Here is a 143,803-nt window from a genome sequence, read left to right as displayed (position 1 = left end):
TTTTCTAATAATGCTTATTTTTGTAGTATGAACCTCAAACAGGAGGTAGAGACCATTGTATAATGGCAGCATATGCTTTTGCCAGAAAAAAATCACATACCCTCCCAAAAAGCATACTTCTGCCATTCCTTCATTCACTCTAAGAACAAAAGTTTAATTTAAATATATTTACTACACAAAATAAAATCTTGTTTAAGATTTTGCAAGATACCAGCTTCCACTGCTTTTTAATTTGGAATTTATTCCACATTTAAGGTAAATTTTGTACTCAATAATACAGGCCCCTTGTAATTGCAGAGATGATCAGTGGAGTTGCAGAAAGATTACACACAAGTGGTGGAAGAATCAAGTCACCTAACACCCTGTCAACTCAGAGATTACTAATCTCTGTGCAAAGAGGTAAAGAATTTGCCTTGTACTTAGGATGGCTTTTCAGCAAAGTTAACATTTTGATGGCAAGAGAAGACACATGAAAGACATTGAGAAAAGAACCTACAGAAGATCAAATAAAATTTGTTTTCCCTTCACTTTAGCTGAAGAAATTACTTGGCTAAAACTGATTCTAATCCAAAATGTACATACTCTAATAAGACTTGCCCATTTTAAAGTATGTTCTGATACAATTAAGATACATTCTTTTTAAAAAAGATTTATTTATTTTTATTGGAAAGTAGGAGAGACAGAAAGGAAGATCTTCCATCAGATGGCTCACTCTCCAAGTGGCTGCAATGGCCGGAACTGAGCCAATCTGAAGCCAGGAGCCAGGAGCTCCCCCAGGTCTCCCATGCAGGTGCAGGGTCCCAAGGTCTTGGGCCATCCTTGACTGCTTTCCCAGGCCACAACTAAGGAGCTGGATGGGAAGTGGGGCAGCTGGGATTAGAACCAGCACCCATATGGGATCCCAGCACATTCAAGACGAGGACTTCAGCCACTAGGCCATTGCACAGGGTCCTAAGATACACTCCTAAATTGGGGATTAAGTCCCTTTTTTAAAGGTTTATTTATTTTTATCGGAAAGTCAGATTTACAGAGAGGAGAGACAGAAAGATCTTCCATCTGCTGGTTTACTCCCCAAGTGGCCACAATGGCTGAAGCTGAGCCAATCCAAAGCCAGGAGCCAGGAGCTTCTTCTAGATCTCCCACACAAGTGCAGAATCTCAAGGCTTTTGGGAAATCCTCAACTGCTTTCCCAGGCCACAAGCAGGGAACCAGATGGGAACTAGAGAAGCCAGGACATGAACCGGCGCCCATATGAGATTCTGGCACTTGCAAGACAAGGATTTAGTCACTAAGCCATTGTGCCAGACCCAGGGATTGATTTCAATTATTCTGTTAGGGGTTCTTTTTCAATAACAGAGTACATAGAAGAAACCATCCCACTGCCTAGAGCCATCACAACTGCCCTGTGTGTTGCCAGCCAGTTCCACATGTTGTTTTCCTTACTCCCCATGTGGTACTCTTTGGAAACGGGACATTTGGAAGGCAATTAGATTTAAATTAAGCCATGACCATGTAATTCTATCTTCATCCCTGTATTCTTTTCTAATTACATACCTGAGACCATGACATTCATAAAGAACAGACAATTTTCTCAGAATCAGGGGATAGAAAATCCAACATCAAGGTGTCCGCAAGTTCATTGTCTGGTAAGGGTCTGGTCTCTGTTGAGGATGGTGCCTTAAACACTGCCTTCTGTTGAGGGTAGAACATTGTAGCTTCACTTGGCAGCAGGTGGAAGAACAAATAGGCACACTTTCTGTGTAGCCCCTTTCATAATGGAGAAGCCCTTATGGCCTAACCATCTCTCAAAGACTCTACCTCTTAACACATTAGGCTTTTGGAGGGGACACATTTGCATCATAGCAGGCACCATGAGAGAGGAAGAGACCATCCCATTTTCAACCCACTAAGAAACAGATCTCTACAAGCCAAAACAAGAGAATCCTCACCAAGAATCAAGTATTCCAGTAAGTTCTCAACCTTTAGAATCGTGAAAAACAAATGTCCATTGATTTAGCCACCTAGTCCATGGCACTATGGAAGCCTGAGCTAAGGCAAAAGTTCTGTGTAATAGAGCTCTTCAGAAAAGGAAAACCAACAGGTGATACATACATACATATTTGCACAAACATGTGTGTGCACAAATGGGGTGAGACTGATTGTAAATGTTTAGCTCTGCAATTATGGAAACTGAGAATACCCAGGTTATGCTATCTGCGGTCTGGGGGAGAGGAAAGCCACTGATAGAGTGCTACACCCAAAGGCCTAAGAGCCAGGGAGCCAGTGGGTCGCTCTCGGTGCAAGAGCAATGGAGGAAGTCCTAGTCTGGGTCTAAAGGCCGAGGTTTAGAAGCACTGATGTCTGAGAGCAAGAGAACTTAGAGGGCCTGGCACCATAGCCTAGCAGTTAAAGTCCTCGCCTTGCACACGCCAGGATCCCATATGGCCACTGGTTTGTATCCCGGCGGCACCACTTCCCAGCCAGCTACTTGCTTGTGGCCTTGGAAAGCAGTCAAGGATGGCCCAAAGTCTTGGGATCCTGCACCCACACAGGAGACCTGAGGGAGCTCCTGGCTCCTGGCTTTGGATCAGCTCAGCTCCAGCCATTGCAGTCTCTTGGGGAGTGAATCATCAGATGGAAGATCTTCCTCTCTGTCTCTCCTCCTCTCTGTATGTCTAACTTTCCAATAAAAATAAAATAAATCTTTTGAAAAGGAGAGAGAGAGAGAACTTAAATACTCCAGCTCAGCAGAAGAGCAATTGAATCTTTCTCATCTTTTTGTTGTATTACACCTTCAGTGGATTGGATGATGCCCATTCACACCGAGCGAGGGCCATTTGTTTTACTCACTACACCAATTCAAAAACTGATCCATTCCTGGAAACACCCTGTAGACAAATGGTGAAATAAAGCTTAGTCAGCTAACTGGGCTTCTCTGAAACCAGTCACTGCATTGGGCTTAGGCCTCCATACCAGTAGGTTTGCTTGTTGCTCAGCCTGACGTATGGAAAAGATCTAACCATATGCATCCTTGACAAGGGTGTCCTTGATGTATTGCCATGGTGACAGACAGCCCAGACCAGGCATGTGGCAGTGAATTCTCTTAACCATCACTGCTGCTCCCCATGGAGCCATGTCAGGTTTGAGCATCACAGGAGCCCTTCAGTGGCTCCTAATTCTCCCGTGTATGGTTATCCTCAGCAGCAGCACCCAAGTGCCAGCCCCAGCTCCCAGTGGTGGGTCCTGTTGTCCCAAAGGGTTTGTCTTCCTCATTCTCTGGCTTCTGGAAGCTCTTCAAGGCCCTGGGATTGAGATCTGTTACTAGGCTAAGAAAGTGCCATTCCTGGCAGGACTTCTGTGGAACCCTCACGGTGGCAGCTGGCCTATCAGCCACCTTCCAGCTCTGCACAGAAGATCCCACCAGAACCACAAGCTGCATGTGTCTGACAATGTCCACCAGCTCTCTGCTCACTCAGCCTCAATGAGTGGCTCTTCCAATGGTCATTTCCTGGACTGATGATCAGCACCAAGCTAGTCAGCCAGTGCGAAGACCTCTCTCATCTCCTACAGGTCCAGCTGAATGAAGACATCCAGTCTAGATCCGAATTCCAGACTTTTCCCTTCTCACTAGCCATATGCTAGGCTATTCAGTTACACCTGAACTGGTTGCTCTGCAAAGCCACAAAAGACAGGAACCATGATTTCAAGACAATTTCAAGACAAAAATAAATCACAATAGCATGAGACAGATTACAGATTTAAACCTTCCAAAAGTACACGCTTTGCCACATATGAGTGTTGCAAACACACTCATCAGCAATCTTAGTTCTAACTGCAGTTTGTGAAACGGGTAAGTAGATGACAAATGAGTGACAGAATCATCACACATAAAAGCTATCAGATTTCAGAGGAGCACAGTGTGAAGCCTGGTTTTGGGGAAATGCGTCACTAAGAAAGTGACACTTAGATACTTACTTACTAATCCAAAGAGAGCAGCACACTGGAAGGTAAAGCAGACCATGCAGTCAGGCTGTATGCTATGAAGACAATCAGCAGACATTCTCCAGAGAACTGATTTGAAAACATTTTAAATTTTTTATTTGGAGAGGCAGAAACAAAACAGGCAGTGAGGGATCCCATCTGCTGATTCACTCACCAAATATCCACAGGGGGCAGGGTTGTGCCAGGACCAAAGCCAAGAGCTAGCAATTCAAGCCAGGTTTCTCACACAGGTGGCAAGACCTTAAGCAATTCAGCCATCACGTGCTGGCTCCCGGAGTGTGCGGGGTGTGCGTTATGGGGAAGCCGAGTTAGAAGCAGAGAAGCCAGGACTTGAATCAGCTGCCTTGCTGGGAACCTGGGCATCCTAGGCGACAGCAGCTGCTATACCGAATGTCTTTGCTTCTCCAGAGCATACAAACTCCAAACTCTCAAACTGCAATATTTAAATTTTTCAGGATACCATCTAAAATTACTCAGTATGACAACAACCAAGAAAATGTCACCATTTCTTAAATAGAATATGCCAAATCCCATACAACCTAGATGTTGGTGTGATCAGACAAAAACTTTGAAATAGCGTTACAATCATACTCTATAAAATACGGGTCTATGCTTAAAGAATGTGAAGACAGTCTCATCAGAAAGAGACTATCTTTTAAAGAGTGAACAGTTTCGAACTAAAACAATATAATACCTGAAATTAAAAATTCACTGCATGTATTCAATAACAGCGAAGATGACAAAGGAAAAATAAGAAAACTAGAATACAGATAAATAGCAACATTTCCATCTAAACAAGTGAGAAAAAGCAGGTTTAGAACAGAGCCTTAGGGACTTGTGGGACAGTATCAACAATTATAACATTCATGCCATTTGAGTCTCAGAATCAAGCGAGAATTGTTGCAAAAACATTACTGGAAGACCTACAGGTGATTTTCCAAGTTTGGGGAAAATTTTTAATTTACCAAATTAGAAATCTTCATATGTCTAAAGCAAGACAAACAGTAAAAACAAATGAATCGGGCCCGGTGGCGTGGCCTAGCGGCTAAAGTCCTCGCCTTGAACGCCCCGGGATCCCATATGGGTGCCAGTTCTAATCCCGGCAGCTCCAGTTCTAATCCCGGCAGCTCCACTTCCCATCCAGCTCCCTGCTTGTGGCCTGGGAAAGCAGTTGAGGACGGCCCAATGCACTGGGACCCTGCACCCGCGTGGGAGACCTGGAAGAAGTTCCTGGTTCCCGGCATCGGATTGGCGCGCACCAGCCCGTTGCGGCTCACTTGGGGAGTGAAACATCGGATGGAAGATCTTCCTCTCTGTCTCTCCTCCTCTCTGTATATCCGGCTTTTCAATAACAATAAATCTTAAAAAAAAAAAACAAATGAATCAAATTCAACCTGATGAAAACCAAATATAAAGAAAAAAATCTTGAAGACAGAGGAAAAAAAACCACCACATGGATGAAACATCAATTCAAATAACAGCTCATTTCTCATCAAGTGCCAGGGAAGCCACAGACAATGGAACAGGGTATCCAATATGCTAAAAGAGAAGAACTGTCAACCCAGACTTCCGCACCCTTAAATACAGCATCAGGGATTACCATGACGAAGGCAAAAAGTGAAGACATTTTCAGATGAAGAAAAACGGAGAATTCGTCATGAGATGATCTGTGCAAAAAGAAACTCCAAAGGGGAGTGTTTGAGGCTGTATGCAAATGATTCCAAGGGGAAGCCTACAGTTTCAGGAGTGGAAGAAACAAGAGCAACAGAACAAAGTAAGATAACTGAATTTTTTTGTCTTCATTTTTTTAAATATATAGGATAAGAAGAAGTAGGGATTATTTGATAGTATCCAGTAGTCTTCAACGTATATGCAAAACAACTGGAATTCTCATACCTTACTGGTGGAAGTATAACATGATACAGCCACCACACACATTTGGCAGTTTCTTTTGAAGTTAAACATTTACTTGCCATATAACCAGAACACGTATCTTACAGCACTTATCCTACAGAAATCAAAACCTGGGCCTGGCACAATAGCTTAATTGGCTAATCTACCCTTGTTTTGAATGCCTGGGGTTCCCATTTTGGCCATAGTTACTGTCTGGGTGCACCCAAGCTTCCCATCCAGCTCCATGCTTGTGACCTGGGAAGGCAGTAGACGACAGCCTAAAACCTAGGGACCCTGTACCCATGCGGGAGATCTGGAAGAGACTTCTGGCTCCTAGTTTCAGACTGGCTCAACTTTGGCCATTGTGGCCATTTAGGGAGTGAACCAGCAGATGGGAGATCTTTCTCTGTCTCTCCTTCTCCTGCAAATCTGCCTTTCCAATAAAAATAAATATGTTTTAAGAGAATAAATTAAAATCTATTCTGACACAAAGCTGAGTGTATAAATGATTGGAGTTTTGTTGGTCACCGAAATCTAGAAACAAGAAAAAAATTCCTTGATTTGTGAATAAACTGGAATACATCCATAAAATGGAAAGAGTCTAAAACGTGAATGCCATTCAAGAAAATACAAAACTGCCTCAAGAGAGAACAGCTGTCGAGGGTTAGGGACAGACTACAAGCGGGCAGCACTACGGAACTGGTTGTCCCACTGATGCAGCCATCTTTTAGGGTGTCCACATCACACATGGGAAGCCTAGGGTTCGAGTCCTGGCTCTGATCCCAATCCCAGCTCCTGCTATTGCACAGCCTCAGAGGCAGCACACAGCGACTCAAGCAGCCGGGTCCTTGCCACCCTAACAGGAGCCCCAGACTGAGTTCCTGTCTTCCCGCAATGTCCTGGCCCAGCTCTGGCTGTTTTAGGCTTTTAGGCAATGAACCAGCAGAGAGGAAATTTCTTTTCTCTCTTCTGCTCACACTCTGCTCTTCAAATGAAATAAACTAATACACAGATTTTCTTCAGGACAGTATTAGGGAATTTAGGGGAGTGATGAAATTATTCATCTTGGCTATTGCGGTGCTTACTTAACTATATGCAGTTCCCAAAACTCAGAACTAAACATCGAAAAAGTCAATGTTTATGTACATTTATAAAATTCAAATACTTAGCAGCCTTAAATTTAAATTTCATGTGTATCTCATTTCCAATATACAAAAGCCAAAATATATATCAAGCTCCTGTCATTTTCAATACAGTTGAGCATGTTTAATGACCAGGGTATGTCTTGAGAAATGCATCATTAGGTGAGCTCACTGTTGTGTGACATCATGAAGTGCACATCCATAAACACAGACAAAGTAATAGCATACCGCCCCCAGGCACTACACACACTACAGCCTCTTACTCCCAGACTAGAAATCTGTAAAGCCCATCTATGTACTTAACACTGTAGGAAATTGGAAAACATCAGGATTTGTATATATGAACAACAAAAACGGTAAAGGAATGATAAAAACGGCATGCCTGCAAGGGGTCAGTGTCATGGGGTAGCACATGAAGCTACTGCCTGTGATGCTGGCACCCCTCGTGGGCACCGATTCACATCCCAGATGCTCCAGTTGTGCTGCAGAGCCCTACCTATCCAGGCAAGGTAGTGGAAGACTGCCCAGAGGTCTGGGCCTCTGCTCCCCATGATGTAGATGTGGATGAAACTCCTGGTATTTGGCTCAGCCCTGGCCACTCAGCCATTTACATTGTGAACAAGACGATGGAAGGCCTCTCTCTCTCTCTCTCTCTCTCCCCCCTTCACTTTCTCTAACTCTGATTTTTAAATAAATAGATCCTTTTAACAAGAAATGGTACAGCTGTGAGGGCTACTTGCCATGAATGGAGCTTACAGGGCGTAGAGGTTGTTCTAGGAGAGCCAGTGAGACAGTGAACATGGTGGCCTATGTGTCACAACAGTCAAAACACAAAAATATTTTTCTTGCTTTATATCTTGTTCTGTACATTTTCTATTAATTGCATAATTTTACTTTTCAAACTTTTCTTAGACATGCGCACACACACAGAAGCCTAGGTCCACCCAGGCTCAGGGTCATCAGTACCACTGTTTTGCACTGCACAGGTTCTCCCTCCCACCCCACCCCCAAGGCTGGGGAAGGTTTTCAAACGCAGACACACACCAAGCTGGCCTCTGCCTCCTGCAACACACTGGAGACCACTCACAAGCCCTGCCTGAGGCTATTTCCCAGGTAACTTTTCTTTTTATAGGTAGAAGGAATACACTCTAGAATAGTGATAAAAAGAATAGCCACATAGTCATTTGTTCCCAGGCATGTACCGAGCATAACTGCATGTACACCAACTCACAGACAACGATATCGGGCACTGGGGCTTGGATGCCCCCTGACTTGCCCTTCTCCAGAATGGGCTCCAAGTGAAGCTTGCTTACTGAGGCCTGAGCCCCAGTGAGGCCAATCCCAGCCACAGGCGTACTCTCACCTTGCCAGCCCCACAAAGTCCTGCAGTCAAGTATTAACAGTTGCACTCTGAGAAGGCGGAAGTCAGCTTTGTTTGAGCTTCGTGCTTAGTGATACATGTCAGAGATGACACCTGCTCAATAAGCCAGGTAAACGTAGTGTTCCTTGTTCCTGGCCTCTTTCTAAAGCCCCGCAGGTAGCTCAGGGGCCGTGTCCTGCCCCTCCGCACATCCGGATCACGTATCCTCAGGCCCGACTTCCCCAAGTTGTGTTTCAGGTTCAGCAGTCTTTCAAACTCACAGACAACTCTACCTGGGCCACTCCTAGGAAGGTGTTCCTCACTTTGCTCAGTAACTTCCTGAAACACAATGGATATAAATCTCATTGTTATCAATTACGGAACATAACCACTGCCCAAGGGAGTGCCTGACAAAGCAAGCTCCGGGTGGCTTCTTCTACAAATTGAAGTCTTTTGTAAAAGACTGAATCCCACTTCCCTTCTGAGCTCCAAGCACACACCGAGACCTAAAGTTTGCCAACACCTGTCTCTGCTAAATCCACGTTGGCTATGTGCACGCTGGGTCCAGTGGGTATTCTAGAAGTCCTTCTCTTGCATTCCTTCGCTGACCTACACTTTTCTGCAGCACTGCTGAGAGGAACACATTTACCCTAAGCGGATGCCCACCCACCGCATCTGCACCCAGCACCCCCACAGCACCATGCCCCCACCTCCCCTGCCAACAGACAAGATGCCTCTGTCTCTGAAGGTTCAGATAAGAGCATAACGCATCATGAGGGAACAAGACTTGAGTGACAGACATTTAGTTAATAATTGAGTTAATAAGACTGCAAGGTCTGACAGCTGTCCTGAAAGTTAGACAACTATTGACCAAGTTTAATGAGTACTCAATGTTCCATCATTCACATACACACATTGCTGAGAAGCTAGTCATTCATTTTTGGTTGATGTCTTTTTCCCCAAATGGTCTTTTTCAACCTACGTCAGCTACTTGCAATGTAAGAGTGGTTGGTTTTGCTTTGAGGAGCTGGGTTCCAGTCACATTTTCTACTTTGTTTCAGCCATTTCTAGCATGAACCACCCGTTTTTCTACGTTTACATCATATGCTGTCCAGTTGACACTAGGGACATGCAGTGGTTTTTTTTTAAACTGTCCTTATCTGGTCTTCATTAAACTATACCCTGGAATTCTGTAGATAAAGATTGATCTTATGAATTGGTGCATTCGTAGTAATTGTAATGAAGTACCTGAGGCTGAGTATTTAATGAAGAAAGGAGGTTTATTATTGCACAATTCTGGATGTGAAAGGCCCTCAATGTGGTGCTGGCTCTGTTCAACTCTGGGGAGCAGCCCTGTGGGAACATCACAGGGTAGATGGCACCCTAGTAAGGCTGATGCAGGAACCAGAGAGTAGGAGAAAGGCTAGGCTTGCTCCACTAAAACCCTCATGAAGACTAGCCAGGACTCCATGAGAGCATCCGTTCCTTCAGAGGCAATGCTTTCAATGAGTTAATTTCTTCCCACCAGAACCCATCTCCCAAAAGTCTCATCACCTCATTACACCACCACTCTGTGGACCAAAGCTTGTAACACATGAACTGCTGGGAGAGGACACTCAGGCTCTTTCATTAGCAAGGAGGTCTAACAGTAAATGAGTACTGTTAGTACAATGAGTAAATATCCCCCTGGTATGAACCAGTTATGTAATCTGAAACAAGCTACCCAGCTTCTCAGTCTCGTTCTATACAAGAGGTTAACAGTAGTCACACAGCTCACCTCCCAGGATTGTCATACAGGTAAGAAGGCAAGTCAAAGTGTTTGTATGTGCTTTACAATCTAGAAAATACTAGGAAAACATACAGGGTAATTAGCCTAAAGTACTGCTAGGAACAATAGGTGCTAGGGTCTTTTGTTGAACTCAGAGATTCTGGACTCTAAAGGGAACCATTATATCACTGGGTTTCCTAAAATCACAGCAGGCATGTGAACAAATAGATGCAATGTTATATGGCAGACAGTTCACTGGTCAGGCTTCCGGGTGGGCACTCCTGTGAGGTGGCACATCTGGCTTCCTCAGAAAGTGAGGCAGGCACTCAGCCCCTGACTGGAACCATCTAACTGTAGGACACCTAGAATGTGCTGGGAGCCATTGCCAGCACTTAAACATTCACCCTTGCTTCACCATTTAAACTAGGAAATTTTCACAAGTGCAAACAAATGTCTGGACATACAGAAGGCACCTTGCTAAACCCCGTTCTCAAAGCCCCAGTTTGTGAAGGTGAAGAATTTTCAGGGCAGGATAGACCAAGGCACAATGAAAACTTGTGGAGAAAACTGAGGCTGTAATTAATATTCACAAAGACAAGTGGGGAAGCTCTCATGTCTGTCCGTAAGATCGTTTGCTGAGTACCCTCTGTCCCCTCCGCCTTCTACCTGTCCCTCAATAAACAGGGTTAGCCAGGGCTAGGCACTGGGCTCAATGGTTGGGTGCCGCTTTGGAGACCCACCTCCAATCCCTGAGTGCCTGTTAGACCCCCAAGTCCTGTGTTTCTGACCCAGCTTTCTGCCAGTGCAAACCCTGGGAGACAGCAGACAATGATGGCTCATATGTTTGGGGTATGCTACATGGAGGAGAACCAGCTTGAGTTCTGAGCTCTTGACTGGTGTGCCCAATTGGTGAGTGAACCAATTTAGCGAGTTCTTACCCCATGATAAATTTTACTTATGCCCCTGCAAAATATTTAATTTTAAGCTTGCCTCTGGATGTCTGGGGTCCCTCAGATTATCACTTGTGCCCAGAACAGGGAGAGGGTCTGGGGATGAAATCACTTTTGCCTCTGCAAAATTTTTAATTCTAAACTTACCTTCGTAGGCCCAGGGGTCCCTCAGGTTGTCCCTCGGCCGGCCAGCGTGCACAGGGAGAGGCTCTGGGGATGAAGCACTGACAGGAGACCAGTGATGGTGGAAGCCTTTGCCAAGTTTCTCTTTATTGCTCTTTCACCTCTCCTTATATACTCTTCCCCCACCACCAAGTCCTAATTTAGACAGGAAATTGGATACAGATGAGTCCAATTAGTCTAGGTGTTTTTAGCCACAAGCCCAGTTCCTGTTCCTGCCCAGCACTACCAGCGCTAATCAATCCTTAGCCCACAATAAACCAGCGGACAGAAGAACCACCCCCCACTCATCCTCTGTCTTTCAAACAAAAAATGAAGATAAGTAAAAGGTAAATCAATCAACAAGGTTGACCAGCAGGCCCAACTCAGGTGACCTGGATCATTTAAGGTCTCTGATTCTCAGGTTCCGATCTGCATTGCAGGGCTAGTAACTTTAAAACACCACCAGGGTATTGTATTAAATTAGCTGGTGCGTGACAAGATGTTCTGTAAACTGCAAAAGGGCCTCCGAACGGTGAGCAGACCTGGCGCAGGGGCTGCCCCCAGCTGGCAGCAACCCCAGGTGTTCCCCACACTATGACCAATCACTTGCTTTTAGGAAAGCCTCAGCTTGCCCGGGCTTATACCACTTAAGGGCATGTATCCACTGTGGGATAACTGCATGATTAACACAGGCACCATGTGTCTTGTTTTGCATCCCTCCCCTGCCCCGTGACATTTTCACAGTCCTGACAAATGGCTCTCTGGTTTCCCTGCAGAAAGCCCACGGGATGGGCTGCTCACGGCAAACCCGGCCAGGCTACACAGGCCTGACTGCTCTTCTCGTACCCTCTGACCTGCTCACGCAGCTCTTTCACCCCACCTGTCGTCTCTCCAGGTTGCAACACACCCTCTACTCTTAACACTCTATAGTCCATTCCTGCCTATCAGTTCAGCTGGCTTTACCTCATTCTCCCACGAAACCCCTTTGAAGCTCCTTCACTCACTCCCTAGGGTTTTTGTTTTGTGTTTCCCGAGCTGTGTGAGGTGCAGGGGTGCCATGGTGTAATCCCTTTCCTGCGACTCTGATCCGGGACTTAAGACAATTTAACCCGTGAGTTACTCCTTAATGCTTATTTCACACAGATGCTTCATATGAATCCAGCATGAAAATCCGGTCTGTGAGCAGGTTCCTTTGTACCTTCCCTTTAATGAGCTGAGGTGAGAAAACAGCGTGTGCTTCTGCTCTTGGCTGTGCAGCAACACACACAGGGGAAAGTTTCTCAGACGCTGATAGATACCCATGATGGATGGAAACTTGCACAATTCAGGAGCAGGCCCTGAGATGAGTAGGACTTAATCATTCAGGCCGATCCAAGATCCAAGGGTGCCCAGGAAACATAAGTTCATGCAATTTCCTTTATAAAAGTTGCTCTTGCTGGGACAGGAGCTGGGGGACAAACCTGGTACCAAAAAGTTCCCGAAGCTGAGACAAATGTGAGTTCCAGGAACCGAGGGCCACAGACCCCTTCTATTCATGACATTCAGATGCCCCCTTGTGGACAGAAACGGTACGTCAGGGATTTCACTGGGCAAAATCATTGCTGCGGGAATCAAATTCAAAACTGTTCTCCACAAGAACTCATTCCCTTCCAGTGAGGAGGACGTCTGCCCACTCGGCTCCAATATACGACCTCATTACTGTTCACTTCTTAATTCACACACAAATGTCGTGTTTGGATCTCCCAAAGCTCCCGCTCTGGTCTGGAGGATTACCCAGTCCTGTGACGTCAACACCACAGTATTGATTTATTCCCGGTAATCACTCAGCAAGTTATTTCTTAACAGGAACGATGGTCTTGCAGGCATTATCAAGGACACCAAGTGAAACACATTTTGCTTTCGTGAGCAAATCAAATAATGACATGAATATAATCACGTGGTAAAATTTATATGACGTAATTTTTTACCCAAGATTTCATCACATGTAAATAGTCAACTTTGGCCATGCAGGAAAGTTCAAAATTTCTCAAACACTAAGACTTATGCAAAAAGAATAGGTCAAATATAAACCTCAGAATGCCTCATTGCAGATGCTGTCTACGTTGATGGTTAAGAAAAAATTTATTATGCACCAATTCAGAGAGTGCCAGAGTACAACCTAAAACAGAATCCAATTATATCCTTTCCAGAAAAAAGTCACTCCAAATGTAATGACACTTGGAAATGCAGAACCAATGAATGGAGGACCATACATCATGTTAACACCAAAGGAACCGGCGAAACAAGGTCTTTACACGATCGTTTCTCCAAGGAAGGAAATTCATTTTCATTGAAGGTATACACGCTTAACAACCGTGTATCAGAATAAGTGAGGCAAAGATGACAAGCACAAGAAGAATTAGAGGAATCTCCCCTGGTGCTGAACACTTCAATATAACTCCACTGGTAACCGACACACCAGGCTCCCGCCAGCTGGCACGTGGCTGACCGCGACAATGCTGACCTTCAAGTTCACTCCAACGTCATCTCTAGAGCACTTCATCCCACTGAAGCAGCATAAACATCCTCCCCAAACTCACAAGGCATACTTACAAAGATGAACCGCATTCTGAGCATTAATACGCTTCTTAATGAATTTAAAATAATATAAATAATGCACCATGTACACTCAGACAATGGAATTAAGCTAGAATTAAAGATTAGAAAAACACATGGAAAATTCAAAAAAATTTGCAAATTAAATAACCTCTAAATAACATTAGTTGATGTCTTAAGGGAAATTCTAAAATTTGGACTAAACAAAACGAAAATACAATTTACTAAAATTTGTGGGATACAGCAAAAAATGCTTAAATAATTGTATCATTGCATGCATATATGTAAAAAAAAAAAGATGTCAAATCAATTACCAGAAAATGAAAGCAAATTTACTCCAAAGAAGAGGACACATAATACAAATAAGAGCAGAAATCAACATCATTGAAAATAGAAAAATTAGCAGAGGAAAAGAAATTGTGCCAAAAGCGAGTTCTTTTGAAGTTGATTAAACAATCTAGCTAGTGAGCTAAGAGAAAAGAAGACTGGAGAAAAATTACAAATGCCAGAAATGAAAGGGAGGATGTAGGTACAGATACCACAAGCATTCAACGGATAATGAAGAACTGCTGTGAGAAATTCTATGGCCAGCACTTAATAATGTGAATAAATGGAGCAGCTCCCCAAGCACCATCACTTCAAAACTCACAAAAGAATAGATAATCTGAATAGTCATACCTAATAAAGATATTGGATAATAATTAATCATCTAGGGGCCCGGCGGCGTGGCCTGGTGGCTAGGGTCCTCGCCTCGAATGCCCCGGGATCCCATATGGGCGCTGGTTCTAATCCCGGCAGCTTCACTTCCCATCCAGCTCCCTGCTTGTGGCCTGGGAAAGCAGTCGAGGACGGCCCAAAGCTTTGGGACCCTGCACCCACCTGGGAGACCTGGAAGAGGTTCCAGGTTCCCAGCTTCAGATCAGCGCAGCACCAGCCCGTTGCGCTCACTTGGGGAGTGAATCATCGGACGGAAAATCTTCCTCTCTGTCTCTCCTCCTCTCTGTATACCTGACTTTGTAATAAAATAAATAAATTTTTAAAAAAATAATTAATCATCTAAAACAGAAAGCATTAGACCTGGATAGATTAACCAGCAAATTCTACCAAATATTTAATGAGGGATTATATCGATTTGCTAATGTCTTCCAGAAGATGGAAGAGAATACTTCCTAATTCATTTATGTGACTAACATTACTCTAATACCAAAACCAAACACACACACACACACAAAATCACAAGGTAAGAAAACTACAGATCAATATCTCATAAACGCAGGACACTAAAATCCTCAACAAAATATTAGCCAGTTAAACTCCACAACGTATAACAAGGATAGGCCCACAACCAAATGGGACCCATCACAGGTGCGTAATGCTCAACATTCTAACGCCATAAACAGTAGACACATCTCACCAACAAAGGTCAGCGGAAACTGTATCGCGTGGATTTCGATTTTTTTTTTTGCTAGTTTCACCTCTTTAAAACACTTTCTTCTGATTAAATTCTTCAATGAACCATAAATCATGCAGAAGCATCTTTTTCGTCAAGAACGTTTTTTATTTTCTTTTTCATTTCTTCGGCGACACATTAGTCACTCGGTAACACGTCATTTAATTTCATGGAGTTGTAAATTTCTATTTTTCTTCCTATTGTTGATTTTGTATTGTGGCTTTTTTCTAAGGGGATGTGTAACTGTGTAATGGAGACTATCATATCCAGATGTGAGGATACAATGCAGTATGCATCTCTACTTCCAGACAAAGATGGACTCCCAATGAAACTGTTTACTATATCTTGACACTTGGATGCTGGACTCTCTGTCATTGTCCATGCCCGCAATGATGGACATATGACTGTGTATGAAGAACTACACTATAGTAATGATATAGGGGAACTGAGTGGGGGGGGGAGGGATTTGGGGAGGGGAAAAGGTAATTGTATCATAAAATGATAATAATAAAAAGAAGTAAAATTTTTAAAAAGTCATAAATATAGGGCACTTCGTGGTAGCCTAGCGGCTAAAGTCCTCACCTTGTACTTGCCGAGATCCCACATGGGCGCTGGTTCTAAGCCTGGCAGCTGCACTTCCCATCCAGCTCCCTGCTTGTGGCCTGGGAAAGCAGTTGAGGACGGAGAAGAGGAGAGACAGAGAGGAAGATCTTCCATCCATTGATTCACTCCCCAAGTGACCACAAAGGCTGGAGCTGCACCAATCCAAAAGCAGGAGCCAGCAGCCTCTTCCAGGTCTCCCATGTAGCTGCAGGGTCCCAAGACTTTGGGCCATCATCATCTGCTTTCCCGGGCCACAAGCAGGGAGCTGGATGGGAAGTGGAGCTGCTGGGATTTGAACCAGTGCCCATATGGGATCCTGGCACATGCAAAGCAAGGACTTTAGCCACTATCTATCTCTCTCCAAAACAAATAAAGCAAATAAAAGTTATTTTAAATTCCCATTGAACTACTTCGTTAAAATAAAAAAAAATGTTTCTGAAGTCTATTTGAAGAGACTACAGGACAGCAAATTCAATAGGCAGAGAAAAAAGATGGACACCACTTAATGACACCACTTAATGTCAAACTTAGCATAATGAAGACCTTGGGACAAGGGAAAGAACAGAGCCCAGAGGCAGACCTGCAGCAACTCCAGTCAAATGATCTTCCACAACACAACAACGGCAGTAAGCCTGACTGAGAATCCTTTACACAAACAGGACTGGGACAGCGGCATATCCACACCTTAAAGCAAAGCTCAACACAGGTCTCACAGGCTTCATAAAAGTTAACTACAGTGAATGACATACCTAAACGCATTGCGCAAAAACTATAAAATGCCCAGGACTTAACATAGGAAAAGGCCTAGACTTGTTCAATAATGATGTTTTAGATACAACACCAAAGACATATTCCAGGAAAAAAATTAAGTGGGTTTCATTAAAATTAATTGTTCTGTGAAAGAAAATGAAAAGAGGAGCCTCAGACTGACAGGAAACATTTGCATAAAGACATCTGATAGAGGACTGTTATCCAAAATACACAAAGGATCAAGAAAACCGAAAACTATGAAAACTTCATTTTTAAGTGGCCTAAAGCCCACGGAGGATATCTCCCGTGGAAGACCAGCAAAGAAGCTTATGGAAAAGTGCTACAATGGCTCGGTGGGGAAGTGCAAATTAAAACATGAGAAAACTGCAACATGCCTAATAGACCGGCCAGGACCCGGGTCACCGGCAGCGGCGAAGGCCGAAGCCGGGGAGGCGAGGGAGCCACGGAGTCTCATGCGCCAGTGATGGCAATGAACCAGTACAGGGACCTGAAGGGAGCTTGGAAGTTGCTACAAAATTCAACACCCTCCCCATCACATCCTGCGTTTGTATTCCTCTGTCTTCAGTCAGAGGAGTTAGAGAGCCCACACAAACTCCCTCCCCTCCCTCCACTCACAAAGGTTTACTGCAACTTTCTTCCCAGACACCAAAACTCACAAGCCACCAAGAGGCCCTTCAGTAGGCGACAAGATACATAAACAGTGCTACCTCCTGGCAATGGGATATTATTCCATGTTAGAAATAAGCCAGCCATCAAGCCATGGATGACTGGGAAAAACATGTTACTAAACCGAAGAAACCAATCTGAAAAAGGCTACAGACAGGATGACTACAGTTCTATGACCTTCTGGAAAAGATGTAATTAGGGAGAGGAGAATAAAGGCTGAGCTGGGCGCAAGAAGGCATCCTCGGATTTTCAGGTCAATGCAAAACACTATATGATATTACAAGAGTGGGTATGAGTTATTATAAAATGTAGAGCAACAAACATGAACCCTAATGTTATCAGTGGAATTATGTTATCCAGGTGTGAATTATCTCAGTCCATGCTCATCAACTGGAACAATCATACTGTGCAGGTGCAGGCGGTACAAGTTGCTAAGGGCTCTAAAGTCAGAGGGTATGTGAGAAAGTCTCTGCACCTTCCCGTCACATGTTCTGTGAACCTAAAAGTGTCTTAAAATATACAGTATCCAGTTTTTAGAAAATTAGATATCTAGGCAGCTAGCACGGTAGCATATTAGCCTGAACCTCCATGTGCAGTGCCAGCATCCCATATTGACACCATCTCTAGTCACAGTTGTACCACTTCTCCTCTAGCTCCCTACTTGTGTCCTAGGAAAGCATCAGAGAAGGGCTCGAGTCTTTGGGCCCCTGCAGACACATGGGAGACTAAGAAGAATTTCCAGGCTCCTGGTTCCTGATCAGCTCAGCTTCAGCCATTACAGACATTTGGGGAGTGAACCAGCAGATGGAAGTCTCTCTGTGTATCTGCCTTTCAAATAAAAATTAAAAGAAATCTTTAGAAAAAAATAAATGAGCTTGGTATGATGGCTAAGTGGCTAAATCCTCATCTTGTATGCACTGGGATTCCTTTGGGGTACCAGTTTATATCTCAATTGCTCTACTTCCCATCCTGCTCCCTGCATGTGGCCTGGAAAAGCAGTATAGGATGGCCCCAAAGCCTTGGGATCTTGTCCCTGTATGGGAGACCTGGAAGAAGCTCCTGGTTCCTGGCTTTGGATTGGCTCAGTTCTGGTCACTGTGGCCACTTGGGGAGTGAACCAGTGGATGGAAGATGTTTCTGTCCCTCCTTTTCTCTATAAGAATAAAAATAGACAAATCTTTAAAAAAAATTAAAGAAAATTAGATATATGGGATCTGCAATAAAAAAAAACACACATGAGAAAGGAAACTGTTTTTGGATAGTAAATACGTAAAAAGAAAACTACGGCACCTCCCCGGCGCAGACAGCATGAAAAGAAATGCATGACCAGTGCCAGGAGGCTAGAATTCCATGGAGACTGAACATCCTGACTCCAAATTTGGAAAAACATACGGGCAAATACAGTATTCAACTCCAACTGTACAGAAACGTAGCAGGAGGTATCATTACCTATTATTTTCCTATCACATGTTCCTGGGCTTTCATTTTTGATTTGAGGAGAACTTTGAGAAGCGAGAAACAACACAGCAAAATGATAATGAATGCTTCTTTGTAGGAGGTAAGCTAATAGGCCTGTGAGATTTTCCTTCTAATCTCACATAAAAAAACATATAATCACATTGAAATGACAGACTTAGAGACTGGACGCGGTGCTATTATATGGACATTACTGGCTATTGCGGCTGTTTCAGCTGTTACACATCGCCATTTTTCAGATAAGGAAACTACAGACTAGAAGATTAAATGATAACCCATGGTCACTCAAGACTGATGACCTCCAGGGCGAGTACGTGGGCCTGGGACATACTGACTCACCCTCCACAGTCAATGGTTCAAATGGGCAAGAGCAAATAACCTGTTACACTTTGTCAACAAACACAAAACTAGCCTTGCTTTGGGATTCACTATCAGGTAATTGTAAGCTTCTCAAAGCCAGCTTTCAGAAACCTGCCCATCTTAAACACGGATGAGGCACAGGCGTAAGGGTAGAAATCCAAGTAGCGTCAATAAACAAGGACTTTGATCTAAGTCAAAATCAGCAAAAACAATCTTCAAAAGAGAGAGTTGGACCAGATTACAGCATGACAGTAAGAATGCAAAGACATTTCTCAAGTGAGTGCTCTTGGGGACCCTGGCTCACGGGAATGTTTTGTTTAGGACCTTATGCTCCATTTTGTTTGAAGAAAATTTTTCTACTACTCTGAGTAATGGAGTCAGGGTCTGGCTCATTCCTTCCACCTAGAACATTCTTTCCCCTGGCTGTTCTCAGATTGACTGTCTCTCCATTTCATTAGCCAAGACCCCTTCAGGAGTCATGTACACAGACTTCACTCATGTCATTGCTCCTGACCTCAAACACGAGTCCATCTGTCTGCAGGCATCGGTAAGCCAGTTACTGAAGCCAAGGAGAGAGAAGTAATTACAAGACAGACAAATAAGGAAGCTGTGGTGATGCCCAAATTGTATTTCCTGATCAGGTACGAAAGAGTTGGTTTATGGGAATGCTTATGAGGTGAGTTCTGACAGTAGAAGCTAGGAACCAATCAGGACAGCAGAGTGCTACCATGTTCTAAACAGCTCCCCTTAAAGAAGCAGGAACTTTCAGGGCAGTCCAGTGCTCATCACCACGAGCTTGAAGGACATGTGAAAGCCATACATGGCTATCTGTTCGCAGATGCTCACAACCCAACTAAAGGCTATGAAATGACCATACAGTTCCATTGCTACAGACAGGTGCTAAGTCACGGCTAAGGTCACCAGAAGTGCCACAGGTTAAGAATCAAACAAAACACTTGGGTGTCACCAGTTTATAGACTGCTTCATATTTGTCACGTGTCAACCAAAGCTGGCAGAATTAATCAAGAAGCTAATTTCCCTGTTCAGCAAGGAACCAGAATCTACTTCCACAAACTCCACCTGATAATTCCACCAGTCCCAGTCTTAAATCACTGCTCCCCTTGAAGCAGCTACCACAAAGACCAGAGAGACCATGGTGGAGAACCCAGAGCCCAAAAGGCCTCTTTTCGTGGTGCTGGCAGTGTGAGGTTCCAGCAGGCTGCCCGGGAAGCCCTTCCAGCAGTGAGTCCTGAAGACCTTCTCCCGGCATCACCTTGACATATCCGGGCCAGCAGCCTCGGGCCTGCCTGCGTGTCCCTCTGAGGCGGCAGTGTCTTCTCAGCAGGACTGGTGGCTAGGCTCAGATGTCACATATCCAACAGAAGGTGAATCTGCATGACGTCCGTGAGCAAGGAAGAATGGGAAAGAAGCACTCTCAAAGAAGTCATGTCAACAAGAGCCCGGAGCTCTACAGGGTGTTCTCACACCCAGGCCTTCCCTAAGCAGAGCTCAGGCATTCCCCACAGGAAGTTGTTCTTCGGAGGCAAGGCTGGAGAAGTGGAAGTGCTTGGCAGTGCTGTTGAATGGGGCTAACATATCGGTTATTCTAGACTGGCTACTTAAAGAAGTTTCCCTCTTGCCCACAAAAACGCCAGGACCGCCCAGATGTTCTATCAAGCATGTAACCTCTTGCCAGACATTAACTTGCTCTCCAGCTTGTCACATTCATGAAGCAATTTATGACATGCATTTTTGTGTACCTGACCAATTAGGTAGCTTTTTAAACCTTAGGTCAGATGCTTTAGAAATGGTGGTCTGTGAGAACGGGGCAGGGGACGGGGCGGGGGTGGGAGGGAGGGGAGAAGGTATTGAAGCTGGTGAAGGTATTGTGGTCTAGGTTTGGACCAAATATTTATTTCCCAGGTTCTTGGGTTCTTGCCTCTTATTTTAAAAAAAAAAAAAACATTTTAAGTATCGGCATAGACGCGGCGTAAGAAAGTGATAAGGTCAGAGGTTGAGGAATAAAGGCATATGTGGGCCACATTCATGGAGAGCGAGCGAGGAAGCAAAAGGGTAAGAGAGAGACTGCTACCTTTTCTCCTCAGAGTCCGGCCGCGGCAAGCCAGAGAGCAGGCAGGAGAGGCGAAGCGCCGAAGCCCAGGAGACAGGAAGGAGGCTGAGAGAAAGAGAGCCCACCAAGCGCTGGACCAGAGACAGCGAGCCCCTCCCCAACACGGACTTTTAAGGGGCTTGAGAGGGGGCGTGGTTACACAACGCAACACCGCCCCCTCCTCAGGTCCCAGGTGATCATGGGTACACATCCTTGGACACACGGGTGGGGCAAAAAAAAATTACACAGGCTGAGGAGGTGTGGCTTCCAAACGTGTGATCTTGAATTGGCTGCCCTTTGCCCACCCTAGACCATATCAGAGGTGGGACTTAAAGGGGAACCTGAAATAAAATAAAATTTTAAAAAAGGCACAAGGAAGGCAAGAGATGAGACATCTAGAAAATCTCCGAAATGGCTTTAGTTGCTTTACTCTACACTAAGAGCATGGAATTCATGACTGCCCATCCTTCATAGATGTTTGCTGACAGGATAAAAGCTGCTTCCATGCCCTCTGACCACTGCAGCTCCCCTGGCTCCCACTCGTCTTCCTTACTTAAAGTGAGCTTTCCTGGAGGCACTGTATCTCCCTCTGGGACCCTGATGTGTGTCCCTGGCTTTGACCAAGGCACTCCATGAAAGACTGCCTCATCTTAGCCCATGAGGCAGCCTGTCCCCTTGCTGTATTTATGACACTGTATTTGCCTCAGGGAAGGGGGTTTCCTCTGGAATGTCTCACAGTGTTTCAAACCCAACAGGACTTCAGAATACAACTAAATGCAATTGATCGCGATCATTGTTCTTACCTAGGCTGGAGTGTGATGGAAAAAAAAGAGTGAAAAAGCTATAGTGTATGGTCTCCCTGGGTTAAACATTCTGGGCAGCACACAGAAAAATGCAAATGAGGGCAATTCCAACAGGCTGCAGACCAAGTACTGACAGAGAGATTACATTCAATATGAGAACCAGGAAGATCCACAAGCAAAAGAGATAGGTTTTTAAAAAGTTAATTTTATTGGATGGAAGATCTTCCTCTCTGTCTCTCCTGCTCTCTGTATATCTGCCTTCCCAATAAAAATAAACAAATCATAAAAAAAGTTAATTTTATTGAAAGGCAGAGTGTAAGATCAGGATGAGGGCGGGACTTCCGAGGCAAGACCCTTCATCCACAGGTTCACACCCCAAATGGCCCGAAACAGCCAAAATTAGGCCAAAGCAAAGCCAAGAGCTAGGTACTCCATCCTCATAACTCACATGGCTGACAAGGACCCACTTGAACCATCACCCTCTGCTGCCTCCCAGGCACACAAAGCTGGATTGGAAGCAGAAGAGCTAGGGTGCAAATCACACTCCAAGGTAGGATGCAGACCTCCCAGTTAGCAATTTAATCTACTTGACCGTAATGCCTGCCCCAAAGACAGGATGTGATTGGGCAGAATGTGAAGTGGGGAGAAGACAGAAGAAGATACTCCAGTGGGGATGAGAGTCCAGAAACTATGCAGCACTGTCCTGTTCAAGAGATTAAGGCCTAAGAGTCAACATCCATCCATTCTATTGTCCTGTTCTGTCTCTATTCCCTTACATGTGAAGCTACATGGGGCATGGTAGTACTGCCTACAGGAGAGCCTATTCTCCAATCTAGTGAGCAAAGGATGAATCCTTAAAGAGGATGTGCTAGGAACATGCTAACCCCTCTAGTAGCAACAGAGTGTAGACCTTTGAGAACAAGGGACAACTTGAGATCAGAACTCTCTAGTGAAACAATGACCATTTATGCCTGGCATTCAGTGAGCTGGGGTGCTACTGCCCCATATCTGCTCCTAGAGAAGACGGTGTGGACAGACAGGGGGCCTGCATTAGAAACCCTTAAACCATCATATTTAGGTGTCCCAGAAAGAATTTGAAGCTGGCAGGAGGAGAGAGAAGATGGTGACAAGACTGGGCCACTTGGAGGAGGGCCTGGAAATAGAAGTCAAGTGAGGGGTACCCTCCACTTTGAGCAGACCAGAGACTCCCCCCGAGCTTAAAGATGAGGCATGCTTCCCACTACTACCTGTTAGGCATCTCAGCTGGTCTCCCTCCTCCTCAGTCTATTTTCATCTTCACTCACAGTAAAGCCACTCCCCCAACCTCTCTTTATTCCATTAGCATCAGTCCAGTCCCATTTACTCTGAGCCAGTCTCCCATACCTTTCTCTTAGCCACCCCTCTTCTGGACAATTTGTTTGATGCCAAACAGACCGTCTATCTCATGGTCTCCTCAAGTATGCTTTCCCCACCTGGTCCTGTTCACTTCTGCCACTTCTTTTCCTAGAGCTGAGTTCCAATCATAGTGTCCCTGCTTAGAGACCCTTAATGACTATCTATTACCTATTGCTTAAAGGTCAAGCTTCTCACAACTGCAGTCAAAGCCCTTATTTGCAGTTCCCCACAGGAGTATCACAGCCCTCATTACTCTTAGGCCACCCCTCCATTTCATCTTAGACCACACAAAGCTTCATTCCTGTGTAAGCAATGCTAACTCCTCTACTCCCTCCCAGGGACAGTCTTTCTCTGATCTAATATTGGGCCTATTCTATTTCTGAGATGCTTATTTCATTAAGGTCCTATGGGTAAGAGTGGAGATCTCTCCTGGAACTGACAGATGTGGAAAGGCAGACTGCAAAGAGAATTTAAATCAGGAGAAAAGGGAATACCTTGCTTTTGTGATCTCTCTAGAACCTGAGTTTGAGAATGAATGTGGACAGTGTCTAACTGACAGGAGATGGCATTTGCCTTAAGGAACCAAGCCAGGAACTAAGAGGGGTAGGACTACAGAGAGAGCACCCAGGTTGAGGATGAGCCCTATCTACCATCTGTCTCAGTAAACCTTTACTGAACACTTGGCACAAACCACATGCCATGTTATGTGGGGTGCTGGCAAGCTAGCTCTTGGTAAGCAGAAGCCCTGATTTAAAAGTTCTTGCAAAATACTGTGGAGCAAATATGCTAACTTATGCCATAATTTCAAGGTACCAACATGACCTTACTACATGCAAAGTTAGGAAGAAATGCACCCCATCTGCGTTAGGGAGTTGGCTCAAGGCCAGCTCCAGAGCACCACTGGCTGGGGAGAAAGAGGTAAAAAGGGCAAGACAACTGTCTCCTAAACCTGGGTGTCTGTGCTTCCACAACAGCCTTCACTAGTATCCTGGGATCAGGATTTCATTGCCATTAGTCTGTTGTGCCTCCGTGTTATCCTCCATCAGGGCAGGGACAACATCCTGCACTTCACCCTCTGGCCCACAGCACTGGTATGATGTCCTGTTCTTAGTCAACACCTCAGATGTGCAAGATGACTGATGTCCTGGGATATGGAGAGGACGTGTAGGTTGGATGGAAATGAATGCACTAAGAACAGGTTGTGCTTGGCATTAACCCCAGGTGGGTGGAAGCAACCATGTGTGAATTTTTCAATAGCATAGGGTTGACTGCTGCTAAAAGGACAAACGAATGCATCTATCGCCAGCCCTCTACACTAACCAGTCCCTTGTCCCACCTCTCTGGTCATGCTCAGGCCTGATCTCCAATCTGCACACTCGCTAAGGGCTTCAGTGGTCATGACAGAACCAGGTGTTCTCATCTTCAAAACTGTGGGAGGATTGGACCATGCTGGTATATCATACGAGCACTGGTTCCAGTCTCAGTTTCTTCATTTCCAATCCAGCTCCCTGCTAATATGACTGGGAGATCAAGGGTTTGGGCCCAGGCACCCAAGTGGCAGGTCCAGAAGAAACTCTTGGCTCATGATCAGCAGTTGGAAGATCCTCTCTCTGTAACCCTGCCTCTCAGATACATGTATATGCTTTTTTTTTTTTTTTAATTTTCAGGAAGGCTTGAGAGTTATCTCTCATTCATCATAGGGGTATAAGATCTGGTGCAGAAAAGGTGATGTTCTTTGTCTTAAGCCGTGATATTGAAGAAGCATGAACTCTAATCACCTTCAGAGCCTTCCCCAGCACAGGACGCTCCTGACTAACCCTATGCACAGACCAGGGACAGGAAACAGGAATGGAAACCCTAGGCCCTACATCCTGGGGAACCATACACAGCCTGCCACACAGCCTCCTTTTACAAGAATAAAGGCAACATCGAAAGAGCTGGAACTGGAAGAGGGGGGATTGGGAAGCAGAACTTATCTATAGCTCAACCTCCTGTCCTGCCTAGAGACTTGAACTCTGGGATACCTTCATCTTTTGACTACATGTCCTCACATGTGTTCAAACTCAAAGTGCATACATACTCCATCACAGAGCCGACAACACTGCAAAGATCAATGCTTTATTTTCTCTAGCTCCAGTGTTACAACTGTAGCAGCAAATCAGAAACATCCTCATACCATAATCACACCTTTCCCTTCTTTTTCAGAGAGTTGGCAGAAATGGAGGCGCACAAATAAGTTTTCCTCCAGGCAGTTAAAAGATATTTCAGAAATCACACACCGGCTCCTTACCACACTGTGCATCTTGCAGAAGACAGCAATACATTAGTATTTGGCAGAACCAACCTTAAATAAAGTCAAATAAACCCTCCTGGCATACCAAGGTTTTAGACATACAGCCTTGGAGGACTCTGAAGGATAGCAATCGGACTAAGACATCATAGAAGAGGGAGAAACCACAAATAGAACACAGGCCAGCAATAGCTAGATTCGATACAAAATGAAGAAGAAGTCACAAGCTGAAAATTTGTTCCATTCTTTATTCCAAAACAAAACCGATGTGCACGTGGTTGAATTTCAAATTGTGGTCTGGGAAAAAGACCTAATGTACACACACACACACTGCAGACCTTATGTTGAAGTGGAATTGCCTGGCTGGTTGCAGAAGTTACTCCAAAGACATTTACCCATTAAGTCCATGCCCTGAAATGAAGCTGGTTACGGGGGAGAGGGGTTATAGAGGGGGTGGGTGGTGATGTAATTTTCCTATTGAGCAACAAGCCTGCAGTTTGAAAGAAGCAACACTACCACTGGCAAAGCTAAGGGCAACAGGGGAAAATTAAAGCCCAGCAGTTAATACCGGCATCTGTTAAGTGCAGCACAATTTTCCATGCTGTGACAGATACGTCACTCACCAACCTGATGACCACCGGGCAGGACAGACAGGTGGCTGCCCCCCAGGTGAGTCATTCTAGACGAGAGCACCAGGCCCAGGCCTTGCACCTCTGAAATGCAGTCCTACCTCTCCCTCTGACATCCCACCAACAGGAGGCTCTCTCCCAGAGAATCAATGCTTTCCTCTGTAAACATCACAGCAAACAAAATCCTATAAGAAACCAGGAGTAGTTCAGTAGTGTGGCATACCTTAAGAAGACTTAACAAAGGTGAAGAAGGAATAATTACCTTAGGATTTGATTTTAATGTGACTTTAGAATTGGGCTTTCCCCTCCTAACACAAGGCAAGTCACAGAGTAAATAGTGACGGTGGCAGCATGGGCACCATATGCTTTCTACACCCAGGTGTGGGACAGAAGCAGGCTGCCCTCAGTCCCCAGGAACGACGGGTCAGCAGCCAAGCCTTGCTGTCCAAGGAAGGTTCTGCTCACAGGGCATAGGAAGGATTGGAACCTGATGTAGCTCTCCCTAATCTGGAAAAAGAAGCCAACTATTTCATCCTAAAAACCCAAAGCTGTTGAGATAATAAAAACAAAAAACTACATGGGGCAACAGGTCCTGAGATGAAACTCTCCAAGGGCAGCCCCAGTTCCTCTTAGGCAGTCACACCATCCAAAAGAGCCAAGGCCTAGGCCTCCCCTGAGATGCAGCTCAAGGGTAGATGCCTACTGTGGTGACAGACAAGGACCGAGCCCACCAAACCATGCACATGTGCTTATTTTTAAAGACAGGTGCTGAGGAGCGCCAAGAAAAAATTGAAGCCATCCAATCTTGATAGTGGTCAAGTGCGGGGCCCTGACTTGAGGGCCTGGTTCTGTCACTAGGCAGAGAATTGGCTCTGCTGGGGGAACGAATGCTAGGGGAAGAGTAGCAGGTAGCCAAATGCCAGATGTAAACTGCTGCTGTGTCAATAAACACACACTTAGACCAAGCTTCCTGATGTCTCTGAATTAGAAGGGTGATGCAGACCAGGTCCTAGAATAAAGAGGGAATTTAGCTCGATTACCTGCTCAATGGGTAGCCAAACGTTGCCCTATCAAGGGCTTCTCAGTGCTGCCTAAGGGCAGCTGACACTCGTAACTCACAGTGAGTGGGCGAGAGGTCTCCATTGCCCTCACCCTCCCAGGGCCCACCGTTCTACCTTCTGGGCAGTCCCATGGACTAGCACGTGTGCATGTGTGTGTACACACCAGGAGAAAACATCTAAGAGCCTGCTCCTTGGTCCAGGGCATTTTAGAAGGAAAGAGAAGAGCACATCCACGTGACCGACTAGGCAAAAGAAACCAGCTGCCGCTGCAAGTCATACAACATTTATATATATATATACATAAAACGTACCTTTCTTCAATCTCACAAACAGAAAATTCCAAATACAAACTTATTATTTTACATTCAAGTGAAATTTCCATTAGCAGGGGCCAAACACAACTCGGGACCACACGCACCAACTTCTTCCATGGGTGCTCATTCAGGCACGTAGCCTGGCGTTAGAAGTCAGCCCTCTTACTTTCTCCCACAGCTGTCACACTATCTGTAGTCACTCACAAGCACACACACACAAATTCAAAAACATCTAGGTAGAAAAATAAAGGATAAACATTATCCATCTATTTTAGACTGTGTAATGGAACTTTTATATACATAAAAACTTTTGTTTAATGATTTTTAGTCACTGTGTCTTTTCTCCCCTTCCTCTGGGATCTAAGGATGTAGGAAGGAGACTGCCACAGTGAAGCAGCAAAGCTACATTTTTGGCCTGGGGGAGGAAGAGACAAAGCCATTCCTCACTCCCCTCCCCTCTCCAACCTTTCCTAACAGCGCCACCACCTCAGATGCCCCTGTGGACGGCCTTCCAGTTAGTGGCTGCCCCATCTTCCACGCTTTCTAAGGCATTGGAGGGCTCGGAAGGCCCGTGGGGGGCGCCTGCAGAAAGAATCTGGGTGTTGAAGAGGTGGGAACAGAAGCAGCAGGATTTGGAGAATCCAAGATTCTGGAATCCCTTCCCATAGCCTATCCCTTTAGAATGGAGTTCGACTGTCCAGCTGGTGCTTCGTGAGGATGTACTTGAAGAACTCATAGACGGACCAGGAGATGGCTGTGGAGGGCATCTGGTAGATGACACGGGCCTGGATGCCCTTGAAGTAGCCGGCCAGGCCGTTGAGCTGGTACACCGTCCGGAAGGCATTAGCCATGCCTGATAGCCGGCCACTGACGTTGGCCAAGGAGAGTGCCATGTTCTCCTGGGTGTTGAGGAGGGTTTTACAGACGTCCAGTGGGGTGGTGGCAGCCGCAGCCAGGGCCCCGGCCAGTCCGCCTGAGATGATGTGGGACTGCGGGTTGTAGCCCCGGTGAGGGTTGACCTGCTCCTGCAGGAACTCATAGGTGATGAAATGGATGGACTGGAAGGGAATGTTCATGGTCAGCTGCGTGGTGTAACTCCGGTAGAAGGCCCCCAACCCCTCGGTCCTCCACACCGTCCGGACGCAGCTGAGGGCTGACCGGTGCTGTGAGTTGTACATCTGCATGCGCTGCTTCACAACTGGCGTTGGCGCGTGGGGCAGGCAGTGGGCAGTTGGGTGGGTTTAGTCACACCCCAGGTAGGAATGCAACGGGAAGCCAAGCCATAAAGAGAAACAAGCAGGTTAGACACACTGGTAAGAGGTCACCAACAGCAAGCACACACAGCCCCAGCCCGAGAGCCTCCACGGAAGAATAGCTTTGGACAGTCCCACTGGGCAACTGTACCTTCACCTCCGGTGCCCAGGGCAAGGAAGGTGGCTACTTTTTCAGTGGCTCTTGCCAGACACACATCAGGTGGCTTCAAACCAGGCAGCCACTTCACACTTACCCACACGCTGGCTGTTCCTTGCAACTGCTTCAGCACCCGCCGACAGACTGGACCCCTGTGCCTGTGGGGCTTGCCCTGGCTGTCCTCCATTCTACACACCATCACTATACTCTCTCCAAGGTCTTCACCCCAGAGGGTGAACAGACACTACAATGATGACTGTCCAAATTCAGCGGCAATGTCCAAGGCAGACCCTGACTTCTCTAACTAACAACAACCATTAGAGTTCACTAGCCAGCAGACAAATGACAGCTAACTGTGGTCCCTTGCGCTTGGAGTTGTCATGGTGTCCAACCTTGCCAAATGAATAGCCATGATGTGCTTTGCTTTTCAATAAATAACTTTTTGTTTTTATCCTCCAGGAAGCATTAAAAAAAAAAATCCCTCCTGCATGGTTAATGAGCACAGGTCAATCACATATGGAAGAACCCACACCACATCCAGGTGGCTTTCTCTAGCAGACAGTCCTGTATCGTGGGTTCTACTAACTTCAGAGGGGAAATATGGCAGGGGAGGAGGGTAAGGATTACATCTCTACCAAACTCAGACTATTTTTCTTGTCATTAGTCCCTAACAATATAGCGTAATAGCACTATGTACACAGCATGTATATGCTATTAGGTCTTGCAAGTAATCCAGAAGGATGCCATTTAATGTATGGAACTTGAGCAACCACAGTGATCCAGAAACCAAATCCCAAGATACCAAGCCACCACCTTCCTGCAGGGGATTCCTACCCTCTCTATATAATACTTAAAAACATCTTTCCTGGTACCAAAGCACTCTGCCTCAAAGTCATGAGGACAGGTAAATTTACTTAACAAAGCCACAGACTCCTAAGAAAGATAACGAGACATCTGAGTTCTCTACTTTCTAAATAAAAAGTGAAAAACATGTGAGGCTCCAATACATCAGACTATAAACTATACAGAAGCCAGCACAAAGAAACAGGTGCCTCTGCCTGTCCATCTGGTAAACCTCAGGATCCAGGACTGATAAACACTCCATACTGCACTTCCCAGTGTAGCCCATCAGGGCCCTGAAGGGCACAGTGAGTTTTCTGGTTGCTGGGACAGAGACGGCTGAGAGCCATTCAGAGCTTTTAAGCTTAAAAAACAAGAGCAAACCAAACATACCACACTTATAATGTTGAAATTTACTTTTTTTCTGATTCCCCCTTCTTGCAACCCAATAGGGGGAAATGGCGTGGAGAGTGAGCCGCAGAGAACAGGCCGGTTGGCAAGTAATCCAGTCCTAAGTCCCACACCATCTCAATCTTCAGAGCTCACTCAGCTGAGGAAGCTCAGACACAGAAATAAAGCACAGAATCAAAGTGTGTGTAGCTTGCTGGGCTGGATACACATCCCAGTCCAAAGGGGAAGAGACAAGAATGTGGGGAAAACAGCTAAAAAAAAAAAAAAAAAAAAGCCCCAGGGTGAACTGTTGAAGCAGAATGACAGTTTCACAGGGAGTTCAATCCCTACATTTGTCCATACTTGGAATTTTCCATAATCATCTTAACTTAGGACAAAAAGAAATAAAGCAAATTCTAACGAATAAAAAATAAACACAAACTCTAATGAATGGTCTCTGGTGGATTCTCCCTTAAGACTGCTCAGCAAGGCCCAGGTGTGTGTGTGTGTGTGTGAGAGAGAGAGAGAGACGCACACAGGTTCTATAGCAATGCCAAACCATGCCAAAAACTCACAAGCAGAGCTTGCTACAACATATCCCTGGTCCCTTTTCACAGGGATGCTGATTCACAAGGCCTGGCGTAAGGCAGAATAATTAGCATGTCGGGAGCCAGTGCTGTGGTGCAGTGTGCTAAGCTGCTGCCTACACTGCTGGCATCCCACATGGGAGCCAGTTAGAGACCTGGCGGGTCCACTTCCATTCTGGCTACCTGGTAATGCATCTCAGAAAGCAGCCAAGAAAGATCCAAGTCCCTGGGTCCCTGTCACCTATGTGGGAGACCCAGATGAAGCTCCTGGTTCCTTTGGGAAGATCCAGTCCCAGCAGTAGAATGAGCATCTCTTTCCCTCCCTTGTTCTCTGTAGTACAGTGCACTATTCTGATACGTGTGTGTACTGTAATTCAATCATCCAACCATGATAGTTAGCCTAACACCTTCCATGAAGCTGCCTGCCAGTCTGTGGACCACAATCGAGTAGCTAGCTCTGTTGACGAACACAGGAAGATCATAAACCTCACATACTCAAGGTCCCTCAGGCGGCCTTCAGTAATGTCACACAGAATTCAAGCCTCCTGTTGGCTCTGCCTGGGAACCAGGAGCCCCTCGCCCACCTCGGCCCTCCCGTCCATACTCCTTTCCTTCTGCCCCTCTACACATCCCCTCCTGGCCCCTCCCTGGGACCATGGGACATTACCTTCTGCTGGATTCATTACAGCATCGTGGAGCAGGGTGGCCATACTCCCAGCTATCCCTGCAAAACAAACTCCAGAAAATTACCCTCTGGCACCGGGTGTCCTGAGGAAGACCCTGGAAGCTAAAAGCAGGAGGAGCTGTGGACTCGGCTTATAAACTGCACATTTCACTGCCAGCTACACTCGGAGGATCACTGCTGCTTGGAACCTCAAGTGACCAGGGAAGGTTGACATACTGGGCTTTCATTCTGTAGAAACCGCTTTGGGTTTCTAGCAGTCAACCTTGGGCACAGACTAGAGCTGCTAAAGCTGGAGGCCATCCAGAAAGCACACCTGATGGCTTTATCCGCTGTCTAGATCTTCACTGTGTTTACCCTCACCTTTGTCTACAGATGAACTCACTCTGCCCTTAAGCCGAGGAGATCAAAGGGGCTAATATCCTGTAGAGGCTTAGAAGGGGGAAAAACAGAAGAGGTATCTCCGAGAACATTCTATAGTTAAAATCCAGGCACTTTTTAAGAAAACAGCTGAGAGAAGTCAAGAAGAACAGATTTCCAGGGTACATGTGCCATAGCTGTGAGGGCCCACACGGGTGATGGCCCGTCTTCTTGTGGACCTTATCTGGCCTAGCTTCAAGAATCAAGGACTCCAAAAGCCTCAGTCAGGCCTGGGATTTTTGCTTTTGGCTTTGCATTTCCTCCCTCTCTGGTGACAGGGCCTGGTAATTAAAATGACCACTGGAAGATGGATGGGTTACCAGGAGAACCGCAGAAAAGGCAGGCAACAGCCCCTCTCCGCCCCCACCCCTCACTCCAGCACCCTCCACCCCAATCCCACCCCACCACACTTGTCATCATTCCCAGAAAGGCAAGAACACAACCACAGCCTCCACCATGAAGCTGCAGCAACAGCCCAGGGCAGGACTTGGCACCAACTGGCTCCTGCCAGCCCCCCATCAGAGGAGCTACACCATTACATAAGGCAGTTTCAGCTAAAGTGGAGCCCCAGTGTTACAGACTCAGGGCACCGCAGAGCACAGCGTGGCTCACTTAGTGAACATCTCTGTACATGCTACAAAGGGTAAATTTCCAAATGGCCAAGGTTGGTGACAACAGGAGTGACACTTTTAAGTTCCAAGCAGAAAAAAAAAAGGGAACACCATGATGGCTTGGTCACAGGTGTCCCAGTTGTTAAATGAGTTTTCTCAAAAGGAGGACATTTTGTGCTGTTATCTGTAGTCCCAATTCCATACCCACCCAAATGACTTAAAAGCCACTGGATGCCAAGGCCACCCCACCCCCAGGAACCACAAGCACTTGGCCTGGCCTGGTGAAACACGCCTTATGTAAGAGCTGTCGCCCTCCACAACCCCTCCACCCACTTCTCTCCCTCCAAACAACAAAACGACTTCAGCCCTTGCTTGCAGAGAGGTGAGAGACGAGACTGAGACACACGGAAGAGAATGGGGGCAAGATTCCCAGATCTTAAAGCAGGCAAGGCCTTCTGCACTGGCGCAAGTCCTCTGTCAGCCATAAAACTTCTTGACCTTTTAAAGCTTAGTTAGATCTTGGCGTTGTAGAGACCTGTTGTGCCAGTTTTTAAAAAGTCTCAAAGAAGCTGTCCCGATCACTGTTTTGTTTTTGTTTTTTGAATCCAGTATTCAAAAGTTGTGTTTCTATTTGTTTTGTGTGTTTTTCAGAGGTCTCAGCATTAATTGCCTTGGTGCGCATTAAAAAAAAAAAAAAAAAAAAAAAAAAAAAAAAAGAACCCACACCACCACGACAACAATGACCAAAACACAGAAACACCTCTGTGACTGCTGTGCCCCCAACTTCAGAGAGTGAAGGAAGGGCACAAGAACAACAACAACAAAAGTGTGTGTGTGCGTGTGTGTGTGTGCACGTGTGCGGGCGCACACACGGCTCTAGAGTTCCTTATTCATGAGCAAGCGTGCCGAAGTCGAGGCGCAAGGCTGCTGGGGCCACGGGGAGGAACAGCGCGGGGAAGGATGTGTTGAAGAAGAGAACTTTCTAACTCCAGACAAACGCTTTCAAAATACCGTTGGCTAGGTGGCTGTTTCCTTGGTGGTTGAAAACATCATTTAAAGTCCTTTTCATGTTTTCATAGCAGGCAAAATACATGGCGTGGGCCGGCCCCGCACCCATCACCATCACGTTGAGGCCCCGCAAGGGCCTCCAGAAGCCTTCAGTCCGCATGATCTTCCTGAGGGCTCCGTAGATACTCGTGTACTGCGCTTTGGGATCCGGATTCAAACTCTGCATTCGCGTCTGTAGGGGAGTGGAAAGAGGAGACCAAACAGTGGGTTAGTGAGGACCCAGGGAGAGAGAGAGAAAACAGAGAGCACCCACCCACTCTTGTCCTCTTTTTTTTTTTTTTTTAAGATTTATTCATTTTATTACAGCCAGATATACACAGAGGAGGAGAGACAGAGAGGAAGATCTTCCGTCCGATGATTCACTCCCCAAGTGAGCCGCAACGGGCCGATGCGCGCCGATCCGAAGCCGGGAACCTGGAACCTCTTCCGGGTCTCCCACGCGGGTGCAGTGGGTCTTCAACTGCTTTCCCAGACCACAAGCAGGGAGCTGGATGGGAAGTGGGGCTGCCGGGATTAGAACCGGCGCCCATATGGGATCCCGGGGCGTTCAAGGCGAGGACTCTAGCTGCTAGGCCACACCGCTGGGCCCAACACTCTTGTCCTCTTAAAGAGTGCTCCCCCGCATCCCCTTCCACAGTACACACATTCTTGTAGATTCCATTATGTCTCGTAAAGGGGATTGGGGGAACAAGGAGCAGAATGTGGAGCAGGAACTCCCTGCTATGCTTTCTTCTAGAGCTTTCATGAATCCCTGCACCTCTCTGAGATTAAGGGAAGACTTGGGACCGGGTCAACAAGCAGCAACAAAGCGAAGCATGGGAAAACTCCGCACACAGAGGGCTAGACACGCAGCAACACAGTCCTTGCTCAGTACTGCAAGGGCTGGTGCCAGGACATCCGACAATATCAAGACCCATGGGCGCCCCAGGCCTTTGCATAAAATGATGCAATATTTGCATGTAACCTATATACACCCTCTGGTATACTTTTATTTTGCTGTCCATTTTAATTTTTACTTATTGAACAAGAAGAGCAACAGAGGGAGAGACATACAGTGAGAGAGAGAGAAGAAAGTGTTCCATCCATGGGTTCACTCCTCAGATGACAGCAACAGCCTGGGCTGGGCCAGGCCGAATGCAGGAGCCAGGACCTCAGTCTGGGTCTCCCATAAAGGAGATAGGAAGTGGGACACTAGGACCATGCTGTGCTGCCTCCCAGACACATTAGCAGGAAGGTAGGTCAGAAGCAGACACGGGACTTGATCCTGTGCATTCCAACATGAGAGATGTGTGTCCCCAGCAGCGGCTTTACCTACTGTGCATGACACCAGCCCCCTCCTGGTACTTTAAATGCAGCCTAGATGACCACACCTGACGCAGTATAATGCTACATAGGGAAGTGTTACACTGTACTGTGTAGAGAATACTAGTAAGAAATACAAGTTTATATGTTCAGTACAGGTGGCATTTCTTAAAAAGACTTTCAAGGCATGGCTGGTTGAATCCACACATGCAGGACCTACAGGCAGAGCGCTGGCTATACAGTCACTGCAGTCACGTTTGTCCTTGTTTTAGAGAACACGCCATGATGTAAACACTCCTGTTCAGTCCTTACCTGAAATCTGCCCCAAAACTCCAGCCCTCAGCAGCCACACACCTCAAGACACATTTTCACAAGTCAGCATTCACATCTAAGGAGTCCTGTCCCTTCATTTCTTCCCTGAAAAGTCTTATCCCTCTGAGGCAGAAGCTGGCTTTCCTCTTCTTTGTATCCCTATCCCAGCACCCTAGGGGGACAGCCACTTGCATAGATGTGTAGGTAGGGTGGTTAACTTCAGGTGTCAGAGAGCTGATCAAATACATCAGTCTAGATGTTTCTGTGAAAGGATGTTTACAAAAAGATTTGTTCATTCAAAAAGAAGAGTGACAGAGTGAGACAGAGAAAGAGACTTTTATCCACTGATTTACTCCCGTATCAGTCATTTCATCAGAGGACACGACATCAACAAACAAGACCAAGGACAAGAGAAGCAAGTGAAGGCGCCAACCACAGGGTAGCTGAGTCGGGACACACGGCGCCTGAGTGGCTGTCAGCTGGGCCAATGGACGGGGACCCAACAGCAAGGCGCTCTCTCTCTGGGAAGGAGGAGTAGGCCACACTTCCTTGGGAAGCTGCAGAGGTTCTATATTAGTGCTTGAAATTGCTCAAGTTCTAGAGCAAAAAAAGTTTCACACTGCACCTGACTTTTTCTTCTAATTGCCCCTGATTAAAAAAAAAAAAAAAAAGCGGGCCATAACTCAGCATGCAGAACCACATGGTGGTGAACAGCACCCAGGCTTTGGCATCAAAGAGAGTTGGTCCATCATGCTTGGCGTGACCCTGAGCACACTGGTTAATTTCGTTGCATTTTTTGAAAAAGGGCACAGGATGACATGTGCTTCTCATCATCATTGTGGGCCACCGGCAAAGGATGCATCTGGTGGCTCTGTGGAGGGGAGTCACTGAGGCTCAACGGCATAGCTCCAGGCACTGACACACCACAGTCCGAGCCCCACGAAGCCAAGTGTCCCCTCTGTCTTCCTCATGGCAAGTCTCCAATGCTAAGAAACAAACACTAATCCTAGAGGCCTGACAAATGTTTGTGGAATGAATGAATGAACAAACAAACGTAACTTCTGATACTAGCTGGGGTAAAGGGTGGAGTACTGTGTCTTAACTCTCCCTCTTCCACCAATATGGGACAGCATTGCTCAGACCCACCTGTCCCGGCTGTCACCTGTCACCTAGACCTTTCCCTACAATACAAACTTTACTGGTTCTCAAGCCTGGGTGTGAGCTGCCCAGCCACGGGCAGAGCTGAGGTAGCCTGTGGGCAGGGCTGGCCCTTGCCAGGGCCCTTCCAGGGAAGAAACACCCGCTGCAGCCCTTTTTGGTGGGAGACATGGGACTCTGCTTCAAGAGCTCCTTTGTTTTCTCCTCTGGGCAGGGCCCTGCAAGGTTTACAACTAGTTGAAGAGCCCCAGGAAAGTGGAGAGGAGAGTGAGGGGGTGGAGGAGGATGTGAGGAAGCACACAGAACCAGGAACTAGCTGCTGCACCCTGAGCTCGATGCTGGCTCCAACTGAGTGGCTTCGTCGGGCATGGCCTCTCGTCTCCTTGGTGGGTCCCCACTGTCCCTGGCTGAAACACGAAGCAGAAGATCAGAGCAGGGTGCATTATCAGAGCCACTCAGGAAACATTTAGAAAACACTCATCCATGGACACTGCCCCAAACCTGCTGCTTCAAAATGTTTCCGTTTTGAATGTCCCCAGATGATTCTGATCATCGCTCTGCCTGGCCCCTTCCCAGGTGAGCACTCATCCAGTCTGGGCAGTCAGGGGTCCATCTCTGGCTCCAGGAGGTGGCAGGGGCTCCTAGAGAGGGTGGGAGGTGCAGAAGTGGGCAAAGCAGAAAGCAGTGGGGTCCACAGTCTGCCATCCTCAGGCCACTGGTCTTAATTCCAGCCCCGGGACCTTGAGGTGGTTCTCTAACTGTGGGGGTGTGGTGGCCAGCTTCTGGAATAATTCCCAACGAGCCCTTAGGAAACATCTTGCATGGGTTTGCAGTCATAACGCCTGTCCGCACCCACCCTTCCCATATGTGACATCATTAGGAGGGTCTCTCCATGCTTCTGAATGTCTGCTGCGGACGGGCGCCACACCATGTCTGACCCCGTCCCTCCTATTCTTAAACAGAAGAGGGGCAGCTGGCACAAACCAAAATGCATCATCCCCGTAAGGAGAAGAAAAGGACAGCAGCTGTCTCCACACCCTTGGCGACCTCAGGAGAGTCCTACTCCAATGGCACTCAGCTGGAGCAGAGGCAGCAGCAAGTGACCCCAGAGCACAAAGGCAGGACTGCCATCCAATCCCTGCTGGGTCCACTGACACCAGTGGCCAAAGCCTCATTAGTCCTACAGGTGCATCCATCTGCTACCTGCCTGTACAGGGCACCCATTTGAGGTTGGGCCCCAGGACACCCAGGGCACAGCCTGCCTAGGGTGCCTAAAAAAATGTGGAGGGCAAGGAGTGACGGAAACCACACCAGCCTCAGGGAAGAAGTCAGAGACAGGCAGGAAGAAGTGACAGAGCGGTGGCCACAGCCAGACAATCACTACCTTAGTGTTTTGCTTTCCAATGACTGCCTCGGAAATACATGAGTGACAGTGGGGCACACTCTATCTGCCTGTGGACAGAGAAGGAGGAACAACTGGAGTGGGTAGAAGTCAGAGGGATGAAGGCATCAACAAAACGTGGTATCTCATTAGTAATCCCTTTAGTGGCATACTAATCCATGTTACAAAAGAAAGGAAATTTTTAAAAATTTATTTATTTTTATTTTTAAAAAATATTTAAAATTTTTTTTATTTACAAAAGAAAAGAAATTCTAACACATGTAACAACATGATTGGACCTTGAAAACAGGGCACTGTGAGAAATAAGCCAGTCATAAAAAGGCAGATTGTGGTTCCTGGGATGCAGGCAAGCAGGTGGGGAGGTAGACAGCAGTACATGAGCTGGAATTTCTGCCAGCCTTGCCTTGTTACCTCAACTCCTTATCAGTCAATCCAATACACCTGCCTTCCCATGATGCGTCTCTGTCTCATCACGGACCAGGGATGAGAAGATGCCATAATGGTCACATGGAAGTTAAACTCCATGTGGAGAGCCATGAAAACCCAAAAAGCCTTACACAAGCCATACGGACACGCCACTCCACCCAGGCTTCACCCTCTGAGTCATGAAAGAGGCTGATAACTTGAGTGGAGCCCTTTCTCAGGCCTCCTTCCCCAGCAGTGCTTACCAGCTTTTTGTGGCAGGTGCAACTCCGTGTGGGGTAGCTCACACGTACCTATGTTTTCTCTTGCTCTTAGACGTACCTATGTTTTCTCTTGCTCTTAGATCACACCTGCCCTCGCCTGGGCATCAAATGCTTCTGCTCTCTATAAGGACAAATCCAGAACAAAGAGGAAGACACCCAGGTCCCCAGTCCCCCGAGCAGCCAGATTCATAGAGACAGATGTAGAACACAGGCTACCAGTGATGGGAAGTCAATGTTGAAAGGGGACAGGGCTTTGGTTTTGCAAGATCAAGAGAGCTGAGACAGGATGGGGTGACGGTTGCACAATGAAAATGAATGAACTCCACGATGCTGAAATACATGCTTAAAAGTGCGGTAGCAAACCGGGTGACGCATACTTTACCATGGGTTTTTTTAACATTACCAAAGATGGGGAATGAGCATGGACAGGAGGGAAAAAGAAACGAATGAATCATGAAGAAAAGAAAGAGATTAAAAATAGCCACACACAGAGACACACACAGTGCAGACCCAATTTTACAAATCACTTTCCTGTCTGGGTTTCGGTTCCTCCCAGTGGCCTCACTACATGGTTCTCTTGCTTCCCTTGCAGTCCATTTCCATGGGTCTGGTTTAATGCTGGCCTTCTCACACACACAGTACATGAAAGGCTCCAGGAAGCCAGCAGGAAAGAAACCTGTTAACCAGGTTTAACAGGGTACTTCCTAAACTTCCCTCTTTGGCAAGGAGAGTCTTTCGGAACAACCAGTTACAACTCTGCAGAAACACACTTGGGAAAACACAGCTGTAGTCAAGGCCAACCCAAAGCCCAGAGCAGGCGAGAGTGTGGAGAGCATCTGGGGGTCACAAAGTCTCCTGCCCACAAGCAGCCCCTTCACTTTCCCTGCAATAGCAGTCACAGGGTTCACAGCTGGCACACCCTGGGGGGAAGCAGGGAGCCTTCCAGAGAGGGCTCTGCACTGTCCCAGCATCCCACCATGCTTTCCTGCCTGGCTGCAGTCCACTCTCCCAGGGGTAAGGAGGAGGCAGATGCTCTGATCCAGAAATCAGGGCATCTGGATCCCAGTATGTGGCCCGAGCCAAGTCCCCTCCAGGCCGAGGGCCGTGACTCAATAGGTGGGCTCTGAGGCCATGAAACAGCTCTGTATCCGTACTGACTTGGCTCCACAAACTCCCAGGAAAGCCGGAGCGGTGTGACAGGTCAGCCCCCAGCTCAGATTCTCCTCCTCCAGCTCACTGACCTATTGTTTCTTTGAGGGGAGGAGGCAGAGTGGAAAATGTGTTTTCCGTCCCAGGGTGAGCTCTCGGAATCACATAACCAGGGCCTGAGGGAGGGAGGGGGCATGTGGCTCCACCCCTACCTCTTCAAAAGGGAAACAGGCTCCCAGAAGGAAAGTGACTTGTCTAAGATGCAGTGGATAAGGACCCTAGGATCTGGGCTCAGAACCGAGACAGACAAGGGGCTAAGCCTGGGACAGAGCATGCGCAGTTTGCTGCTTGGCACACAGTCAGGCTGGCCCAGCCCGGGTCCCTGCAGCCTCCAGCACCCGGCCACCGTGCTCCCTCCCTGACCTAAAGACAGCCCAGGATCCCCCAGCCTCTTCTCAGTTTCTTAAAACTAAAAAATTTCCCCTGTTCCACAGGCAGGTGGCGTGTTTGGAATCTGGAGAACTCATACACTCTAACACCGGTGCACCATTCCCACTTGGAGCCAGTATGAGGCAGGCACGAGACAAAGGGGTGGCCTCCTGGTGCTCTGGGGCTTCCGGGCCTTACTGCGAACTCAAGTCCCAGGGGTGCCAGGGCCTGAGCTCTGGGAAGCTGCCCAGCAAGCTCTGTGCTCAACAAGCACTAGGAAAATAGCAAATCTCATTAGCCCTGCCCTCCGCTATATGCTTCAGAACTAGAAATCAAATTGGTAAAGTTTAAGTCCATCCTATCTGCCAGCTGTGCCCAAAGGGCACCAACAGTCACAAAATGTAATCACAAGTGACATGGGCTCAGGCTGGCAGGAACCAACTCCAGCCCCTCCCTATTTTCCCAGCCTCACCTCCCCCAGTCGTCTAGTTGCACCCCATGTATTCATTCACTGCCTTCCTGCACTGCATACTGCAGACGGCACTCTTGAAACACCAGCTCCCATCAACTACCACACAGAACAGAAAAATGGGTTCAAGGAGGTCCCTTCTTCCCATGCAATATGACCTCCTTATCCTGAAATATCACCGCCCAGGGGCCAGGAGGATGGGACCTTGCTGGCACAATGCAACTGAGAGAGAACTGTCTTTCTACAGTGAATCCACAATTACCACCAACGCACTGGAAGGCCCTGCTTCACCCTAGGGAAGGCTCAGAAGGTGCACACTGCCAATGCAGAGAAGACCCACAGCATAGCAAGGAGGGAGCCACACAGCCCACAAGGAATCTCTAAGAGCTCCCAGTTCCAATCAGGGAGCCAGCTCCCTCGCCAGGTTCACTCCAAAAAACACTCTCAGTGGGACTTTCTACACTCTGGCCCTTGGGAAACCACATCAAAGTCCACAGTGACACACCACAACACCAACCTGCACTATTCCTGTGCATCCATCACCCAGCGCTGCAGTGACACCAAAAACCCGCTAAGACAACCAAAATATTCAGTTTTCAGAAACACAATTATGTTCATTCAGTGTTCAGGATTCCAAATCACATCCTTTTCCTCTTTTTTCTTTTTTTAACATCTTCCAAGTGGGCAAAAATACATACACAGAGAAGAAACTTCTGCTCATAGCATGTACACATTTGCACATACATATGTATGTATATTTAATCAAAAGGATTCAGTCCTCCTGAAGGTTAGAAATCAGCAAGAGGAAAACAACTCCCCTACAAATCAGTCACCCTCTCTCCCTCCCTCCAGAAAAAAAGGATGCTGGGGCAGGTCTCAGGGCCCAGCAGATTAACCTGTCACTTGAAACTCCAGCATCCCACAGCAGAGTGCCAGTACCAGTCCCAGCTACTTCACTTTTGATCTACCTCTGGGTTAATGTGCCTGGGGAAATGCAGCAGAATATGGTTCATGTACACAGGCCCCTGCCACCCATGTGGGAGACCCAGACAGAGTTCCCAGATACTGGCTGTGGCCAGGCCCAGCCCTGGCCGCTGTGGTCATTTGGGAAGTGAACCATAAATGGTTGGTCTCTCTCTCTCCCCCTTTCTCCTTTGCTTTTCCATTAACTAATAACAGATGATGCTGTAGGATGATAACACATGAGTATTCCTTGTAGGGTGCAGGACAAAGGGAGTTTCAGGGACACAGGTTCTAAAGCTCATTTTGAAAATCCCTGCTGAGAACTACTGCTTCAGTTATATCCAGCTTGATGGAAAACCACCCAGGAAAGGCAGGGAAATGAGACTCAGAGGACAAAAAGCATCCAGCAGAATCCTGCACATAGTCCAGACCTCACTCCATGTTCGGGTCCAACTGTTGTTAGGGGTGGTAGGGTGGTGGGTGGTGGGTGGTGGGTGGTGGGTGGTGGTGGTGGTGGTTCACACAGGGGAGACCAAACCATAAAGCCCAAGTTCCCTGGAGGTTCCAATGGCCAGCAGGCTCACATTTAGCTCATTCATCCTGTAGATGAACCTGTTGCTGTGAAAGGCCAGCCTAGACCATTATCATTCATGCCACCCAACAGTCAGGTTCTAGACATGATCCAGAAACCAGCAGGGCTCCTGGTGTGCTGCTACAGTTTGAGATGGTCTGAGGGTATCCCCAAAGGTTCATGGTGCGGACTAGGTCTCCAAAGGGAGCTGTTCATGGGAGTGAAGCCTTCAACAGGGAGGGCCTAAAAGAAGGTCAGAAGGTCTTAAGATCCCTGGGGGCATCACCCTAAAGGGGTTCATGCTAATCTCTCAGAGTGAGCTGTCAGAAAGGAGCAAGGCTGCCCCCAGGAAGAGTTTCAGCTTCCTGGTCACCAAGGGATCTTCTGCTACTCACCTGCACTCCCATCACTGTGATGTCATCACAACATTGTGATGCCACCAACAGGGCCTTTGCCAGATAAACCACAGATGGGGCTGCGGAATTTTGGATTTCCATCCTCCAAAATTGTGAGCTGAATAAAACTCCTTTTTATAAAATAAAGTAGCCAACTTCAGGTATTTTGTTTTAGACGCAGAAAACAGACTAAGATGGGCATGTTTTGGGAGGCACTGCTATTCCTTAGGGCCACAGGAATAAATGAAAGTCCCATCCACACATCAGGGAAGTAAAATTAATTCCATCCAAACAGCGAAAAAAAAAAAAAAAAAAAAAAAAAAAGAGGTCCCTGGCCTCTCAGAGACAAAAGCCTGCTTGTCCTTGGAGCAGGCCATGGTGGGAGTGGCACAGTTCAAGGACCCAGTCCCAGATGATGGCCTGGGGGTGCATGGCTAGCAGTGGGGCCTTCGAGCTGCACCTGGTAGGAGCAATGGTAGGTCAAGTTGTAAGAGACATAGCTGTCACTGAAGTTTCTTCTCTACTATCTTTTTTCTTTTTTTTTTTATTTAATGCATGTATATATTACTTAGATTGAAAAAAGAAAAAAACAAATGGGGCATGCAGAGAATACTTGCGGATGAGCGAGATGTGAACAAGCTGGCATACTCAGGAAAAAAGACCAGGCGGTTTGAGGGTATGGCATACAAGGGAATGCGGCAGTCAGGTGTCGGGCGGAAAGGCAGTGTCAGACTTAGGAGAGCGGCTGGAACGTTAGATGGTCAATAAATATTTGCTAGAAGAAAGACAGGTTGGGGCTAGACTAGGAGGTTCTGAATACCTTCGCTGGAAGTTTGGAATGCACAGTCAGGTGTTTTCCAAGGTTACAAATCACAAGTGACAGTGACAGGCTGTGAGCTATGCAAAGCCCCACACAAGAAGATGGATGGTCTCACCTAGCGTAGGCCGATGCAGTACAAGTCCTCCATACGGGCCATCACCTGTCCCCCCCCTCCAAAGCCTGAAGGCCAAGGTAATATCGCATACTGATCTGACCTCTCTACATGCCACCCTGGGCAGCACTCACCTCCTGGCCTCTGGCTCCAAGGGTGCCATTTCCCATTCTTGACCTCAGGGGCCAGGCCTGGTCTCCTCACCTTTAGAAAAGCCTCTAGCAAGAGGGAGGGACAGATGAAAGAATCCAGCCTGGCCCAAGGACATAATCAAAACACCCCTTATGGCCTCTTCACCCTAAAGGATTAAATGGTCCTTGTTCTTCACGTGGGGTAAATTCCCAGGATTCCAGGTATCAGGGCTGGGTTGTCACTGGTGCAATGAATGACCTCGGTAAGGAGACAGAGAAAAGGTAGAAGCCTGTGGCACCTACCCACTGCTCTGTTCTGCTAAGACGAACAGGGAGCCAGGTCACACATTCTAGTCCCACATCTGACAAGACAGACCACATGGTCTTGGGTAAATCAATTCTCTGAGCCCTTAATGCGTCTACTTATAATTAACAATGCAAACAGTAGTATTAGCCAGCGGCTAACCACTCTCGCTGTACAAATGAGGAAACTGGCCCACAGAGGAGCTCTGACTTGCTCCAAGAGTCTGAATGCGCAGAGGGGGGCTCCAGACTGGGCTTGGAACCACTAGTCTACCCTAACTCTCCTTAAAGTGGGAACACTGAGAAATGACAGGTGATCTGTGACATCAACATGCTCTGCCTCTGTGACCATGCTGGGTCATGTGCATCCCACTTCCCATGTGTCCAACGTTGCCCAACCTCAGGGAAGAGGGAACAGCCCAGGTCCGTCTACAGTCCGTGTGGGTAAAGGAAAGGCCACAAGCCCAAGCCTGCAGAGGTCACGCAGCTTCAATCATTCCCTCAACCCTACCAGCTTTGCCACTTGGTCAAATGGGACTGGACAGCAGTGGCTGGTTCAACACAAACTCTTTCTCCCTCCCAAAGAAAGCTAGCACCATCTGCTCACCAGGGTCTGGGTGGGGCTGCCCCACACACAAGAGCTACTCTGGCGCTCCCTTGGTGTTCAAAGGCTGAAGCTGATGTTCATTGGAATATCCCAAGAATTGTGCAGGCCCACTGCAAGTAAACTGGCCTACTTGGGACTCACAATGACTCAGCGAGCTTTCTGAAGTGCTGGGCTTATAAACACCCCCACACAAGTAAGGACAAGATGTCACAGGGGAGCCAGCAAAATCTTGGCCTCCAGAGAATTCTGCTTTCCTGGAATACAGGGAAACATGCTCCAGCCTCACGGTGACCCACTGAGGAATGAGTTCCAGGCAGACACCTGCAAAAAGGTGCAATGGAGTGTACTGACCCACCCCAGAGCAGCACGCCTGGCTCTGTGATCGAGCAGATTAAACAGCCCAGGGGCCAGGGCCGTGTCTGAACACTCCCCACACCAAGGCTCACACCTCTTACCCCTCCTCTTGGCTCAGCTGCAGCAGCTCCCCAAACAGGCCTGTCTGGTCCAAGGGCGCTCTCTGCAAGCTTTTGCTGAATTTCAGAATTCTGCCAGCCAGGAACCTCCCCACTTCTTGTTGCTAATGAAGCACCAGCTGTGTGAGTACCCAGGCTCCCAGAGCTGGTCTGTGATAGTGCCTTCTTGCCCATCCCACACACAGAATCTCATGGACACTTCTTCCAGCCACTCCATGCTCAGGCACAAGCCCTGCCTCTCAAGACCTTCCATCCCAATCAGGGAAATGAGACCCCATGAGAAATCTAAGTGCTGCTGCAATGGGAGTAGGATGGGCCGAGGAGGAGGAAGGGAGCCTTGCCATGCAACGTCTCAGTGTAGTACTGGGCACAGGGCCTGGGGCAGCAGGGAAAAATGGAGAATGAGCACAGAGCGCTTTCCCTCTGCAGGTACCATTATTAAGACCTGAAAGCACTAGGCTGTGTGACCTTATGCTAGCCACTTGAGGTCCCTGAGCATGTAGTTTGCTGCTCTGCAAATGGGGCTCCTATTAGCATCCACTTCCTAAAAAGTCTCTGTGAGGATGGAAAGAAATAAGGCAGGCAAAGCCTTTGCAGAGCTTCTGGCAACCAGCCTGCCTAGTGCTTTTATTTCTGCCTCTTTTCTTTTTTCTTTCTTTCTTTTTTTGGATAAACAGCAAATTCCTAGAAAAATGGCATTTTTATTTCTTCTTGCATAAGATTCTCACTAGTGTTGAGGCGTATGCCCTCAGGGTCCAGCCCAGGTGCAAGCAGAAACCTGAACACTGCACACCAGTGACCACCTACCTACTGCCCACTGGCGCAGTGCTTTCCTTCCACTGCCCCTCTTAACAGAGGACGCACACAGGCCCAAAGGAGCCAAGGCCCAAAGGAGCCACGGTAGCTCCCAAGGGACTCTGACCCTCCCACATGCACCTGTCCTGGCTCTCCATTTCTCAATGCATAGACTGCTCAGCTTAATTTAATCTTGATTATGTAACAAAGGAAACTTAGAGCTAGCAGGGTGGGGGAAATCACTGCTATCAGCTTACACAGGCTCGCAGAGGCCCAAACAAAAGTGCTCTGCGAAGCTCACTCAGCTGGCCAAGCTGACAAGACCGAGGGCCACTCTGAGAGCCTCCGACAGATGCTGAAGGCCAGGCCAGGGCAAGAGCGAGATGAAGAGCCTCTGACATTACTGCTGGGGTTGGTGTGGCCACACACATCCCTGACTGAATGAGCTCACATTCCCCTCCAGCTCTGGAACTCTGGGCAATCATGGCACCTCTCTGAACATCAACTTCTACCTGCTAAAATGGATTTCCAGCAGCCCATGGGCCCAAGTTCACTAGCTCAGCCGGACTTCACAGCACAATGCCTGAGTTCAAGTCTCACCTTCACTCTTCAGTCCAGCTTCCTGCCACTGCGGACTCTGGGAGGCAGCAGTGATGGCTCAAGTCCTTGGACTCTTGCCACTCACGTGGGGAGATAGGGTTGGAGGTCCTGGGTTTGGCCTAGCCCAGATCTGGCTGTGGCAACCATTTGGGGAGTGGACCAGTAGATGAAGAGTGCTTGCTCACTCGCTCTGTTTTCACTCTGCCTTTCAAGTAAGTACATCTGTCTTTTTAAGTGTGATCTTAATATCTACAGTGGAAAGTTGTCGAGCCTTTAGAAGGGAATAAACATGGTCCATAGAACGCAAAAACTGTAAGGTCCTTCTGCTGAGCAAAATAAGACAGTTCACAGAGCACAGAGCTGCACAATTCCACATGGAGGCGGTACCCAGAACCAAGTTCATTGTGGAGACCAGACACAGAGTGGAAGTTCTCAGGGGCTAAGAAGGAAGGACTAGGAAACTTTTTATTTAGGAGGCAGTGTTCTAGTTTTGTAAGGTGAAAGGACTTTTCAGACTAGCCAACAACAGGAAGGAGCTTAACACTGTTGAACTAAATGCTTTTAAAAAGATGCTTACCAATTTTTTTTTTTTTTTTACATCCCAGGGTGTAAAAATCACTGCACAATCACACAGCTCACTCCCTGAGGTTGCCTGTCATAACTGGGGGAGCAGGTCCTTTGATTTGTCTGACGTATAATGCAAGCAGGGGTCTCCAACACTCAGCAGAAGCCCCTGGGCATGGGAGTATCTGCTGCTGAAGGAAGCAACTGGATGATCAGACAAGGGGTCCTCTCAGATGGAAGTCAAAAGACTGACCTTTGACCCCCAAGGACACTGAGCTTCTACTAGGTTCTGCTGGCCTGGGCCACCCCAAATTCATCATCCTAGAAACCAGCTCCTCAACTACTTAGGCATGGAGCCAGCAAGCAACCTAGCTACATATGCATGTGTGAGAAAAAAGGGTGAGAGGCTGGCATTAGCACCAGGGCAGGGCCCTGCATGCCACAGGCGCCAGCTCTCCTGGACCCATGCTGGCAAGGCTAGGGAGATGGGCACTCAAAAATCAGGTAACACCTCCCAAGGCAGGTGTGTCCCGCTGACTTCTGTGAGACAGACTTCCAGGCCCTTCACAGCAGCCACGCCTGTTGCTGCGTGCCCCGTGATTAATGGCTTATTATCCACAGAAAATAAGTGGGGGTTTTCAAAGCTACACTGTGGCCATTGCTCATCCCCCTGTGCTTATAATCATGGCAGGTGCTGCATCGGCACATCTGCCCTCATAAACGCTGGAGAGAACCGGCATGACGGATAGGCAGGGCATCCCCTTTGTCACTCTGGCATCAGGTATGGTTCCTTACTCCATAAGGCGCATGCTCTGCAAACAACTGCAAGGATTCAGAGCTGAAATAAGTCTCACCTTCAGGCATAGCCAAAGTCGGTACTTGGAGCCCTCCGTGCTCTTTGATTGTTGTGCTCCTATGTCCAACTCAAATAGCAGCCAGTCACTGTCTGGGATCCACCCCAACAGGTAACCCCTAGGTAGTTTTTAAGCTATACTGGGGGCTGAAAGGCCTGGTGGGAAACTTTGATCACCAGTAAGACATTCCATGGACACATATCTTCTCCTCAGAAAAAACAAAATCAGGGATACAACTTAGCCAAAGCCATAGAGCAGGAGGGTTTCCAGAGGGACAGAAAGGAATAGGTCCCAGGGATGACATCGCATCCCCAGAAGCAGAAGCGTTGGCTGGCAAAACCACAGGATCCTTCTGCCAGAAGCAGTGCGTTCCCTACATCCCAAACTCTGAGTCATGGAGCAGAAGGAGATGCTGCTAGGAGAGCAACGCAGGGCATGGAACTTTGATCAGGGGAGGGGTCCCTGGCACGCCTCAGAGAAAGTTACAAGAGCGAAGCTCAGGAGAAAGGTGCCTGGGCCACAGGGAATAGCAGGTGCAGGGTGCACAGAGGCCCTGAGAACCTGCCTGAGCACCAGGGGATGAGGTCTGTTCTGAAGCCTGGACACAGGGGCAGGAAAAGGCCCTGCTTTGATGCCTGAATAGCACTGATCTACAGAACATTCGGGAATGGAAGAGGAACCAGGAGACCAGTGCTTACTGTGGAACCTACCAGAAGTGCAAAACCCCATGCAGGGAGCCTCCCTTGGCTGCCGTTCCCCCTGTAAACCCCCGAAATGCCCAGATCAGCTGTGCCACCCCCATCTAAACTGCTTGGCAACACTGGGTGACCTCTGGCCATGCTGGCTGACCCCTGGATGACTCAGCTTCCTGGTAGCTAACTTGTTAAAGGTCCCAGCAAGAAGCAGTCAGAGCGTTATAAACAGGGCCTTCCAGAAGCATCTACCATGCTTGTTCCCTTGGTTCCAGGGCAGGGCCATGGCCGTACAGTTGCTAGAATTGTCTAAATGAACAGTTTCTGGTCTTAAAGTGCTGTGGAACAGACAAAATAAACTATCATTTCTAGCCAAGCCGTTGGGAATGTGAGGACGAGGGGGTGGGGAGGGAGTGTCCCCAGATGATTTATGGGCAGCTGGTTCCTTTCCCGCTCACTCCTCATGCCCTCCAGGGTTCATTAAAGCCGTACCATCCTTTTGTGTCTGTGTCTTACACCTCATGTCAGAACAGGAAACCCGAAAGCTACACTTCCCCACGGAATCAGGAATGGAAGCTGCCGACCTAGAAATCTCCCCAGAGACCACTGAGTTTGAGTTGTTCTGCCATTCCACAGATAAACAGACTGAGGCCCAGACAAGTTCTATAAGTTTGGGGGGGGAGGTTACCTCAGTCAGTAGCCCTCCCCCATCATATGAAGCTAAACTTAATTAGCCCTAAAATGGACACACAAATGCACATGTAATTGATGAGCATCAGATTGTCTCTGGCTTCTCCCTCTGCCCTCCACCCGCTGCTCTTTGCGACCAAGACGCACCACGAACGGCCTGTCTGGAGTTGACACAAGCTCTCCACGGCCCCACCAGAACCTTCCATTCTGACAGGCCACCTCAGACCAGAAACCTGCTTTCCACGTGAAGCTGCTTTTGGTAGAAGCCCAGCTTCGTGATCCCTTTTGGCTTGCAGGGTCTGAAAGAGAAGTCCAGAAACTTTCTTATGCTTGGATGATCAGAAAAGAGAAGACAACCTTGAAAGAGATGCCCAAGGGAACTGGAAAACAAGGATTCATTACCAAGGTCAACCAAAGGGTCACCGGCTGACCCACCGCTCAGAACACAGTGGAGGGAACAGTGCTCATTCGGCAAGTCAATGGAACCTGCCACCACCCAGAGCTGGACCAACACGCACGCCACAAACAGGGCAGTTCCAACTCCGCTTGTCCTTGCAAATGCTGAAGATTTTCTTCTTTTTTTAAGGAAGCAAAGTAGCTAAGTGTCATTCTAAATTGTCAGTATATTCCATGTGGTCATTATTTTGTGTTTTAATTGAAACCCTCATGGCTAAATATAAATCCTTAGTGATTTTCCCTAAGTAAGTGAATACCTCACATTTCCTGGCCTGCATATTAAATATACGTCAATTAAAATTCAGATTTTGCCTAAGAACACAGGATTCGAGAAAAGCAAAATGTCTTTAGACACATTAAGACAGAGATTTCTAGCCTTAACCATTTTAAGGCTTCCAACACTTCCCCTGACAGCATTCCTCTGAGCAACAGCTCGGCCCTGTCCAGTGGCACTGGCCAAGGCCCCCGCATGTCCTCCTCCAAACACCCAGCGAACAGATTGAGTAACAAAGGCCTGCTGTGCCAGGGGAATCTGCAGACACAAAAATACCGAGGTGGCACTGGGGTCAGCGAGTGTGGACTGCCCTCTTGGAGACTCGGGACCAGGCTTCCAGAAGTAGTGAGAGGCAGCCAGGAGCTTGCCTAAGCCTGGGCTAGATGGTGGGAGGTCGAAAGTCCAGGGGCACTGTGGGGCCTTCCAGTCTCCGGGACGAGGTCAAGGACAGCTGATGAAGCCCACCAGCTTTCTAGGGGAGGCTCACATTGGGAAAAGGCAAAAGCAGGAAGACGTGTCCAGCTCCTTGGGCTGCCTTCCCATGGGGACAGAGAACCTGAGTGAACCCCAGAGCCACATGGCTTCCAGATTGTTCTTTCCTTTGAACGTAAGCTATCACCTATAGGATTAAGTCGTGACCCCAGGGAGTAAAAGTCACTCAAGCAAACCTTAGACCTCCACACAGCACGTGAACACTCGTATTCCTCAGCCACTTATCTGGGTGTTGCTCCTGACATGCAGAGATTACAAAGCAGTTAAGAGCAGAGTCACTTTTGGTAGGGCAGCTACTCACCATCCTCCAACATTGTTTCCCTTCCCTCTGCTCGGGTCTCCGCCCACTCTGGGGTGAAGGCGTGCCTGAGAAGTCCCAGATAGGCAGTGGAACAGGGGGTAACCATCTCAGACCGGGGAGCAGCAGTACAGAAGGGCTGCACAGCCCCCCTGAATGCCTGCGTCGTGCAGAGCCTGAGTCCCCACAGCTTGCTCAGCCAATCCGGCATCAGCAGGCTCAGAGCAGAACCCACAAGCAGAGAGATGATGGAGGACACGTGTTAGTGTCCTGAGGGTGGCTGGGCTCCCCGGACACAGGCGCTCTCATTCAGTGACACAGATATGCATGTGGCTTTGCTCTAATATCTCTGTCTCCTGCAGGACTAGATATGGATCAGGAGAAATCAGCGCCCTTTCCAAGCCCTCCCCCAGAGGAATAAGTCTGGCACATCTGGCCTCCTGCCATCGGGGCCCACTTAGGGAGAGTCCTGGGTCAAGCACAGCCTTCTGCCTCAGTACACAGGGTGGGAACCCTCAAGGACCCCACTCCATAATTAACAGGGTCTCCCAATGAAGGCAGAGGGACGAAGTCTCAGCTCTGCAAACACCTTTCAAATTTCCCTAGCTAGGACTACGACTGTGATTCAGGCTAAGGCAGGTAGACATTGAGCAAGCAAACCACAGGGCTGTGGCATGAGTCAGCAGCTGTGCCAGGACTGGGCCACTACCCTGCAGGCCTGCCTACCTGGCTGGCTTCCCACCTACACACACCCACCCTTCACTTTCCACTCCTCAAGTTCGGCAGCGGCAAGGTTCAGCCCCAGAAAAGCCCTTGGCATGGGCAGCAAGGGGAAGTGAGGACCAGGGGCCTGAGGAGTAGGGTACCTGTGTCAGCATAGAGGAGAGGCAAGAGAGGAAGACAGAGACAAGAAAATGGAGGATGCTCGGCCAACACAGAAATGCACCTGCTACCTTCCTGCTCCTGGGGCCCCTCCCATGGCGTCCCCAGCTGCCTGCTGTTCAGAGAGACAGATTCTCTTGAAAACTGAGGGTGAACACATACTGACATATGTAGCGCCTCCTGCCCTAACACCGCTGGGACTCCTGCTGCCTTTCCCTAGCCTGCCTGTTAGGACCCACACAGCCCTGATCTACATTATCCAGTTGAACATGTACTTCTTAGCACGCCCCGAGCATAGCAAGCTCATCCCCATTCTGCAAGCCTCTGTCCTTGGCTTTACACAACAGATGGGAGGCAGGCTGTGTAAAGGGAGAGGTTAAACACCCAAGGCCACGAAGCTGCGGGGATCCTGCAATCATGCTGGAACCAGAGCCCGGATTTTCCATTCCAGTGAGCTAACCTTCCCTCCCCCACCCCAATAACAGGATCTCAATTTGATAATACCACGATCCAGGACCTGCAAAGAGGTTCGAGCACTCTAAACTGTGTATCCTGCCAACATGGCTTTATTTCCTTACCAGATACATGCACCTGGTAAGAGAGGTAGAAGGTCAGGCATTATCACTCGCCCCTATCCATGGGAAAAAAACTGGCCACCCCAGCAGCTCTTCCCATGGGTTGCATCTGGACTATGACCTGGAAAGGAATCTCCAGTCCAGGTCCAATTCCCTTCGCTCCGTGGAGCACAACTTCGCCGCCCTGCTGCAGCGAGAAGAGACCATTTATTAGAGAGAGAAAAGACAGAGCCATACCATGTGGCAGCAGCTTTCCTCACGCCCTGCCCTCCTCGCTGGAGAAGTCTTCCCTCAGCACTAGGGCTCTGCATTCTAGGCCAGGCTTCCCCCCTGGGCTCCCTGACCTCTGGTCCCTCCCTCCCAAGAATGTGCCCTCATGCCAGCCCTTTCCTCCCAGAATGCAGACCCAGGGCTGGACTCACTTACATCTGAGTGTGTGCCCCGGCACTTCTCCCTCTCCAGCCTGGCTGTAGCAGAAAAAGGCTCGGGTTCCAGGCCATGCTATTTTTTTGAAGGTCAGTTTTCTCATCTTTGAAATGACAAACAGCACATGCCTTTTCTTGCCTTCAAAGGACAGCCAGGTGGATTAAATGACAGACTGGAGGTACAGACATGACAAGAACTCTGCAACAAGGAATCACAATGTGCAAATAGCAATATACAAACCTATTTAGGCATCCAAGCAATCATTTGTATGGAAATTTTAACAGGAGCTAAAATTAACTGTATGCTTACCACGTATGTAGAACAATTATTTTCTTTTTAAAGGTTTATTTATTTAATTGAAAAGGGGAGAGAGAGAAAGAGATCTTGCATCTACTGGTCCACTCCAAAGCCTGAAGCCAGGGGCTTGTTTCGGGCTTCTCATGTGGGTGCAGTGGCCCAAGGACTTGGGTCATCCTCTGCTGCTTTCCCATGCACATTAACAGGGAGCTGGATTGGAAGTGGAGCAGCCAGGACTTGAGCCAGTGCTCACATGAAATGCCTGCACTACAGGCAGCAGTTTTACCAGCTACAACAGAACAATGGCTCCATGGAACAATTCTTAACACTAGGTCTATCATCTCAATTAATTCTCATAGCAACTTTTCAAAGTGGGAACTGCTCTTATCCCCACTTTATAGGTGAGGGGGAAAAGGGGACACAGAAAGACACTGATGCTATTTCTATTTTAACAGGTGAGGAAAACAAGACACAGAGGCCATTGCGACCCACAGCATGCATGGTTAAACCCGAATAACTATGTTAAGCATATTGCCTCTGATACAACCTGTCACTAGTTTCGCAAGTGCAGACAGCCCATCACAAATCAGATGCCATCCAAGCTTCTCAGGAGGCCACATCAAGATAAAACGCCTGAAACGCCTCTAGTTCCCCAAGGAAGAAAACCAACTCAGAAAAACGACTTGCCCGAGGGTGCCAAGCTGGCTAATGAGAGGACCAGGGCTGGACTTGAATGTCCGGGGCTTGTTCTTGCTCCCTTGGCCACTCCAAGCGCTTCATTTCAACATGGGTGCAAGGCTCTGGCTCTCTCTCTCTCACACACACACACACACAAACACATGCCACTGTTCCCGGTATCCTTCAAGGGGATGCCAGGGAAAGAAAGTAGTGGAGACAGAAAGGCTTCTGCCAGCAGCAGGCATCACAGGCTGCGTGGCCAGGCCGACGTGGGGTCCTGGTGCTTTGCATGCCTCCCACTGGCTCTGCCTGGTGGATCCAGTGCCAGAGCCAAGGTTCTCGGTGACACCAGGCTACTGTCTTTCACGGTGACCCACAGCAGCAGACACTCTCTAACCCTGTTACGCAGTCCGTGTTGCAGGCGTGATCCCTCCCTCTTCCTACAAGGCTTTGTTTTCTCTGGAGAGAGACAGCATGAACCTGTGGGACCTTCACACCTCCTAGTGCCCAGAAGGAGGCCGCTGGCTCCGGACACTGCCTGGACTAGCAGCAGGGACAGAATGTTGGCACGGGTATTGCTGGGAGCCGACTGGAGCTTCCAGAATGACTGACAGCCACAGTGGTGAGGAAAAGGATGCAGGAGGACAGGTGGGAAACACAGCCATTGTCTCCTGAGGCACAAGGAGCCACTCTGCGGGCCCTGCAAAGAAACTGGGGTGCCCCCTGCCCCCTGCAGGCTCCAGACTTCAAAACAGCAGCAGTGTGGACCCTCTCCCAGAGAACAGATGACCCAGACCTTGGCCTACCAGTCCCCATGAAGAGAAACGGCAATATCTCCCCTCCCCTCCTTATCTGCTACTTCTCATTCCAAGGTTTCGGTTACATGGGCCAACCAACGTCACAGGACATATGCCCAGCAGGTGAGTGGGCACCACTGTCTGTGCCGGGGCAACTCTCCTCTGAAGAGAAAGGCAGTCTGATCACTGCAGCGTGAGGCCTACCCTCCAGGCAGCATGCCCGTGTGGGGAAAGGAGTCCTGGTCCAGCAGAGTGACTGGCAAGAGAGGCGTGCAGAAGCCAAAGGAAGAAACGTCCCATCAGGTGTCACTGCTGCTCGCTGGGCTGTATAATAAAAAAGCCTCATAAAACAAGAAAGGTTTTCTGTGTGGCAAAGAAGAGTTACAAATTCAAAACCAAATGAAAAAATAGCCTATTTGGGGGATGGAGAGGATGTTCTCTCAAAAAATAACAAGCAAACAAACAAAAAGCAACTGTGTTTGCACTCACAGAAATCCTCATAGAATCCCTGTGGGGCACTTGCCAGTGGAACCATGGGGACTTAGAGTGCATGGAGCAGATGCGAGCCAGGCTCCACACATGCCAGGTGATGCTCAGGCTGAGGGCAGGAGGCAGTCAGCACCACCACAGGCTAGGCAGGCGGGGAGACACAGCCAGCCACTGCAGCTGCTCCAGGGTGTGCTCACAGCTCCTGCTCCCGCTGCCTGCAGAGGGCGGGACAGCTTTGCTCGCCCAACTGCTCCAGGAAGACCCCAGTGCAATGACAAATACAGGACCTGGCACCTACACACAGCTGTCACCTTTCAAATCATGCTCCCTGTAGATTCGGTCCAGGTACTGACAAGATGCAATAACCAGACATAAATAGGATAGTATCACTACTAATAGTAATAGTAGTAAAAGCGAGGCAGGCCAGGCATTGCTGCTTCAGATGCGGACCCCACAGCCCATCAAGGATGGTGTCGGGTTGAGACCAGTGAAGACTGATCGTGAGTGACGTCAGGATGCCTTGCAATACTTCATGCTCCCTGAGCACCTACTATGTTCCAGATACTGGTATGAGTAAAGAGAAGAAACTGGCAAAGAGCTCCTTGCTGGAGCTTACACTCTAATGAAGACAGACAGACCCTCGACAGCATGAACAACGTTGCACCTGCAGATAAAAGGCAAGAACACTGCAAGTACAGCAGCAGCTTACTGCAGAAGGCAACGAATCCTGTGCAGAGAAACCAGCAAAAACGGGCAGCAGGGACATGCAGAACAGGAGGCCAAGCCTTTGAGTCTCCCGAACCATGGCCATGGGGAGAGAGAAAAGAGAAGAAATTCCATAGGTGCCGAAATGGGCAGGTCTTCCCGTGTGTGTATGAGGCAGGAGCTGCAGAGAAGTAGAACCTACCAAGGTCCTGAGGGGAGGAGACAGCATGACATCCAGTCTGGACACGCCAAGTGTGCGGCAGTCGTGAAGTGGCCAAGTGCAGGTCTGTGAGGTCACTGGAGATTCAGCTCCCAAGAGAGGCTGCCTCTGAGATACGGATCTGGGCCTTATCAGGGCCCAGGTGGAAAGCAAGACCTGTGAGCTGGGGACACACGAGGGAGTGGAGGGCAGGACTGAAGGGCCTCCAGGAGGTGGAGGACACAGGCCCACTGACGGCCATGTGGAGCGGTATGTGGGCTTGTCCCCTGGCCCCTCTGGAGGTGCCTTGGACAGACTCAGAGGCTGATGGTCGGAATAAGCACCAAAGTCACTGGCAGCCTCAAGGGGTTGCAGAGGGGGCAGGGGCTGGCGGCTGACAGGTGAGCAGGCAAAGACCAAGTGCCCAGGATTCCTCACAGAAGAAAAGAAAACCAAGTGCAAGTAGAGTTTGACCAGAGCAGGAAAGGGTTAGGGTGGTCTTGGGGTACACAGAGTCTCAGTGAACAGTAGAGAGGTGAGACAGGCTTGGACCCATATTAACTGTTTTTGAGAAGGACCCAGTGGGAGAGGGACAGCCAAAGATGCTGGAACTGACTAACTCAAGACCCAGGTGACCAAAGCAGCTTCCACCATCACCAGTGACAGACAGCTCCTCACCAGCCGCTGCCTGATGGAATTCTTTCAACAACTCTTCTGGGCAGGGCTGGAGATGAAGGTCCTCACTTTACAGGTCAGGACCTGAGTTTCCAGAGGTGAAGCCACAAACCCCAGGTGTAAAGCCAGGACAGAAACCTACATATGTCTGGGCAGTTTGTTCCGTACACCTGCTGCCTCACCTTTAAGGAACCAGTAGCACTTACTTGTTTGCGATGGGGGCCTAGAAGGCGAGGGAGTTAGGAAGGACAGTGGCAGGAAGATGAATGTGATCAGGGTGCCAGGATCTATGTGATCAGGAAGCGAGATGCCACGTCCACCCAGGCTGAAAACAATGGAGGGGAAGGACAGCAGCAGTTGTGCAGCACAGACAACACAGCTGACGGCCACATGGCCAAGGAGCCCAGCACACCCAGCGAGGCTGTGCCGGAGGCTGTGTGTGAGTCCCTCCTGGCAGGCTGGGTTGCCCCATGGACACAGTGCTGTCCTGGATCAGGGTGGGACTGGGCCAGGTGCTGGCAGCAGCAAAGGCAGAGAAACTGAGGGTCCAAGACTGATTGCACCGAGGGATCACAGATACGGTCAGGGTTTGAATTTAAGAGTACAGAGGTGGGAGCATTCTGGGTTAGGACAAGGTCCTGTTAACCTCAAGGCCATCAAGGACAGACAGACATTTGGACATGAGTCAGGTGATGACTGAGCAGACCGTCAGAGGATGACCAGGTCTGTGGCGGGGAAATCACCTCTGGGTTAGAGGCCAAAGTCTTCCAAGAATGAGGGGAAGTGACCGCACCACATGGCTGGAGATGAGGATGAAGACAGGCCAGACACCCAGAAGGCATCTCTGTGTATGTGTGCTATTATAAGTGTATCAGGACTTACTCCCTTGGCCACTAGAAAACAGTGCCATTCTGTCCCCCACTACAAATGGGGAACCGGGGCAGAGAAAGCTCAGGATCTCACCCAAGCTCACACCTAAATGAGAACTGGAACATGGTCCTAGGCAGCCAGGTTCAAGGTCACGCTCCTGGGGCCAGCAGCATGGAACAGCAGCTTGAGCTACCAGGTCCAATCTCAGCTGCTCGACTTCTGACCCACCTCCTGGAGAATACACCTGGGAAAGCAGTGGAAGACGACACATACTTGGGCTCCTGTACTATCGTGGCCATTTGGGGAGTGAATCTAAGGATGAAAGATTTCCTTCTCTCTTTTGTCTCCCTCATCTCCACCTCTCTCTGTCATTCTGCACGTCAAATAAATAAAACAATCTTTTTTTCTTTTCCCTAAGACTCGTGCTCCTAACAGACTGGAAGCAAATGAAGTAGATTTCTATGAGGATGCAGGAGTAGAAGGGACATTCAGGGAACAGGGGGAGACATAGGGGAGCCTGTTAACAATGGGCTTTTCATAGGGTCTGGAGGGAAAATAAGGGAAAAAGCAAAGAAGCAATGGAAAGCTAGGTCAGGAAAGAGCAAGAAGAAAATTACAGGGACGGGCATTGTGGTGAAGTGGGTTAAGCTGCCATCCACAACGCCAGCATCCCATAACAGGCACAGTTCAAATCCCAACTGTCTTACTTCTGTAGCTGCTCCTTGATGCCCTAGGAAAGCAGTAGAAGATGGCCCAAGGGCTTGGGCCCCTGTGCACCCACATGGAGCACCTGGATGAAGCTGTTGGCTTGTAGTATCAGCCTGGTCCAGCCCTGGCCATTATGGCCTCTTGAGGAATAAGCTAGCAGATGGAAAAGCTCTCTTTTTCACTGTGTGTGTGTGTGTGTGTGTGTGTGTGTGCATGCATCACTTCAAGTAAATACATAAATACTTAATTTAAAAAAGATTATCTCTAGCTAGAGGCAAAAGAAAGAAAGAAGGAAAAAAAACCCAGGAAAGTCGTGTATCCTATTTTATAGATCAGGATGTTAAAACCCAGTTGCCCTGAATCTCTCCGACAGTGCTCTCCGAGGGTAAGACACCCAATGCAGGAGGAGCTGCAGGGAAGGTTGAACAGTTCCACCAAGGGGATGAGTGGACACTTGCTTCCAGGAAGCACATCAGTGATGGGTACTCCGGCTGGGCAGTTAGGGAGCAGGCTGGGGGCAAGGCAAGTTCTTCTGAGGTGGCCCAGACAAGTGCCTGCAGGAGGCTGCAGCTTGCTTCTGCTTCAAAACAACACAACCAGAAATTCCTTCCGAAGGAAAAACTGAAAGATAGGGCAGATGGGAAAGGAGCCAAGTTTGAGAGACACCACCAAAGCCCTCAACGGCCAGGAGTGCATGGCTGTCCTCAGGCAGGGAGGGCCTGAAGCTCTGAGAAGGGGCACGGCTCCAAAGGACAGAAGGGACAAAAGCCCTCTTTGATGGCACTGGGCCCAAAGGAAAAGCAGGTGGAGCACCCACAGGCAGCCCCGTCCATGTTCTCAACAGTGCCAGCCACAAAATGACCCCAAGCAGCCCCTATAGAGGCTGTCCCTGTTCTCCAAACTGCACCCTGGCAAGCAAAGTGGACAGACACGTGGGAGCAGGCTGTGTGTGGAAGATGGCCACACCCCACACCCCAATGGCAGATCTGAAGAGCACAACCACCTACCACTGGGGAAAGAAGAGAAGGGAAGACAGCAATTTGAAGACAGGGGGAAGAAGGAGAGAAAGTGATCACTCTAATTTTATTCCAGGAACAAAAGCAATCTGAGATTTCATGCCCTCTTGCTGCTGAAAGGCCTGGACTGTACTTTGTTTCCAAAGCACTGAAGTGGGTGGGAGGGGATGGCAGCAGCTGCCTGCACCCTCTCCCACCCCACCCCCAGCATCCCTCCTCCCAGCATCCCTCCTCCCCAGCACCCTTCCTCCAAGTCTGCCTGCCTGGCAGGAGCCAAGAGGAGAAAATTCACCCGGCACCTGCCCCGTCAGGGCTGCCTGGGGACCTCCACGGACAGACACATGACCAACCCAAGCAGCAGAGCCCCTACAGTCCAGGCCAAGCCTCACGGGGTGCCAGGGCTCAAGAAGGGTGCATCCCAGGAGAGTCAAAGGGCAGGGCTTCCCGGACAAGCCAAGCAGAAGAAGGTCAGCGGAAGTTCCCGCGCTTCAACTCTTTCCTGTTTCCTTTTGCCCCTGCTTTCACCACGGCAGGCAGGCCGGCAGGCAACCTCAGCAGGGTCTATAAGTGTGTGCCTAATCTGGTTGGAATTTCCTCCTCCACCCACCTGGCATGCGCCCACAGCTGCGAACACTCCTGACCCAACCAGGGCTCCTCACTTCCATCCCAACTGTGCCTGGAGGCCACCATCCCACTTGCCACTTTGGAATACCAGGAAAAGAGCAACATGGGAAACCTGCTACTCCAGCTGCAAAGATACCCCTGCTGAGGGCCCCACAGTCTCATGCCCCTGTCTGGGTACCCCTTCCCCACCCCAAGGCTTCTCACTCTACTCTGGGGGTGCAGAACAAAGGTTCTAGTAACCCATCCTTCATAGATGAACTCACACTCCACCGTGGGATGTGAAAGGAAGGCACGGAAAGGAGTAGGAAGATTACCAAGGCTGCCAATTAACCACGTGCTGACCGCAATGGCTGAGACAGGTGCATGTCACCCAGTGGCTCTCCCAGTCTCTCCGCCATGACCTCCAGTCAGAAGTGCACCTCATACGGCTATCCAGGGAACACATGTGCAACCCAACTAGAACTTCAACAAGAACATTTCTCCTTACTACCCATGCCGTGCATGTTCTAGTTTGTAATCGCACCAACTTTTTTTTTCTAATGCTAAGCCTACTAACAGGCCATGACTCAACAGTTTTTTTTTTAAAGAAACACTAGTTATTAAAGTGACACTGGGGGAGGGGGTGAAGTGGGACCTCATAAAAAGGCACATTTCCTATTATAATTGTAGGTAAGCATCAGTGAGGCTGCCCCTCTGTGCTTAGCACAATAAAATCAAGTAGTGCCGAATTCAGGGCTCCAGGTGCCCAGCACTGGGTTCCACTATCCACGCTTCCCAGGGGAGAAAGACTGGAAAAAGCAAACTGACAAGACACTCTCATGTATCGCCACAACATCAAAGTTAAAAATATGTGCCTTGCAAAATCACAGTAACACTTTATTTTCTCTTCCAAGAGAATAATATTCCCATGAATTCGGCTGTGCTCGTAGTAAGTATTTGGAGACCACAAACAGAAAAGAAGACAATCATGTCCTATGTGCATGGAGAGGGAGCTTGGCTTACAATGTGGAGACAGTGCTTCAGCACCCATTTTCAAATGACAAAACTAAGGCACAACACGAGTTAAACTCAGGGTTTGAAACAAAACCCGGGCCTCCCCACTCAATTACTCATGGTCTCCAGCACCAACTTCACTCACCAACGTCATGCAAGTGAAGCACTTCCCTGACTGAGCCACAGAGGAGTTGTGGAGTCCTTCCGATGGACACGGACAATGGCGCTCGTCTCAGTCATCCTGGACCCTGCAGCAGGCTCCGCCGGGTCATACACCCTGGGAGGGAGCCATGGACCTCCTCTGCCTGCTAAAAATGCCAAGAACGATCCTTGCTGGAATAAGGCCTCTTGAGAAACTGGCAGACAAAACACGTAAGAGAAACTAAAGCAGACAGATAACTTCAGCAGAAACCCTACCCGTTCCGGAACAGCGGAGCCAGAGTTGGGCTCCCAGGACATAGAAGACCCTTTGGGTTACCTAACCCCAGGCCTCCTTCTACAGGGGAGAGCCGTTGTCACATCAACCATGCTAACAACCCGTCGACAGGGAAAAACTCTACGGAAACCAATCCTGAGACCACAAGTCACATCTATATCAAAACAGACCAAGGTTGGAGGGGTGGTGAGGAACTAAACACAGAGCACAAGATTTAAACACGTGAGATAAATGTCAACCAGAGCTCAAAAGGCCCAATTCATTCTAATTCTAAAACCAACAGAAAGCAGGCTCCGAATCCAACTTCCAAGCCCCCGAAGCGACAGTTCCTCAATGGAACATCCACCTTTGGACATGACACAGATCAGTCACCTGCTTCCACAGCATCTCCCCGCTCCCAACCTGTCCCAGAAGGCCCACGGCCCTTGAGATGATCACTTTAAATATGGAGACTATCGAGTCCAGCCTGGTAGCCTAGCGGCTGAAGTCTTTGCCATGCATGTGCCAGAATCCCATATGAGCGCCAGTTATAAACCCAGTAGCCCTGCTTCCCATCCAGCTTCCTGCTTGTAGCCTGGGAAAGCAGCTGAGGACTGCCCAAATTCTTGGGACCCTGCACCCGCATGGGAGACCTTGAGCAGGCTCCCAGCTCCTGGCTTCAGATTGGCTCAGCTCTGGCCATTGCAGCTGCTTACAGAGTGAATCAATGGACAGAACATTTTCCTCTCTGTATACCTGACTTTCCAATAAAAATAAAAATACATCTTTAAAAAAATATGAAAGCTATCTTCGATTTTCTAATACCAGTGCGACCTGGTTCCTACTTCAGGTCTTTCCTGGAGGAGCCCTGTACACCTACACAACAAGGTCTTGTCTACTCCTTGGTGACAGCGCCAAGCAAGGGCCATTTCACCAATTCCCCACTGTACCAACCGGAGAGACCCAAGGGGTCACAGGTCAGGCCTGGCAGCATGATGAGGGACTGGCTTCCGGGTACAACAACTACCCATGCTTTTTCTCATGGGACCTGAGCCTGTCCAGCCGCTGAGAGCTCCAGGAAAGCTACCCAGAGCTCTGACAGCCCTCTGATTCAGAGCTTGTGGCCTGCATACCTGCTCTGGTGAGGCCAGGATCAGCAATTACAGCTGCAGGTGGGGGAGCTCTAAACACCATAGGGTGCAAGGTAACTGCTACCTAGAGACCCAATGATTCGGTTGGTTCCCAGCCCAGGCAACTTCATCTGTCCATCTCTGCATCGTGCTGCTTTATCTGGGATTCCCCAGGCCACTGTCCCTCTGAGATGAGTAAAGTGCCATATTCAACAGCCAACAGACATGTTAACTTCCTTCACCGTTCTTTCTCTCTCCTGGTCCTTCTGGACAGGCTGACAGGGAGGAGTTTTCAGACTAACCGGCAGGATCCGCCTGTTAGAGCGGGCAGAAATGCACTGAAAACTACCTGCGGAAATGGCCGGGGTCGAACTGTCTATTACACAACGCGTAGTAAGAAAGGGCTGCACGGGACAAGCTCTGCCAGCCTGGCCGCGTCCCAGCAAGCAGAGAAAAGGCAAACAAACGTCACCACAGGTCTCCCTGTCCCCCAATTACTCAACTGCCTGAACTTGGGGGAGAGGAGAGGGAGGGAGAGGTGCAGGAGCACCGGAAATGGAGGGCTCCCACGGGGCGCCGCGGAACCGGGAACCCCAAAAGTGCTCTCAAGAGCCGGACGTCCCCTTGCCAATTGCACGATCTTGCCACTAACCACCCTGGAAGCAGGGGGCTGCAGCCACACACTGCGGGACGAGGAGACGCGCGGCCAGGCGGGGCCCCGTATCTCTAGCGCGAGCCTTGCTGGCGCTTCCCCGCCGCGAGCTCCCGGCAACGGTGCACGTGTGGGCAAGAGACGGCCACCGCGCACCGCCAGCGCAGACAGTGCGGAGCCGCCGAGGCCAGCCACGCTTGCCACTCGTCCTCCCACGCCACAACGCAGCCAGCAACCGGGGCCTGGCACGCGGCGACGCGGCGTGCTGGCCGGGGCACCCTGGAGGTTTTTTTTTTTTGCGGGGGGGTGCCCCGGGAGCCCGGTGCGCGGCGGAAGGAGTGGCGCTGTGCAGGTATTCATGTGGAGGGACCCCGGCCCGGCCCCCTCTCGACGCCGCTGCCTCCGGGGGTGAACAGCTTGGTTTCGGGGCGCTGCCTCTGGCTGGTGTGGCGCGGGATGCAAGCATGCGGGCGCGCGCTCTCCGGCGCTGCTGGCTCCGTCCCCGAAGTCGCCCCGCGCCTCACCTTCACTGAGTCCACGGGGTACATGACCGAGTGCTCCAGGATCCCGGCCATCGCTCCCGCTGTCATGTGGGTGGATACGGAGGCGCTGGTCGGCAGGTTCTCATAGTCCTCCGACCCGGCGTCCTTGCCGCCGCCGCCGCCATCTCGGCTGTCCCCATCCATCCCCCGCCCCACAGCCGGGCTCCCTACGCCGCTGCTGCGTAGCTCCATCCGCCAGCCCCGCGGGGCGCCGGAGGCTGCGGGAGGTGGGCAGGGAGGGGGAGGGGGCGAAAAACTTCACTTCTTAAAGTGGGAACCACCTCCCCGGGGCTGCGGCGCCTGACGCCATGGCGGGCTGGGGTGGAGCGGAGGGGCCCTAAGCACCAATCACTGGAATAGAAGAGACAGGCCGCGCCCGCGCCATTGGTGTGCGGGACAGGGAGGACCCGCCTTTTTATGTGACGTCACTGTCCACTGCAAATTTCCAAGCAACCGGACGGGGGCGAGAGGGGACGCTGGGGTGTCCCGGGAAGTTAGGCTACCTAAGGGTGGTGCTGCCCCGCCAGGGGCAGGCCCTAGGATAACCCATGGGGAGGGAAGGCCGGGACCCCGCGGGGACATGCCAGAGCTGGAGGGGGATCAGTATCTGCCGCTCAGGGAAATTCCGCCCCAGAGTTGGTGGTTTTGCAAACCCTATGGCTTAGCAGGCTTTGGCATTCCAGAGGCCTGAAAAAGGTTGGGGTAGGGGTAGATGGTCGTTGGTAATGTCGATTATACAGTAGCTGGGTGGTTGGATGGGGAGGCGGGAGGATTGTGTGGGAGGGTGGAGTTCTAGAATTGAGGCCATACCTTGCTATGCACCATTCATGCAACCAGCGGGCACAGGCCACCACTGGGGACAGTTAAAATCAAGGCTGCCTTCCAGGCTGCTTGTTGGAAAGAACCTCAAGGGGCTTTTTTTCCTGACTGAAAATAGAAAACATGCAGCTAAGTGTGTTTCTCCTCTTGGTCTCCTGGATTGACCAAGTCAAGCAATAACCCTCTAACGACAGCTCCAGCCAGTTTTCTTTGAGCTTGATATTAGAGATGGTTAGAGGCCTGGGCTCCCTGTGGGAAAGCCAAGTGACTGGGAGAAAAGCCTTGTGGCAGGTGGCATAGGTCTCCCTTTTAGACCTGTGATGGGCTAGTTCAAGTCAGCTGACTTCTTGAATCCATTGTAACCCAGTATACCTTGTTATAACTCGCTCCAAGGGGGGGAAAGGAAAAATCACAGAGAAGGAGTGGGGTCCCTCTGCCTATGAAATTCCATGTATATGCCTTTTGGGGGCCTGAAAAGAACGCCAGCTGATTCACTGCAGCAGCACCAGGGCAGCCCTGCCTTATCTGCGGGGCAGGGCTTCTGGTCACAAAGACTGGGCCTTGAGATACCCGAGGTGGAGGAGACCCTGCGGAGGCTCTGCCCGCCAAGGCGTGGGCCCCCGCAGCTGGGCAGTCTCCTGGGGCTTGATAGACTAGTATGTGCCCATCGATAACAGGCGGGAGAGGCATCAGCTCCAGTGTTGACAGCTGTTATGGTCACTCCCAAGACAACTGCACAGGATGTGACGGTGGTTTAGTGATGACCACAAGAAGACTCCTCCACTTTGGTCAAGGTGGTTTTTTAAAGAAATGTTGACCAGGAGCTGTTGATTCTCATTTTTTAAAAAAAACATACGGATGCCTTTGAAGCAGCACAAGGGAAGTCACAGTCTTACTTCAGGGCATGCAACAGAAAAACCTGAGTACTCAGGACAGCCTTCTTTAAAGCATCATTCATGGTAGTAAATAAAGCAACCCAAGTGTTCAACCAGAGGGAAGTAACTGAATAAATTATAACCTGTGTATCCTTGCAATGTTAGGCAAACACTAAAACTTGTGGTTCTATTGTGCAACATTATTATTATTAAATGCAAAGTTAGATGAAAAAGCAAAACCACATTCTTTGACCCCACTACTCCCGAGATATTCATGTGGTAGGAAGAATGAAGAGGTTATTGTACCAGGGACAGAAGAGTCTAGGCAACTTGTTTGCCTCTGCTTTTCCGGCTGAGTAGTACGTGTATGATTTGTGCAGTTAAAGAGGGAGCAGGCATTTGCACAAAGCTTATGCTGCCACTTGGGATGCCTACATTCCAGGTGAGAGCCTGGCTTTAAATGCCAGCTCTGCTTCCTAGCCAAGCTTTCTGCTAATGTGCACCTTGGTGTTGACTTAAGTGTTTAGGTTCTTGTCAGCCACGTGGGAAAGCTAACTTGAGTTCCCAGTTCTTGAGCATTAGAAAAGTAAATCAGCAGATGGTGTGTGTGAGTGTGTGTGTGTGTGCACTAAATAATTTTTTAAATAAAATGAATCATTCTTTTTAGTACATACATATATACATGTCCTATATATACAAAATCCTGTACAGGTACGTAGATGTATCGTGTACAGCTGTATGTATGTACAAATATAAATGTGTGTGTTTGTGTGTGTATACACATGTGTATCTCCTAATTGGTCACACAGCCTCTGAATTTTGTCATGTTGATATTGGTAAAGATAATTCATCCTTGGCATGATTAACAGGATTCTTGGTAACATGAATATGCCCACAATCTTCAGATACAACTTCTTAAAATTATCAAATGTCATCGTACACAGTTGAAATTATTTGGAGCACATGCCGCTAAGTATTCAGTATTACTTTCTCCCTTTATGTGACAGACACCGTGGCTGAGCACACTATCCTTCATACACTCCTTGCACTGCAGTAGGCAGGACATCTAAAGCCGTATTTCTCAGACTCCCTTGCAGCCAGGGGTCTTGATGTCAGTTATCATTTGCAGCTGATGAACCAGTGATAGGCAAAGTGGAAGTGAATGGAGGCTGCTGCTGCCTAAAGGCAAGCCCATAGGGTAGGAACAGATAGAGTGGGCAGTGGATCCGCCTGCAGTGCCTGATCAGTAGGTTCACACATGTTGAGGAGCACCATGCAATGCAAGGTAGTGGCAAAGATGGTGACAGCCTCCTGACCCCTGCCCTGTGGCTTCACGTCCAAGGACAACATAGCCAGTCCCTTGGCAAGGTGGTTTGCCAGTGTGGATCTGAGAGTTGTTTCTGAGACCCAGCCTGCAGTCTGCCTCACCACCTCTCACAGTACCATTGTGGACAGCAGTGCTAGGGCATCGAAAAGGAGAAGCTGGCCACTTCCCACCCCCCACCACCAGACGTCAGAACCCAGCAGCCAGCCCTGCTCCCAGGCCTTTGGGGGAAGGCTTGTTGGGAACTGGCAGCACCCCACACACTCTAACCCGGTGCTTGAGGCACACTCCAGCAGAGAAGGAGCAGATCTTTCTGCAACAATCAAGAACAAGGGACAAAGGAGCCCAGGAGTGGCTGCTATTTGATCCTCACCCTGGGAGCAGACCAGGAAACTGAGAATGGCTCCACTGGAGTGCCATGTCAAATTTCTGAATATTGATATTTTGAAGGCTTCATGTGTTTCTCTGGTATACTGGGAGCAAGCTTCACTTAGATGGGGAGGCTCCCGAGTGTGTGAATGCAGGGCATCTGGTGTGGACTCACTGTCCCTGCAAGTCCTGCTGTCGCCAATCACTAACTGTTTGACTCTACACTGTTGGGTTGGGACATGCCTGTCTCAGAGGGACTGTGGTTCTTGATAGCACATGGTGAAGGGAACAGAGAAAAAATGTAATGTAGTTCACTGTGAAAAACGTGTCATTTGAGGCTTCTGGAAGGAAGAGGGGCAGAAAAAGAGGCCCAGGTTTTCCCCCAAATCCTGCTTTTTTCACATTAATTGATCTAGCTCTGATATCTGTCCATCCACCCAAGCTGCACACAGACATGTTACCATCCAATCAAGAACTGAGCCAATGCTAGGTATCCCCCTGCAACTCCCATGTGCTCCTCTGTCATATCCCGTAAAGAAGGCTCCTTGCTTGGGGACAACTGTGGCAGGCATTGTGTCTCCTAGGCACCAGGGTGTACTGCAGGTCTTTTTTTTTTTTTTAATTGGAAACGTAAATTGACAGAAGAAGATACAAAGAGAGTAAAATCTTCCATCCACTGGTTCATTCAGCTGTAACCGCCAGAACTGAGCTGATTCAACGCCAGGAATCAAGAGCTTCTTCCAGATCTCCAAGGCAGTTGAAGGGTCCCAAAGCTTTGGGCTGTCCTCTACTGCTTTCCCAGGCCACAAGCACGGAGCTGGATGGGAAGTGGAGCAGCCGGGACACAAACCAGCATCCATATGGGATCCCGGCATACATGCAAGTCAAGGATTTAGCCACTAGGCTACCACGCTGGGATTTGCTGTGGGTCTTTGATTATAATGGTGGGTGTTCATAGTTACCCCGATTAATTTCAAGTCAAATACATGTGTTGAGAGGGCTGCAGGGGCCTTGGGACATATGCCACCCCTCCCTCCATATATTTATGGCCCTGCCATCCCAGGATGTCTTGCTTTGCCATGGGCGGTACTGTTTTGGAAGGCTCTAGGTGTGGTTCATACTCAGGGAAGACTCTCAGCAAAAGAAGACTCTCAGACCAAAGAAGAAATGGACCAAATGCTAATGTTATACTAGAACCCCAAATCCAATAAACAAGAAGGAGCAAGAGCTATCAAGTGCCTCACTTTACTGGTCCTCCTTTTACAAAGGGGGGTGATGAGCAAGAATAAGAAAGGAAATGTAGCATGAATGAGAAGTGTTGGTCTGCTCTACCTCCCAAGAGTGCACCTACTCAAGTGTTCTCCCCTAATCATGCCACATGACCTCACTGGAGTCATCCTACCCCCTAACTTCTCTGCTGAGGATATACCCATTCCATCACCCATGACCCAAAGATACCAACTCCCCCCAATACACACCTTTACCACAGCATTGTCACAGGATGGTTGTGGCATTCCTCTCCCTCAAGAATCTATCCTCTAGCAGATGGCCCAAGGCCCAGAAGTTACCAGAGGAGGTGGCAGAGTACTGGTGCCTGGAAGGGAACACTGCATAGATTCTGGGCAGGATGCATGCTCTCTGTATTTGTGTAGATGTCTATGGACCATCTGTTGGCCACCCACAACAACTTCCATCTAAGTTTTCCCTCCCCTCCCCTGTTTCCACAATTATGGAGAGCCTCAATTGCTTAATAAAAATTGCCCTTCCCAGTTTGATACCTAAAGCCAATGCCCAATTCTTCTCCTCCTTCCTGAAGTCCTTGAATCATCTCCAAGTGCCCACTCTCCTTACTCACAAGGCACCCATTCCTTAGACCTTTGCATGGTGGTTTCTAAACCCTGTGATTTTTTTTAAATAAAGTATCTTGCAAATGACCTCAATGAGGTCACCAATTACCTCAATGCCAAATTAGCTACAGCCAAAAGTGAGTCTCCTGACCTCTGCAGACCTCCTCTTTTGAAACACCTCCCTCCTCCATTTCCTCTTTCTTCATTTCTGCCTTCTGCCTTCTCTGCTTCTCTTTCCTCCCACACTGTCTTCGGAGCTTCTCTCCTGCCTGCTCGTGGTCATCGCATCCAGCCCCATCTCCAGTTACCGATAATGACTCCTCCAAGCCCAAGTCCCATAAGTTAATTTGCTCCTCTGCCTCTCTGCCAGACAGTGTCATGTGTATATGTGTGTCCTGGGGCTGCTGTAAGAAGGCACTGCAAACCAGTGGCTTACACCAACAGGAAAGTGTTGTTTCATGGTGCTGGAGACTAGATGTCAAAACTGAACTGTGGGTGTGGGATCCTTCCATGCCTTTTTCTAGCTTCTGGGTCTCAGGCAATGTTTAATGCTCCCTGGATTGTGGATGCACACCCTGGTTCCTGCCTCCATTGTCAGGTGGTATTCTCCCAGGGTGTCTGTATCTGCCTGAATCATCCTTTTCTTTCTTTTTTTTTTTCTAAAGAAAGATTTACTTATTTTTATTGCAAAGTCAGATACATATAGAGGAGGAGAGACAGATAAGAAGATCCTCCATCTAATGATTTACCCCCCCAAGTGACCGCAACAGCCGGTGCTGCGCCGATCCAAAGCCAGGAGCCAGGAGCTCCTCTGAGTCTCCCACATGGGTGCAGGGTCCCAATGCATTGGGCCGTCCTCGACTGCTTTCCCAGGCCACAAGCAGGGAGCTGGATGGGAAGCGGAGCTACTGGGATTAGAACCGGCACCTACATGGGATCCTGGCATGTTTAAGGCGAGGACTTTAGCCACTGGGCCACAGCGCCAATCATTCTTTTCTTAAAAAGATCTCTATCATATTGTTTGTAGGGCCCACCGTGATCCAGGATGACTTCATTTTCATTTAATTAGATGCTAATTCTATTTGAGGTCACAGTCGCACATGACTGTCACTTGCTGAGCATGAATTTGGGGAGGACACTATTCAACTCAGTAGAGTGAGGTAAAGGCAAGAGCCCCAAGAAGCCCTATTCCGGTCCTGACCAATATCTTGATTTGATGATCTGGCTTTCAGATCTAACACTAAATTCATCATCTCTATCACCATCACCAATACCTTCTAATTGCAGCTCCATTTTGCAGCCAAGCAGCTGGTAAGCACCAAGTCATTCCTGACTCTTCTACTACCTTTGAGACCCTATGAGCCTTGGGTGGCTTTAGCCTCTGGAACAGAATTCATTAGAGCCCTTCGATTTTGTTATCTAAACTGGGGTACTTTTTGAGAGTGAAAAGGGGCAATGCTAACAATTATGCCAGATGTAAAGTATGATCTTAGAAACCAGGACAAGTGACCGTCCTAAGTATGCCAAGCCCTTGCTTGTCATTCTGCTTAAATGCATGGCCCTTTCTTTACTTGCATTCCCTTTAGGAGAACGAGTCTCTGTGTGTCCTGGGAAAATGGCATTCGGCGTGCCTCTCAGCTCAGATGGTTGGCTTCCTCAATGTCTTCTCTGTCCCCTGGGAAGAAACATGGATCCTGGCACTCCCCCTTGCCTCATTCACTGTTCTCGTATCTTCCTGCTTTGTAGTATAGCCCCAGGAACTCAGTCATTACCTTCCAAGTTCCTTGAGATCATACGGCAAATAAATACGCAGCAAATATTATTGAATGAATAATAGTATCTTGGAAAACAGTTTTGTGGTTCTATACAGTAGCATTAAATTGTTGCGGATGTTCATGGTCACAGGAAATGAAAAAGATACAACATTAGGCTCAGCATGATGGCTCAATGGCTAAATCCTCAACTTGCCAGTGCTAGGATCCCACATGGGTACTGGTTCATGTTCTGGCTGTTCCGCTTACCATCCAGCTTCCTGCTTGAGGCCGGCTAAAGCAGTAGAGGACGATTCAATACCTTGGGACCCTTTACCTGTGTGGGAGACCCAGAAGGAACTCCTGGCTCCTGGCTTTGGAACATCTCAGCTCCAATTGTCGCATCATTTGGGGAGTGAACCAGAGGATGGAAGATCTTTCTGTTTCTCCTTCTCTCTGTAATATGATCTGCCTTTCCAATTAAAACAAATAAAATATTTATTTTTAAGATTTTTTTTAATTGGAAAGTCAGATTTAGAGAGAGAAGGAGAGACACAGAGGAAAGATCTTCCATACATTGATTCACTCCCCAAGTGGCCACAATAGCCGGGGCTGAGCTGATCTAAAGCCAGGATCCAAGAGCTTCTTCCAGGTCTCCCACGCAGGTGCAGGGTCCCAAGGCTTTGGGCCATCCTTGATTGCTCTCCCAAGCTACAGGCAGGGAGTTGGATGTGAAATGGAGCAGCTGGGATTAGAACTGCTGCCCATGTGGGATCCCGGCATGTGCAAGGTGAGGATGAGGACTTTAGCTGCTAGGCTACCACGCCAGGCCCAAAATAAATAAAATCTTAAAAAAAAAAACATATATGGCATCTAATAGCTCCAGAAGCTCTGAACATAAATTTTGGAGAGAAGATTTAAAGAATGGCTCCCCCTACAAAGTAGGAATCAGTTAGATATGTTCAATTAGATATGTTCAATTAGAGCACTCTAATGTTCAGTTAGAGCACTGCCTCTCTTAGCAAGACACAGAGTCACAAAGCTAATGGCCTGCAGGTAACCTAGTGTATAAGATAAACTACATCCTAGAACCAAGCCAAAGCAATCCAGGGTAAAGGAACTTGGCCAAGGACACAAGTGGTTAAAGCCTCAGGTGTGTCATTCTGAACTGTTTTACTCTCTCACCTTTGAAATAAACTTTGAGGCTGATAAGAATGTTTTATTGCTACCATTAGTCGTATTTCAGATACCTGCTGTGTAAAAATCAATAGTCATCAATTCTCTCTTCTGGCCAAGCTCACCTGACCCAGTATATTTGCAGATTGGCCAAGTTATCCAAGTGATTTTTTTTAAAGATTTATTTCTGTTGTAAAAGCAGAGAAAATGATAGAGAGAAAAAGATCTTCCATCCACTGGTTCACTCCCCAAATGGCCACAGCGGCTGGAGCTGAGCTGATTTGAAGCCAGGAGCCAGAGACTTCTTCCAGGTCTCCCACTTAGGTGCAGTTTCCAAATGTATTGGACCATCCTCTACTGCTTTCCTAGGCCATAAGCAGGGAGCTGGATGCGAACTACAGCAGCTAGGACATGAACTGGCACCCATACAGGAAGCTGGCACTTGGAGGTAAAAGATTATCCAAAGTTGAGCCAAGGAGCTGGCCCCATCAAGGGAGTTTTGCATTGAGCTCTTCACATCACTAATATGAGAATTGTTGGCCATGGTCCTCCAGGCAACATAGTTGCCTCTTTTGGTGCTCTTTTACGTTTTTGATATCTGTTTGTTTTTTGAAAGTCAAAGCTATAGAAGGAGAAAGGGAGAGATAGAAAGAAATCTTCTATCTATTGGTTCACTGCCTAAATGACCACAACAGCTGGGGCTGGACCAGGCCAAAACCAGGAGCCAGGAGCTTCTTCCAGGTCTCCTATGTGGGTTCATGGGCCCAAAGATTTGGATAATCCTCTGCTGCTCCCCGAGGTGCGTTAGCAGGGAGCTGGATCAGAACAGGAGCAGTGAGGACTTGAACAGGCAGTATAGGCTGTGGCATAACACATCACACCACAATGCTGGTTACAGGAGATGTTCTTTAGGAGAATGGAAATGATATAGCATAAAAATTAAAAGTGGGCCTGGCACGGTAGCCTAATGGCTAAAGTCCTCACCTTGCACTCACCGGGATCCCATATGGATGCTGGTTCTAATTGCAGCAGCCCCACTTCCCATCCAGCTTCCTGCTTGTGGCCTGGAAAAATAGTCAAGGACAGTCCAAAGCCTTGAGATCCTGCACCGCATGGGAAACCTGGAAGAGGCTCTGGGCTTGAACTGGCACAGCTCTGGCTATAGCGGCCGCTTGGGGAGTGAATCAACAGATGGAAGATCTCCCTCTGTCTCTCCTCCTCTCTGTATATCCGACTTTCCAATAACCATTTAAAAATAAATCTTTTTTTAAAATTAAAAGCATGTGTTTCAGAGGCAGGCCAGGAGTGAGTGAATAAATTCCTATGGCTCTAAGCATTGCCCTGGGTGAAGCAGCTCATTCATGACTCGCAGCACCTATCACTGCTGTAATTTTCCACTTGGGTTTCCTATTTTGTTTTCTCTGTCCTCAGCATCCAGTTACGCATGGCATGTCTCTCCTGACACTTGCTCACATGTGTCTGTCAAATATGAGCTTCAGACTGTCTGAGGGCAGTTGCAGAGAACGAATGCATTTCAATTTCCAGGAGAAAGACAGGCACAGGAGCCACATGTCACCACCTGCCAAAGCACGGGGAGCCTCACGGAAGAGGCAGGAGGGTTAACCGAGGATAACCACATGGTTGCCCTAGCAAGGGCCGGAGCTCTGGGAGCTGCCTTGGAGAACAGCTGAGTCTTCTCCCATCTCTCAGGCTGAAGCCCTGAGCCACCGTGATGGCAGAGGCATCAGGAATGTGATTCTTGCCAAGGGATTCTTGCGAAGCTTCAAGCAGCAGAGAAAATCTGTCACATGCAAGCTGTGAGTTTTTAATTCTGCTTTATTAATTATCAGAATCCCATGTGATATAGTAAATATACATTCTCAATAGTTTATCAAGAAACTGATCTACACAGGACAGTTGATCAAAATTCAGGGCATTTGACGAACATAACCATGGGTGGTTTTTGTCTGGTTTTCACCAGTAATCAGTACAGATAGAATCAATTTGAAACACTGGTAAGATTTACTCAAGTTGAATGTATACATAGCCCATGAACCAGAAATTCTTCTCCTAACATTATGTACTCAACAGAAATGTATACTCTATGTATCAAAAATGTGGATAAAAATGTTTCTGATTTATGGTTGCCCCAAACTAGGAACAACTCAAATGCCCAGGAAAGTGGATAAACAAATTGGAATGTCTACATAGCGGAATGTTATACAGTCACAAGACTGATTGACTCCCAACATTGAACAATGTGAATGAATATCACAGTATAATGCTGAACAAACAAGGCAGACATGAAAGAGTGGTTGTCATATGATTCCTTGAAAATCAAGCTCAAAAGTGACAAAACTCACTGAAAATGTTAGAAATCCGCATGACAGTTACCCCTGTGGCAGTGGGGAAGCACAAGGAAACTTCTGAGAGCCTGGCTGGGGTTCGTCTCCTGACCTGGGTAATGGTGGCACAGAAGCGTTCACCTTGTGGGGTTTTATTGAGCTGGACGCTTAGAGTTTATCTGCTTTTTACAAGAAGCATGCCATACATAACTATAAACACAGACACGTTCATCTACAGTGGAGAAAAATGTAATAACCATTTGTTTAATCAACTGAGGAACAAGCAGAGCACAGTAGCAAGGGTGAACTTTGACGTTGCAGCTCTGGGTTTACCACTTACTATGTAGTTGCATGTTCCTGGAGGAATTACTTCTCATCTCTGGGTCTGGTTTCTCAACCAAATGTGCACAAGAATTCCTACATTAGAGAATCACAGGGAAAGTTACATAAACCACCATATGTCAACCCTTGCTGTAGCTTGGATATTTTTCATAGAATGCTTATATTCACTGGAAACAGTGGTTAATTCTGCTAAGTGTGCTCATTTTTTTCCATCTTGCAAAAACCAGAACATTTTTTGATAAGTGCAAGTATATAAAATCAGAACATGAACATGACTGACCAAATTTAGTAGACTAAATTTCACTATATAGACCAATCGAAATTCTCACCATTTGTGTCATATCACAAAAGTGTCATATCAATGTTACTCAAGTGTACTGGCAATCTCAGACTTATCAGTGTGGTACAAATGAGCCATGTTTGTTTTAAAAGACTATGTGCCTGCCCAGGCATGAGGATATTGGAATCCAGCACATTCAGACTGACAGAAATATTCTGTGGCTTCTTCCAGTGCTGCTGCATTTCCTAGCACTCCTCAGTGATCTTCCAGATTCGCCTCCTCACCCTGGCCCCTGCCTCAGCACCACCACCGTGTATCTATGCCCCCAGAAGTCAGCAGCCAAGCCACATTAGCTAATGGCAACTTGCATAACTCCTGATAACTTCCCTGCACTTTCACATATCTTATCTCATTCATTTCTTATGGCTGTAGCCAAGGGGTACAACAGAGAATTGCAGGTCAAATAGCACTATATGATGTTTGCCTTCATCTCCAGCTGTGCCCAAATTGGAATGATTAATGGTGACAGTATCAGCAGGAAGGGAAATGTGACACTGAACTCTGTCCTTCACCGAGTTCAACTCAACACACATATATTTATTAACTATTGGAAAAAGTCGTGGAATGCAGAGCTAACTTTTTAGAAGACAACATGAGGAGGGGTTGTTTCTTGGAACATTAAAAGTTGAGATTATTTATTTTTTTATCTGTGAACTACCTTGAATCTGTTCTCTGTACATTAATCTCTTATTAGCATGAGAATTGTGTTGTAGTAGTTACCATACATTTGCTGTGACCCTGGAAAATTATAAATTCCTTAAAAACGATTATATTTTTAGTCTTTAAAAATATAAAATTTTGTCCTTGAATTGTAAACATCAGAAATGTACTAAACGGACTAGGCCATTGCCGCACTGGTTAAAAGGAACAAAACACTGGTTGCTGACAGACTGGATACAGCTCCAGCTTCTAGAACATGACCTGGCTCTCCACTCGGTTAGCTGCTGCTTGACCTTTCAGTCTCCACTTCAACAGCACCTCCTCTGAGAAGCAATTCTGGCCTGACAGGTGGCCTACTATTTGCTCATGGAAAAGTCCTGGTGCTATCCAAAGTCTGCATTGGTGTTCACATAGAATATTCTCTTTGTCAAGAAACATGATTTATAGGCATCTTCTATTATACAATCGACACATTCATTCTTTATGAATGTATAACATGTTTATTATAGCTTATGGGTTTTTATGCTTATTGTTTATTGTTTTACTCCTTTCCACAAAACGTAAACTTTTCAGAAGAGATATCTCTGCTTTGTTTACCGATCCTCCCCAGAATCTTCACATAAGGGATTTTTTGGGGTCATCACTGTGGCATAGGGGGTAAGCCTCTCTGGCTGCAGCACCAGCTTGAGTCCCAGCTGCTCCATTTTCCAATCCAGCTCCCTGCTAATGGCTGGGGAGGCAACAGAGGATGGCCCAAGTCCCTGGGCTCCTGCACCCATGGGGATGACAGAAGAAGCTTCTGGCTCCTGGCTTCAGATGGGCCAGCCCGAGTCATTGTGGCTATTCTCTCTGTCTCTTTCTCTCTCTCAGTAACTCTGCCTTTTGAATGAAACTAAATAAAACTTTAAAAATGATCTATTTCTAATGCATGAATAAAGGTAGATGCCCCACTTTTGTGCTCCTTCACCGTCCTGGAATCCTCTCATCATAAACGTTCGCATTTGTCAGTGTAATTGACTCAAGTTTTTTCCTATATATGTATCTCTTAATTACATGTTTGCTCCAAATGAATGCTAGTGCTGACTTACTGCTCTAGCATTTCACTACACTGCAAACCACAAAGGGCCTACAGCACCTTGGGCACTGCCCTGCACAGAGCAATGACATACTCATCAAGTACGAGGCACTCTTTCTAAGCTTGGCATGCGCTAATTTATTTATTTTTCACAGCAACTCAATCACTATGTTGGGTATTACTATGATCCCTTATTTTATAGATAAGGAAATTGAGTCTCTAGGAAAATAAGAAATTTTCACAATGACCCATAGCAAAGGGTGGCTCTTGGATTCTGACCTAGGAAGCCTGGCTCTGAGGGTCAAGTTTTAAGTTGCCATGTTGAACTACCGCATCTCTATGAAGCCCTCAGTGGAAATAGTTCAAGGCATATTTTGCCTGCACTTCACTAGAGTCAAGAGCAGAGAGGGAATAGTCCCACTGTAGAGTATGACTCAGCTTAGCTTAAGATAATTCCTTGTCAAAAAGAGATCAGCTGATTGAAAAACTACAATGACATAAAAAAATCTGTAAACTATGAAACAGTGAAACATCTTAGTTTTCAAGGGGTGGTGTGAGGGACAAGCATTTGACACAGCGACTAAGTCACCGCTTAGGATGCTCACTTTCTGCATCACAGTGCCTGGTTTGAGTCCCAGTGACCCTGTTCCTGAGCCAATTTCCTCCTAATGCTGATCTGGAAGGTAGCAGGTGTTGGTCCAAGGATTGGTTCCTTAGATTGAGTTTTTGTCTCCTAGATCCTGTGTGACCTTCCTTGCCCTTAGTATTACAGGTGTTCGGAGAAGTGAATCAGTGAATGGAGGATCTCTTTTTTTCTCTCTCAGTGTCTTTCTGTCTTTCAAATAAAATAAAAACAAACTTTTTATTAAGGAAAGAGCTGGTGTGGGAGCTCAGGACCTCACTTGGCAACCAGTGATTCCTGTGGAAATCAGACTCCACCAATACCGTGGAACCCAAAGGCAGGGCTCAGGGATAGTATAAATTATGTGAAAGCTGATTTCGGCCCACTGTGTAAAAGAACGAATCCTTACAAACATTTAAAAAAAAACCCATGAGCAGATGAACAGAAAAACTCAATATGGTGTATAGATGGAATACTATTCAACCTTAAAAAGGCAGGAAAATCTGACAAATGCTGCAACATGGATCAATCAGTAGGCATGATAACTGAAATAAGGCAATCACAACAGGAAAAATGCTGTGTGAGTCCACTTTACATATGGTATCTAAAGTCAAATTCAGAGAAAGAACTATAGTTGCCAGGAGCTGGAAGACGGAGACAATGGCTCAGGTGCTTGGGCCCCTGCTCCCATGTGAATACATGTGGGAGACCTGGAAGCATTTGCAGACTTTGGTCTGGCCCAGTTTGGCCATACTGTCATTTGGCTAGTAACCTAGCAGATGGAAGATGTTGTTCCCCTCCCCCTCTCTCTGGCTCCCTCTTTCTCCCTCTGTAACTTGGCCTTTCAAATATATTCTTTTAAAAAAAAAAAAAAAGAGGGAGGGGAATTGTAATTTAATAAATACATAACTTTGTTTTAGGCTGTTGACGATGTTCTGGAAATACAGAGTGAAGATGGTCACACCAAAATGTACTCAGTGTCACTGAGTCCTACAGCTAACATGATTAAAATGGTTAATTTTAGGTTTTGTGTATTTTACTACAATAAAAAAACCCCACAAAGAATGTAAAGGAAATTATATACTACTTCCCAGGTACATTAGCAGGAAGCTGGATCAGAAGCAGAGCAGCTGGACCTAACTTGGCACTCCAATATGGAATGCTGGTATCATAAGCGGTGGCTTAACCTGCTGTGTCAAAAGGCCAGGCTTAAGTTTAATTTTCATCCTTATGCTTTTATTTGTTTGTTTTAAACTTTTGTTAAGCACTCACTGTGTTTGTACCTGTGTTAAGTATGGAATATCTCACGAATTCTCCACTAACCCCTAAGACATCATTTATATTCACTATTTTATAGATGAGAAAACTGAAGCTTGGAAATCTCCAGAAATGTGCTCAAGTCATCCCAGGTTCTAAGTGTGAGGAAGAAGGACAGCAGTTCTAGAGGCTATGTCCCACTTCTTGGACTGTGTGCAGTCACCAAAAGTGTGCAAGGTGCCACTCTCCAGGCAGTACCTCTGCCTCAATGGCCACATACACAAATAACTTATCCTAACAGGGTAAGGACACATTTAAACAGACAGAGAAACATTAGCAAGAGTGAAGCAGAGAGAGTACGTTCCAGGAAATAGGAGAAGATAGAATAACAAGAGGGGCATGTGAACACTGACAGACACAGGAAAGCGGCGGACACAGCAGTGTGATGTTGCAGTGACAGATATTCCAGTGGCATTCAGCAAGTGGCAATCTGAACTGCACCAACAGCCAGAACTCCACCAGCAACAAGGTGGGAAGCGGCATTCACCTGGAGCTGGGAGTAAGGTGTAGACCTGTGGGTGACACAGCTTAGAAACCTGCCCCAAGGAGAAGACTCTGATAACTAGAGGTACAATGATCAAGAGCAAAAGAGGAGACAAAGGCACAATGAATATTACTGAAGACTGTTCTGCAAAGGAGCAAAACCCTTTGCCAACCTCAGAGTTAACTGAGGAAGACATCAAAAAAAATGGGGGATACAAAATTCCAAACACTTCTTATAAACCGTCTTATCAACGATGAGCAGCACATAATACAGGAATTCAAGAAATTTAAAGAACATGTCACACGGGAAATGAATCATATGAAAGCCGATAGTTCCGAAATTAAGAGTACAGTAGAGCAAATTAATAGTACAGTGGGAGAGTCTCCAAAATAGAATGAAGGAGGCAGAAGAGGGAATCTCAGAATTGGAAGATATTTCCTGTCACCAGGGGAAACAAAAGTTGGAAGCATAGCTGGATCAGGCCAAAAAATGTATTCAAGATTTCAAACACACCATTAAAAGGCCAAATATAAGAGTTATGGGAGTCCCAGAAGGTACAGAAAGAGAAGCTGGGTTTACAAATGTATTTAATGAAATACAAATAATATGGGAAAATTTCCCTAATCTAGAGAAAGAATTGGGAAACAATACCAGGAGGGGCACAAAACTCCCAACAGACTTGACCAAAATTGATCTTCTCCACGACACATGATAATCAAGCTCTCTTCAATTGAACATAAGGAAAAGATCCTTAAATGTGCATGTGGAAAAAATCAATTGACATATAAAGAAATGCCAATTAAATTCACAGAAGATCTCTCAAAGGAAACTTTACAGGCAAGAAGAGAATGGAGTGACATATTCTATATTCTAAAAGCAAAAAATTGTCGGTCCAGGATAATGTACCCAGCAAAGCTTTCCTTTGTTTTTGAAAATGAAATAAAATTCTTCCACAGTAAAGAAAAGTTAAAAGAATGTGCCTCTTCCAAACCTGCCCTACTTAAAGATACTTAAAGATGTTCTCTTAACAGAGAAGGGGAATAGCACCCACTAAGACCAAAGGCAAATGTGAAGAACATCCCAGTAAAATAACAAGAGAAGACTAAATCAATGAACAAACCATTACTTAAATGATAAGACCAAATTACCACCCATTCATATTAACCCTGAATGTAAACGGCTTAAACTCATCAATTAAACATCACAGATTAATAGACCGGATTTGAAAAAGAAAACCCACCTATTTGTTGCCTTCAGAAGACATATCTTATCAACAAAGATCAGTGGAAACTATATCTCTTTAAAACTCTCATTAAATTCTTCAGTGACCCATAGATCATACAGTAGCATCATTTTCTTCAAGAAGGTTCTTGATTTTCTTTTTGATTTCTTCAGCGAGACATTAGTCATTCAGTAGCCTGCTGATTAACTTCATGGTGTTTTTTAATTTCTATTTTTCTTCCTATTGTTGATTTTGTATTGTGACTTTTCATTTAAGGGGATGTATAGTAACTGTGTAATGGAGACTATCATATCCAGATGTGAGGATATAATGCAGTATGCATCTCTACTTCCAGATCAAAGGTGGACTCCCAATGAAACTGTTAACTATATTTTGACAATAGAATCCTGGACACTTTACCATTGTCCATGCCAGCAATGATGGACATATGACTGTTTCTGAAGAACTATATTACAGTAATAATATAGGGGAACTCAGTGAGGGGAAGGAGGGAACTTGGGGAGGGGGTGAGGGAAATCCCAGGGCCTACGGAACTGTATCATAAAATGATGATAATAACTTTAAAAAGTATAAGAATGGGGCCCGGCGGTGTGGCCTGGCGGCTAAAGTCCTCGCCTTGAATGCCCCGGGATCCCATATGGGTGCCGGTTCTAATCCCGGCAGCTCCACTTCCCATCCAGCTCCCTGCTTGTGTCCTGGGAAAGCAGTTGAGGACGGCCCAATGCATTGGGACGCTGCACCCGCGTGGGAGACCTGGAAGAGGTTCCTGGTTCCCGGCTTCGGATCGGCGTGTACCGGCCCGTTGCGGCTCACTTGGGGAGTGAAACATCGGATAGAAGATCTTCCTCTCTGTCTCTCCTCCTCTCTGTATATCCGGCTTTCCAATAAAAAAAAAAAAAAAAAAATCTTTAAAAAAAAAAGTATAAGAATGGCTTATCCATTTGGCAAATGATATTTGAAAATCTTTTAAAATAATATTAATTTAATTGAAAGGAAGATACAAAGAAAGAGAGAGTGAGAGAGAAAGAGTTCTTCTATCCATTGGTTCACTACCCAAATTACCAGAAATGGGCCAAGCTGAAGCCAGGAGCCAGGAACTCCATCTGAGTCTCTAGCCTGAGTTGCAGAGGTCCAAGCACTTGGATATTTTGCTGCTTTCCCTGATGCATGAGCCAGGAGCTGGACTGGAAGCAGAGCATCCAGAACTCAAAAAAAAAAAAAAAATGCTTGTATGGAAGGCCAGTGTCACAGGTGGTGGCTTAATGCCCTGTATGACAGTGCAGGCCCCTCTTGGAACATCTTTGAGTTTGGGGGATACCAGATCTTGGCTCACTTGATATCTTTGATTTTGTTTTCTATTATAACTTTCAGAAAAACGAAACCAGCCTTTTCCAATCCCTGCTTGGCCAAAAAAATTGCTTTTAAAAGTAAAAAAAAAAAATTTTGCAAAAAAATTACTGCATACTAAAGGAACTTTTACAGCCTTGTCCTTCCACTTCTAAGGTTCTGCCAAACTAAAGAGCATGCTTAATAAGTGGTCTACCTTCTTAAAGTCCCTTTCCATCTTTGCTGTGTGCTCCCTGGACACAGAAAAAGACAATCAGCAAAACTGTGACATAGCCAGGCCTTTTAGAGTCAGCGAGGACCCATCTGCCGGTAGGCAGGTGAGCGCACGCAGGTGTTCTAGCACCCAACAGCTGAACCCTCCATGTCCCAGACTTTGTGGGGTTGCAGGAACCCAGCTGGGGTCAGGGGGTGTGCCTCTGACCCTAGCACCGGGATTCCAGCTGGGAGGTTCCAGCACAGCGGACCAAGTGGTGAAAAGGGCCCACCACGGACCTTCAGAGGCAGGTGATCATCTGTCTTTTGTTTCTTGTTCACATGCATAGTTAACTGCCCAGGATGTTCCTTCCCAGGGAGAGCTCACTGCGTTTATCTCCTGTGGACTTGCTGGGTTCTTCATGGTTGATTAGGGAGAGGGTGTGTTCAGCCTTGTATCAGAAACCTTTCACGCCAGAGACATGTGTACAAAGCAAGATGTCTCAGCGAGGTGGTGGGTACAGCAGGATAAGCTGTGGGTGGCCTCATATGGGAGAACACCCACCCTAGGACCCATCAGGGGAAAGACCCACAAAGTAGCATCAATTACTATGGCTGTGTTTCATGCATTCTTCAGTTTTTCGTAATGTTCAACTGTATGATTTTGGCTAAAAGGCCAGTGAGCTGTCATTTACTGTGACTCATTGCAGGCATGGTGTCAAGTGGCAACGCATAGAATGTATACTTTTTGTGCGCTCTTTGTGTGCTCTACAAGGTATTTCATCAATGTAGCACCTCTACTCAGTTCACTCTAAGCAAGCAATTCAAGGTAGAATAAAGCCAGACTGTATAAGACTCAGTTATGCTAAAATACAGATTCTCAGTTGCCACTGCCAGAAATGCTGGTTCAATGGACCTGGGGTAGGACCCAGGCATTTGCCCATCAGTGACTCTCTTCACCACTACATCATTACCCCACATCCCTGTACACACACCAGGGGATCCTCAAGTGTGTGATATCAAAGGCCCCTGCCTTTTGAGGAAGGCATTGGACTTAACGATCTGGAGACCTGGACTTGGGAGTAGCTGTGTGAGCTTGGCTAAGTCTTTCCATCCCTCTGCGCTTTCACTTATGTGTCTATTATACAAGAGAATCGTTCTTTAAGGCATTCCCAAGAGCACATCGAGGAAATCAGGGCCTTCCACAATGCCTTCCACAAGTTGCAGGTGTTCCAAATATCATGGCCACCAACCCCATATCCCCCAGAGTGAAGTGCATTTTATAGGTGCAGACCATTTGAGCTCTCCTGGTCCCTCCTCAAGCTCAGGCTTTTTAGGAGAGGCTACACTGTAGTCTAACACAGTCCCCATTTCCCAAGTCATTCTAAGAATTTCTACAGTCATAACTTAATGTGTGCCTTCTGCATGGCTAGATTGCATGGCAGGGCAAATGGTGATTTGCTTCACTTCCTGAGGGGCACTGAGAGGATACAGAGGTTTCAGCAGCCTATCTCTCCCTGACTCTGCCTCATTCTGGAGCTTCCTTCCTCCCTTATACCTTAGATGCAAACACACTAACTCCTGGGGTAGCCCCACGTGTCCGAGAAGAATGGTGGAGGTGCTGCAGGAGACTCCCGAAGAGCCACCCAGCTTTGCTGTTGTGTTCTGTGATGAGGCTTCGTTGTATGGAAACATCACAGGAGGACTCCTCCCAGACTTTGTGCTCTTCGGACTGACAGTTGTCCTTCTAGAAGGGATTGGGTGTTTGCATTCCTTGGTGTTTTTATGAAGACCTGGTCACCACTACCCCAGCTACCTGGATACTATCTGAACAACCATAACTTCCTGGACTCAGAGGTTGGGAATCTAGTTGTGAATCACCACCCCTTTGAGTTACTGCCTATTTGCTGGTAACAGAAGAAAAGAGGACAACAGGGACAAAGAAATAAGACGTCCTTCTTGGTGAGACTTCTGCTCCGGTGCTTACATTTGCACTCTCTCCCCCAATCCCTCTGATTTTGCAAGCAGTAGGCCCAAGATTACAGCCCCAACTGCCCTGGGCCTTCACTTGCTCAGCCGTACAGGGTTGTGACTTGCAGAGGCTACCAACACTCATTCACTGTATCTTGTAAATTTGTTGTACAAAACCACAACATCTTAGAGCAATAACTGCATGACTCCAGGTTCTGTCACCATTCGGGGTCATTTACACTTATTATCCACAGAAGATAATTGACTTCTATGACAAGAGCTTTTGTGCCCATGGCAACAACACTATGACCCTTCAGAAGTCAGTTCACCAACTCCCACACTTGAACTTCTAAACACCACTGAAAAACCCCAAGGCAGTAAAATCAAATGGCTAAGGTGAGATAGACCTCAGGACTGAGGTGGATGGAGATTTCAGCAGCGTAGCAGCTGCTGCGGGTACCTGAGTCAGGTTGGACTCAATGTTTGGGGCCCTAGCCCCAGCCACCGCTGCCAAGCGGTGAGCTAATCCTGGGCTTGCCTAGTCTTCTCCCTTCATGGTAATTACATCATGAAGGCCTCACAGCCCAAGTCCCTGGCTCCATCCACTGCTAACATTTAGATGGGAGGGGCCAAGGTGAGTTCGACCTCGGGGCTTGGGTGGATGGAGCTCCCAGCAGCGTGGCAGATGCTGGGGTTACCTGAGTCAGGTCAGACTCAATGCCTGGGGCCTAGCCCCAGTCATCACTGCAAAGTGGTAAGCAAATCTTGGGCTTGTGGGTGGCCAGAGTGCCAAGTGGCGCTGGGCTCTGCCTGCTGGCTGCCCTGCAGTGAGTTCTGGGGTCTTGGGGGTGTGGAGTTACTGCCTAGAGACATCCCTGGATAAAGCTACTGTATGTTTAGGTAGGAAATGAATCCTGAGGAACTCCCAATAACAAGACCACTGTACTTGAACGTACGCAAGGGGGTTGAGACACGGTGGTTTAGAGGGGAGAAACTAGAACACGTTTATGGGTCAGACTGATACACCAGCCCACATGGGAGTCCTGAGTAGGGCTTGTTAGCACAGAACATTGCTGACCACTATATGCCAGTCTACACAAAAGCTAGGGCTGAGGGCCTGTCTAGCAGGGCTAGATCCAAGTACCTGACTGAATGTCAGAACAGGTGACAGGTCACATCAGGCAGGCCCTGAACACCGGCATTCGAGGTAAGGTCCAGAGGTAGATTCTGTGAAGGATATGTGGGCCAAATCCTGTGGAAATACAAGTCCTGCTGTTTAGCTTAACAGTTGGGGTGGTGATGGGCTGAGCTAGGTGTGAACCTGTCATCACTTACGGGTACAGGGACCGAGAATACTCTGGGCAGCTGCATGTGCATCCTAAAATAGGGTGTGGGGCAGGCTGGGCTGCAACATTTACCAGCTCATACAAGGTCAAGATGCAGGGACAGGCTATGCCAGGCAAGGGCCAAGCACCTACTGGCATGCATGAGATCTGGGTCTGGGAGTGAACTGAGTGGGAGAACGTGGGAAACTCCCCTAGTGGGTCACAGCTCCACTGGTGAGCACATGATCTAGGCCTGGGGGTCAAGCAAGCTTGGCAAGATAGCTTTAATTGCTGGCAAATGTGTGGGCTGGTTTTGATAGAGGACAGACCAGGCAGGGCCAAGCAAACCTCAGCTCACAGGCAAGTGCAGAAATCAGGCTAGAGCACAGGTCATGCAGGACTAGACTGTCACTCCTACCAGTCTGCATGTGCCAAGAATGGGAGCAGACTGAGCATGGCCAGGCTTCAGCACCCGCCAGCAAGAGTTGGGACTGGGAGCAGGCCAGGTCAGGACAGGCTACAACATCCAAAGGCAAAGGCCAATACAGGGAAGGGACTATGCCAAGCTAGGTCAGAGCAACAACTGGCATGTGCAAGATCTGTGGCTGGGAACAGGCCTGGTTGGGGGGCAAAGAGGATGCCCTAACTGGGTTGTGGTTCCCATTGGTGAGTGTGAAGGCCAGAGTGGGGGCTGCTATCTGATCTGGACATGGCTGCAGTGTCCCTTGGCACAAGTGTGGAGTGGGTCTGGTCTGGGGTGCACCAAACTGGGCTAGGCTCCAGCACCCCCTGGTGCTCCTGAGAATCAGAGTAGGTGTAGGACGGGCTAGGCTAAGTCTCTGCCCCTGCTGAGCCATGTGTGAGCTGTGTCTGGGTGTGGACCAGGCTTGGCTAGGCTGTAACATCTAACAACAAAAACCAGAATGGGTGTGGACTGGTCAGGAAAGGTCACTGTTCCTGCTAGGACAGTAGATGGATTAAGTAGGGCTGGCCCACGGACCCAATGATGAGTGCGAGATCTGGCATTGGGAGAGGTTCTGGTGGAGGAGCTTGGGGAACTTCTCTTCTGAACCGTAATCCCTGCAGGTGAACATAAGAACTATGGTAGGAAGCAGCCCATAACCAGGCCAAGGAATGGTATCCACTGGCATATATTTGGCACAGGTCAGAAGTGGACCAGGCTGGGCCAGTTCATATCACCCACTGGCGAATCCGAGCACCAAAATGGAGTGTAATTCAGGTTGGGTTGGGTTGCAACACATGTCAGTTCACATGAGGGCCAAGACTGGGGGCGGGGGCTGAGCTATAGCAAGACCGTCAGAGCATGTCCCACACTGGGGACCCTGGGGTAGTTGGGAGGCTGGGTGCGGCTTAGCCCCTTATCTCACTCCTTCCCACAGATACAGGAAGGAAAAAAAGAGAATGTGGAAATAGTGATCTCACCCACCTTCCTATAGCCCTTGGCCCTTATCACCCTAATCAACTATGTAAAACTCATCAAAAATAAAAATAACGGGGAAAAAAAGAGTGTGCGTTCTTTCTTCTTAGCAAGTCCTCTTGGTGTTAACCATCACATTTATTATTTTGCAAACTAGCCAAAAAGTGAACTTCTAAAGCCATGGGGAATGTGGGTGCTGTGGACAGATGCTGACAGTGTAGGGTACCTTGGCAGCCCATCAGAAGGTAACACTGGATGAGCTGGATAAAGAAGTTCTGTTCTGTTGAAGAAGAAAAGTAGGCAACATATTCTAGGACTAGACTTCCTCTGAATCATTCCAATGTAAAAATGTTTAAGAGATTAAAAGGTTAAACTCTCAGCTATCTGAGAAGACTTATTCCCAGAAAGCAGCTATTTTTAACAGGAGTTAAATATTTATCACCAGTAAATCTGTAAGAGGACTTGTTAGACCATGCTGGGTGAAGAAACATCAGTAAGAATAGAAGAAATATTTACCCAGAACCCCCTGATCAACTATGGCTAAGTGCATCCTGAAGACTTTTTCTCTACTTCCAAACTTTGGGGAGTCATTTCATTTTACAATAAAACCTGTACCTCTTTCTAACATAGCACTGTATATCCAAGTGGCAGGATAGAGGTGAGTAGCATATTATACGTCATCTTAAACTAACTTTTGGATATTTGTTGAAATTTCCAGCAACCCTTTAAAATAATTTTTTTTTCATTCCAATAAACATGATGAAAAAAAACAATGTGGAAAATTTTAAAATGCAGATAAAATTTTAAAAGTAAAAATCACTGAAATTTTCATTCCCAAGACACAGAACTGCAAAAATACATCCTTTCATTGCTGCTCGGCCTTTTGGCTAAGATCAAGTGTAAAAATACATTCTTTCAACTTTTCATATTTTAAAATGTGTTTAATTGAGTATGAAATGCATAAATACATGAATTTTAAGCAAATTAGGAATAATATGTAAAAGTAAATCATCCATTGGCCACCTCCCTTACCATAATCCCCACTCTTTTTTTTTTATTTTTTTTTTAAAGATTTTTTTTTTTTATTATTATTGGAAAGCCGGATATACAGAGAGGAGGAGAGACAGAGAGGAAGATCTTCCGTCTGATGATCCACTTCCCAAGTGAGCCGCAATGGGCCGATGCGCGCCGATCCGATGCCAGGAACCAGGAACCTCTCCCAGGTCTCCCACGCGGTGCAGCGTCCCAAAGCAGCGTCCCAGAGCTTTGGGCCGTCCCCGACCGCCTTCCCAGGCCACAAGCAGGGAGCTGGATGGCAAGTGGAGCTGCCGGGATTGGAACCGGCGCCCATATGAGATCCCGGGGTGCCCAAGGCGAGGACCCCAGCCGCTAGGCCACGCTGCCGGGTCCCATAATCCCCACTCTTTCCCCCTACTCAGGTGAGTAATCACCCCTGGAAACCTGGACTATTTCCATATGTATATATGTGAAAATAGTCACATACAGTGCATTTTCTGTGCTGAGCAGTTTTTCATTGCCTGGATAGACCATAGTTGACCTCTTCTCTTTGGGGGAACACTTATCAACAATTAGCATTTTTCAATTAACAACTTTTTACTACCACAAACAATGTTGCAATGAACATCTTCTTTGTGTTTTCCAGTTACCCTCTATTCTGAATTCACACAAGAGGATATGGGGGATCCAGCTAACCTTGCTATGTAAAGTAAAAAAGCAGAATAGGATATTTTCTGTTTCCTGGCAATCTTTTTTTTTTTTTTATTAAGTTTATTCATTAATTACATTGTGTTGTAATTTCGTAGGAACTGGGATTCTCCCCACCCCTCCCCACACCCTCCCCACATGGTGGGTTCCTCCACCTTGTTGCTTAATCATAGTTCAAGTTCATTTGAGATTCCCTCTTTGCAAGCATATGCCGAGCATAGAGTCCATCATCTTTTAGTCCAGTCAAGTCCAACTACTTATTGGGGAGACCCTCTCTGGTCTGATGGCAGAGCCAGCAGAGTATCATCCCGATCAAATAAAAGCACTAACATACCATCAGCAACAATTGACATCATTATGGAATTAATTGAGATAGTATTGAGCAGCCAACATGTTAAAAAATAAATGCGATTTCTTAACCACATTCTGGAGCTTGGTGCTGGGGCCTGCGGAAGTTCCTGGCAATCTTGACAAGCCTCCATCCACCAGACCTTTCAGCATCTCTGCTTTCGTGGATACCTGCCTGATAAAAATCTGTCTGAGGGGTGGACATTCGGCATTGCTGCTGGGCAGATGTCTGAGTTGCCCAGCAGCAGAGTGTTTGGGTTTCATACTGGCATCTGACACCTGAATCCAGCTTCCTCCTAGTGTAAACAAAGGCAGCTGTGAAAGGTTAAGTAGTTGGAGTTGCACCATTCTCACAAGAGATAGGAATATGGAATGTGGTCATCTGAGCCTGTATCTTAACTACATCTGTCCCTCTAAGGCAGAGAAACATATTCAAATTTTTTTGAAAGGCAGATAATCTGAGCCAGGCAGAAGCCAGCAATGGCAAGCCAGGGACTACACCCTGATCTCCCACATGGGAAGCAAGAGCCCAAATACTCAGGCTGTCTCTGATTATCTAAGTTTAATAACAGGGAGCTGGACTGGAGGCAGAGCAGCTGGAACCACAGCCAGCATTCTGATATGGCATTCTGACATGGGAAGCAGAGGCTTAACCCACTGAGAAACACCAGCCCCCTTCAGGGATGTTTGATAGCTGTATAAAATATTGATGTGTAACAAAACTGATTTAATATGTCACCACTGGTAACATTTAAACTGGTTCTAGCTTCTACTCATTATAAACAATGCTGTGGTAAATAGTCTTGTGGCTAAACTCCGACAGTCATAAAACATTCCCGTAAGTGGATTTCTCTTTTCGGTCTTTCTATTTTGCAGATATCTGAGATTGTACCAAATACACCTCCAAAAAAGTGAAGGTCAGTTCATACACACACATCAACAGTAAAAAGAAAATATCAGCCTTTTCAATCCAAAGCCAGCACTAAATCTTTACATAAGCACATAGATAGTGTCTATTACATAGAACAGAATGGCATCTCATAGCACTATTTTGCCATTGGGCCCAGGCTGAACTGCTCCATGTTAGTTAAACACTGCTATTTTCTCTTCATTGGTTTACTATTCATGTACTTCGCTCTGTGTTTTATTGAAGCTTGCCTTGCTTCTGATTTGTAAGAATTTCTTACTATTATGGTAACTCTTTTTCATGTGTGTGAAATTTTCCTTTCTATTTAGCCAATTATCTACATTTGCTATGTTTCTGACATACAAGTTTTGAATATATCAATGTTCCATTTCAGATTTTGTCTTCTGCATTTTTAAAGAAAGTTTTTTTTTTCCAAAAAGTTAGGTAAATGTTCACCTATGATTTTCCCAATACTTCTCCATGATTCACCTTGAGCAGGCATCGTTCAGCCATGAGGGCATGTGCTGAGAAAGGCTTCTTTAGGTGAGCTTGCTGCTGTGTGTATGTCACAGAGGACACTGACCCAAAGGAAAACCAGGTAACATAAATAACCAGGAAATGGAATCTTATCCACCACCCTTCATTGTTGATAAAAACATCATTATACAGCCCAGGATTGTAGCTCTAATTACCAAAAACGTCCTCTCTCCCAACTTCACTCACCACCCTTCCTTCTTCCCCACCGTTCTTCCTTCCTTCTGTTTAAAAGAGGGAGAAATACATAGATATTTTTCCATTGTTTGGTTCATGCCCCAAGAGACAGTCCAACAGCCAGAGCTGGACCAAGCTAAAGTCAGAATCGTGGAATTCAATCCAAATCTCTTAGGTAGGAGACACGGACGCAAGTGCTTGGGTCATTTCCTGTACTTCCTAATGAACACATGATCAGGAAGTGGGAATTGGAAATAGAGGTGAAACTTAGAACTAGGCTCTGTGACATGGGTTGCATGTCCTAAGTGTCCTAAGCAGTGTTTTAACTGCTATGCCAGAGTTCTTGCTACTGTGAAGTCAAAAGTCATATGGCACAACCACATGAGATGCTGGCATGTGAAGAGTCGAAGCTTATTCCCTTCCCATCTAGATCTCTGTTAATGCACCTGGGAAAGCAGCAGAAGATTGCTGAAATGTTTGGACTCTTGACACTCTTGTGGGAAACGAAGAAAAAGCTCCTGGTTCCTGGCTTCAGTTTGGCCCAGCCCCGGCTGTTGAAACTACTTAAGGAATGAGTCAGCAGACAGAAGATATGTGTGTATGTGTATGTATATGTGTGTGTGTGTAGTTTGTGTGTTTGTGTATGTCCATCTCTCCTTGTTTTCTCTGCCTTTCAAATAAATCTTGAAAGAAAGAAAGATGGAAAGAATGAAGGAAGGAACGAAGGTAGACAGAGAGAAAGAAAAGGAAGAAAGCTATCTTCACACCAGCATATGCCTTCCTGTCTTGCACCGGGCCTAGTCTGCCTTTTATATGTCACACAGCTTGCCCTTGATGTGAAGGTGGCTCTTTTATATCCCTTCTGTTTTGCCTTTCCCAGGCTTACTGCACTTGAGTTGCTGAACTATTTGTTTAGAACATAGTTTTAGCCTCTCCACAATCCTGGTCTCTCTTCCAACAATTTTTTTTAACATAGCTAACATTTCTCTGAAAGATGAAATGGAGTTGGCATTGTGGCATAGCAGGTAATGCCATCATGCACAATACTGGCTTCTAATGTGGGCACTGGTTCCAGTCCTGGCTGCTCCACTTCTGATCCAGCTCCCTGCTAATGTGCCTACAGGCAAGCGGCTTATGGTGGTGCAAGTACATTGCCCCTTGCACCCACATGGAAGACCTGGATGAAGTGCCTGGTTCTGACATCAACCTAGCCCAGTTCCAGGTGTTGTAGCCATTTGGGGAGTGAACTAGCAGAAGAAAGATTCATTCATTCATTCTCTCTCTTTCTCCCTTTCCTTATCTCTCTCTTCCCCCCACCCTGTAACTCTTCCTTTCAAATAAATAAGTCTTAAAAAAGAAAATAGAAAATAAGGTCCAGAACTAGCCTAATTCTTCAGGTTGCATCTGCCTGACCTCTAAGATTACATTGGGAGAAACTCGTTCTTTATTTGGCATTAAAAAAAAAAAATGAGTGCTACTAAAGTTCTTCGTTTTTGGAGACAACAATTTCAGGCTTCAATATGATTGGGCCCTGTTGTAAACACAATAGCCAGACACTTTACACAAAAACCAGAGACAGAATTGCACAAGTTGTGCTGACTTGTTTTGGTGAAGTACCTGCTTGGGAGAAATCTTCAATGCCAACAGGGAGGAAAGGAAAATCACTTCCACACAAAGTAGAAGAACTCAGGTTGTGGAATTAGGACTGTTAACGGAAGTGTTATATGCCCAGAGAAGGCAGGATCTTGCCCACAAAGAAACCAGGGGAGAATGTGTCACTGTTAGGATGCCTGTCTTGGCACAGATCTCTGCCCTGGCATTCAAAGCATGTGATTTTGCCTCCTGTTCTCAGAATTTGGTGGGAGTAGCAGGAACTGCGAAGCCCTGTGTGCTTGTGGTCTGGGATCACATGCACTCTGCAGCTAGTAACCTAGGGTCCAGCTCCAGGCAGGGACCTCCCAGAAGCTTCCCTCTAATCCACACAGCCTTTTATCTCCTGTGCCCCCTGCACATGTCCCCGCCCCCGCTCCCGCCCCGGCCTACGCCCTCAGCAGCTCAAGCCAACTGTGCACTTGCAGGCAGCAGGCTTCCAGCCCCCACCATTAGGGGCAAGGTCCTGGGCTGGGCTCCCTCTGCACGTGGGATTGGTCTTCCCCTATTTCCTTCAGATCGCAAATGGCAGAGAGTTCAGCCAATCGGCTCTGCTGCAAATCAGGCCACCTATTGACACAGCTTCACATCTCCTTTTTCTAGGCTCATGGATTTTAGGGAGCTCGGTAAGGATCTAAACACTGGCTTCAATGCGAGGAAGAGGACAGGGAGGAGGAGGAGAGTGGGTAGTGGGGGAAGGTGGAACCTCAGAGAGCCTCTATTGGTGGGAGGGCAGCACATGATCCCCGGGGGTTGGGCCCTGCCCAAGCAATGCAAGGGGTCTGAAACCAGTTCTTTGTCCTAGGGGCTCAGCCCCTCTGACCTTGCAGGGGCCTTGTTTTCTATCAATTTACCCTTGGGCTTATAAAAACCTTTCTGAGTAGATTACAGATATCCCCTTACACGGGCGGCTATTCTTTCCGGCAGATTCAGGTTGAACACGGCCTGGCTTGTCCTCCCTCTGGCCTTGGAGTAAGGCAAAGAGAATGTGTGGGAGGGGAAGTGCGTTACTTCTCTTTAGTTCGGTTAGCTGGCAGGTAGGTCTCCCTCTGCCAGTGTAGGACTGAGCAGAGGCCAGGAGTTGGCACAATGGGTGGGGTGAGGAGGTGGCACCGCCTGCTATTGGTGACGCAGGCTGAGCCCTGTGACAATGCAGGAGGGACCCCTCTCACATCCTCCCATCTTTTCACTCTTCTGGTGGAATCCTTGGAGGTCTGGGCAGGGGACAGAGGGGTGAGACAGACACAGCCAGCCATCCTGAGCTTGCTCTAAGGTGTGGGGCAGTGACCAAAGTATTAACCCTATGTCATTTAACCTCTCCCTTGTGCATCTTACCTTCTGAAACTCAGCTATATCTCTCTTGCTGCTTATCACTGGGCTCAAGATGAAAACTTAGCATCGTGAGCACAGGCACTGTGGTGTGACAAATAAGGACTCCTGGGAAGCCAGCATTCCCATTCGGGACGCTGCTCCACTTCTGATTCAGCTCCCTGCTGATAGCCTAGGAAAAGCTGCAGGAGACGAGGTGTTTGGATCCTGCCACCCATGTGTGGGAGACCCAGATGAAGACACTGGATCCTGGCTTGGGCCTGGCCATTGGAGCCACCTGTGAAGTGAACCAGAGAGTAGGTGATCTCTTTCTGTGTCTCTCCTTCTCTGTGGTTCTAGCTTTTAAATAGTAGGAATCTTTGAAAAAGAAAAGAAAAGGAGTCATTTTTGAGTGAAGGAACAAGCCTGTGATTCTCATGGGAGATGAATGGAAATGGACAGAACTTTGAGAAAGCTGCCACAGACAGCTGGATCTTTGTGTTCTGAACCTTGGCAGTCTGGGTCAGAACATCCCCCACAAAGGGCATTCCTACACTAGCCAGTGGTTTGAGATGTCTGTTCCCACATTTAAAAACATTTCTTAGCAGGTCAGTTCATGTCCTAGCTGTTCCACTTCTGATCCAACTCCCTATGAAGGGCCTCAGAATGGCAGAAGAGTCATGATCACCCCCACTCGTGTGAAATCTGCTGGGCTGTGGCCTGGCCCAGTCCTAGCCCTTGTATCTGTCTGGTGGGTAAATTAGCAGATGGAAGATTTCTCTCTCTTTCTCTGCCCTTCAAACAAAAGCAAAATAAAATAAGATTTTTAAAGTCTGTAAAGTGTGAATCTACTATACTTTTCCCTTTTTGGTTTATAATGCTTGTTGAAAAGATTAGAAATGTATCTGACAAAATGTCAGTGCTTATTAGTTCTCAACAGAGCAGTAAGAAGTAATTTTTCTGGGCCTAGTGTGGTGGCCTAGTGGCTAAAATCCTCAGCTTGAACGCCCCAGGATTCCATATGGGCACTGGTTCTAATTGTGGTGGCCCCACTTCCCATCCAGCTCCCTGCTTGTGGCCTGGGAAAGCAATTGAGGATGGCCCAAAGCTTTGGGACCCTGCACCCGCACGGGAGACCTGGAAGATTTCCTGGCTCCTGGCTCCAGATTGGCGCAGCTCCGGCTGTTACGGTCACTTGAGGAGTGAATCACTGGACAGAAGATCTTCCTCTCTGTCTCTGCTCCTCTCTCTATATATCTGACTTTGCAATAAAAATAAACAAATCTTTTTTAAAAAGTAATTTTTATTCAACATGCTGAGTATTCTAAATTTTGTCACAACAGAGAAGGGCTATTGTTTAAGAACAGGATAAATAATTGTAGATAGAGTATGATTTTGTTTCATAAAAAGACATGTAAACAAAAGAATGCTAATGACAGAAAGGTAACATTCCTCTTTATTCTTTCCGGGTTTTTTCCAAATTTTCTGCTCTGATTATACTAAGTTGTTTTTGGCGAAGGTGGTTCAGAAGGAAACTAAGATGTGGTAAGTGAGCAGTAAGGCTTTCTGCTTCCAGATACACACCTCTGCCTGCCCGACCCTGAGAGAACCAACCAGAAGCCTCATGAGGAGAAAAGGCCTGGCTGCAGGCCCTGTGTGTGTGTGGGGGGGGGGGGGGGAGGGCAGGGACATGTAGCACCTCTGAGGCATCCCCAAGGTGCTGTCTGGGGCCAGGGAGCCAGCCATCAGCTGTGCCCCTCCACCCAGCAGCCATCTCCCTCTCCAGACGCCAGCTGTCAGGGTGGAGCAAGCCCTGGAGGCAGATGTGGCCAAGGTGATAGCAGTCCACTAGGCCAAATCTCTCAGGTCCCCCTGATAAAAGGGTGTGAAACAAAATAAGGCAGTTATCACAAGCAAGTGGAGGGAGGTGAAGAAAAGGAACTACAGAGAATAAGTGGAGAAAAATATTTTCTAGACGGATTGGTTGGACCTCATGGGCAACCCAGGAGATAGGCGGCAAGAATGGTGGCATGGTCCAATTGAAAGAGCAGGGGCTTGGGAGTTACACGCATGAGGTTCATCCACTGTCTGTGCATGATCTGAACATGGGCCCTTCCCTGGCCTGTGTCCTTTTCCTGAAAGGTGAGCGCCTGCCCCCTAACCATAGGAAAGGGTCCCTGGGGAAGCCCTCCTGGCTGCTCCTCTAGGGATGGAATTGTTAGGATGGAAACCATCACCATCAGCCTCCTTCCTACCCCCCTTCCAGTGAGGAAAGAGCCATCCAGTTCAATAGTGTTACACAGGGAGGCTCTGGACTGGACCAGCAGCTTCTGCCCTGTCTATGTGTATGGGAGCCAAGCCAGATCCATACTCAGGAACAACAGATTGTGAGCAGCTCTGTCACCCATGGATGACCCTTCCACAGACCTGCAGCATCCAAGGAAGACTTGTCTGTTGGCCTCTAAGTGAATGGCCTTGAGGGGTCTGTCCTCCCTAGGTGGGATGGAACAGAAGTAGCATCACTGGCTAGTATGGTTCAATGCTACACTGGCCATTTCCTGAGTATATAGAAGGTAGTCACTTACCTGTCTTGGGACAACAGGGGAGCTCCAGCATTGAATACAAGAATATGGAGTGAGGGCAGCACCAAAAATGCAGGCACTATTTCCTGTGCTCCTGTGTTTTCATGGGGTTGTGGTTCAAATCCCACCAAATCCTGCCCCTGGCCTCCCATGGGGCTTGTGACCTGGCAATGGAAGGAAACAACAAAACAATAAAATCTAGTCTAGTTTCCCCTCCCTCCTCCAATCCAGAGAAGATGCCTGGGACAAGTCAGGAAACAGATTCTGAGCCAATTATGAGATGAGTCTGGACACACTCATTCCAAATTAGCACCAGTGTTCAACAAAACATAAATGAATCTTACAATGTACCTCTGTAAGTTCAGTCTGGCTTGGTATGACAATAAATACGCTGCAGGGTGGTCCTCTACCTTAAAATGCAGTAATTAGAGAGTGGCCACCTGGTGGTCCATGCCTGGACATCCTGGGAATGCATTCATGTCTACCTACAAGCAACACACAACTGGGCCTTTGAAAAATATCCCTGGCAGTGTTTCTGTATGGCGAATCCAGGGAATAATATGGAGAAGTGAAGATGTTTACTGGGATCCAAAATGAACTGCAGCAGCATCCAAGCATCTTCTGGCAGGGTTCAGGTACAAGCCTCAAGATTAACCCCTCAGGGCCTGACACAAGAGCTTAGTGGCTAAATTCTCGCCTTGCATCTGCTAGGATCCCATATGGGCACCAGTTCATGTTCCAGCTGCTTCACTTTCCATCCAGCTCTCTGCTTGTGGCCTGGGAAAGCAGTAGAGGATGGCCCAAGGCCTTGGGATCCTGCACCTACATGGGAGACCCGGAAGAAGTTCCTGGCTCCTGGCCCCTAGCTTCAGATCAGCTGAGTTCTGGTCGTTGCAGCCACTTGGGGAGTGAATCAACAGACAGGAGATCTTTCTCTCTGTATCTCCTTCTCTCTGTATCTCCTCTCTGTATATCTGCCTTTCCAATTAAAATAATAAAATAATTTTTAAAAAAAGATTAACTCATTAGGTTCTTGGTGGGTGTGGGGTGACACAGTGTTTATGGGGGGGGTGTTTTATAATTGACTTTAAATTTCTTGCTATCACTTACAGCTGTAATTTAAGTCTCACATTTTCTCCTTTCTGTGTCACTGATGCTCCTCCAAGTCCATGTCATTAACTGAAGGTAGTTAATGATGTCTGCCTTGTGTTTTACACTAGTAGTTCTGTTGTTGCATGTTATACTTCCAGAAGGCATAACAACAAATACACTTTTGAGATGCACAATGGTGCCTCAGCAAAGCTCAACCATCCTGACACCAGGCAAAACCTGTGGAGACCCGTGGGCATGCAGTGCTAGTGTCCTGTGGAGACCCGTGGGCACGCAGTGCTAGTGTCCTGTGGAGACCCGAGGGCGCGCACTGCTAGTGTCCTGTGGAGACCCGAGGGCGCGCAGTGCTAGTGTGCCCCAGCCCTCGTTCCTGCTAAATGAATGCCAGTGAACGTGCTTGAGGCTGCTTTGGAAGGCAGGACCATCAACATCTAATGATACCCGTGATTTACACCTTAGACTATGGGTCCTTCAAACCCATATTTATCAGTCAAAAGATTATAATCAACACAATCATGGTTTCAAATAGTAATTTGTATACTCAGAGGTAATTTCAACAAAATAATAGGTGTGTTAAACATCATCATTGTGAATAATGATTATACAAAATGATCCAATATACCCAGGAATTATTTCAAGGCTGAAACCCCTCTATACTAATTCTTTGTGGGGAAAGAATAGTAAGTAGAACACATTTTTCCCATATATGCATTTAGTGCCAAGGCTAATGGTGGAAAATGTTTGCCTTGTTATGAAATTTAGTATTATAAACTGTTTATGACATGCAAATGAGGTTGATAAATCACATTATGTGTCCAAAATATGTAGATTCCTATGTATGCACCTCCATTCAAGGCAAACATTTGTGACTGAATACATACTTCTTCATGACTAAAAACCTCATTGGACTAAACGTGAATAAAGTTATACTCCCTGCTTGCTAAGAATATTAATCTTTTCTACATGCACCAAGGAAACTTCCTTCACAGACCCTTGAGTAGTAGTATAAGTCTTAGGAATGATTTAAAAACTTACTTTCAAATACATAAACCAAAGATCCCTATAACACACTCAATTATAAAATTAATCTGGCTGGGTCTGGCCTAGTATAGTTTTGGCTTTAACAAGTAATTTAAAATTACTTTTAATTTAAATATCCAAGTGCCAGCCCGAGCACTTGTGGCCTTTGTTTACAGCAACTTACTCCAGATCATTTTTCACATAAAAAGGTAGATCTCAAATGTTTTAAGTAGTTTATTCTCTTACATGTGTGTAATGTATGTAAATGGCACTTGTGTTTTATTCCTTTGGCTGCTCTAACACATTATTAGAAGTTCATGGCTTAAAACATTCACTCTTTTCCTGTATGCCAGGAGTCTGAAACCAGCATCACAGGGCTAAAGTCAAGGGATCCACCTACAGAGTTCCTTCTCCAGGCTGGAGTCGTGTTGTGCCTTCACTAACTTCTGGACCCATGGCCTCCCATCACTCCAACCTCTGGCTTCCATCACCTTAGCTCCACTGCTCCTCTACCTTCTGCATCCTTCTTATTGAGGTCCCGTTGTGGTTATCTGAAGGGTCTTCACACAGTTCATGAAAAATGCACCTTAGCTTTTCTGTTTTTTAAGATTTATTCATTTTATTGCAAAGTCAGATGTACAGAGAGGAGGAGAGACAGACAGGAAGATCTTCCAGCCGATGGTTCCCTCCCCCCCCCCAAGTGACCGCAACAGCCAGAGCTGCACCAATCCAAACCCAGGAGCCAGAAACCTCTTCTGGATCTCCTACTCAGGTGCAGGATCCCAAAGCTTTGGACCATCCTCGACTGCTTTCCCAGGTCACAAGCAGGGAGCTGGATGGGAAGCAGGGCGGCCAGGATTAGAACCGGTGCCCATATGGGATCCCAGGCCGGCAAGGTGAGGACTTTAACCACTACGCTATTGCACTGGGCCCGCACCTTAGCTTTTCAATGTACTTAGATCTATGTATTTTCTTTCACTTTAGCTGAAGGTAGACACAAAGAAAGAGACAGAGACAAATGAGCAGAGATTGCAAATGCCACAGCCACAGTGGGGTCAGACCAGAGCCAGGATCCAGGAACTCCATCTAGGTTTCTCATGAGGAAAACAGGGATGCAGATACTTGAGTCATCCACCACCTGCTGCCAAACACCTGCCCCACACTTTATCTTTGATTCTATTTTTCCATGAACTTTTTGAAGTGCCCCCATAGTTAGTGTCCTCAGCTAACCCAGGATAAGCTGCCCTAATTTAATCATAGGATAAGAGCCCTAATTTAATCATGCTTTTATTATTGTAGTATTTCCAGGTCCCAGGGATGTGGATGAACATCTCATCTGATTTTATTCATGCCATGCATTGACAAGAGCCTTCTTTGGATTGGCAATGAGGCAACCCAAGGCTGAGTCCTGCTCTGCCACTTGTAGGGTGTGAGTGAGGAAGTTAGAGCATGGATCACAGCAAGCATTTTGCCTAGCGGTTAAGGATTGATGGTTAAGTGTAGGTGTTTCAAAATCCCAGTTTTGGCTTGTGAGCTGAGCAACTTTGGGAAAATTGCTTAACCCCTCCGGGAAATAAAATCTCCTCCCTGGCAGCTCTGTCCCCAAGACTGAAAGGGCTACTGTGTGGAAAGTGACTGAGAGAGTGGGTGTTGAAGAAATTGTTCTCTTCCCTGTTACACCCTGCTTGTCCTTCCTACCGCACTGCACAGGGACGAGAGATGCTTGGGAGGCCTTGGCCTGCTTTTGTGTTTTACTTTCTGAAAGTTCGAAGTTTGTCACAAACATGAAGTCATTACTGTGAGGGACAAGGTGAGTGCAGCTCGCAGTCCTGCTGTCTTTCCCTGAGCTGGAAGGAGGGGTGAGGCTGCAGTGGAGACAGCACCATGTCTCCACAGCCTTACAGAGGGAAGCCAGTGAACGTTCACATACAGGACAATTTTGTGGACAGAGGGATCCAAAGTCTGAAATAAGATGGAAGAAAAGAAAAATGAGAGAATATGGTTTCATGGGATTTAAGAAGATATGAAAAACCACTTTCAAATTCCTCTGTCTCCTCAACAGTGGGCTGATGGAAAGGACAAGTAAATTCTTTGAATTTCAGCTTCACCACCTGAAACTGAAATTAGGAAATGAACATTATCTTTCATTAGTTATTCTTCCACATCCACAAGCCCTGTTACCTTCGGTTCTACCAACCACAGATCAAAAATATTCTAGGGGGAGAAGTACATCTGTAACTGAGCAGGGACAGACTTATTTTCTGGCTATCATCTTCTAAACAGTATAGCACAGCAACTGTCCACAAAACAGTTTATTGTGTTAGATGTTTATGGCAACTTAACGGTGATTTAAAGCATACAAGAATACAACTGGAGGATGGATGTAGGTTCTGTGCAAATACTTTGTTATTTCATAGGGACCCGAGTATCCAGGGTTGTTAGTGTCCACAGGGAATCCTTGAACCAATAATCTTCTGTGCAAACCATAATTCAACATAAATTATGTTTATGAAGTGTCATTCAATGGCTTTCTGCCCCACATCCAGGGGGGACCTATTGCCAACTGCTGTTCCCAGGCCATCACCAGTGAGCTGGATCTGAAGTGGAGCAGCTGGGACACAAACCCTATTAAATGCTGATAACCCAGGCAGAGAATTTGACTGCTACATCACTGGGCTGGCCCGTAAAATATTATTTTTAATTACTATCAAATGGTCCATTGTGTATGTAAATAATAATTTATCCCTCACTGGTTTTAATAATTGGCTCCCCCATTGTTTCACTTTTATAAATGAGGCTAAAGCAAATGCTAAAATGTCACTGTATTCACCGTGAGAGTCCATCTTAGTGACCGGCACAAGCTGGTGGATCTCACGCACGCGGCTGTCTTCTGCAAAGACTTCAGGAGTGTCCGTGCTCTGCAGGGAGAGCCACATTTTAGTCATGAAGACAGACAGGCAGTCTTTGCATTCAGGGTGGGAATGCACGAGAAAGTGCTAATCACTCAGCAAGTGCTTGTGGGGGAGACATGAAATTTCCCTCCCCACCCGAAGTGGAGAGGTGGAGGTCTGGCCAGGAGTTCCCTTGGCAAATAGGGAAGATTTTTCAGGGAAAACCTGGGGAGAGTAGTGGAGAGGCACGGACTGGTGTTGACAGCTTCCTGAAGTCCTGGAGCACTAACATAGGGCCTGAGCAATGGCGCCATCTACCGCTGTGTCATGGCATTGCAGACTAGCCGAGGCACTAGACGTGACAAGCTGGTGGAGTGAGGCTAGCAGCCGTTTGGCAAATGCTTGAAGGTAATGGGAGTAGTTTGTGTGGAGGGAAAAAAGTTCAAAAAGATGACAGCAGACCTTGGAAATTCAAACAATTTCCCCGTGTAAAAAGAGTGAAGCTCAATCTATAGGCTCCAGGGAAGCATCGTACCAATGAAAGGAAGCCAGGAGAAATTCTGAGGTTCATAATTCCAATTAGAACTATCTGGGGCCAGTGTTGTGGCACAAAGAGTTAGGTTTGTGCTGCTGCTTGAAACACTGGCTTCTCATATCAAAGCACCATTGGGTCCTGGCTCCTCTGATTTCTCAGCCAGCTCTCTGCTAATGTGCCTGGAAAGACAGCTGAAGATGATCCAGGCACTTAGGCTCCTCCTACCCATGGTCAAGACCAGGATGGAGTTCCTGACTTCTGGCTTAGGCCTGGCCCAGTTCGCAGCTCTAAAGGCCACTTGGGGAACGAATCAGTAGGTGAGAGAAACCTTTCTTTCTCTCTCCCTCTAGTGAGAGACATTATATAAAGGCTCCTATTTGGGTGTGAGATCAGAACTGCTTGAGGCAGCTTCTGGATTTAAATTCTATGACTTTCTTCCCACCCTGAAGGATGAATAAATTGGCAATGAATTGAGAACAGTAGCTATGCATTATCTTCAAAGTCTTCCATTTCCCTGGGTGTGGCCTAGAAGGAAAATAATGGACTCCTCCCTCTTGGGTTACCACTCCCATTGGAGAGCACGAAAACCAGGACTGGGGCAGGGGTGGCTAGACAGAAAGGCACACACCAGCATGTGTGAGGGCTGGATAGTTGGGCTGGTTGGGTTGAACGAGGCTTCAATGCCCATTGACATGTATGAGAGCTGAATGGGATGTGGGACAGACTGGATCAGTCTGCTGCACATACTGGCAAGCACGGGAACCTGAGTGGGGGGAGGCCTGGTGGGGCTATTGTGGGTCGCTCCAACTAGGCTGCGGCTTCCACTGGTTTATGTGAGGGCCGAGTGTGTGCTGGACAGAATCAGGCTGGACTGCAACACCCATTAGTTCCAGTGGAAGACAGGGCTGGAAACAGAATAACCCAGCAATTGCAACCACCACCTGATCAGGGCAATAGACTATACCGGACCCAGTACTTGCAAGTACACACAACAATCTGGTCTGGGATCACATCAGACAAAAGTTTCTTTGGGGATCTCCCCAACCGAACTGCTGGACTCAGAACCCATGGTCTGCCATGGAGTGCAAGTGCCAGAGCCGGCCGAGCCTCCTCAGAGGCTCAGACGGAGAAGTGGAGAGCATATTCAGGTGCACATGGAGGGTATGGCAGTCTATTGGAACTTGCAGAGGATACCTGGCATCACAACAGAGGACAGAACAAATCAATCAACTACCCCAGCCATATGTTGGCAGTGAAAAACTGGGCAAACAGACTCTAAGGTGGACTATTTCAATCAGTGGATTCTGCAGTGACCTCATCGTGCTTGGAATGGCGAGACTGGCAGCAATTCGTAACTGTTGAACTATCAAAACCACTTGAGCAAGACCATTGGAGCATTGGAGCATGCCTCACATCAGGGACCTGGGATGGGTGGGAGAATGGGTGGAGCTTTTCCTTTTATTTCCCCTTTACCCGAGATACAGGAAAAAAAAAAAAAAACCAACGTGGAAATAATAGTCTTACCCACTTTCCTGTAGCCCTCGAACCGTTGTGCCCTAATTAACTATGTAAAGACTGTCAAAAATAAAGAAAAAAATGGAAAAAGAAAAAGAAAAAAATTTTCCATCTCCCCTTTTGGCCCCCTGGCACTCCATCCCATCCCAGGGAGCCTGATGGTCCCAGGAAGCCTCCTGGATCCCTCAGTCTGCGCTTCAGATGCACACAGCCTGCAGCAAAATTAACATTCTCTCCTATCAAACTACCTGGAAATAGATGAAGGGCCTGCTATCAACGAGCCATCCAGATGCAAACTCATACCTTGGACAGGCGAGAACCTGTGCCCTGGCTGAAGAACTTAATTTAATTATGAACCATGTGTATGGTACATTTTAAGCCACTGTTCACTTGTCAGCACCTGTGTTCCCTCTTGAATGTGCCTTGACAGATCTTGTCTCCTCCTCTCCTCCACTCAGAGAGTTAGGCATCACTGGAGGAGTTTTAGATGATATTCTGGATGCCCCTTCTCCACAGTTAGATAGTAAAAGAAGAGTTGGTTAAAATCAAATTCTATTCATGAGCTACTTTGTTTAAAGTAGGCATGGAAGACTTTCTTGTGCAGTATCTGGGATCGGCAGGAAGGTGTACTGGTGGATGAGTAGAGTCCCTGATCCACCTGGTGTGGACGTGAGATGCAGAGTGTTCACCAGGATGGGTGCTTGGGATGCTCACATCCTATGGTGTGCTTGGACTTGAGTCACAGCTCCACTTCCAATTCCAGCTTGTCCTGTTGTGCACCCTGGGAAGCACCAGGGAATGGTCCCCATCACTCATGTAGAAGAGCCAAATTGGGCTCTGTATTCCCAGTTCTGACTTGATCCAGTCCCAGCTGTTACAGGCATACTGGAGATGAATCAACAGAAGATGTCTGTCTGCCTCTCTAAAAAAGATAAATACTTCTAAAAGGAAAGGGCCTACTTAGTGCCACAACTTTCACTACACCTATTACAACATTATTGAATTTTATTCTTACAGAATCCCATAAGCCAGGGGTTATTAGTTTTATAAGAAAAATTAAGTCCAGAAAATAAAGGACAAACCTCAAAACTCAAGACAGTGTAGCACCATTTTGTCTATAATTAACCCACCAGGATACAGTTTGGACACCAATCTATTACCACTGGAGAAGATACACAAAGCTTCACCTTTCCCCCCTGAGTGGATCCAGAGACTTAGAGCCAAAATTCCCTGGGTTAGTCCTGGTGGATCCCACAGCAGAATTAAACCAAGTCAGACTCAGGAGTGGTTGTGTCTTATCTGTTGGGTCCCTGCTCTCATCACACAGTGGTAGAGCCACAGACTCTGATGTCATCTGGTGGTGTACTGCAAGCCTTATGGTAAGCCCTCTGAAGCAGCTGGCCTCCTGCCCTTGAGATCTGTTAGGAGCCAGGAGGCTCAGGGGCTGGCGGGAACTCCAGGCCCAGAGCCCACCATGACACCTCTACTGACTCCTAGGTTTTTGCTTGCTCTGCCACCTCTCCTGGATCATGATCTCATGTTCCAAGCTTTCAAAGGAGAGTGTGAATTCCCCTCCTTATTCTCCTTTGTGTTTTCACTTGTGTTACTAACAAACAGAAATCAAAAAGAACTCAGCTAGTGGAGCCTTGTACAGAAAAACACACATCTGGTATCACATTCATCACAGAACCTCTCCCCAGGAATTAAACACAAGATCCCAGTGGGCAAAATCCAGCAGCTGCAAGTAGAACTATATCTTTAAAAAGGAAGCCCAGTAGAGGGTATACCTAAGAAGCCGTTGAACTTGACTGGACAATAAGATGCTGGACTCTATGTTTGGTATACGCTTGCAATGGGGGAATCTCAACTGAACTTGAGCTGTGGTTATGCAACAAGGTGGAGGAATCCACCATGGTGGGAGGGTTTGGGGAGGGGTGGGAGAACCCAAGTATCTATGTAACTGTGTCACATAATACAATGTAATTAATGAAGTTAAATAATAAATAATTAAAAAAAAAAAAAAGGAAGCCCAGTAGCACCACCTCAGAAACACGGGCACCCACAGTAGCACAATGAAGGGCAAGGCCCACCTTCAGGATCTCTTCCCGTTCTCCTTTCTCCTTGGCTGGTCCCCTGGTGTGTTACACCTCTGCCCAGTCCCACCTTCCGACAATGGTAATCAGCTGTACAGAGCTTGAGTCCAGACAAAATCAGAGATGCCACCTCAAGAATCCAGAGATTCAAGCCCAACACAGGTGGCCAAGGTGATGGAGAGTTGAGTCTACCTGGCATTCTAGAGAACTTTTGAGGGTACAACTAGAAGATGAAGTTTTCTGAGCTCACACAGGAGTGCTCCCCAAATGTTCCAAGACCATCGATGGAGCCTAGAGCTGCAAATAGCACCAACCCCCCATATATGCCATCCTTTTTCCTGTACATGTAATTACATCATTCATAAAGTTTAACTGGTAAATCAGACTCAGAAAGAAACAATAATAGGATAGCGGGCTACTATAAAGAAATGTTCTTTAGTAAATTTGCCAGCACTAGTACTCTTGCATTTTGGGGCCTTTATTAGGTAAAATAGCAGCACTTAAATAAGCTCTGATGGCTGATTTGATGACCCAGATAGCTACTAAGTAACAAGAAAGTAAGTAACATATATAGAAGGGATACACTGAACAAAGAATGATGTACTCCCCAGAGAACTTTCAGAGAGATTTTATCATACTGCCCAGAAAGGTATACAATTTAATATTTATGAACTATTTATTTCTAGAACTTTCCATTTAGTATTTTTGAACCAATTGACCATGAATACATAAAGCTATGGAAAATGAAACTGGGAGTAAGAAAGAACTATTGCATTGATTCTTGTACTTGACTCACTAAGTTTAATCATTGGTAACTGATGTATTGTTATGAATAATTTGGCAATGTTATGTATTCTGTGACTGTGTAGTTTAGAAACTAAGACACGTATTTCTCTTTTAGATCTTGTGTTAGCTCTTCTATGCAGTTAGGTCCTCTTTTCAGGATAAGTTTGCCACTGAAATTACCAGACACAGAGAAGTACCTACCTAGGAGGTCCTTTATTCCAACAGGGTAAGGAATGGAAGTTGGGATTGAGGGGAGAGAACAAAAAGGGAAACGTCTCTTGCTATAGTGGCAGGAGGGGGCTGCAGTGAAGAGTAAGGGGGCAAGATGATGGAGGACAAGGCAATGGTCGGTCTGAGAAGGGGCATCAGACACAGGGGAGAGAGAAGGAAGAGGAAGTGGATGGGAGGGCAGCCATGAATGATTGGTGGATGGGATTATTGGAGCTGCAGGGGATTGGTGGGGAGGGTTGTCAGGTATGGCACTATGAGGTTTCAGTGGATTGATGGGAACAGAGTTGCAAAGTTACATCAGATTGACAGATAACAAAATATAAATCTGACAGGCTTGTGAAACTTAAGGAAGCTGACCTAGGCAAAGCAGATGTTTAAACTAGTACTGAGTCCAAAATGGCAGGGCCTTTAGGGCTGATGTTCGAGTCACTCCTCACATGTTCTAGCAGCCAGAATAATTTCTCCAGTCCTTTTTCACTTCCAAAAACATCCAGGTCCTAATCCCTGGAATTTGTAAGTATGTTGCTTTATGTGCCAAAAAGAACTCTGAATGTGATTAAGATCAAAGACCTTGCTGTGGAGAGATTATCTTGGATTGTCCAGGTAGGCTTTATATAATCAGGCTAGTTCTTAAAAACTGAAGACTATTTCCAATCCTCCTCGTGAAGATGAGAGAAGAGAGGGAGGTAGAGAGGGAGAGGAGGAGGAGGGGAGAGAGAGAGAGAGAGAGGAAGGAAGGAAGGAAGGAAGGAAGGAAGGAAGGAAGGAAGGAAGGAAGGAAGGAAGGAAGGAAGGAAGGAAGGAAGGAAGGAGAAATCCATTTAACTTTTCTGGCTTTGAAGATAGACAAAGGCGACCAAACATGGGCTAAAGAATGAGAATGTTTCTGAAAGTTGAAAATGGCAAGGAAATAAAATTCCCTCAGATTCTAGAAAAGAGGCCAGTCTTGGTGGTACCCTGGTTTTAGCTGGTTAAGACCGTTGTAGACCCATCTAGGGTGTTAGGTAATAAACTTAACCACTTTTGGAAGCCACTGAAGTCTGTGACAGTTTGTCTGAAATGCAATAAAAGTTAATTATAGAGATCTTCCATCAGCTTTGAGATCATAAAGTCTCAATCCACATGCCTGGAGCTATGCTGCCTCTCAGAAGACTATGCCTTCTGATGGAGTCACATTTTGGAATTTTGCTTTAGGAACTGGGTGGAGGGGAGGCAGAATTCGTGTCAATGGTCTAGTTGATTACTCAGAGATCAAAAAGGTTTGCTCTGTTCCACCTATGAGGTGGTCACGAATGCCCTGGCCTCCAGTGAATTTTGGAAGCTTGGACATGGAGCTGTTCCCTCCTGGTCGATGTGAATGCATCCTAGAGACAGGCATGTGAATATCTTCTGTAGAGCAGGCACATATCGCATGGCTCTACTAGGACTGGCTCTTGAAGAAACATCATCAGGGTGGCCACACCTCCTCAACCCAGTAATTTCATTCTTGAGAGTTTATCCTAAGGATTTCCCAGGGAGTTAAATTAATTATGCATGGCTATTTTTGTAAATATTTATAAATATTTTAACAGTAAAAATGAAAAAAAAGAAAAGAAACAGATTCAAAAGTCCAATGTAAGAAAAACTTCTAATAAAGTATAATTCCATGACATTATGAAAACATTTTAAATTATGAGTATAATTATTTTTACTGTAGAGACATAAATATCTATTATGTTCAATGAAAATGGCATATTATAGAATAGAATTCAATTATTTATTGACTGCATGCAATGTATCATGTATTGTACTAAGCATCAAGGATTTCAGGTGCACCAATGTTCTTATGGTCTGAGGAAAGCTGTGATCACAAAAATGTGAAATGACCTATACAGGTGGGAGATGGTGAGCCAAGATACTAATCAAGTTCATGAAGTTCATCCAGGCGTGCTGAGCATTCCACCTGCCTTCTCTGTTACCTCTTCAGTTCTAAGGGAATTAAGGGACACAGCAGGAAGAAGCATTAACATTCTTTTTTTTAAAGATTTATTTATTTTTTTTATTGGAAAGGTACAATACAGAGAGGAGGAGAGGCAGAGAGAAAGATCTTCTGTCTAATGGTTCACTCCCCAAGTGACTGCAACTGCTGGAGCTAGGCCAATCCAAAGTCAGGAGCCAGGAGCTTCTTTTGAGTCTCCTGCGTGGGTGCAGTGTCCCAAAGCTTTGGGCTATCCTCAACTGGTTTCCCAGGCCACAGGCAGGAGCTGGATGGGAAGCGGGTTTAGAACCAGCGCCCATATGGGATCCCAGGTGTGTGCAAGGTGAGGACTTTAACCACTATGCTAACACGTCAGGCCCCACAATAACATTCTTGAGCCACATCAGAATACAGAGCCACCATGGTTCAGGCTCACTGCAGAGGAAGCAGGGTCTGGAACTATTGTTTAGAAATACATGACAGCCCCATAGGTCAGAGAGAGGCCTCCTCTCCATCAGGAGTGCAGGAAGCCAGCTGAAAGCCAGGCCATGCCTAGGAGGGGTCACATCAGAGCCTGAGCTGACATCCTTTGTGGACTAGAGGGACGTTCACTGGAATAAGTATGGCCTTGAGGGACAGCAACACCTGTCCATACCTGCTGCTCCAACTGAAGCTAACTGTGAAGACAATTGTGGTACACTGTTAATTATGTCCACGCTTCTGAAGAAGACAAGCTACATACCCTGGACATCCGTTTCCCTGTGTTAATCTTTGACCAGCCATGAGACTGTTAAGATGGCATGGATGTAAAGAATATGTAGATGACCAACAGGCACTACATAAATGTCAAAAGTGAAAGAGAGACTCATTAGCAATGAGCATGAATCATCCAACAAGTGTGCATGGGGTACAGTTTGATTAGGAAAGGTGTTTATGAAGACATGTTCTCTCTTGACTATCCCTGCCCACCACCGCTGACAAACCAGGGGTGCTTGGTAATAAAAGTAACAGCTGATGTTTATCAACTCTTCTCATATGCCAGGCTTTGGTATCTGGATTATTTAATTTAAGGGCTATAGAAATCCAAACTGGTGGTTAAGTTTATCTCCAGAGAGCTTAAGGAGGGATGTTCCAGAGTTTGTCCAAGGTCTCATAACTTCTAAAGTGCCCAGTACCTGCAAGTTCAGTATGACGGACACTGGAACTTTGTATCTGATGAATTCTATTCATTCTTCCAAACTACAGTAAATAAAATAGCCCATCGGCTCTCTCCATTGCCCTTCCCTCAGCCAGGCTCCCTTCTCCTGGGCTTGTCTCTGCTCCTATCTGATGGCCTCGACCCTTGTTTCCTCCTCTGCAGTTCTCATTTCAAAGACACCTCTGTTCTTAATCCATCTCCATTCTACCATACGCTGTCTAGCTCTCTGCCAGTTCTTTCTTCCACATCTTCCTGTAGCAGAACCAGCAGGCAGGATTGTTAAACCAAAGAGAGCTGGACCAGCCCCTAGAGTGTTTGAATCTGTGGGTCTGAATGGAATGGCATGCAGAGTTTGCTTTCTTTTATTCCCAGCTAGTTTCCAGGTGAGGCTGCTGCTGGCTGCAGTGCCCCAGCTCCAGGGAGCCTCCACTGTGTGTCCCTCTGTTGCTAACTTCCATGGCTCAGATGTGCTTCGAGGTTCCACATGTTGGAAGCTTGGGGCCCAAGGGTTGAGGTGAGAGATGATGCAGAATCTTTAGGAGATGGGATCCAGTGGGTGGTCCTTGGTGACTGACTAGGGCACTGTCCTTGGAAGGAATCTAGACATTTTTGTTCTCCTGAGTCCCTGGTATGTACCTAAGTATGTATGTATGTATATAGGAAAGGCAGATCATATTTACAGAGAGGAGACAGAGAAAGATTTTCGATCTGCTGCTTCATTCCCCAAATGGTCGCAATGGCCAGAAGCCACGAGCTTTTTTCAGGTCTCCCATGCTGGTGCAGGGTTCCAAGGCTTTGGGCCATCCTCTGTTGCTTTCCAAGGCCACAAGTAGGGAGCTGGATGAGAAGTGAAGCAGCTGGGACATGAACCAATGCTGATTCATGTTTTAATCTCCAGTTTCCTCCAGCCTCCGCCTGCTTTATATTCTCCCCTCTGGGTCAACGGCCTTTCACCAAAACAGTGGACAAAATGGCCATTTGCTTTGGCCTTCCCCTGCATCCTTATTCACCTCAAAAAGTTTGTTTCTTCTCTTATCTTTTCTTCTTTTCCTCTGATCTCAAAAGGAGAGGAACTGGGGCCAACACTGTGATGTAGCCATTGCCTGTGACATTGGCATTCCATCTGGATATTAGTTTGAGTCCCAGCTGCTCCACTTCTGATTAAACTCCCTGATAATGCAGCTTGGAAAGTGGCAGAAAACAGCCCAAGTGCTTGGGTCCCTGCCCCCCATCCCCAGTTGTTGCAGTTATTAGAGGAGTGAAATAGCAGGTGGAATATCGCTTTTCTCCATTTATTCGTCTCTCTCTGTAACTCTGTCCTTCAAGTAAATAAATGAATCTTAAAAGAAATGGAGTCTTCAAACTTCAAATCCACAATACAACCTGACACCTGCCAACATGACTGCTATCCAAAAACAAAACTGAAATGACAAGCGCTGGCAAGGATCTGGGAAAACCTGGATGTTGTGCACTTCTCAAGGGACTGTAGCTTCTGAGAGTATGGCAATTCCTCAAATAAGTAAAGCTAGATGGTCATGGGAATATGTACCTCTATTTTTAATTCAGGTTTTCTTGCCCCCACAGAGATAAGAATTCAAAACAGAGGCATAAGTAAGGCGCACAAGTGAGATCAGGATTTATTAAAAAATGAGGCAGGGAATATGCATTCATGAACGAGTGTGGGGAATACCATATGGAACTCCCAGTTCCAGCCCCTGATTCTGGCTTCCTGCTGATACAGATTCTGGGAGACACCTGTGATATGTCAAATAGATGGGTTCCTGCCACCCACATGAGAGGCCTGCTTCAGCTGACTGGGTGTTGGTATTTGGGGTGCAAACCAATGGACGGGAGGGTTCTCTCTCTGTCTGTTACAAATTTTTTTAAGAAAAGAAACCCATTAATTCCACTTCTGCATATATACGCAGAAGAACTGAAAATAGGATTTTAAACAGATATTTGCAAACTCATGTCTACAGCAGCATTATCCATAATACCCCAAATGTTGAAGCTACCCAAGTGTCCATCAACAAATGAGTGAGATAATAAAATGCAGAATATTCATGCTCTGGAATATTATTCAGACTTAGGCAGGAGGCATACTCCGACAAATACTATAGCACACATGAACCATGAGAACATTATGTTAAGTATAAAATAAACCATTCACAGAGAGAAAAACACCGCATGATTTCAGTCATATATGATGCAAGGGGAACTCAGATCGACAGACAGAAAGCAGAATGGGGTTTTCCAGGAGAAGGTATAATGGGAAGTTGTTTAGCAGGTAACAGATGAAAAGGTTTATAAGACAAAATATCTGGAGGCTGTTGGCATAACACTATGACTGTACTTAACATTTCTTAACTGTATACATTCATGATTATTAGAACTTCTTGAAATTTTATTTATTTGAAAGAGGGAGGCTGAGATTTTCCATTCTCTGGTTTACTCCATAACAAGAGATTTCACCAAGCTGAAGCTGAAGCTGGGAATTCAATGCAGGTCTTCCACGTGAGTGGCACAGACCCATCACTTGAACCCTCACCTGCTGCCCCCAAGGGTGCACACTAGCAGGAATCTGGAAACTGGAGCAGAGCCAGAACTTGAACTCAGGAACTCCTGGATGGGATGCGGGCTTCCCCAGCAGGAGCTTACGGGCTGTACCACAGGCTCACCCTCATACGTCCTGTTCTCTGCACCCTCAGTGCCTGCTCATGCCACCTCTCCCAGGAGGCTTATTCTCCCTGTTTTTGGCACGGACATTCACAGAAATAGAGATAATTGTATGTGCATGCATTCTAAGATGTTTAAGACTACAAATCCAGATACCAACCCAGTAAATAAAACCTCTTATTTTTTAAAAACTTGATTGTATGTATGTATGGGGTCAAAGTGATGATTTGATTCATGAATATAATAATAATCAAACCAAGAGTCAGCAGTCCTAACTATTTCAACATTTTTCACAGATTTTGATCGCCACGTAACAGTTTTATGTATTTCTGGGTAGGAAATGGTACTTCATTACATGCATACAATGTGTACTGAAAAGTTACAGTAATCAACATACCTAGCAGTTTATCATTCCTCTATGTGTGGAGGCTTTGAACTCCTCTAATTACTAATTAAATATGTAAAAAGTTTGCACTCCAGTCACTGCCCTGGGCTGTGGCACATAGAACGAGCTTCTTCCTTTTCCTGTACTTTGTTCTTCAAACCTCCTACTAACACCCCCTCAACCCCCTGAACTCCCCCTTGCAACTTTCTCCCTCTCTAGTAACCACTAGTCTACCTCCAGATTGCCTTTTTTGTGGCTTCCACAAATGAAAAACATTAAAAGTACATACTTTTGTAACAACAAAATGCCAAGGTCTGTAAAGCTTTGGTTTCTGTAAAACTTCTCTGTAAGTTGGTAAAGGACCAAGGTTCCAACTCTGCCCTCAAGCCATCCATTCCCTTCTCCCCGAGCCTTTCTACAGAGCAGCTCAGGCCAGCCCACACCGTCAGCTGACAGCAGAAGCTTCCACGCACCAAGGCCATGAGGCTGTGTGTTTCTGCTGGAACCACTGAGCTGTGGGAGGACACAGGTAGCCCAACATGCAGAAAACCTCACAGTTGGTTTAGTGCTCTATCAGCAGCATTTTGAAGTTCTTAATCATTTTGATTTTTTTACTTATTTATCTAATCTATTTGAAATGTAGACACACACACACAAACACAAACACATACACTCACAACACTCAGAGATGGGCTAGGCCAAAGCCAGGAACTAGGAACACACTCTAAGCCTCCCATGTGGTTGGCTAGGACCCAGGTACCTGAGCCATCACATGCTTTCCAGGGTGCACATTATGAAGCAGCTGGAAATGATGGCAGAGCCTGGACCTGAACGCAAGCATTCCAATACGAGATGTAAATATCTCAAGTGGCTTTGCAACTGCTTCCCCAACTGTTTCACCTCCCTGGCATTCTTGATACACATACATTTTAAACAGGGAGCTTTCTTCAAGGAAAGCTTTTTCCCAAGGAAGGGATGCTGGAGGCCAGAAGGTTCCTATTCTGCTCTTGACCTATGTGGCACACGGCCAGTCCTGTGTTTGGTTTGACTATTGGTAAACTGTCCCCTTATGAAATATATCACCTTACTCCTCTACGCATCCCTAGCAGAGAGAAAACACGAGTTCATGTTTATAAATACACCCTGCATGTCTGCGAACTGTCCTTCCCAAAGCACAAGGAAAAGATTCACTCCAAAATGCCCTGAAGAAATCAGGTCAAGATTATCATTTTTATACATGGCCACTTCCAGGAGAGAACCCCCAGACCTCTCCTCTGCCAACCCCTAAGTTGAGTCAGGAGAGAGGCATTTACTCTAGTAGGCAAAAACTCATAGGGGTATGAAAAGAGTGATTTTACATATTTAGGGAAGTGATTCTATATATATGGGGAAGCCTCAGGGCATGAGGCTGAAAAGTTGCAAGTTACTTAGTCATGTTCTGGGGTATCACATTAAGCAGGTTTGAAGCTTACCTGCCAATCACATCTCATCAACCCATTGATGGCCAGAGTCCGTTTGGTCAAGAGTTTCAGTTTTAACTTTAAGATGATGAAGAATTAAAGAGGGTGTGATACGGAGAAAGGCAGGATACCTGGGACAAAGAAAGAAGGAACACAGTTGAGGTTCAGGGCATCCAATAAATAACCTGCTGCTTCCTGCCTGAATCTGAATTATTACAGAAACAAAGCAAAAACCATAGGAAAAGCAACACATCATCCTGATTGCAGACAAAGCTGATGTTAAGGACTGTGGTTTGTATCTGATCAGAACCACACTGTCTCATGGGCCAAGTGGCGACCGGCAGGAAACTTTACCCTTTTCAACCAAGGCCAGTGTCACAGCTCCTCATCCGACGGAACAGAGGTATCTTCAGAGATCTGATCTCTGTGTTGTTGTAACAATGCCACAGACTGGACAATGTATAAGGAAAATGAATTTTTTTCTAACATTTCATAAGGCCAGGAAGTCCAATATTGTGGTAGTGTGTCCTTCCCTGGTGGAGGGGTTAGCATGTAAGTGCGGCCAGAGGTAGTTAGGCCAAACTCCTCCTTTGATCAGAAACCTCTTCCCTGAGAAGGTGTATGTATGTATGTATTGCTCCATGTCCCACACAGCCCCTTTAAAGGAAGGCTTGGTCACTCTGTTTTGACAAGACAAAGTTGAAGGAAACCATATTTGTATGCTTCTTGAAGCAAGCCATTTTCTTGCCCGCTTTGTTTCCACAACAGAACATCACAAAATAACGTTCCTGGCCCATTCTTTCTTTTAGAAATGCCGGATTCATAAATGAGGTCACTCCTATAAAGTGCTGTGCTGTGCTCTGTTTAAAGACAAATGCTGTGTAAATATTTAAGATTACTGGCTAAACCACTCAAAACCAGTCTGAGCACAAATGCGTTGCAGTAAACAGGGCTGGGGCAACCGGACTCATTATTTCCAACAGCCACATGATTCCCTTGACTCCATGACAGCCTGCACCCCAGTTATTTCCCCAACACCCCCACAAGAGCAGCACCTCTAGCCAATAGGCTCCCTGCAATGATGGGGGAAACACTGAGAGTTAAGCCAGCAGAATTCCAAGCAGTTGTCTCATTGGAGGGTTTTCCAGAAAGAGCATCGTAATGCAGTCGGGTTTAGGTTTTAAGTATTAATGATTGTGCATCTGCTACAATTCACTCATGCAGCGTCCCACAAACACAATTTAGAAGAAATTCAGGGTTCAACAGAAGCCTGAACGGCTCGTCCCTTGCATGTGTGACTTCCTACGGAGGAGAGCACACAATAGCTGGCATTAGCTTCATGGGTTAAACAGGCCATGACAGATCTGAGGAACTCAATTTCCTTGTAGTTAGAGATGGCTTCTAACCTGCATGGTTCCAAAATGGCACATGCAGCTTCAATTTTTCTTAAAATTTTATTTTTGATGATATTGACATAGTTGATTTGGGTGGGAAGGGTTGAGTATTAGGGGAAAGTGGACGAGATCACTGTTTCCACATTTTGTTTTTCTTCTTCCTGTGCCTGGGGAAGGGGGAAGATAAGAGGAAAAATCACACCCAGCCCTCCAACTGCCTCAATACCCAGGGGTGGGCAACGACCACCCAATGTCATCCCAGGGTCACCAACGTGGCATACATGCCAAGGGTCCTGTTCAAATGGCTTCAATAGTTCTGAAATGCTGTCAATCTCACTGATCCAAGGATGAGGAAATCCTTCCATGGTCCACTGGTTGACATAGTCCACCTCAGAATCTCCATTTGCCCAGAAATTTGCTGTCAAGCTTCACTGGGTAGTTGACCAATTTGCTCTGCCTCCCTTCCTCTGCTATGGTACCAGATGTCCTCTACAGGCTCCAATGGACTGCCTAATCCTCCATGTGCATCTGAGCATGCTGTCCACTGCTCCGTCCAAGCCGTTAAGGAGGCCCAGTACTGACACATGCACTTAATTGTCAGACCATAGGTCCTGCCACTCTCCCTATGGTTGGAGTTCTGAGTCCAGCAGTTAGGCTGGGGGGGACCCTCAAAGAAATTTCATATGAGGTGATCCCAGACCTGAATCTTGTGTGTGCCTGCTAGTATGGTTTCTGGCTCATTCTGTCACCCATATCAGCCTATGCATACACTAGTAGTGGCAATTGCTAGGTCAGAGCTATTTCCAGCTCTGTCTCTTACACAAATGGATGGGTTCCGTGGCCCAGCCCTACCCAATCACACACTTGGCCCTCAGGTACACCAGGGCCTGAGATACCCAATAACCCTCCACAGGCCCACACTCAGCCCTGGTTCTTGTGCCTGCCAGCTTGAGCAGTGGACTGGTTTGGTCTGTCCCACATTCCCATTCAGCTCTCGTAGACTTCACTGGGCAGTGAAGCAGCTTCAATTTTAAACCTCAGATATGTAGAGAAACATCTTGATCTCATGACCTTGTTAGCTGCCCTATCTTACTAAAGCAGATTTCTGCATTTTACAGTTGATCATTCTTTCTGTTTTGAACTCAATGTTAAGATGTTGAATTTTATTCATTTTTTACTATATCGATTGAGATTATATATATCATGATTTTTTCTTTTTTGTTTATGTAGTAAATACTAATTTTCAAATACTTAATTAACTTTGCATTCATCAAAAAAATAACACCTGATCATGTACCTTGCTCTTTTCTGATAATGAATGATTGTCATATATTGTTATTCTTAGAATATATATAACAATATGTATAACTATATATAACAATTGTCAGAATATATTGTTAGAATTTTTGCCCCTGTGTTCACAGGAGATACTGGTAAATAATTGGATACATCAGTCTTTTCTATTGTTTCCTTCTGCAGTAGTCTGGGTTGTGATGTTAAAACAAAACACTCAGCCTGAGTGAGGTCTGAACTACAGTGGTTCTTTGGTTCACTGTCCTGCAGGCAGGAAGATCCAACAGCATTGTACTGGTGTCCTGGAAAGGGTCCCCTGAGACCACGATGGAGTTCTGGTTCCTGGCAGAGACCTGACCAACACCAGGTTCTTGTGGCCATGTGGGGAGTGAACCAGTGGATGGAAGATACTTCTTCTATGCCTCTCTCTCTATTGCTCTGCCTTTCAAAGAAATCTTCAAAAAGTGTCAGGGCTGGATAGTCACCTCCTGCCTTTGGGCCAGAGCACATCTACCTGTGTAAAGAGAGGGGAAAAGGATGGAAGCTGTGATGCACCATGTCACTTTTCGACGCTCCAGTGCAAAGTGCAGGTAGCTTATCATTGAGGTGAGGGTGAGGTGGGATAATGGCCGCTTGAGCTGAAATCAGGTCACGCGGCAACTTTAGAAACTGTGCTCTTTATACTTCTCCTCAGAAACTCTTGCATGCCTTAGCGAGGGAGGACGGCCTGTGCGTCTCCCGCAGAACGGGCTCTAACACAGGTAAACTGAGAGCAAGGATGAAATCCTGGTTCTAGCTCTTGCACGTTCTTCATTTCTCCATCTGTAAACAAGGGATATTTACTGTCAAAGGTGTAAAACGCTCAACAGTTGAGCAACGCTGCCTAGTTTGGGGCTTTGAGTGTTATTTTCCGCAACCCTCGGGGGGCTCTGAGGAAACAAACCTCGATTTCGCAAGCACTTTGCGGCTCGCTGACCACCGCGCCTCAGAGCCGATCCCTGCGTGACACCATTTCCCCGCCTGGCATTCCAGGCGGCTGGAGCCCGAGGGCAGGCCGAGCAGCCACCCCGCTGGATGCCATTGGTCGCCATCTTGGCCCCGCCCCCGGGCGTGCGCCGTCTCGTCGGCAGCGTGCGCGCTCCGGCTGCGAGCTGTGACGCGACGGCGCCCAGGGCCGGGCGCGCGGCTCCCGGAAAGGAGCGGAAGCTTCTGGCAGGGCACCCCGGGCCGCGTCGTGAGCTCGCCGCCGTGGTCCTGATGCTGTCCGCTCGCGGCCCCCGCTTCCCGGGCGCTCCCGCCTGCCGAGCAGGTGAGGCCTTCTTCCTGCGCGCGGACGACGAGGGCAGGGCGGTCGGTCGGGGCGAGGAGGCCCGCGGGGGCGACGGGCCGCGGACCTGCCCCTCTGGGCCCGGTTCCCGAAGGTTCGCTTCGCGTTCTCTCCGCGCTCGGGTGTCCTCCCTCGGGAGCTGCTGCCCACCCGGCCTCGCGGCCAGTCCTGCGAGCGTGGGTGACCCTGTATGTCGTGCTGTCGCGCCTCCGGGTTTGCTCACCCCGGCTTACAGGCCAGGAAGGAGAGAAAACTACCTCAAGGCCCCTCAAGTCCTGACACCAGTGTTGCTGTGCTCTGTGTTGACGTGACTTTCCCGTTAAATTTCCCCTTGAATTACGGAGTCATTGGGATATAAAGTGATGGTGCACAGCGATGTTTCTGAGCTTGGGTAATGAATGCATGCACTCCTTTTTAACGAGACTATTAATTCTCTCAAGTGTGTCCCACAACCCGCAGAGGTCCGGGAACGGTTATTAGCAGGAGGCAGATGCCTTAGAATCCAGAAACTGTCCGTGCTGGACCGCAAGCTGGAGGCGCACATTGCAGTTTTCACATTTGCAGTCTTGTCTTTTGCTTTGTGTCTTGAACGCCTCTAATTTTGCAGCAAGGCTTGGAGAGGCTTGAAAGAATCGTCTACTTGTTAGATTTGAAGTTAGTTGAGTGTTTGCACCAGGTCTGTCCATTCTTATCAGCAAAAGTATAAAATCAAAAATGATTTTCTAAGGCCATTTCGTTTTGTGTTTCTCTGTTTTTATTCAACAGTGCTTTACTATAGGTGTTGCGTGTTGAGTCTCTGGTCTGCATTTTCCGAGCCTTAATAGGAAATACGTGATGCTGGCCCTGGAGGGTGAAGCAATTTGCCTGAAAGTTGGCTTAAGGATTTATATTCTATGTGTATTCAGCGTGTTTGCTCAAAATAGACTGTACCTGAATGCAGATTCGGGGTGTGGGAAAACACTAGAAAGTATTCATAATAATGAGAAACAAAAACACGGACCTGTGTGGGAAAGGAAGTGTTAATGTTGATGGCCAGATAGTAAGGAGGTAGTTGGGCACCAGCTGTGTGGAGGGGAGAAGGAGACCAGGCCTCCCCAAAACAGACAGAGACGGTGTCTGCGTGACCAGAGAACCGATGAGGTGCCCTGTGACGGGCTTCAGGTGCCTCAGAGGAGGGTTGGGATTGGTTGCTGGGCTTCTAGAAACTTCTTGAGCTGTTCTGTTCTTCAAAGCAGTGTTTTATAAAAGGGGGTTCACGCACAGGGAAGGCAGAAGGTAGGAGATATATGGGGAGATTTGTCTTGAGGTTGTGCTGTGGGTCATATTCAAGGAGAAGTTGACAGGATTGGATGGGTTGTGTAGCATCTTTAAAATGTCCACTTTTTTAACCAGAAGGTGTGTACCTTTTGAAATTCACAGCAGTAGTGCTTGATGACCTTTTCACCTCCTTCTAGCAGCAAAGGGTCCTCAGGGCTTCATCTTAGCCAGTCTGATGGCTGCCTACTCTTGCATATATTCATGTTTTTTGAATGCTGATATTTATATTTTATCAGCCATTTGTATTTCATATTTTGTTATTTTGCCAAATAGTTTGGCAAATCTTTTATGGTTAAATTTTTATTCATTAAAAAAATTTTTTTTACTAGTACTTTTTCCCAAGCTGTGTTTTGGGGGAATGAATTTAAAGCAAATTGATGCTTTAAACTTGTGTGGCATATTTTCTTCTGACTTATGATTTGACACATTGATGTTATTTGTGGAAAGACATTTATTTTAAGCTTGCATGAATGTTTACCCACACTGTAACCCCACATTTTAAAGGATATTTTACTATTAAAGTCTGTAGTGCACTGGAGTTGTAATAAAAGGTATGATACAGTAATCTCACTAGATTCAAATGCTAGTATAAAAGGTGTTTGCTTTTTAAAGATTTATTGATTTTTTTTTATTAAATATTTACAGAGAAAAGGAGAGAAAGATGTTCTGTCCATTAGTTTACTCCGCTAGTGACCCCATTGGCCAGAGCGGAGCCAAATGGAAGCCAGGAGCCAAGAGCAGTATAAAAACATGTTAGAATCCATATTTAAACATGCTGATAGTTTATACACCTTTTTACTTAAATTATTTTGTTTCCATTTAAGATAGAGCTTCCGGGCCTGGTGCTATAGCTAATATTCCACTTTCAAGTGCTAGCATTCCATGCGGGCACCAGTTCATGTCCCTGCTGCTTCACTTGTGATCCAGCTCCCTGCTTGTGGCCTGGGAAAGCAGTAGAGGATGGCCTGGAGCCTTGGGTCCCTGTACCCACATGGGAGACCCAGAAGAGGCTCCTGGCTTCGGATCAGCTCAGTGAACCAACAGATGAAAGATCTTTCTCGGTCTCTTCTTCTCTCTGTAAATCTTCCTTTTCAATAAGAATAAATAAAACTTTTTCTAAAGTTTTCATCTGCTGATTGACTGCAGATACCTACCACACCTGGGCCTGAGCAGGAGCCAGGACGTGGGTCCAAGTGTCCAACCGGTGTGGTAAAAACCCGACTATTTGAGCCATTACTTACTGCTTCCTGGAATATGCGTTAGCAGGAAGCTGAATCTGGAGTGAAGCTTGGATTCAAGCCCAGGTGTTGCAGTGTGGGAGGCAGATTCCAACCAGCAGCCTAACCAGTGTGCTAATTGCTTTCCTACACACTCCTCCATTTCATTGAGTTTGTGACCCAGAGAGAGAATTGCCATTTGTAAATCTACTCAGATGCCCACAGCAACAGGATTGGGCAGGGTTAAAGCCAGAAAGAAGTAGGAAACACAACCAGCTATCTGATGTGGACGATAGGAAGCCCTTTCCTTGAGTCAACACCACTGTGTTGATGGAAAGCTGGAGTCAGCCACCAGGGCTGAGGATTAAGTCCAAGCACTGTTAGGAGAGAAGCAGGCATGTAATGTGGGATGTGAGGGTGAACACTCATTGCCAGTTTTTTCATGTTTTGTGTTTACTTTCAAATTGCAAATATTTGTTCTACTTTTTGGGTATGTGGTATAGTATGAACATGCTATTGAAATTCAAAGTAAACTAATTTCCTCCTTTTTCAAATAGATATTATTAATCCTTTTTTCATAAGTTCATTTTATTTGAAAGTCAGATTTTACAGAGAGAGAAGGAGAGAGAGAAAAGTCTTCATCCTCTAGGTCACTCCCCAGATGGCATCAGTAGTTGCAGCTGAGCTGATCCAAAGCTGGGAGCCTGGAGTTTCTTCCTGGTGTTCCTTGTGGCTGTGGGGCCCAGGCCTTGGACTATCCCCTGGTGCTTTCCCAAGCCACAAGCAGAGAGCTGGATGGGAAGTGGAACAGCTGGTAGAAGAATTGGCACCTATTTAGGATGTCAGAGCTGCAGGCAGAGGGTTTGCATGCTAGGCCATGATGCTAGCCCCTCTGGATTTTGAATTCTTAATGGCTGTTTCTATGTCTTACTTATCTTTGTAGCTTCCATGTCAAGGCATTCATGAAACAAACAATGGTGCTCATCACTTGTGCAGCAGGTGCTATTCACCAGCGCAACAAGAGCCAGTGGGTGTCCTTGTCCTGAAGGACTCACGTGTCATGAGAAAGCCAAGCACAAGTCCATACAGTAGCCGTCTGCTGCCATTAACAGTCTGGAGATAGGAGGGTTAGAGAGTCTCTCACAATCATGCTTGACTTTTATATGGAGAACGTGTGGGAATGCCAGGCCAGAGAGAGGTGCATTGAGCAGCCCCTGAGGATTGTGAGGCCCTCAGGTACATAGCTGTGTTTGGAGTGACTGCAGATGGAATGCAGTCAGAGATCAGACGATGAGACTAGAACCCAGTGCTGTCTGAAGAACTTTATGACTAGTGCAGAACTCCAGGTAGCTGTTAAACCTTTGGAATGAGACTCCTGCAAGTGAAGAATTTGATGTGTTTTTAACTTTTTATTATTTTTTATTTGAAATGCAGAGAGAAAAAGAGTGGGTGAGATTGGTTTTCTATCCTTTAGTTGACTCCCTAACTGCCTGCAGCATTCAGGGCTGGGTCAGGTCAAGACAGGAGGCATCTAGGTCTCCTGTCTGAGAGGAGACCCACGGCCTGCTGAGATGCAGACTAGAGGAGATCCATGGCCTGAGTGTTCTGTGCAGGTTGGGAGACCAAGAGAGAGGCTGGAAAACATCCCCCGGCTCCCACAGATGGGAAGGAGACTCTGCTGGAGGTCCCATCCTCTCTCTGAGTTGAGTCTTGGGCTGCAGAAGTGAGAGTGAGAAGAGGCAGAGAATCATTTAGGAGCCTATCGTGTTTGTGTATGAAAGTCAAGAGTCACTAATATTTACCAGGTACATGACTATTTCAGATTCCTATTTAGTTTCATTCTACCTCCTGCTGCCTCCTCCCTAAATATTCCTCAATATTCAGTACTATATGATATTTAAGACCTATTCAATGTCCTGATAGTTCTGCTCACTGAAACTCTTGAGGTAGAGAGTACTAAACTAGTGCCAGCCAGTTAGCCCTTGATTTAGCCTTAATCTCTGACATCACGAAATTAGAGTTACATTGCTTGAAATACACCCTTTCAGTGGTTTCCCTGCAGGGATCATGACCAGATAAGGTGTGGTTGGATTTAAGCACACACTTGATAAAGATGTGTGTTTGCAGTCTTTGTGATTTTTCTCATTTCCCGGAACAGGTGGGCTTTAACTCGGTGACGACTCCAGTGTGGTTTCTGTAGTTGTGTGTGGGAGAGCTGACTCTTCCAACGCTGTCTGCTTGCTGGCCTTTCGATATGGGGAGGTGAGTGATGGGCCCCGTCACTGGCCCTGTGGGATCTGAGATTTGGGTACTGCAGAAACAGGTCTTGAGAGGAGAAATACCTAAACCTCGTGTGGAAAGTGGGTGAAGTTGTGCGGTACTTTTGTTTACCACCGTGCTCCTTCCAGGCCCTGCTGGGGACCCTGTTCGGGAAAGCCAGCGGTAGCACCCGGGGGCCTCTACAGGGATAGTGTAGATAATAGCCGGCGTATGCACCCTGGAATCCATGAGGGCCTTGGATTGAGCACAGGTAACTGCAGCTTCTGAAGTGTGGAGAGGAAGAGGATGAACACCACGAACAGCCCACAAAATCCTTGGAGACTGGGAATTACAAGTGGAAAATTCCACTGGATTAGCAGAATATTCATTTTCCTGTTCAAGTGAGTGTTTTAGTCCGTGAAGTATATGCTTAAAAAAGCTAATTCTTCCTAAAGGCGGTAGGGCTTCATTTTGTTTTTTATTGTCAGTTTTTTTTATTTATACAAAGAGAATAGATTTTGTGCATTCCAGAGGCATAATTCCAAGAAGACAGTCACACTTCCCTCACTGCCCTGCAAAGTTTTGTTTTTAAAACACTTTAAATGACTTTCATTCCTGACAGAAACCAAGAAGAAAAGATTCTATTTATTTTTAAATATGTCTCAGGAATATTTCTAAAAGCAAAGGATATATCAATTCATTTGTTGAGTTTGTTGTAGAGAGGTTGACAAAAATACTGGTTTCTTCCATTAATCAGTCATCTGGGAGAAATTCACCTTGGAATTCAGTGTTAAAGAAATGTTATTCCTCTTGAGCAAGTTAAACATTTTTGATCTAACAGATCGTATTTTGGCTCATTAATATCTGCATGCCTACCTGACAGCATTTGTGCTTTTTTTTTTAAATTTAGATTCATTTATTTTTTACAAAGTCAAATATGCAGAGAGCAGGAGAGACAGAGAGGAAGGTCTTCCGTCCGATGATTCACTCCCCAAGTGACCGCAATGGCCGGTGCTGTGCAAATCCAAAGCCACGAGCCAGGAACTTTCCTCCAGGTCTCTCACATGGGTGCAGGGTCCCAAGGCTCTGGGCCATCCTCGACTGCTTTCCAAGGCCACAAGCAGGGAGCTGGATGGGAAATGGAGCTTCCGGGATTAGAACTGGCGTCCATATGGGATCCCGGTGCGTTGAAGACGAGGACTTTAGCCGCTAGGCCACCATGCCGGGCCCAACAGCATTTGTTTTTACATAAGAAACTTCCTGCTGGTTTTGTCGTTGAGTCTGATTCCATTATCTATGTGTGCATTTTGTTGAACTTACGAACTATCTAATTCTTCTTGGAACAAAGAGTAAAATTAAAACCTTCATACTACTTTGAAGAAAAGGGGAAAACAGAGAAGGATCCTAAAGCCTGAGGGTCTGAGTGTAGAAAGGAGTTTTTGAAATAAATTGCTTTAGATTCTGTTTTTTTTTTTTTTTTAATTTCAGGATTGGCATTTCCTGTCTGTTTCCGGCTTCTTGGCATTTTAGCATCTCTCCAGTGGGATGTCCTCGAATTCTGAATACCAATTTGCGCCAGATTATTGTCCTCAGCCTTCTGGCAGCTGCTGTTTCTCTTTTATACTTCTCTGTTGTCATAATCCGAAATAAGTATGGGTGGCTAACCAGAGACAAGAAATTTCAAAGGTAAGAGGCAAATCCATGTATTTCCAAGGTGGGATGCTCTGTCTTCTGTCTTGGCTTGGGCTGTTCTGATAGGATACCTAGACTTTGTGGCCTGCAAACAGCAAAATGGTTTTCACAGTTGTGCAGGCTCTGGCGTTTATGATCAAAGTGCCAGGAGGCGTTGTCTGTCATGGTGTTCCTTGGTTTATAGGTGGAACCTTGTCACTGTGTCCTCATACGATGGGAAGGGGTATGGGTGCCCACTAGTGTCTCTGTCTCTGCCCTTGTGGTCTCATTGCCTCTCAGAAGCAGCACATTGCTGAGGAGATTTTCAGCTTAGGTGTTTTGAGAGGACACAGACATTCAAATGATGGTACCTTCATTTATGGCTTTAAGACATTTGGGACTACAAATGGTTGGAATTTAAAGATCAGGTGTCTAGAGGGAGCCCGATGTGGTGGCCTAGCGGCTAAAATCCTCGCCTTCAATGCACTGGGATCCCATTTGGGTGCCAGTTCTAAACCCAGCAGCACCATTTCCCATCCAGCTCCCTGCTTGTGGCCTTGGAAAGCAGTCGAGGATGGCCCAGAGCCTTGGGACCCTGCACCCACGTGAGAGACCTGGAGGAAGGTTCCTGGCTCGTGGCTTTGGATCTGCACAGCACCGACCATTGCGGTCACTTGGGGAGTGAATCATTGGACGGAGGATCTTCCTCTCTGTCTCTCCTGCTCTCTGTATGTCTGACTTTGCAATAAAAAAATAAATGAATTTTTAAAAATAATAATATTTAAAAAGTGGCTATAGGAACAGGATTCTGTGCTGAATATAGCGTGGCTGGCAGAATTAAATCCTGTATCCTGCCTGATTTCACTGAGAAACTCTATGATAGGTGTGAGATCTTTTTGTTTAACAGTCAGATGCAGTTTTTCCATCTGTATCAGAATATATCAGGTAAAGAAAGTTTTTTTTTTTTTTTAACTGAAGACAATGCAAGCAAGCAAGCAAACAAAAAGAATATTAACCAAAAAATATTAAATCTTTAGATTGGCTACGGATGCTGAGCTCTCTGCCTTTGTCCATGCCTGCAATGTCAGGATCTACTTAAATAGCAGAGTGATGGGCTTATTGCTATCTATGGAGAACTATACTGTTGTAATAATATAGGGGAATTCAGAGTGGATGGGATTTGGGGAGGGAATAAGGGAAATCCCAGAGCTGATGGAACTGTAACATAAAATAATTTTTTAAAAATGAAAAAAAAAAAAGAAAACCAACTTTTTTTTAAAAAAGATTTATTTATTTCACTACAAAGTCAGATATACAGAGAGGAGGAGAGACAGAGAGGAAGATCTTCTGTCCAATGATTCACTCCCCAAGTGAGCTGCAATGGGCCGGTGCACGCCAATCCGAAGCCGGGAACCAGGAACCTCTTCCCGGTCTCCCACGCGGGTGCAGGGTCCCAAAGCTTTGGGCCGTCCTCAACTGCTTTCCCAGGCCACAAGCAGGGAGCTGGATGGGAAGTGGAGCTTCCGGGATTAGAACCGGCGCCCATATGAGATCCCGGTGCGTTCAAGGTGAGGACTTTAGCCGTTAGGCCACGCCGCCGGGCCCAGACATCCAGCCTGTAAACTGGCTAATTCCTGATCACCAAATCCATCTTGTAAAAGATTCTGGTATAACTTTGTGTGTGTGTATATTTTAAGCTAGTTTTTGAGTTAACAGTGATAGTCTGGAAATAGTGTTTCATTTGTTGTAAGTTGTTTAAATTTCTGTAAAGAATAAGGGAATCTGGTTTTTATTACTACCACCATTTTTGTTTTCTTCTGATTCTTCAGTCATTTAGCAGTTGTAAAAATGTTGCAGTGGTGCTGCTACACCGATTAGAAATCACTGACCAGGTTTGTGTTTATTGTGTTAGGTTTAGGATGATACCTCTAACAGCATGTGCTTTTCTAAACAAGGTACTTGGCACGAGTTACTGATGTTGAAGCTACAGACACTAATAACCCCAATGTGAACTATGGTATTGTGGTGGACTGTGGAAGCAGTGGGTCTCGGATATTTGTCTATTGCTGGCCAAGGCATAATGGCAATCCTCATGATCTTTTGGATATCAGACAAATGAGGGACAAAAACCGAAAGCCTGTGGTCATGAAAATAAAACCTGGTAAGTAATTGAGAATCATCTGACTACTGTGGGTACTGTGCTTTTATTCTGTGTGCTTTTACATCTCCCCTCTCTATTTATAACGTGATTAATGAGTCTCCTTATTTCACATTTTTTCCCCCATTGGTCTCTATCCATAATGATGAGCTAGTTTCAGGCATCTCATGTAAGTCTATAGTCTGTTGGTATAAATGTGTCATTTTAGAAGTTACTATCCAAAATATATATGATTTATTTGTGAATAATTTTATTTTTAAAGCTGCATTTACTTTTTATTTGAAAAGCAGACAGAGAGAGAGGAACAGATTATCCTTCCATGTACTGGTTCAGTCTTAAATGACTGAAACAGCCACGGCTGGGCCAGGCCAAAGCCAGGACCCTGAAACGCCATCCAGGTCGAGAGAAAATGGGTGACATGTACTCAAGCTGTTACTGTTCATTAGGAGAAAGCCAGACTAGAAGCTGACCAGTCAGGACTTGAACCAGGCATCCCAAGGAGCTGTTCATTATATGCCCCAAAATAACATTTTTAATCATGTTTATGTACTTAGTATTTAGTGACCATAGAACTGAAAGGAATTGATGGAATTATGTTCAAGTCTTAAAAGATACTACAATGTCTAAGCCACTGTATGGTATTTTAAACTTCAGGTTGGCCGTCTTGTTAGATGTTGAACTCTGCCCATTTCAAGGGGCAGTGCCCTTGGTCAGGAAAGTTAGGACTGGGCACTGTCAGGAACAGGACCTTGAAATAAACCGTTATGTTTTGAAAGCTGGCAATCACTTATTTTAAACAATCAACTATAGATCTTGGTAGAGACATAGCAGTTTCATCTTGCATTGTATTAAATAGTAAACTTTTAAATGCAAAACATCCAAGGAATTTGTGGATTTTTTAAAAAAAAAGATTTATGTATTTTAATTGAAAAGGCAAATTTACAGAGAGAAGGAGAGACAAAAAGAAAGCTCTTCCATCCGCATTTCACTCCTGAAGTGGCCACAACAGCCGGAGCTGAACCAATTGGAAGTCAGGTGCCAGGAGCTTCTTCCAGGTCTCCCACATGGGTGCAGGGTCCCAAGGCTTTGGGCCATCCTTGACTGCTTCAGGTTATATATAGAGAGAATCTAACTGAATCTGCAGGTGTTGTTTTAATATCACAGTGAATCTCCATTAACCGAAATTTATTCACTTTCTGAAGATTTATTTTTATTTGAAGTGCAGATTTACAGAAGAAGGAGACACACAGAGTCTTCCTTCTGCTGGTTTTACCCCCAGTGACCACAGTGGCTAGAGCTGAGCTGATCTGAAGCTAGGAGCCAGGAGGCCCCTGGGTGTCTCCTACATGGGTACTGGGAAGCAAGGAGTTGAGACACCTCACTGTTTTCTCAGTACATAAGTAAGCAGCTGAATTGAAAGTAGAGCAGCTGAGATGAACCAGCACCAGTCCCCTAAAATTTATCTTTTTAAGTCTTAATGAACTGTTTTTACTTTTTTGTTTTCTATTACCTATACCTAAATTTTCTGTATATGTAATGTACAAAAATTTTCAGGATGATTTTGAAAATAAAATCATTTTAGAAGGCTAAAAAATAAAACTCTATAAAGCAAGTTGCATTTCATTAGGCTTCACTGTTGATTGCATTGAATTCGTAGAATTAAATGGAAGTCTCCATAGTAGGGAGAAAGGGAGAGTTACAAAATATCATCCCAGGGTTTTTCTAGAACCTCATTAAAATCAGACAGGAGTCTCTATACAGATTATTTGAAATGGATACCAATAAATATATGTATTTTAAGATTTATTTATTGGGCCTGGCGTAGTGGCCTAGCGGCTAAAGTCCTTGCCTTGCACCGGAACCCCATATGGGTGCCAGTTCTATTCCCTGCAGCCCTGCTTCCTATGCAGCTCCCTGCTTGGGGCCTGGGAAAGCAGTCAAAGTTGGCCCAAGGTCTTGGAATCCTGAACCCATGTGGGAGACCTGGAAGAGGCTGTGGGCTTCTGGCTTCAGATGGGCTCAGCTCTGGCTGTTAAGATCGCTTGGGGAATGAATCAGTGGACATAAGATCTTCCTCTCTTGTCTCTCCTCCTCTCTGTACATGTAACTGTCCAATAAAAATAAAATAAATCTTAAAAAAATTTATTTTATTTTTATTTGAAAGGCAGATGAAATTTACAGAGAAGAGAGAGAAAGATTTGCCATCTGCTGGTTCACTCCCAAAATGGCTGCAGTGGCTGGAGCTGAGCCAATCCAAAGCCGGAAGCCAGGAGATTCCTCTAGGTCTCCCATACAGGTACAGGATCTCAAAGCTTTGGGCCACTCTCGACTGCTTTTACCAGGCCACAAATAGGAAACTGGATGGGAAATGGAGCAGCCGGGACATGAACCAGTGCCAATATGGGATCCCAGTACTTGCAAGATGAGGGTTTAGCCGTTGAGCCGTCTCACCGGGCCCTATCAAAATACCTTCTTATAGTACTTTATCTTGTATATTGGGTACAGCAAGACTCTAGAATATTCTCATAGATTGTGACTGCTTCGGAGATTGTGGTCCACTGGGGTAACATGCTGTCTGTAGAATCCAAAGACCTATATTTTCTCCAGTTTTCTGCTGATTCTTGGACAAATCACTTAATCTTTCTGGATCTAGAGTTTGCTAATATATAAAATTAGAAATTTTACACGTCTGAAGTTACCTTCATTTTTATTATAAGCTAGCTGGCAGCTGGAAACAAAGCATCTACTATTTGCTAAGTGTGGCTAAGTCAGTCAGAAATGGGGAGCTTGTGACCAGCGAGATGAATAAGCCCTGGGTGGTCTGGCCTCGACAGGACAACTCCAGGCAGGACTCAGAATTCAGTATATAGCAGGGTGATTTCTAAGTTGACAATTTTGTATGGCCCACAAATTATGTTATAAATATGCAAATGGCTCTTGGCAGGAACCAAACAAGCAAAACTTTCCCCAGACCTGTGTTTAGGGAATTCTTTGATCAAGGAAGGAGCTGAGTTGATGTGAGGGGTCTGGCCAGGTGAGAAGGAGCTGGGGAAGACAAGGGGCTGGGTAAAGAAGGCTGTTCTGCTGCAGGTGGAAAGACTGGCTGGGGATGGTGCTATTGAAGTGTTACTAGAGCGTAGTTGAAGCTGAATGGGAGGAGCCTGTGGATAAGATGAGAGAGGTGAATGTGCAGGTAGGGCAAGCCTTAGAGTTGAGCTGTAACTGCAGGGCGTGGCGGAGCCACCAGGGGATTTGAAGGCAAAGAGAAACAGCTTTTGGGTTAGGCATGGCGGAAAATGATCAAACTGGAGGGCCCAGAGGTGTGCAGCAGGCCTGTAGAGGGTAAAGATGAAGAGAGAAGTAATGTGAGAGGAATCAAGCAGAGATGGTCTGTGAAACCCAGAATGCACTGTGGGGTGAGGAAGAGGGATTTTATCCAGGACGCTGGTTGAGGCCATAAAGCACTAACAGGCGGTAAGAGCAGGTTTGAAGGGAAAATAAGGAATGGTGGCAGATTTCACTGTGTTGAGTTCTCGAGTGGCTGTAAGGGTAAGCAGTGGCAGTGCACAGTGGACAGTTACCACCTCCTGGTCTGGAGCCTGGGGATGAGATGTTGGTGAGCTTCATGGCATGATGGTGATGATGATGGTGGTGGCTGTCGTGGGAGTGAATGAGCTGCCTGGGGAGCACATTGCTGAGAGCTGTGATGAGTTTTTGGGCGTGGCACCTGGTGGATGCTCACCCAGTCTGTGCTCTTTGATGGCTGAGGAGAAGAGGGCACAGGACTGAACACTTGGTACCACCAGCACTTGAAGGAGAGAGAGATTGGAAACTAGGAGAGCATTGAAAGATAGCTTAGCTCTCTTATCCTCAGCACATTGAGGAAACCTAATATATCAGCTGAAAACCCTTGTATTAACCGAAGTGCCCTGTTTCTCTAGGCATTTCAGAGTTTGCTACTTCTCCGGAAAAAGTCAGTGACTACATTTCTCCACTCTTGAGCTTCGCTGCAGAGCATGTGCCGCGGGCCAAGCACAAAGAGACACCGCTCTACATTCTCTGCACAGCAGGGATGAGAGTCCTTCCCGAAAGGTGACCCTCCACACATGGGCCGGGGGTGGGATGTGCCCCAACCACAACATCAGCATTCTTTGTTCTGGCCTGGAGTGGTACTACAACTATTCTCTTAGCTCAGATATATGGAATCTTTTTGCTGCCAGCACTGTTTGGATATTTGTAATATTATTCTCAGGTCATACCAAATTATCAGCCTAAAAATTAGCCTGGGGCCTGGTGCAGTGGCCTAGCAGCTCAAGTCCTTGCCTTGAACGTGCCTGGATCTCATATGGGCGCTGGTTCTAACCCCGGCAGCCCTGCTTTCCATCCAGCTCCCTGCCTGTGGCCTGGGAAAGCAGTCAAGGACGGCCCAAAGCCTTGGCAGACCCAGAAGAAGCTCCCGGCTCTTGGCTTCGGATTGGCTCAGCTCTAGCTGTTGAGGTCGCTTGGGGAGTGAACTGAATTAGTGGATGTAAGATCTTCCTCTCTGTATATCTGACTTTGCAATAAAGCTAAATCTTTAAAAAAAAATTGGCCTGTAGGACTGGTGCTGTGGGTTCAGCTGCCATTTGTGATGTGTCTGCTGTAGGCACCGATTCATATTCCAGCTGCTCCATTTCTAATCTGTCTCACTGCTAATGGCCTACGAAAAGCAGTGGAAGATGGTCCAAGTATTTGGACCCTTGCAAACCATATGGGAGACCCAGATGAAGCTTCTGGCCCACTGCTGATTTTTGCAGCCACTTGGGGAGGGGAGTAAAACAATAGGTCAAATTCTGTCTCTCTTTGTCTCTTCCTACCTTTCTAACTCTGACTTTCCAAATAAATAAATAGTTTCTGAAGGTTTATTTTTTTTATTGGAAAGACAGATATATAGAGAGAAAGACAGACATAGGAAGATCTTCGTCCGCTGGTTCACTTGTCCAGTGGTCGCAATGGCCAAAGCTGAGCCAGTAAGCAGCCAGGAGCTTCTTCTGGGTCTCCTGCGTGGTTGCAGGGTCCCAAGGCTTTGAGCTATCCTTTAATGCTATCCCAGGCCACAAGCAGAGACATGGATGGGAACTAGAGCAGTCAGAGTATGAACTGGCACCTATATGGGATCCTGGTGCATGCAATGTGAGGATTTAGCCACTAGGCCATTGTGTTGGGACCACTACCAGGTATTAGATGACTATAAGCGGCAAAGTTGTCACTAAGAAAAAGAAAAAACACTTATTTTGTTAAGTTAAGGAATGTTTGCAGTTATGGTTTTACATGTGGGAATCATTTTTAGTTCATACAGCTTGTTCATTTAAAAATTTTTTTTTCTTTAAATAAGCATTTTCACTGAATTGCTTTGGTTTTAAAATGAACTGTTTCACATAGGACATACCAGGGCCATGGGCTTTTTGCCTTTTGTTTTTTCCTTTCCTAGACCCATCAAGGATGTACTACTGTAACGTATACATGTTGGGGTTGCCTTGCAGCCAGCAGAAAGCCATCTTGGAGGACCTCCTAACCGACATCCCTGTGCGCTTCGACTTTCTGTTCTCTGACTCTCACGCAGAAGTCATTTCAGGGAAGCAAGAAGGTGGGTATGTCTTGCTCCAGCTTCAAGTTGAGAAGCCTTGCATGTAAATCCTCATTTTCTCCGGTGTGTACTTTCATAAATCGTTGCTAATATCATCAAATTGAACAGATTGTAGCCTTGAGATACTGTACTTTTTAAATGACTAAATTAGTTTAATCTCTTCTGTAACTGATCTTTACTCCCCAAACATTAACCCACTAAAAAATAACTTGGCTTGTCTTCACTACAATTATGCAACATGTCTTGAACTTATTTTGATAGAAAAGATTTTTGTTACTTGTCCAAGTTGTAAGATTTTCTGGCATTATTACAGTTACTGGGCTCGTTGTATCTGATTTGCTCAGAAGGAAAAATTCTTCACCTAGATTCACTGCAAACTTTTTTTTCCTCAAGGAAGTTTCTCTAAGAATGAAATGACAACTCAGTGAAATTATTTGGGAATAATAATGAAATGAAAATTAAAAAGCATTTCAAAATCATCTATTGTTTTTCTTTTCTTTTTTTTTTTTTTTAAAGATTTATTCATTTTTATTACAGCCAGATATACACAGAGGAGGAGAGACAGAGAGGAAGATCTTCCGTCCGATGATTCACTCCCCAAGTGAGCCGCAACGGGCCGATGCGCGCCGATCCGAAGCCGGGAACCTGGAACCTCTTCCGGGTCTCCCACGCGGGTGCAGGGTCCCAATGCATTGGGCCGTCCTCGACTGCTTTCCCAGGCCACAAGCAGGGAGCTGGATGGGAAGTGGAGCTGCCGGGATTAGAACCGGCGCCCATATGGGATCCCGGGGCTTTCAAGGCGAGGACTTTAGCCGCTAGGCCACGCCGCCGGGCCCCATCTATTGTTTTTCAAAAATAAAAAGGAACTTCACAGAATTAAAAGAAAAAATATAAACTTTATGTCTTATCGTAAGAAACAGTAGGTTCAAGACAGTTAGCAATGATATCATTCAATTAATCTTACCACTTAAGAACTGAGGGCTCTAGAAATTTAGCTATGTCAGTATTAACTAAAGAATGTATCACTTTTGCATATATTTAAAAAAAAAGTTTATTTATTTGAACCGGGAGAGTGACAAAAGAAAGGGAAAAATAGTGGCAGAGGGAAAGAGAATTTTCCATCTACGGGTTCACTGCCCAAATGGCTGCAACAGCCAGAGCTGACCCCATTCAAAGCCAGGAGCAAGGAGCTTCTTCTGGATCTCCCAAGTGGGTAGAGGGAGTGTTTGGGCCATCTTCTGCCTTTTTTCTAAGCCATTAGTAGGGAATTGGTTCAGAAGTGGAGTGGCTGGGACTTGAATTGGTGCTCATATGGGAGGCCAGCATTGTAGGTGTTGGCTTTACCTACTGTGCCCAGTGCTGGTACCCAGATTAAAAAAAAAACCTTTTTTTTTGTTTGTTGTTAAAGAAACAGCAAGGCCTGGCACAGTTGCTCAGTGGCTGAATCCTTATCTTGGCATGTGCCAGGATCCCATATGAGTGCTAGTTCACGTCTTGATTGCCCACTTCCCCTCCAGCTCCCTGCTTGTGGCCTGGGAAAATATTCGAGGATGGCTTGAAGCCTTGGAATCCTGCACCAGTGTGGGAGACCCAAAAGAAGCTCCTGGCTTTGGATTGGCTCAGCTCTGGCCGTTGCGGCCATTTGGGGAGTGAAGCATCGGACTGAAGATCTTTCCATTCCTCCTTTCTGTAAATCTGCCTTTCCAATTAAAAACAAACAAAAAAACAAAGCAATCAGAAGTACTCAAATGAGGACTGGGAGGTGGATGCCTGATGATACCTCCTGGAAGCTCACCAGATTCCCTTTGTTTGGTGAGAGGAACCAGAGGGATCCTTTTTCTGTAGTGGCTTAAATGAAAATTTTAGCAACAATTGATAAAGATTAGGTGTAGGAAATGTTCTAGAAGTGAAATTAGGCTTGGTTGCTCAGTGAATGTGAGAGATTTGAGGGATAAAGAAAAGTATAGAATTGTAAAGTAAGTAGAATGAGAAAAAAAGCAAACAAACTTTTTTAAAGAACGAGAACTCCTCCTATTCCCTGGTTCAATTCCCAAATACCCATGATGGCTAGGGCTGCAGCGAGGCCCAAGTTGGGAGCTGGAAGCTCAGCTTAGGTCTCCTTTGTGGATAGGAAGAGCCAACCGTGTGAGACATGATTGCTGCCTCTCAAGGTTCCAGTAACAGGAGGTGGAGTTAGGGGTTGGAGGCAGGAAGCAAACCCAGGCACTCTGATGTAAGTTGAGGGCTTTTTAACCATTAGGTTGAATGCCCACCCTATGACTTAAATTTTTAAAACTTGTAGCTGATAGGCTTAATTTGATCAGAAATAGAATTTTATAAAGAATGAGAATACGGTGTTTGGAAACAACCCATAAATTTCAAAAAAAGACTAGTACCTGGGAAATTATTTTCAGCCTGTATAAATGATGCAAAACTATAGGCGTTGAAGTTGAGAGTTCTTGGAAAAACCATTAAAAAAGGTAAAAATATCAGTAAAAATGTTTTTCATATGATCACAAATTATCAAGGAATAAAGTAAATGAGATGTTGGCACAGATTGCTTTAGTAAAAGTTAGGCACTGTTTTAAAAGTTTACTTTTCTTACCTTGTAAAATCCTATAGGTGTGTATGCTTGGATTGGCATCAATTTTGTCCTTGGACGGTTTGAGCATATTGAAGATGGTAAGTGTCGTGTTTCCAGCTGGTGTTTCTACCTGGGAATTACGGGTTTTTGTTTGTTAAATCCAAAGGCTGAGAAGGGAGCTAGGCTTTGTAACACTGTTAAGTGTGTAGGAGTGAGAGAGTCGCTGTTTAACACAGTTAAACTTGATTTTAGTTGGTAAGAATTAGCCTAAATGTGTTTGAAATATACCACAAAAGCAAAATGACGTCTCTCTGATTTGTCCCATTTTAGTGAACATGTCTTATTCTTTCCAGATGACGAGGCAGTTGTGGAAGTTAACATTCCTGGTAGTGAAAGCAGTGAAGCCATTATTCGGAAAAGAACAGCCGGTATTCTTGACATGGGAGGCGTGTCAACTCAGATAGCATATGAAGTTCCCAAAACTGTAAGCTTTGCCTCCTCACAGCAGGTTATTATCTGTACAAATTTCCTTCTGTTTGCTTTGGTTTTCATTTAACGTTTCTCCATCCATTTCTGTTTTGTTTTCTGAGTCTGAACACATCTTTACTGTGTTTACTGAGGTGCCACCTTCTCAACGCAGGACAAAGCAGACAGGAACAAGGTTGACCTCAGCCAAGCCGGTTGTGTGTGTGCATTGAAATCAGCTGGTTGGTTTTCTGAACTTAGAGTTTTCTTTGATATAAGTGTCACTCATCTGCTTGAGTTTTCATGTGTGCTTTTTTTCTTCTGTCACTTTTTCCTCAACAGATTTTAATATAATAGCATTAGGCTTTTAAACTATAATTGGGAAAGATGCTTTCTTTACTTTTAATGGCTCAGGCAGCTTTTGACCTGTTCTGAAAGGAATTGGTGTTTTTATCCACCACACCCTGTTTCTGAACTCGGGAGTTTTCCATCTTTCCTCTGTTCACCTCAGTGTTCGCAGGCGCTGCTGGTCTGCCTGACTGCCGGCTGGACAGCCCTGCATAGGGAACTCCAGGACAGTCTCCAGATGAACAGCTGCTTGCCTTTATTTCTGTGTTTCTGTCAGTCTGTAAATTAACACCCAAGCCTGGTTTGCTACAGTTGTCCTCAGAAGGTAACGATGTAGTATATTGTAGATAAAGTGACACTGTGGAGCTGGCCAAGCCTAGGGTGCATCCTCATCCTCTTCCTCACTACTCCTGTGATCTTATACAAATCATATAATATTTTTGAGCTAGTTTCTTCATATGTTAATAGATGAGAGCACTTATGATAGGACCCCTCATTAAATTTAAGGCTATGTTTAAATTTAAATTTAAGTTTAAATTAAGTTTGACTGTGTTCAGTGTACTGCCAAGCAACTAGTATGTGCTTAGGCAATGCTGTTAATATCTTAAGCTCCTTGAAAAAAAAAAACTTTGTAAATTAAAGTACAGGTTGACAGTCCCTTCTTGAGAATGCTTGTGTGCAGTGTTTTAGATTTTTGAGTTTTTCACATTTTAGAAAGCTTGCATGAAATGTACCAGATCAGCATCCCTAATCAGGATATCTGAAATATGGAGAATCTGAAGCTTCTTTAGCATGATGCTGGATACTCAAAAACTCAGATTTGCAAACACTTAAGATTTCAGATTTTTAGATCTGAGATGTTCAACCTGTCTTAAAATTTGTGTTTCTTTTCTGCCATTCCAGATATGGTACTGGGATTTTATGTTCTGTGAAAAATCATTTTTTCCAGTATTAAATTAAATTTATAATAAATAAAGTGAAAGCTACCTATAAAGGAAATTTGGGGAAAACAGTTAAAAATTAAAATTTTTGCATGGATTTGCCATTCAGAAAGAGCATTTTAGCATTTTGAGTAAATTTTTTCATTATTAAAAATGTGACTACTTTAACCTTACTGTTTCTATGATTTTGTGTCCTTTGTATTTACAGGGTATCCAAAAATTGTCAATTAATGTAAATAACTTAACCATGCCTTGATTTTGTATGTTTAGGTTACATCAATATTTTCTGTCATGGAATGACAAAGGAAATTGTTGCGGATAGAAAGTTTCTTATATTTAGGTTTTGTTCTGCAGCATGAGATTCCATAAATAGATTTTGTATGACAAAGAGTATGAACTGTACTGTTAACTTCTTTTTTCAAAAAGTAATAACATTATCACAAACAAGCAACACATATAAAACATCCAAAAGCAAAAGAATTATCACGTTGAATTATAAAGGATTCTTGGAAGAATTCTTGGGAAATATATAAGCAGAAATTTTTACTCCTGTTTAATAGATTCTTTTTAGACTCTTCTTTTTAAAAGGAGGTTAAAGTTGCTGAAGATGTTGAAGTGTATTATTATTCTTATGTTTTCAGGAGGAAGTAGCTAAAAACTTGTTAGCCGAATTTAACTTGGGATGTGATGTTCACCAAACTGAGCACGTGTACCGGGTCTATGTGGCCACATTTCTTGGATTTGGTGGCAATGCTGCTCGGCAGAGATACGAAGACAGAATATTTGCCAACACAATTCAAAAGAACAGGTAAAGCACCTTCCAGTGCCCAGCATTCACTTGCAGAGCTAACTGTACATTAAAAACAGATCCAGGTGAGGCAGGCATTTGGCACAGCAGGTAAGATACAGCTTGGGATGCCCACAATCTACCAGATTTTCATGGGTCCAAGTCCCAGCTCTACCCGATTCCATTGTCCTCTTTTGTATACCCGAGCAGCAGCAGCAATCACTCAGGTATTTAGATTGCCACTGCCACTCATGTGGAAGATTTGTGTTGAGTTGCTCATGCTTGACTTTGAATGGCCTAGCCTCAGCTGTTGGGGCGTTTAGGGAGTGAGTCTGTGGATGGGAGTTCTCGTGTTGTCTCAGCCTCTCAAATAAGTAAATAAAAATTAGCCAGATAGGATTGGGTAGAGCAGGGAGAACACTGCACTGTTAGTTTTTTTATATGCTTTGTCCCCAACTGATCAGGAAGAAGTGAGGGAGGCATCAGGGCACTGCTGCCTCTATCCTACCAGATCTTAGCAGAAGCTTTATATACACATGGTTTCTCAGCCATGTTTTCACATGTTGGGTTAGAAATTTCAGCGTCAGGCTGTGAAATGATTTTAAGCCCTGAGTATGACTGTTCCTGACAGTGGAAGGCTTGGGAAACTAGGCACCTAGGACAGGGTGATTGGTGTCTGCTGCTGTCCTGGAAGAGAAGGTGGAAGGGTTTTGAGTCCTGAAGACTGCAGTGTCCACAGGTCCCAGGCTGTGCAGCTGTTCAGTAGATGAGAACCCTTTACAGGTAGTCACTGTGAGGAAGAGGTGGTCTGGAAGTCTGAGTTCATGACTTTTAGTCACTTTTAGCAGTGAAACTAAAAAAATGACTTCATGCACAATTCTAACTTGGAAAATATATAAAATGCTTCATTCTGTGTTTTTATTTTGTAAGTTTATCACAATGAAATTAGCCCATAAGAATAGACAAGGTATTTGGATGAATTAAAAGCTAGGAGGCTATGTAAGAAATTACTTGCTGTTTTGTTTTCATCCTAAGCAATAGTACATTTCTTTGATCATTTTAGTCTTTGTAAACATGTGAAGCTTAGATTTCAGAAAGAGTAACTCACAGCTATTTGGTGCCATTTTTACCAGAAACTTGTATGTGTAAATAGGAAAATCAATAAAAATCTTTTCCTATGTCTGCTCCAAAAGGTAATCGAATAGTACTAAATATCACATTGCTAGTCCCATGAATTTTTTAAAAAATTGAATACTTTTTGGTATAATTTTTTGGAAGATTATTTTTATTGGAAAGGCAAATATACACTCACTTGTGTAATGGTATATATTTGCCTAGTGTTAGGGTTTTATAATAAATAAAGTTTTCCTGTATTGTGAGTTAAGCCTTAGCATGAATACTTATGTCTTTACCATTCATAGTGCTTGCTTTGAATATTAAGTAAACAGTTTCAGTGATAAAACTCCAATTTATCATGCAAGTTCACCTTGAGTGGTCCTGCTATAAGGGTTGTATACTTAACAGTTGAGTAGAAAGTAAAAACTTGACTTAGTGACAAATATTGAACTCCACTAATACAACTCCAAACAATTCCAACCACAAATCGGACCAGGTAATATCACTTTGTAGTCTAGTGCCATTGACATCTTCATTTTTCATACCCTTTTTTTTTTTTTTTAAAGATTTATTTTATTTTCATTACAAAGTCAGATATACTGAGAGGAGGAGAGACAGAGAGGAAGTGGAGCTGCCAGGATTAGAACCAACGGCCATATGGGATCAAGGCGAGGACCTTAGCCACTAGGCCACGCTGCCGAGCCCCATACCCTTTTTTGATATCTCATTTGCTTGAATTTGTGAACACACATCAAGATGACATATGCCAGTTGCCTGAAATCTCACTAGGAAATAGTAAGGCCTAGTACATTTAAGTTAACAAAGTTAATGCTGCTTTTCCCCAGGACTTCTTAGAACCTGTAGAAAAATGGAAACTTCAGTGCCTGCAGTACCTGGGACCAAAAGATGATCTAAACATAATAAGTGAAAAAAAGCCTTAAACATTATGTTTTCATTTCTGTATTTATCTTCCCAAGTTTTGCTATGAACTAAGGTCTCTTGTTAGGCCACATTCATCATTATTCCAGCTTGCACTGCACTCTGAGCAGGATGTCAGTTTAGCTGTCTTTAAAGAATAACAATTTCATAAATACACTTGCAAAATAATTGTATACTAAATTCTTCTAGATTTTTCATTATTTTTTGTCCACACTTAGTTCAGCACTGGGTTTCTAGGGTCTTGTTATCATGTTTTTCAAGATGCTTATCTGGTTTTCCTAGTTCAGTTACTTCTTTCACAGTTACATTTTATCCACCTATATAGGATTACAGTCACAAGCACTAGTGGCAGAAAGGGGGTTGAGAACAAGACAGCTGCTGGACTATGTTATAGCAAATTGGAAGCCTCAGGTAGTGGAACAGATGGACTCTGTTGATGTATCTGCTGCACACAAATGTGTATGAGCCTTTCAGGGGGTGAATTGAGTGCACATTTTCCTAACTGAAGTACCCAACAGCCCTTTTGTGTTCCCAGGATATAGCCCTATAGGACTCCTGTTCCACTGAGCATAGCTTAGCGACCACTGGCTTGCAGCCACTTCACCAAAACACTGTGTTCTGTAGGACTCATGATAAAAGTTTTTCTTTGTGCCATAGGCTCCTGGGTAAACAGACTGGTTTGACTCCTGACACTCCATACCTGGACCCCTGCTTGCCCCTAGACATTAAAGATGAAATCCAGCAAAATGGGCAGACCATGTACCTCCGGGGGACTGGAGACTTTGACCTGTGTCGAGAGACTATCCAGCCTTTCATGAATAAAACAAACGAGACACAAACTTCCCTCAATGGGGTCTACCAGCCCCCGATTCACTTCCAGAACAGTGAATTCTATGGCTTTTCTGAATTCTACTATTGCACCGAGGATGTGTTACGCATGGGGGGAGACTACAATGCTGCTAAATTTACTAAAGCTGCCAAGGTAACCTTCAAAGAAACCATCTGCTGCCCCTGCATGCTCTTGAGCGACTGGTGTGGACCATGACAGGTTGTGTCCTCCCCCTGAAAATGGAGGGAGCGATGGAGCAAGGAATGTTGCAATGCAACATGCTCAAGTCCTATTCCCTTTAGGCAAGTGAAGTAGTCACAGTATAGGTCAGAAAAATAAATCCATGGTAAGCTCCTCAGCCCACCGCTAACTGCTCTGGTAGCTGGTGACCTCTGAAGAGCAGTCTGTTACGTTACAGTGCTAGTCCTGCCAGCCTTCCCACTCCCTGAGTTGTCAGGACACTGCTGTTCTCTGTCTCTGCCTGTATGACAGCCTGTCCTTGGCTTCTTTCCAGGAACTGTGTCTCTTAGACTGTGGTGGTCCTAGACTTCTACCCTTGACCAATGGCATCCAGGGTCACCTCTGCTTTCTCCCCTCCCGTTGGTGTCCTGCTGTAGGCCTCTCACCTGCATCATGCAGAAGGCTGACAGTTGATTGTTCTGTTCTGGTCTTCTCCCTGTCATCTTCCACACTGCTTCTGTAGTGTGTGAAATGCACATGGAATCTCCTCACTCCTACTGAAAGTTGCCACGACTGGTTTATTTACAGGATCGATTGCATGCATCAGGTTCTCCCCACCTCAGTAGCCCCTCTCCCTGCTTAGCACTTTGTGCTGTAGTCAAAGCAAACATCAACTTGTTTCCCGCATGCTGTGCTGCTTTAGTGTCTTCATTCACAGTGTTTCCACTTGCTCTCTGTCCCCTCCTCTCTTACCTTGGGCTGAATGCTATTCTTGTTCCTTTCCTGCACACCCAGGCATCTATCAACACTTCTGTGGGCCTCAATGTTTACGCTTTAAATAAAGGTTGGGATGGGAGCCATGTTGGAAGAGCTAAGCATCATATTCAGAAGAAGCATTTATACAAGTGATTGCTAATAGTCTTACGAATAGTTTGAGGAAAAGGAGCCGCCTTTCCTTCTTCTCTTTAAGGCAAAACCTTTTGTAAACATTGTCATCCCAGTACCTCACATTAAACCTACCCCTTACCTAAGTACCATTTGAACTAGCTGTAATAGTGCTCCCCTTTCCTAGAGGTTTGAGACAGGCAGTCATGAAGGGAGAACTGGTTTGAAGGATTTGATCTTGGTTAGCAGCGTCTTCAGCAGAGTTTTAAAACAAAGAATAAAGCTTGTATATCATCTATAGTCAGTAGGCAGTAAGTGTGTGTGTGTGTGTGATACTCATTGTATACACGTATAAATTAAGCCTGTGTGTTTAACTGGAAGAATGTACTTAATAGGAATGTGAGCCTGGTAAGCAATTTTTAAAACAAAAGAATGTTTTAATAAGCCTTCACTAATGACTTATGTTGGGTGAAACTTGTTTCAGGATTATTGTGCGACAAAGTGGTCCATCTTGCGGGAACGCTTTGACCGAGGACTGTACGCGTCTCATGCTGACCTCCACAGGCTTAAGTAAGTAGAGGATAGTTATGCTGCAGTGATTTTAAGAAACCACTACTTTAGTCTGGACCCCCGTCTTGCCACACCCTGAGCCTGAACCCCTTTTATGCTCCCAGTTGCTCAGCCTGCCCAGATATCAGAAGTCAGGCCAGATACTGTCGATTTCCAGTCTTCCTGTGTTTGCTCATCCAGACTCCAGCCTTCTCTCTGACTCTTTGAAACACTTATCACACCCCTGTAACTTATATATTGTAAGTTTTACAATTATTTATTGCTTTTTAAAAATCTCTTCATTCGAAGCCAGTTAAGTGCACTCTTCTGTATTTCTGTTCTACTGCACAGTGCAATGTAATAGATATTTACACATCCATTTATAATAGATATTTAGAATCAGGGTGTCAGAGCTGAAAGCCTGCCTGTCTTCTCCTTTAACAGTACACTGGGGTCCAGCAGGGTTCTAAGCTTGAAGGATTCACCCAAGTAGTTGATGAAATGACTGAGGTAGAGAAATTGGTCATGGTAACGCAAGTTCTCAACACACTGTGGCAGGTGAGCTGTTTGGTGCTGTGGGACAAGGGATGTGGACTGCGTCAGTTATAAAAGGCATAAGGCTGTTTGGCAAGTAGGCAGCCTGGGGCAGCCACTCCCCACAGTCTGGGGGACCATACGATGACAAGACAGTCTGTGTGTTTGGGGTTTGTAGGTACCAGTGTTTCAAATCAGCCTGGATGTTTGAGGTGTTCCATAGTGGCTTCTCATTTCCTATCAACTATAAAAGCCTGAAGACTGCGTTGCAGGTTTATGACAAGGAGGTACAATGGACCCTGGGGGCCATCCTGTACAGGACCCGGTTTTTGCCATTAAGGTAAGCCATTAATTTAGTGATGAAAATCTTAAGAGCTATGATCTGCAGTTCAAAACCTTACGGTGACTGTGAATTGTGAATGTTTGGTGTATTGCTGTTAATGTTGACCATGGACAAGATCATGGAGACTGTGAAGTTAACTTGGGCCTACCCCGGCCCCACAAAGGCTTCTTCAGCTCCTGCCTTTGTATCCCATTATTGTCAATTGTCTGTTCCCTAACTTCTGTCAAAGGGTGCATTCAGAGGTTCTTAATATTTATAGGCTTGAACTGCTTCTCAAAGTATCGCTTTAAAATATGTAAGTGCAGTGTATTACACAGGTGATCTTCATAGGGACAATACACTTACCAAAATATTATGAAAAATTTATGGTATAGTAATATATGTGCTTTATGTAAGAACTAGCAGGGTTTGGTAGCAGTGCTAGTAATGTCTGTAATTACAATATAGGACTGAATGTCAGGGACACTTGGAGGCATCTGTGACACCATGAAGCTGTACAAAAGATGTGTAGTTTTCTCTAGTAGCAAAACTACAGGCTCTGCTAATACTATGTTCGATGTTTATTTCCTGATCACAAGGAATGCGAGATTGCAGTTGGAGAATAAAATAAAGATGGACAGTTTGCTTGAGTAATACATCAAAGAATAGTTCTTTTTCTCCCCATATTGAGCATTTCCCAGTAATACTTGTCACTCTGTTAACAACTAGTCTGGCATTGCTTGTAACAAATAGGTTTTGATTGCACGTTGATTTCTGTATATTACTGAAACCCTCAGGTTTCTTCTTAATTGCTGACATTGATTATCTGAATTGTGATGATTGTAACTGCTACTGACTCATGAATACATTTTCACATGCTCATCTCCTGAATACTTACAAGTACCCATCATTGGGTCATTTCAGAGGGAAGTTAGCAAAGTCTCAGCTGCCAGGATCCCAGCCCCTCCTCCCCTCATCACCTGTGCACTCTTTCCAGCCACCCCTTCTCTGCCCTCATCTTGTGTGTTTTCTGTTGTTTTGTCTCCCCTTGGGCAGAGACATCCAGCAGGAGGCCTTCCGGGCCAGTCATGCCCACTGGCGAGGTGTCTCCTTTGTCTACAACCACTACCTGTTCTCTGGCTGCTTCCTGGTGGTCCTGCTCTCCATCCTGCTCTACCTGCTGCGGCTGCGGCGTATCCATCGGCGCCCACCGCACAGTGGCTCTGCGGCTGCGCTCTGGATGGAGGAAGGCCTTCCACCCCAGAAGCTCGCTGGCACCTTATGAATTGGAGTTGGTTCCAGGAAGACTTTATAAAGGAAAAGCCATTTTTGCCTCAGGGTTTCTCCTCTGTATTCATATACGATTTTATTTTTCCTTTCCTTTTCTGTTCCTTAGAAATGAAATTCATTGTTAGTAAAGTCCCGCTGTGATTGTGGAAGTATCGCACTCAGCCATTTTGAATGCAGCTTTAAAGTGAGGAGAAAGGGAAAGGGAAATTCACTCGAATTTTGCTGCTTAGTATTGTTACCTGCCAAAAACAAAGATTTTGGGATTTTACTTAAAGCTTGTTAAATTTTAAACCAATGCACTTTGACAGTGAAGAGAATTGGAAAAGATGCTACCAGTGGAGGCT

At 46.3% G+C, this 143,803-nt stretch overlaps 2 protein-coding genes and 1 long non-coding RNA gene across 9 annotated transcripts; 1 reads left to right on the top strand and 2 right to left on the bottom strand.

Annotated features, from left to right (window-relative positions):
- Nucleotides 1–28,065: 28,065 nt before the first annotated feature.
- Nucleotides 28,066–63,880, bottom strand: SLC25A37 (solute carrier family 25 member 37). 5 transcript variants are annotated; one of them, XM_058670022.1, is made up of 5 exons: nucleotides 63,461–63,880; nucleotides 33,752–33,980; nucleotides 31,695–31,751; nucleotides 28,959–28,998; nucleotides 28,066–28,858 (listed from the first exon to the last, which is right to left on the bottom strand). In XM_058670022.1, exons 1-5 carry the CDS (start codon nucleotides 63,668–63,670, stop codon nucleotides 28,288–28,290), a joined length of 1,107 nt encoding a protein of 368 aa, XP_058526005.1. In that variant the 5' UTR covers nucleotides 63,671–63,880; the 3' UTR covers nucleotides 28,066–28,287. The 5 variants fall into 5 exon arrangements, with proteins under 5 accessions (XP_058526005.1, XP_004579115.2, XP_058526008.1 ...); XM_004579058.3 differs by having other exon boundaries at nucleotides 28,066–28,998; nucleotides 63,461–63,878; XM_058670025.1 differs by lacking the exons at nucleotides 33,752–33,980; nucleotides 63,461–63,880 and adding an exon at nucleotides 33,113–33,726 and having other exon boundaries at nucleotides 28,345–28,998.
- Nucleotides 63,881–64,062: 182 nt separating this feature from the next.
- Nucleotides 64,063–113,555, bottom strand: LOC131481389 (uncharacterized). Its single transcript, XR_009246279.1, has 3 exons — nucleotides 113,441–113,555; nucleotides 95,575–95,735; nucleotides 64,063–64,165 (listed from the first exon to the last, which is right to left on the bottom strand). It is a non-coding gene; the product is annotated as an uncharacterized LOC131481389 (long non-coding RNA).
- Nucleotides 113,556–117,293: 3,738 nt separating this feature from the next.
- Nucleotides 117,294–143,506, top strand: ENTPD4 (ectonucleoside triphosphate diphosphohydrolase 4). 3 transcript variants are annotated; one of them, XM_058670019.1, is made up of 13 exons: nucleotides 117,294–117,424; nucleotides 122,135–122,238; nucleotides 123,724–123,921; nucleotides 125,862–126,067; nucleotides 130,006–130,156; nucleotides 131,587–131,690; nucleotides 134,313–134,372; nucleotides 134,628–134,782; nucleotides 136,670–136,836; nucleotides 139,528–139,852; nucleotides 141,249–141,334; nucleotides 142,026–142,187; nucleotides 143,226–143,506. In XM_058670019.1, the coding sequence occupies exons 2-13, from the start codon at nucleotides 122,231–122,233 to the stop codon at nucleotides 143,452–143,454; spliced, it is 1,851 nt and encodes a 616-aa protein (XP_058526002.1). In that variant the 5' UTR covers nucleotides 117,294–117,424; nucleotides 122,135–122,230; the 3' UTR covers nucleotides 143,455–143,506. The 3 variants fall into 3 exon arrangements, with proteins under 3 accessions (XP_058526002.1, XP_058526003.1, XP_058526004.1); XM_058670020.1 differs by having other exon boundaries at nucleotides 117,337–117,424; nucleotides 134,628–134,758; XM_058670021.1 differs by lacking the exon at nucleotides 123,724–123,921 and having other exon boundaries at nucleotides 117,337–117,424.
- The last annotated feature ends 297 nt before the right edge of the window (nucleotides 143,507–143,803 follow it).

The sequence above is a fragment of the Ochotona princeps genome, chromosome 11, assembly GCF_030435755.1.
Source record: "Ochotona princeps isolate mOchPri1 chromosome 11, mOchPri1.hap1, whole genome shotgun sequence".
Taxonomy (NCBI): domain Eukaryota; kingdom Metazoa; phylum Chordata; class Mammalia; order Lagomorpha; family Ochotonidae; genus Ochotona; species Ochotona princeps.
This window is presented reverse-complemented; position numbering and strand designations above follow the sequence as displayed.

Coding starts and splice junctions, on each gene's coding strand:
- ENTPD4 (XM_058670019.1), top strand. Junction 126,068..130,005: donor GGTCATGAAAATAAAACCTG/GTAAGTAATTGA, acceptor CTGTTTCTCTAG/GCATTTCAGAGTTTGCTACT. Junction 134,373..134,627: donor GTTTGAGCATATTGAAGATG/GTAAGTGTCGTG, acceptor TATTCTTTCCAG/ATGACGAGGCAGTTGTGGAA.
- SLC25A37 (XM_058670022.1), bottom strand. CDS start 63,670: ATGGAGCTACGCAGCAGCGGCGTAGGGAGCCCGGCTGTGGGGCGGGGG. Junction 28,999..31,694: donor TGTAATGAATCCAGCAGAAG/GTAATGTCCCAT, acceptor CGCCAACGCCAG/TTGTGAAGCAGCGCATGCAG. Junction 28,859..28,958: donor ATGTACAACTCACAGCACCG/GTCAGCCCTCAG, acceptor ATTCCCTTCCAG/TCCATCCATTTCATCACCTA.